Genomic DNA, 144,179 nt, shown 5'->3' with positions numbered 1-144,179 from the left:
ATGCATGTGATAAGAAATCATGCAGCAGCTTTTATCGCTGGCTGTGTTTATTGAAAGCTGTGAAACCGTTGTGTACAAGCCTGTGTTTGAGCAGCAATCACAACTGTGTAAACATGCCAACTGCTATTCTTCACAATGACTGGCTTGCAGATTTACCAAAAAATCTCACACCGACTGCTCATCATCACGTTCATCTCTGTACTTTGTTCTTTTTTTTTTTTTACTGAAGTTGCAGATTCCCTCTGAGTGAGAGACCTGGGATTAGAGAATGACCCATTTCAGTGGCTGTTTGTTTCCCCAACTACCAAACACCTACTGTGTTCTCAGCACAGTGAAATCAATAAAATCCATTGAGCTGGAGTGCTCCTGTTAAAAGCTTTTGTAAGACAAGATGTGACTTTTGTATGACACATGTATAAAACAGTCAGCTTTCTTAATGTAAGAGGTCAATTAGGAGATTTTGTTGCTTTTTATTTATGCTCAGAAATCTTTTGTATGCAACCAATGCTCCATTATGAAAAATATATCAAAGTGACAAAACGAATCAAGTATAAAGCAGGGAAATTGGTATGCACTGGTAAACATGTTAAGAGTAAGTATATTTTAAGACAATGCTAATTAAAAAATAAGGAGAACTGTTTGTGTAAAGGCTCCAAAGGTAAACATAAATACAAGTATTTTTTTAAACACGTTTTTCTCCGGCACATTAAATATCTGATGAAAACCGAAATCAAAATATAGAGCAAACATTTCCATTGATCAATGCAGGTGATTTTAAATTTAGTCTTGCAAAGAATTGACTTGTTATTATTTGCTTACTTAGTTTAGGAAAAACGCAACTGCTAAATAGTTAAATGTAAATCCAAATGTAAAAAAAACAAAAAAAGTGTAAAGAGGTGTATTGAACTGGTCTTAACTGCTGAGTGGAAACAGCCCATTAGTCAATTACCTTTGCAACTTCCTGTCTATAATTTAAACGGTTTAGGTGCAAGATTTACAAGTACACTCAGTTAATCTATTGAGAATTGTCAATTTCTAGCTGTTTCAAAGTCAATGAAACAATCAATGGTTGAGATTTTTGATCAGTTTAACTAATTAATGCATATTTGATCAATGAGAAAAATCACTTTTTTGCGTCAGTTCCCTGCCTTTAAATTTATTCATTTGGCAAAGTATTAAAGGTAACAGGAATTTGGCATAGAGCTAAAAACAAGAATAGAAATCAGCTGACTTATTTCCGACCATCAAAGCATGAGGGTGGAGGGATCAGTTCGCTTTCACTACCACGATTCCTCTTTCACTGGTGTCATATCACTCAGTTCAGTTTAGAGTGTGGAAATCACTACATTCTTCTGTGAGTCAACTCTCCTCAGAGTATTGGTCGATGGTGCTGACTGAGCCAGGACAGCTAATAAATCACCAACTGCTGTCCTAAAATGGCGGGGTCGTGATTGGAGAGGGAAGGGATCTGTGAGCGAGGGTTAATGAATACAGGCCACATCGATCTGCTTCAAACAGTCGCCTCTCTTACACCCTCCACTCCTCTGTTCTGATGCCAAATGCTGCTCCAGCACTTTCCCGACCTGCCACACTAAGCACAGGCTGAGTTGTGTGGGATCCACTGGGGCAAGGGGGAGGCATTAGACAGTAGTTAAGACAAAAGTTAATAGCTAGTGCTAAGAACCAATTTGATCTGTCGGTTCTCACTACACAGCAGGGTGGGGCTCCATTGGTAAGGCAGTCAATTGGAGACTTTAATAATAATATACAAACAAGATAGACATTTTAAAGAACTTTTTTTCCCATTGCCATTGAGGTATTCCAGGGTGTTAATTATTTTACTCAGATGACTTAAAACCTAAAAGATTATTTTATAAACTGTTGATTTTTTACACCGGTGCCTAATATCAGTGTAGTGGTTGGCCAAATTTCAAAAATTGCATATTTAAAATTTATGTATTTGCAGCACTGAACCTTTTTTACCTAACTGAGATAATGAAAACAAAAATATATATATTAGAAATACTTATTATTTTTTTTGTAATGACATGTCCTATTTTTCTGTAAAACCAGAAACATGTATTTCCTATTAGCCCCATTTCTTAAAAGCAAGCCTCTGAAATAAGCTGAAAACTACAAAAGTCCACACACAAAAATAAAAAAATGAAAAAAATAAAATAAAACATCTTCAATGATTTTGAGGCTCCAAAAAGTTAGACACATTTGCGGTTGATGTAATTGTCGATGCAGGGAAATGTTATAATCAAACATGGGAGACATTTCTTTCTTAACAGAGATATGTTCTAACCTTTATTTCACCATTTTGTTGCATTTATTCTGCACCTAGTGCCTTTTTAAATGTGCTACTTTATCATCGTAGGTGCTGTCCTCCACCAGTCACTGTGGTCAAGCCACATTAATTTTTCAATAACCTGGTGAAGTATAGCATTTTTGTAATGTCTCTTTACCTTCATAAATTAGTATAAAATAGATATTGACAAAGAGACATTCTTTATGAATTTCTTTTTTTTTTGCCTTTATTTAGATGCACATGCCCAATAAAGTTTGTGTGTGGCAGACCTGGGGGAAAGGAGCAGAGAATATGGTCATTAACCAAATGCAGAGAAAGAGAGAGAGAAGCTTCTTCTCCTGCATTCAAATGACTCTTAATCCAACACTATCAACACTTCTCTTCTCTCCGACCCCTCACTCCTAATCCTCATCCCTCTTCGTCTGTAGCTTTCTTTGCTATTTCACTGAGGAGATTTCCAGGCAGCACTTTCTCTCATCTGTCTTTCTCATTCTTCGTATATGTTCTTATTTATCTCATTTCTCTCTTCCTGCCTAAGGTCTTTACCCCTATTTCACCAAGGACGTAGATATATGTCCTCCTACCAAACCCCAGCTGAACCCCCCCACCCGCCCCTCAATTCTTTTGGTCAGTTTATTTCCTATAGTGTGTCTTTGTATTTCTTCCATCTTTCCAAATGAAAACCTATATGCAATCTCTTCCATTTTTCTTTTCCAAAAGAGAAAACTGTCCGGCGGACAAAGTGAAGCACAGTCAGCATTTTACCGCTCTGTGATGTCACAAACCCCCTGACCCAGCCCCTCTGTTCCAACCCCAAACCCTCACACTCTAAAGCCCACATATTTCACAAAAAGAAGAAACACAAAGGTGTTTGCCTTTTTTTTTTCCTAGAGGAGCAGTGGACTCACCAAACATGCGTTACAACCCCTGAGTGTGCGGCTTCACATCAAAGTTTGGCACATTCCTTTACTCAAGAATGGGAATAGAGGAAAAAATAAACAGCAAAACAACCAGGGAGTTGTAGTAATTTGTGCAACCTTCTGTGAGAGATGTTGGAATGTGTTAATTCCAACAGATATGGAAATTTTACCTCTAGGAATCAAAAGAACAGGAAAGAATTGGTACAGGTGAGGGAAGGAGGGACGACAGAACACGTGAGAAGCCGAAACAGACAGGGTGAGAGAAAGAGAGGTGAAGATACAGTGAAGGGAGGGAGAACGAAAGATAAGGGGGGGGGGGGGGGTATTGAATGTGTTAATACACAGGAACACTGCATCAAACCAATGCACTGCTCTGAGGCTGGCTGAGCAGCTGAGAGGAGTGCGTCAGCAGTACATTCACGTTTCCACTGAAGGACAAAGGGAGGGGGCAGAGCGAGCATTTTAGCAGCCTGCAACACCGACACACATCCGAGGGGGGTAATAGAGAAAAGAGAGAGATTGGAGAATAAACAAGAAGAGAAGATGAGGATTAATATGCTGCTCCTGCTGCTTCTGTGACGGTGGGCTGCCTGTTAGAGTGTTTGCCTGGTTTTCCATTTTTCTCACAGACACTTTCCTTTACACACTTTATCTTTCTCTTGATCTGTCAGCGGTTCTTTCTCTCCGTCTCTCAGAAGCACTCTCTTTGCCTTTCTCTGTTCTACTCTGACTACTGCAGTAGTCCAACAGCCAGTCGCAAGTCTGAGAGCCACACACATGGCTAACTGCCGAAACTTACTACCTCAGCTTTGGGAAAAAAACAAAAAAATAGGAGAGCAGAGGAACACTAGAGGAGGCAGACCAGGAGGCAATCAACGACCATAAAGAAGAATCTTCAAATCCTTTGTTTATGGATACAGAAACCACTTCTACTCTCGTCCTTCCAACGTCATCCTTTCTCTTCTCTCTCATTGCAGAAGAGGACAAGAGGGCTCTCTCTCTTTTTCTCTCTTCCGTCAGCCTTTTGCAAAGCTCCGACAGCGCAGCGTATCCCTTTCTCTAACCCCCCACACAGCGCCACCATCTCTCCCTCAACCCCCTTCCCCCCAAGAGGAATAGACGGATTACTGCTAACTGTGCACACGGCAGCTTGCAGCTGCTCTGACCAGGGCCAGCCCAATCTTAGGAAAAGGCAAGAGGAACACAGAGGAGGAGAGCAGAAGAGGATGACTGTGCCGGGAGTTCCTTAGCCTTTTTCTGTCTCTCAGTCTCTGTCACAACAGGGCTAATCAGCGACCGACAAGCCCTTGGCAAAGTCACAGTGAGGGAGGTCTCTCACTCAAACAGGCGACTAACCAAGGAGCCAACACATGTACCTGGAGCTGACTGAACGAGGATTTTTCTTTTCTTTCAATTCAGTTAGTCACTTTTTCTCCCCTCTTCTGTTGCAATGGACTGCATAATGGATCGCTGTGATTTATCCACAGTGGAGCTGAATTTCAGAGTCTGCAGTCTTGCAGAGGGAAACTTAGTGAAGAAGGAAAGGATCTAGGCACTGGCTAAGACTTGGTGGCCTTACCTTTGACTGTGAGTGTTTTCTGTGTCATTCTCAGACTTTATTATCAGGAGCCATTTTGTACCATTGGCTATAATAGGGCCTCTTCACTTTTTTAGGATAATTAGCAAAAGAAAGCATCCATCTCGAGTCGTTTTGAGGGATTATAAATAAAGCTGATGCAAGACCGTTGCTTTTCAATTAGGAAAAAGCCAGAAGGAAGCAATTTCAAACTAATGAGGTATGTCACAAATTATATTTTCTTATATTCTTGCTCTGTTTTTGCCCTTCTGTTCTTCTTGTATTAATTTTTTTCTTTGTGTTCATTTTGTCTCATGTCTGTTTTTCTCTCCAACCATACAAAAATGTTGATGCAGCATCTTCCTGCACAGTCAATGGAACTTGGGAGCATTGAGTTGCTCCAGCCAGGCTAGGGTGGTCTGTCCTTTGGTGTGTGCCGTCTCCCCCCACCATGCAGAATAATGAGCCCTCCACATCATGAGTCCTTTGGGCCAGGTTAGTGTGCAGCCTACCTGGAACACAGCCCTGCTCGCCGTGATCTCCCTCATGGTGCCTGCTCTCAGTATGTGCCAATCCACAGGCCCTGAGTCGGGCTTTGTAAACCCACAAAACTGTCCAGGTGTGTGCTCCTGCACTAACCAGCTCACCAAGGTTGTCTGTACCCGCCGTGGCTTGATAAGAGTTCCTCCAAACATCCCAACCAATACCAGGTATCTAAACTTAATGGAGAACAGCATAGAGACCATTGAGGCAGACACGTTCAGACACTTGCGTCATCTAGAAGTGCTGCAGTTGGGAAGGAACGCAATCAGACAGATTGAAGTAGGGGCCTTCAATGGCCTGGCCAGTCTCAACACTCTGGAGTTGTTTGACAACAGACTGACAGTCATACCCAGTGGAGCTTTCGAGTATCTGTCAAAATTAAGAGAACTGTGGCTCAGAAATAATCCTATTGATAGCATCCCTTCTTATGCCTTCAATCGTGTCCCCTCACTCATGAGACTAGACCTTGGGGAACTGAGAAGATTGGAATACATCTCTGAGGGGGCATTTGAGGGCCTTCATAACCTCAAGTACCTTAATTTGGGAATGTGCAATCTAAGGGAGTTACCTCATCTGTCACCTTTAGTGGGATTGGAAGAGTTGGAGATATCGGATAATGTTTTTCCAGAGTTGAAGCCTTGGGCCTTCCATGGACTCAAAAATTTACGTAAACTATGGATTATGAATTCTGCCATAACAACGATTGAAAGGAATGCTTTTGATGACATCACAGCTTTGGTTGAACTCAATCTTGCTCATAATAATCTGTCATCTCTGCCCCACAACTTGTTTACTCCTCTACAGTACCTGGTGGAACTACATCTACATCACAACCCTTGGAGCTGTGACTGTGATGTAGTTTGGTTGTCGGCATGGCTCAGAGAAAACATTCCCACAAATTCCACCTGCTGTGGCCGCTGTCACACCCCTATACACATAAGAGGAAGACACCTGGTGGAAATTGATCAGACAACTTTCCAATGCTCAGCCCCGTTCATACTCGATGCTCCAAGAGATCTGAACATTTCGGCTGCAAGGGTGGCAGAACTAAGGTGCCGCACAGCAGCCATGAGTTCAGTTCGATGGCTTCTGCCCAATGGAACTGTGTTGACCCATGGCTCAGCTCACCCAAGAATATCAGTGCTCAATGATGGAACCCTCAACTTTTCCAATGTTCTCCCATCAGATACGGGAATCTACACGTGCATGGTGAGCAACATGGCAGGAAATTCCAACGCCTCTGCCTACTTAAATATCAGCAATGCTGAACTCAATACATCCAATCTGTCATACTTTACCACTGTAACAGTGGAAGTGCTGGATCCAACAGTGGAGGAGACGCCCAAGCCTAAACCCACTGTCCCTGCTTCACCCTCTGTCTTTCAACCCGTCTTCATCTCCACACCCACTGTTTTGTTTCAAAACACTCAGACTCCAAGGCAGGTATCCGTCCCAAGTCCCAGAGCCCCTGCAGAGCCAGCTGCCAGCCTGGATGAGATGATGAAAACCACCAAAATCATCATTGGCTGTTTTGTAGCCGTTACCTTAGTGGCAGCTGCCATGCTGATAGCATTCTATAAATTGCGTAAGAGGCATCAGCAAAGGAGTACTGTGGCAGCAGCCAGGACCATAGAAATAATACAGATGGAGGAACAAGTTCCCCCTGTCCCACCGACATCTAGATCTAGTGGTTCTGATGACACAGGATTGGCACTGCCAACATTAGTGGAACACAACAGCAACACATTTAAGCCTGGTTTTGTCGCGTCTTCTTCCTCATCTCGACAAGGAAGTTACAGAGCCCACTGGACCCAGAACAACTCTCTTCATCGTTCAGTCAGAGAGCATCATGGTCACATCAGCACCATTGCTGATCCATATGTTATTACAACTACTCAAGGAAAGGAAAAGGTTCAGGAGACTCAAATCTGACAGAAACTTCTTGGGGCTTTATCTCAGACTCTGACTTTACTCAAAGCACTCTTCTCCCAGCTGCTCACCTGTCCATGCAACAGAATGCACAAGGGGCATAAATGTAACTTTCTTTTGTACAGAACTGCAAAACAGACATATTTTTTCTCCTGTACATGCCTATATATGTGTATAAATATTGAAAATATATCTTATATATATATATATATATATATATATATATATATATATATATATATATATATATATATATATATATATATATATATATATATATATATAGTCATGCAGTTGTGAAAGATGCAAATTATATTAGAAAAGAAAGCAAATTGAAACTATTTTCTATTAAGTGGTGACTTCTATTTAAAGAAAAAAGCAAACAATAAATTTCTTTTCTCACTGAAAGATAAAATGTGGTACTGTCTACTGAAACTTTGAGTTTGTTTTGTGAACGTTTAAGGGCACAGAAAAAAATAAAAATTAAAAAAAGTGACACACACCTGTTTCCAATACAGTCCAAAACGTAAACTCCTGTTTTTACTGTGCCAAATATTATATGCAATAAAATGACATTTCTGGACTGAAGAACTCAAAAAGACAAACAAGCAAAGTCTAGAGAAGTACAAAAATTTGTCCAATAGCAGCAAAATGGCACAGATAGATTGTGCTGTTCAGTAGCTATAAGCCAAATGCTTTTGGACTGCAGTGAAATTCTGCAGCTATGTTTTAACCCGCTGCTTGCTGGAGCCAAGCTGTGTTTATTTGAAAGTGCCAGTGCTTCTTTTGTAGCGTATCTAAATGTGTTTATTAAGTGTGCCACAATTCTCCTTTCTTTCATTCGGTAAAGGGTTGAACACATGCTAAAACCAATCACTGAAAACATAGTGTTCTGTTATTGGTTGCAATTTGTAGTACTTTTCCCCCTATAGGTTTCCACATGCTTCTTAATGGCTTGTGTAGTGTTTACGGCTAATTCAGTAATGCATTACAGCAGTCTCCTGACTTGTCTCTGCAAGGGCTCATTCCAATACTAATTTTTCAAAGGAAAAGACAGCGCTGACTGTTCAGTAAAAGAAGAAAAAAAAACAAGATAGAAATGAAACAAATGAATGTCTGATATTGGGACTTTTCCATGCAACACATTGGGATTTTTTTTTCTTCTTAATATTTTCTTTTTAGCAACACTATTTTTATGAAGAGAAAATGAGTATATGAAAAATAAAATTTAAAGAACCCCTGACAAAAACAACTTTTCTCTGTTGTCCTCTAATCAAAACTTTTCATGTGATGTTTTTTTGTGCTCTCAATATATTTACATTTGTGTGTAAGACTTTTGATTATATAAAGGTCAGAGGAAGTATTGTGTATGGTATCCTACCCAATCTTGCGGTCCTATGCATTTACTTAGTGTCTGCATGAATGAGTCTTTAAGTAAATGGTGTACAATGCTGCATTATACCCCACAGTGGGGCTCTATGCAGGTCAGTTAGGCTGCTGGTTCTTTGATGCCTCAGCTTAGTTCTTAACATTGAAGCCTCAGTTACTGTGAAGGAGAAAAATATATGTGTCCCACAGTTCTATGCAGTTTGCGGGTTTCTTTTCATTACATGTTCATCTGCATATACTGTTCCTTACTTTGTGCTGCTCTAAGCTTGTGCACCAGGTACCCCACAGAGCTGCTTTAGAAAGCAAAAGGAAGTGTTTTTTAACTATAAACCTTAAAAGGGGGGGAAAAGGGTAACAGTTATACTTAAATGCCCAGTCTAAGTGCAACCAATCAACAAAATTATGGTACCTTTCTAATACTAGAACGTGTCTGATTTCTAGTTTGCTTTTGTTATAGTACAACTTCACAGTTCCATGTTGCCCTAATTTGGATGGAGTTATTTTATCACAATAGGTTGCTGTTTCTCATTTATAAGTTTATAAGAGTATGTGATAACAGATCAGAGGAACCAGAAGACTTTGTGTGAAGCCATCAGGCTGCACATCCTGCAATGATTAAGAGCACACTTAAAAACAAATTCTAAAGCCTTTATCTCCATAAACTACAGCAGAATTGCTGATGGACAGCCATCAGCAATTATTTTCAGTCTTATCATGCACTGACTGTCTGATCTCAAGCAGATCGGTTCACCACACTAATGGCATGAAGGGTATTTCTGAAGGTTTTTTTCAGCTCTGAATTAAGCAGCAAACTGATCCTGATTTTTCTTCAAGGCTCTACTTGTGTGTGGCTAAACAGTTCAGTGCCACAGTCAAACCCAACTAAAGTGTTTCCCTGTTTTAGTAAAGAACTGGGCAAACTGAATGTTCTGTCACAGACCTGTTATGATAGTTGCTCTTTGATTTGGCAAAGCAGAATGTTCTTGGTGTATACTGTATGTGCATGTGTGTCTCTGTGTGTGTGGGTTGGAAAAAAAAAAGCTGCCTTTTTTTTGTCCTCAGCACAGCATGGCTCTGACTGCGCAAAGGCTTCATAAGAGGCTACTACTCCCTGTTAGAGAAGCATTTAATGTGTCTGATAACAAGCTGCAGAAAAAAACGATTTCTTCTGATGAAAAGTTAAAGGAGTGTAAAGTGAAAAATGTGTCTAAAAGAATCAGCAATTGGGTCATTTTAAGTGTGTTGCAGGGTTTTCCATGGTAAGAAGCAGTATGAGAACTAGAAGGGCCAGTGTGTACCCACTTATGAAAACTTCAAAGTTTCTGTAACACTATCACTAACATTTGAACTTTGACAATTTTGTCAAAGTTTAAATGTTTAAACTTTAATGACTATTCGTGACAATAAAATGTTCCTACAGGTTTTATAACTTGAGACTTGATTTGAAATTACAGCTGGTTGAGACTTGACTTGGATTTGTTGCCAAAGACTCAACATTCTGACTTGATTTAGACTTGCAAAAAGTGATTTTTGAGCATCTCCAGTTTTAAGGCATGCTCACAAATAATCACTTGATGGGTTCCTCATTGATGCTTTGCCAGTGTTTACAGATTATTTACTAAGACTTCACACACTTCACACGGCCGTGGTGTAGTGGGAGTGCGGTCAACCTCTGATCGGAAGATTACAGGTTTGATTCCCGCCTTGCCCGGCCATGTGTCACAGTGTCTTTGGGCATGACACTGAACCCTCTGGTAGTTATAGGTTGGCACTAGTGTCCGGTGCCGGAGCTGCCATCAGTGTATGAATGTGTGTGTGAATGGGCTGAATGGAACTGTGACTGTAGCGCTTTGGGCCTTCTAGCAAGGTAGAGAAGTATGCGCCATTTACCATTAACACCTTTCTAATGCAATCCATATTGCCATAAGACTGAATGATCAAAAAGAATGATTTTGCAGTGACTAGATATAATTCCTTCGCCTATGCAGGAACTGTGGAGATTTACTCTGATCTTAGGGGTTTATGGGGAGCAACTCCATTAGATTCTAGATTCCTATCTGATAATTAAGTCTAAAATGTAAGTGGTGCTGGTCAGATGAAGGACCAAATTCCGTTTCAGCATCTCCAGTGACTGATGCAGTTTAGGGCCAGCCAAGAAGGTGAAAAATATGCTTCATCCGTACTCATAGAAGTGATCTATACTCTAAACTATATAGGCATTCTTCTCACAACTATGGGTTAGTGAGTGCTTGCCCAGACAGCTCCCTTCAGTCGTTCTGCTTTAAAACCAGGTCCATTGTGACACTTTGATCCAAGTAAAAAAACAAAAAAATTACATTGAAAATAGCCACGACTGAAAAGGAAAAAGAAAATGTTATTGAAAAAGCTTGAATTAGCTTGTGCTACATCAGAGCAACTGTTTATTAGTTAAGATGTTTATTATTTTAAAATATCTTTTTGAAAAACTTATGCTCCATTTTCCTGGCAACAGATAAAAAGAATCCATTCCATCACCCTTTACTGATTCAATGAGTATTGGAAAGAATTTGACATTTTGACACAAACAAAAATGTGATACCTAAGATCTTGATACTGTAAAATGTTGCTCTGCCAGAGAGCAGATGCATAGGCTGGAGACAACTGTGCTGTACTGTACACTGTCAGTGTAATGTAGGCCATTGTGCTCTCTTCACTTTTGGATCAGGCGGGAGCCTGGGGTTGTTCCTGGAAGTTGCTAACTCTGTCAGTCTGTCTCTATCTATCTTTTTGCGTGCAAGTGCATAAATGTCTGTGCAAAAAAGGGGAATTTTATTACCTTATCATCTTAAATTCTATGACTCGTGCCCATGGGAACGTCAGAAAAATGTGTCTTAGAACATGTACAAAAAATTCAAAATTATGTCCCACTTTAGAATTTAGATTATTGACACATTTATCTTTTTTTAGGGCTCCTTGTTCAGTGACAGAGAGCATTCACATGACAAATCAGTTTTTGTGTAATTGTTTATATTATCATAAACCTTAGCATTTTTAACTAAGTGCTATGTTTGAAAGCAGGACAGCATGAATAATGTGAAGAGTGTGTGACATGGATCTTAATTTTTTGCAGAGACAAAAGGAAGAGTGTGAAATGAAGATTAGTGTCATGTAGTGGCACGTCAGAGGTGAGAGCCATTACACCAAACAATTGCTCAATGACAGGGTGGCGTCCTGACACAGCCGCAGTGACACGTTTCCTCTTTATTTAGAGACTGGAAAATTATAGTCACAGAAACCCTTTTTGGAGACAGTGAAACAGTGGTTGGAGCACAGATGGACAGTAATGCTTGAAACAGAGTAGGCATTTTAAAAATTCTAAGACCATTTAGACTTTTAAACGATTTTTGTCATTTGTTTACCTTTGAATAATTAAAAATAATAATTAAAAAAACACATTTACTGCCTCCGTTAAAATTAAGAGAATGCCTGCTGCGAAAATTTCTGCTACTGAAGTTCACTGGATTTATCAACATTCAGGAGATTAATCAACTCAGTGAAACTAGAAGGTATTTAGCGGGGTCTGGTGCCATTTAGCCAGTGTGTTAACAAAAACATGATGATCCTTGAATGAGTAATTGTTGCTGCCTGTCAGTCTCTAAAGGTTTACAAGCTTTTTTTTTTTTTTTTAAAGTAATTGAAGTCTATTATTCAAAATTATTTACAGTTTAAAAAAACATGGTATTCTTTCCAAATACCAGGAGGTATGTCCCAAGGTCAGATTTTGCAATCATCTGGAAGAAGAGAAAAGTGTCAAAGAAGACTATAATGAGGGCTCCTTCTAGTGGTGGCCTTAAAGGTCAACGTATTCACAGCAGCAGGTCAAAGCATTTCAAAAAAAGTTTGCCCTCTGGTCTGATGAGTTCAATTTTATGTGTTCACAATATATTCAGGCTTTTGTTTGGCAGAAAAAATAGATGCTAAATTCGATTTTTAAGTAAATTGTAAGGGGGGAAAAATGTATTTAAGAGAAATCAAAGGCGCAGTGTGTATCAAGTTAAGATAATTTTTTCAAGCTGGAGTTTTTTTTGTGTCAAGTAATTTAAATTCTATTAGTTTGCTGCTTCAAGGCCCAATAGATGCCAATCAGAGATTGCCATAACAGTGCTTAATATTTTTGTTTTCTTTGCATATTTAAAGTAATAAGATGACAAAAGCCAGTGTCATGGTTGAAAACAAGATTTTTTTTTCAATGTAGGGTCACACTATGATGTACGGCATTGCTCAACACAATGTCAATACTTTTCATAATGTGAAAAACAAAAAAAAAACTGAAGCGTCAGAAGAGTCAATCTGACAAATTTTTTTTTTTTTTTTGTTTCCTGTAGAGTTTAAATGAGTTTTTACATATCGAATATTTAAACAAGAACAAAAGGTGAAAAATTAATCGTTTTTGGTTCTGTGTAGAAATTATCTTTGCAAAATGTTTTCCTCTGGTTTATCGATCCTTAAAAAAATTAGATTAATAGAAATTGCATAACCTCAGGAAAATATTCCTTTTAGAAGCAGATACTTAAATTGAATAAGATTAAACCCATTTATTCAACTTTGATGTGTAGGAACATTCAGCTTTGAGGAGCACCAATAATAGCAAACTTTTTCATTTAATTTTAAAATACAGAAGATGACAACAAATATAAATAAATATAAACATTTCCATGGATTAGATAACAAATGAAAAGAGTAGAAATGGTTAATTTATTCTCTAAGACTGAACAGGGTATTTATAAAAAGAGAAATTTATTTCTTAGTGATGTCCCTTTGTATGGCTAAAATAGTCCTCAAAATTTTAAAAGTTTTTATAACTTAAATTTCTTTTTAAATTTCAGAGTTCATAAAATGTGTCATCTTATTAGAGTTTTTTTTTTCTTTTTACTTGACTTTCATCATTCGTCTTTCTCTCTCTTTTTTTTTTTTTCATTCAAATGATGCTGCCAACAGCATTCAAGGCCTCAAAGTTGCTATGGTTTCACTGAATTCCAGTGCAATGGTGATTCACTGTTCAGGAAATTATGGTAGACTTGGATCGGTGTGAATAGCAAGTTTGCTGTGACCCTGACAGAATGTACTGCATTCATATTAACTTTGAAGGCCTTGGTAAGACAGACACTCCAAAGAAATTTCAATGGCCCTATTCATCCACTAGTATGTGTTCAGATCGTGCTGTGACGAAGGAAGGAGGGTGTTGGAGAAGAAAAAGAAAAAAAAAGGCTTCTTTTTAAAAGTATAAAAGAAAAGCTTTCATCCCAATTTAGGAAGTAATGTATCGTAAAGCACTAACATTTCCAATGGAAATTTAGAAAGATTAATATACTTATCACCATTCCCAATCTTAATTTATTCAAAAAGCCAAAAGTTTTTGTAAATTTAACTTTTTTATATTTAATCAGTTATGTCACTTTATATGTGAAATGACAATTCTTCAATAAAAAGTAAAACCTTTTAGTACTACTTCAAAGATTTTTGTAAAATCTTTTTAAAAGTGATTAAATGTAAGTTATGACAATAATAACAGGATATTTATTGGATCTGTTGTTAGCAAGTCCCGACTCTGTTGGCCCGAAACTCTACTCGACTAGCCTGAACAGGACTCATTTTAGTCAATCAGGTGTCCCCATGTTAGCTAAAGATAGACATGCAGCAGTTGAATCGAATTAGTTTATGTCAATAGTGGCAAGAAAACAGGATGTGCTTTTTTAACTGACAGGCAAAAAAGGAACGTTCTGTATATTTTCAAAATAAAAGCCATGTGCAGACACATTTACCTGTGTTTACATTTGTGATCTTACACGTCCTGTCGAAAGTGCAGCACAAAGAACTGCTGTGTTTTTGTAGCATGCCCACTTTGGCCTGAAGGTAAAGCAAAATTGCTCTGCATCTAAGCACATTTTGTTTTGTTTTTTATTCAATGTACTTTTTGTAATTAGAGTGCAGGTGTTTTTTTTGTTTTTTTTATTATTATTTTATTGATCAATTTGAAATTTGAAATGATTTTTTGTCGCAATATAAAAAACCACAAATGTACTAAACATGTGAATTTCTTTTTCAAAATACGTTTGATGCCATATATAGCAGGAATTTCATTGCAGGTGACTGTTGCTGATCATAAGCCGGTCAATAATACTGTAAATAAAGTAGAAAAGGCCAGTGGCATATTATTCTGTAATGACCCGAATGCTTCTGGTTGTCCAGCTTCACCTGAGTGCTGACATCAGTTTCTGCTGCATCTCAGTAAACACAGTTGTTCTGGAACTGCTGCTCATTTCAGACAGTTGTGCTTTGAAGACTTACGAGCCTTTCCACTTTTTTCTTTTCCTAAATTTCAATAGTTTAGTTGGTCACTTATTTATTTGACAGTCGAGCTCTAATTAACGGAGTGGCTGTTCTTTGCTTTAAGTAAAGCCAGCTGAAAGCTGGGTAAGTAGGCACTCTTGTTAATTCCTTCAATTGATCAAGAAGCACGGCCTGATCGGTACGCAGGAGCCTGCCTAACATAACATTTCTTGGTTGTGGTAATCCCTTTCGATATTAACCTCCTGTTTCAATGTCACTGGGGGTCCATGTCTCCCCTGTTCATTGATTTTCTTGCAGATAGTGATCGCTGCTAACTTTGCCTTTTCTTTGCAGGTTGCTGCTTTGCCTTTTTCAGTCGCTCCTCTTTAAATGTGTTATTTTCTAGACTGCTGTTTTTACTTGACTTTGTATTTTTACTGTCTTCTATCTCAGGCTAACCACATACTTTTACTGCTTTAACAGTTTTACCTTCAGTTGTGCCTAGTTGGCATGAGCTAGTCTTTCTCACAATGCTTTGTTGCATCATTTGCGTCACACTTATCTGGTGACTGAGACAAATGTGTATTATTCTTGCACCAAATCCCATGCTAGACTTAGAAGAGTTAGTTATCACCAAAACACTAAACAAATATTAATTGTTAAATATTATATGAAAATATATTGCACAACAACTGATGTAATCATGTAATTAGCAAGTTATATAAATCCTGTTTTGTTGCACCACTGGTGGGAGGCCTTTTGTGTAAAGATGTCAGTCTCCAGGTTATTTTAACAAAAGCTGAAACTACAGTATTGTGCATTTGGTTGTTTTTATTTTACTTAGTGTTTTTCCATTTTGTTGTAAACTAGAATTTTCAATAATGAAGGCTGGTTTTCCGGGGGTGGGCTGGGGGGTGCCATTTATGAGCCTGAGTTTTTGTCAGTAAAACAAGCCTGGATACCCGTTGGAGCATTGAAATACAAATACAATATTCTTTGGGCATTTAAAGGTTTATTTTGAAATAGAAAAAAAATAATTTTATATATATATATATATATATATATATATATATATATATATATATATATATATATATATATATATATATTCTTCTGTTAGTATTTATCTTTAGCCACATTAAAGTAAAAAAAAAAAACAACAGCAAAGAACGATATCAGGATCATCAGTGCTACAATATATAGCTATTATTCAATCAATCATTTGTTTCAAATCAGTCAAACACAATTTATGTTTTTAATATATAACAGCATTGTATGAAATTCAACCACTACTGGCAAAATTCACCTTATGACTCATTGTGCAAATAGGCTTCTCCAGCATCATCTAACTAAAAACACTCCAGCATTTTGTTAGGAGTCCCGGAAGAGCTGTACTCTGTCCAAAAAAAAGGCACTAATCTTGTTCAATGTTTTCAGAGCTATTTCAATCTGTACGGATCGCATGAATCTGATATAAGGCATCACGTAATAATGGCATAGTTAAATCAGAGATAAACTAGCATGTGTTCTCACAAGACACTGCAACGATGGCTAAGAAGGGATTCATTTTAGAAGTGGAAACGGCTGGGCAGTCCTCCATTTAAAACGATTTGTTGTGGCGACCGTAAAGGAAGCAGCTGCAAGGCAGAGAAGAAAATGAGGTGCGTCGTTGCAAATGCAGATTCTCGACCTTATCACTTTCTGAAATCTGGATCAAGTTAATTACTCAAATGAACCCATTCTGAAGCCATCTATGTTGGACTGGCCCTGTTAAAAGCAAGTAAAATGAACAGCACCTGGTGGTAATTCCTCCAAAAGATCCAACAACCAACAAGAATGTCTGTTTCTCAAAAAACTGACATTATAAAACAATGTAGTTGCTAACTGTGGCTGTTAGCCGTGCGTTTAAATGCTTTCTTTTTTTTAAGGCTGTAGAGGACGACAGCTTGACGGCATATTGTTGGAAAATGCTTAGTGTGGAAAATGTGTCATCCCTTCATTGTGATGTGCAACCAGCCTTACGTGTCAGGCTGTTTTTGGTATCTTTGCATCTTAATCATATGAAAGACATCAATCAGTGCCATTTAAATGCCATACTGAACGGGCTTATGTAAAATCCGCTGTGATAACAATTGATGCTGACTCAGATTAGAAGTAGAAGCCTCTCCTGAAATTCAGGTACATTTTTTTAAGCCTTAAAGTACATTTTAGCGTAATGGATGGTCTTTATCCTTTTAGTCTTGTGGAAAAAACAAACAAAAAATATTATTGAAATATTATTGACTCTTTAGTAGTAGCCTAAAGTGTTCAGTTTTGCTACAATGCAAATTCCATTATCCCTCCATAATTTATTCCTTTGGGTTTGGCAGTTTGTCATGTAAATGACAAGGAGGACCAGTTTGTTTACTGTGCAATCATATAGAGGTCTCTGGATTGTAGTATCAATAGTAAATAAATGTTACAAGAAGCTTTTTTTTTAATTCTTCCATTTCACACTCACAAATTCAGTGTAAAAGTGACGACAACCTGCTGACAAAGTGAAGAAAGGGTACGAATGTCTTCTTGTTTTTATTTATTTATGGTATGTTCGAAGTATGCAGACCATTAGCGTCATCAGAATCACTTCAAGCCAGTGCAGTATTTGTTTAAAAATGACAATGTTTTAAATAATGGTGTTTAAAAGTGTGACGATTTTGTTTTTTGCTTTTGCAGAAGGCAGATTCTCCACCTTATCACTTTCTAACATGCTGGCTGTGTCACCTTAAATGGGCTAATTGCTTTAGTCTTCCACCCTCACTTATTTTTTGGCTCCCATCCTTGCCTTTTTTCCAAGTTTCCTCCTACACAAAGTGGTCCCTGACTCTCCCACAGCTCCTGGAGTCACTTGCTCTTCCTCCGACTGTTTCTTAATGCATCTCTTTAATTTCGATTCTAAGAAATGCACCTTGTCCTAATTGCCAATGTGGGTTGAGTCATTGCCTTTCCCTCATGCTGTCTATTATTGACCTCTCTTTCCACAGCTCAATTCTTTTCTCTTCTATTTTTTAATCAGACTTAACCTCCCGTTGATCAACTTTAACAATAGATCTGTTACAAATGACTTGTCTTCCTTTTTAGTTATATTGTGTGACTCTGTGAAAATGATCTTGGTTTCTCTGCAGTACTGAGAAAGGATTATGCCATGACTGAGAGCCATGGTGCAGTAGTCGGGGATTTGGGGACGCCGAGCTCTCTGTCATCTCAGGTCTAACTCATAAACCTCTGAACCCCATTATTGTCCCTTTGAAGCATCTATCTAACAGAGTAGAAAAGAGGGAGCATTAAGGAAGAAATGATCCAATGCTGGATCAAAAATAAAATAAAATTCTAAAACTGTGAGTCACTGTGTAAACAACTGAGTAAGCCTTAAGGCTTGTCATAGGAGTAATAAGAGTAACTAAAGAAATACATTTCAATGCAGTTAATTCTTTAATTTATAATAGACACTGTAACAAATTTTTGTAACTAACCTCTTTGGACGATTGTGTTCGTTATCACTACAGCAAAACCAACAACAACAAAAAAAGCCTCTTTAATATCAAAAGTCAAAAAATGAAAGCAGAAAAAAACAGAATCAAGGTCACATCATAGAATCTGACACTTCTTTACAAGTAGAAAACATTTTTGGAAAAAAACTGTCAGTTTTTCCAAAACTGGTGTTTTAGCTGAAGTTTATTCCAAGGTCACAACATACTTTGGTGCAACAAACTTTTAAAAATTAAAAGCAGTGTTTTAGAGATTAAAATCAGTCCCTAGCAGATTAGTATGGAAAGTTTGCTCTACAAAAAACACTTCTAGGAGTCAAACTCTAGGTCTCGAAGGCCAGTGTCCCATTTGTTTTGCATCTAAACTGCCATTGAAGCTTAGCAAAACAACATACCTGATCCAGGTAATCAGCAGCAGGTAGGGCAGGGTTAAAAAATAAAATAAAACAAACACCTGAAACACGACAGGCCTGATCTGGAAGGCAAATAAAGAGATGATTTTCAGTAATACTTGGAGTTTAGATACAATACTTAGTGTAAGACACAATGTCCAATCTATTGGTAAATGAGTCAAATCAGCTTTTTAACTGAATAGAAACAGCAAGTCAGTGTATTGACCTAACACTCTTTCTCATTGTAACCTTTTGTATTTCATTAGTTTTATAAGTATAAGGAATGTAGAGGATTACAGATGGAAATAACAAATAAATTGAATACAATTAATTAAACTGAATGTTTATTTGCCATTTCAGGAAACTCCATTTTGCTATTGTAAAAGAGAATTGATGCAAAACACCACATCTTGATAAACTATAAAGCTGTGTTACTGGGATAGATAGGAGATGAAAGTGGAACAAACTATAAACATCAAGTAAATAAAAAAACCTTCAAGACAAGATCATCTGTGACAGTCTTGTGGCACTAGAGCTTCAGTGTAACCTGGCTTCCTTGCTGATGTGCTGGTACACCTAACTGGCAATTAGTGCGCAGCCTGCTCCAACAGCTGATCCACAGCTGTCCCCCGAAAAAGAGGAATCATGCAGCTGTGAATTCCACTTGACGCTGGGTGTGTGAAGCTCACCAGGGGTTAACTGATTAAATTTTCTGAAGGCCACTGTGACAGCAAAATTAGTGAACACTTTAATCTGACTTATAAAGACAGATCTAAAAACTTTCATAACATTTTGACTGTTTGTTTTTGCCAAGTAAATCAAAGTGTGATTTCCAAATTTTACTCTTAGTTGTTCTAACAAAATCATTTGAAAATTAGTTTTTATGGATCAATTTTAAGCTCCCACAGTCCCAAAGAGGGGCACATTTAAACATGAAAGACAATTGTCTTGATCCAATGAAAATTATTAATTTTTCACTTATACTCAGTAGGTTATATGTGGGCAATATGAGAAAGAAATAAAAAAAAAATAAAGTCATTTTCAATAAGTTATCTTAAAGACCTTTTCACATTAGTTTCTTCCACATGCCATAAAGGAGATTTTTTTTTCTTGATCGGTTAAAAGGTCTGCACATTTTGTTTTCAGAAAAGTGAAGCTAAGTTTGCTCAAATGACCTCTAGAGGTTAGTTTTCTAAAGAGTTAATAAGTTTAATAAGTTCAATTTCCAATAGTTTTTGTTGTGTTTATTAAGGTAGTATTTTTTCTGCTTCTTTTTTTTTTTTTTTTTTACAATTTATTTTAATAACCGGGTTGTCGGTTCATCTCAACAAGGGGTCTATGTCAGCTGCATGTCTACTCTTATCATGAAATGGCAAAAGAAACTGGCTATTTCTTCATAATAAAGCTAATAATTTTCAATTATCTGTCACGGTGAGGGGGGCTGGAGAGCAGGTAGGACCCAGACGCAGAGGCAGGAGGCACACGGTTCCAAGGCAAAAGGGTTTAATAGCACACAAAAGGCGCTGCAGAGCAGGATAACCAAACAAACCTAAACCTACTGTGGCGTGGCATGAAACATGGCAGAAGACTTGCATGGACGAGACGTTACAACGTTAATGGACCAGCACAAGAGGAAGGCAGAGACAAGACTTATATACAGACAGGGCAGACAAGACACAGGTGAACATGATCAGGACAGATTGGGACAAAGGAAGTAAAACTCAAAAACATGACAAGACAGGAAACCTTTCAAAATAAAACAGGAAACAGAACTCAAACATGACAGACCAAAACGGAAAGCAAAAACCAATACAAAAGAAACTCCAACCATGACATTATCTGTGCTAAGGCATTAAAACAGTAATATCATTTTTAATCTTATTGCTTTTTTTTGTCTTCTGTCCAGGACAAACGCCAAGCTGTCTGTTTAGATTAAATGCTCAAGCTAAACTTTAGATTTTAAAGAACTTCTGCGAGGTTATAACAGTCTTGTGTAGCTTGACTTTCTCACATCATTCCAGCATAAAAGCTAATAGGTTTTCTTACCTGACAATGATAAAACCTTTCTCACATTAGACAAATATAATTATTTTTCTCTATTATATGTGTATACAATTTACCATATGACAAGCTTTAAAATGTTTAAAGACGACTTATAAAAATGTGTTAATATAAATTAATTTTAGCATTCACTTTTGCCAAAAGCTGCAATCCTCACAAAGCATTTTCTGTTGTTTTAGCCATAGATCACGTGACAAATGTTACTTGGAAGAAATCACAGCCAAACACCACAGATGACTGGGTGGATAGGCCATAAAGAACACCTGAGTAATGTTTGCCATTTCTTGTCAAATTTTAGCCATGGGTTCCTCAAAATGCATTTATTTTCAAATCCATATTAGCCTGTATTGTACTGTGTTAATCAATCCCATCAGGTATAGTATGTTAGCGACTTTCAGTTTTTAGAAAATTCATTCATTCATCTTCTAAACCCGTTTTTGTCCCTTTCGGGGTCACGGGGCTGCTGGAGCCTATCTCGACCATTCGAAGGCAGGGGACATCCTGGATAAGTCGCCAGTCTGTTGCATGGCCACACAAATCACACACCCATGCGCACTCACATTCACACCTAGGGACAATTTGAGTAATTGATTAACCTATGAAGAATGTTTTGGATGGTGGGAGAAAGCCAGAGTCCCAGGAGAAAACCCACGCATGCATGGGGACAACATGTAAACTCCACACAGAAAGGTCCCCCGTTGATGATTCTGTTTCAGGTCCCCCAGCCAGGACTTGAACCGGGAGGCTTCTTCCTGTGAGGCAAGAGCACTAACCAATAAAAGGTGTTTAAGTGTGATCTTTGTGTTTTCCATGTTTGCTGAAGAAGTGCATAGAGGCTTTGTCATTTCAATGTTGAGGAGAAGTAAATTGCAAACGAACAGTGCGTCATCCAAGAGTGTCAGAAGACACTGCTGATAAATAAAGAATCTACTTTCTAAATAAAAGTGGGAGAAACTGGCTGCAGGGATGAAGTTTCGCATTGTATTAGTAAAATAAAAATTGTGTTTTAAAGAAAAGTATAAAAGCACATTTATAACCATTTGCCCTTTCAATAAAAACTCAAATCTAAAGGCATGGTTTACCATCTGTGGGATACAAACAGAGTCTTTTCAAAAATGCCATTCCACACTTCGAAGCTTTGTACTCATGATGATATACAGCTACAATTCACACTTTGTGAATGTTTCTTTTATATGTTTAACCCTAAAGCTGTAACCATGCAGTCTGAATAAAATTGTTCAACAAAGAGATGATAAACAAACAATTTCTTAAGGTTAAATTCTATGTTTTCAAATCCTTGATCTTTTCACCTATTTTAACCAATTTGTTTCTGAAAATAAAAAAATGTATTTTAATTTAATTTGTATGTTTAAGTCAACTTTAAGCTTTTTTTTTAAGGTTCCCAATAGCCTGAAAAAAATAGTTGCCCTAAATCAGACCTATTATGACAGTATGTTTTCAGGGGGGAAACAAATCTAATTCGCGCCAAAATCATTACTAAGAAATGATGAGCTCTTGTTGCTTCACAAGTGCCCTCCTAAGGTGCATTAGAAGATTGTCCTTATACTTATGTTACTTATGTTCTTAAATAAATGCATTTATGTCTCACACAATAATACGGACACTAAAAAGTTTAAAAAAATCCTCATGATGTAGCAAATCTGTAGTTCTCAAACATTCATCCCAGATGGACAACCCAGAAGGAAGACGGCCCAGGAGGAAAACGTTTACTGAAGTCAACACTCAAAGAGCCTGCAGGTAGTCGTGGTAGATGCTGGATTTCAACCAGAGGTAAAACAAAATGCAATTCTAAATATGGTCCAGGTCCAGAAATCCACAGAATGGTCAGAGCTGAAGACTGAAGGTTTGGTCTGAGTTAAATACTTTATTTTTACTTGGGCTTAGATCATGGTAGAAGACAGAAACTTGGTCAATAATGTGGGCCAGGCTTAAAATATAGTTAAGGATGGAAGTTGGATTGATACCATTGGTTGGTATAAAATTAATGAGCAGGTAAAACCACTAATTCACCTCTGGAGTTAAGAACCAGGCACAAAGAAGGAAAAAACAGCTGACTAGCACAAATTTGTTCAGACAAGGAGGAGATGGAGAGACTGGAAGGTCAAGTAGGTAAATTGGAGGCTGAGAATGGAGAAGCATGACAAAATCTGCCTGCATACTGCAAACCCTATATTGGGAACATGTTGTTACATGGAAATGGTATGATCCACATGTTTTTTAAGAGTCAATGCATAGTGAAGGTAAGATCTGCTGTCTTCCTTTTTTACAGAAATGTTAGGAGTTATTTAAATCACACAGAATTCAGAATTTATACCACAAGGTTCTGCAGCAGTACCCCCACCCCGACTGCAACTCACTGCTGTTCAGTAAAACTCCAAACTAAGGGACAAAAATAAACCAGGTAAATCCAGGGGACTCTGAAGCTAGCATGACTCTATCACTCGTACTCTTTAATCAGATCAACAAGGTATGCGGTTCCATAAAAAATGAATTTTCTTTGGCAAAAAGATAGAGAAATGTAGTTTGAATGTGAGTTGACGGACTTGAGATAAGACCTGCCATCTTCACTGCAGTCTGTATTGTTTTATTGCTTCTGGCATTTTAAGGGGATAAAATAAAGTGAAAAGAATGATTTTAGGGATGTTAAACTAATTTCTGTTCTTTAAGGTTATGTAACTACTTGATTTAAATTGCTGATATTCTTTTTTTTTCTTAATTAAACTCATTAGATAAGGATTGCACTTGCAGATGTGAACAAAATGTGTCTAAAGCTAAAAGTTTACACAGATTTTCTAATATAAAAAAAGTAGCAACAATCCTCTTTAATCAGTTTGTACTCTCAGTCCAATTAAAAACCAAAGTATTTGTAGAATTTTGTTTAGATAATGCATATTTATAAGTTTTGACACTATTAATACATTAATGTTCATCGTAACATTGTGTTTCTGTTGGTCGTCCGATTAATTTATTTTTATTTTTTCTGGCATCAAAACAATGTACAGTATGTTCACACAGATATTATCTACATATAAACAACCGTACAAATTAAAGTACACATCAGGGGTCGCTCTATATATGAGATGCGTCTGCTTTGGGGAACCAAGGATCATTGATATTCCATGTTGCTACTTGCCAAATTCAGGAAATAAGAAGCAGCCTACAGGACACAGCCAGTTCTTTGTACTCACTCTGTCTCAGAGACCCTCAAAGCTAAAACTCAAGCTATCCAGTTATTCCGGATGAGTTCCTATTTTCAATATTATTGTCTGTGGAGATGATAAGATTGGTATTTCACCCCCCTAAAAAATAATTCAGCATAAAGTAAAAAATGTCTTGAGAAAAAGTCATGGGAATACCAAGAATGTTCATTCATGTAGCATCCTAGGAAAAAAAACAAAAACTACAGGGGCCCACTGCAGAAAACCCATACAGTGAACGTACAGTTCACAGCAGACCCCTATCAGCTGAATACATTACACTGCTCCTGAAGGCGACACTGCTCACTCCAGACCCCTACAGAGTTAACACTGCTGATCAGCAGGACACACACACACCTATCTCTCTCCCATTTTGTGCCCACCCACACCTCAGCCTCTCTTCCTCTGAGCTGCTCTTTCTTCCATCTCATCTCTTTTGCCGATAATGGGGAGGAGGAGATGATGTTAATGGCTGAGAAAAGGTCAAGGACAGCCACCGACGTCACGCCGGGGCTGCAAGGCAGCAGCTAACAGAGGCCAGGCACCTGAAGGCTTTTTGTTAAGCACAGGTATATAATGACAGTTTGTCAGATACATGAAAAACCAGTCACCTTGAATGCAATTAAAGCTTGCGTATCATAAAGAAGCTGTATGTATTTGTTAATATACCCTGATTCAATAATCAGAGCACATACCGGGATTATTAATGGCAATTCAAAGTTAGACTTCTTGCAATGTCTGTCAATTCTGCAGTCTAAACAAGCTCTTATCCCTCACTGCCTGACTAGATTTTAAGTATCAGAAAAGCAGACAGAAGCACACCTTGTTAACAAGCTTGGTGTAATTTAGTTGTTGTGAAGATAAATAAATAAATAAAGTTTACCTTTTAATAAAAATGACACAAGCTTGACATTTTTTAGGAATTCGTTATTAACTTTTGTTTGGTCTTACTTTATTTTCCTCTCAACTTCTACTTTCAGTTCATGTATTCTGATAAATGTACACCTCTGTCTCCCCTCCTTCTATGAAATTATATTTTTGAGACTCCTGCTGACAGAAGATCCAGCTTTCCAGTAACCCCCCCCCATTTTTTTGCTTGTGTCTCATCTTTGTAGCTTCCCTCTGCTCTCATTCTGCCTGTCAGCATTATCCCCATACTCGTGCACGCATGCTCATTCACAGGCACTACCTTATACAGTCCCACACACACTCAGAAAAGAATAAGTTGGAACAAAAAAACAAAAAAAAAAAGAAGAATAGAGCAAACGAGAGACAGCTTTGAGTCTTAGCTGACACAATGTCTTCTAGCTACTGTAAGAGAAATTGGTTTTGTTTTTATATATATTCTCTGAGTCACAATGAGGAAGTGAATGTCACCATTCATGCACTGCTGACAGGACAGGTAATGACTTGTCCAGGTATTTTCTTTTCTTCCCTGTCCACTGGACAGTGACTTTAAAATGTTTGAAAACATGTCAACGAATCAAACTGACTGAACAATGTTGTGAAAGTTGACTTTTGTGAGAAGCAGAAAAGGTATCAAATTAAATAAGTCAAACGTTATCTTGGGTGACATTAAAAAAACTGTTGGGCTCTATATTTATTTATTTTTTAAAGAAAGTTAGAAATTGATGTGTCCGCATGAAGAAGCACCTGTCTTCGTTAATTGGTATTTACTTGCATTTTTTTCTAAAAAACCTTCAGTTTTTGAAAGAGAGAAAAAGAGAAGCTGCACTTGGAGGTTTAATTCTGAAGTTAGATCGAAACACCACTAGTGCAATTTGAATTTAAATAACCTTTAAAGATAACTAGCACAGGCTTGTAAAGGTTGACTTAAGTTCGACCTCTGAAATGCAAAAACCTTTCCTAAATCCATTAGAAAACAGATAAAAAATTGTGGTGGGGAAGGTGCACCAACTTAAGAGTACAGACACCAGGGGGTAAAAAGTAAATGTCAGTTTTGTGTTTGTGTCCAAGATTTTTCCTCTTCTTCCTATTTCTTTTTTTTAATCCCAATTAAATATGTAACCTTCCTTTAACTGTCTGTATTTCTGTAACCGTCTTATATTCTTCTTCCATGTTGTGACCCAAATGACTTTGAAATTCTCTTTATAGCCCTTTTTTATGAGTCACCCCAATGTTTTGGCTGTTTAGAGACTGAGTAATTTTTTGCTTGAATCTCTTCTTGTGTCCACCCCTTCATGAAAAGACAGTAAATTAGTAAATATAGTTTTATTTTTCAACCCATAACAAACTAGACCCATTATTTCCTTAAAAATAGAGTTATGTGAGATATAACACAGACCAATTGGACCACAGGAAACATTTCTGATATTTTTTTGCTACACAGATGTAATCATGGTTTCTTGTAGGTTTGGTAAATGTAAAACAGTATAACTAAATAAACAATCTGCAAGGGTCCACTTTGCACTGAAAGACTGTTAATTTAAGTAAATTACTGCAGGTTTTAGGTATCTTAATTGATGAGTTGTATGTGCTTTAAACTGACTTTAAGTTGCCAGTAAAGTTTTCTATTGAAGGAAGTCCACTTAAACTAGCTAAAGACAAAATGAACTTCACAGTCTCCATCGTATCGTGACCTTGTATGTTGCTTGACTCCATGATCACGTTTGTTAATACATCAGAGAAGCTGTGCATCTGTCTGTTCACAGCTTCAGAGGTTGTTGTGTGGTTTTCTTGGTGATCAAAAGATTTAACAGATCTGTGGGCGGTGGTCTCCAGAGAGTTCATGACTCCTCCAACCTGGAGAAATGCAGCATCCCGGTCAGGGTTCTTAGCAGTTAGCTCCCTGAAGAAGGATTTTCCTTGAATTGTGAAGCTTAGAGGATCATACAGGATGTTTATCATATAAAAAAAGAAAAAAAAGAAAAACAGCTTCAATCGGCAGTCTCTAAAGATGAGATACCAAAGAAGCTTTAGGCGTGATCTTTAGGCATCAGTTATTTCTTTCCTACTGGCTGCATTTTTATGTGACCACAGGTTTAAGGAAGACAAAAAGTCTCCAGTCTCCTTATGTACACAAGAAAAAAATAAAAGCCATTATCATAGTAGAAATCCAATCTGATTTGATCTTTAACATAATATTTGAGAATATATGTAAGTAGTGCTGTCATGCAATTATTCTTTGAGCAAATATTTAATAATGACCTGTAATTAATTAATATAATTAATCTATTTTTGATCTAACCTAATAATTGCTGTGAAAGGCTAATTTAGAGGTATTTTCATTTAAATTTTGACATTGTTCCCGGTAAATGTTTGACTGCTCTGGTAGCAATCAACATCTTCAAGAGACTTAAAATTTGAAATATCGCAGAATTGCTGCAGTAAAAGTAGTTTTCCTGTAAAATAGAGAGCTGACCACAGCCGACGACTCTGAGCCCAAAACAAGCAACAAGATAATCGGGTTGACATCCTTGCTTGTTGTTCCACAAGCAAGGGTGAATAATGTAATTCTCACTGGATTACAGATTAAACCGCAGGGAAGGGCTAGCGCAGCTGCTAGCAGCGCTGGTGTGAGTGTGGAAAGTCAAGTTGGATCATTTTTCACGTCTAAAGGGATTTCCCTGGACCTGAATATCATCAATATCTGCCATCCGCTCCCAGGAGAAAGGAGACGGATAAACCAGCAATTATCTTCAGGTTTGTGAATCAAAAACACAAACTAGCTCTGATGAAGCAAAGGAACCATCTGAAAGGATCTGCTGCTTATCTGAATGGTCATCTGACCAGAAGGAATGCTGGACTTGCTAATTCTCAGCAGATTCAGAAAACTTGGGTAAAAGGCTGCAGAGTCTTCAGTAAACCACCCATCTAAGGTCAACAAGATGAAGGACTTTGATTAGTGTTTGATCACAGACAACTGAGCAAACAAATGCAGTAATAAACAGAAGAGCCAAATATAATTTCGAGGAAATCATGAACTACCGGTATATAAAAACAAGGTTTGTAGCATACAGATCCTAAAACTATTTCCTCATCTTTCAGTTGACTTGAGAGGGAAAGGATGAAGGTTCTGGGGTGTTTGGCTGAGTGGAGCTCCCAGGAGAACCCACTTGGTAGTTCTGGTCCCTTGGGGACCTCTAAGCACACTTTTTATATTTTTTCTCTATAGATGTCTAATGTTTTATGTTTTCTGCACTGTGTACCTTCTACCCCTTTCCTGCTTTACCCTCTCTGTCGTATTAACTACTATTTCTACAACTTCCTCACTTTTTCTTTTCCAATCTAGAACTCAATAAACGAAAACAAAAAAACAAAAACAAAACAAACCTTAACTAATATTACTAAAAGAAATAATGGGGTGGAGGTGAGGTGTCAAATATTGTGTGGGGATCATTCAGTAGAAATCAGATTGGGTTTGAGACTGAACTGTTAACTGGTTCAACAAACGTTTTGCCTCTAATTCTCAGGCCTTTGTAATTCTTAATATTCAAGATTCATCATTTGGACAAATTACCTCCACTTGGAATACACAAAAGAGCATCAAGTATTTATTTCCTTAGTATCTTGAAGGTATATACTCTTGATTGAATGGAGCGATTAAACTATTTCAGTGTGAATAGGCTAGGCCTGTGAGGGCTTTATAGTTCATCTGAAGTTTAAATTCCAATGTGCGTGATATAGAGACTAAGTGTAAAGAGGCTCCAATGAAGGACATGACATTTTCCATGATAATCCAAGTAATGGTTTTTGATGCAGAACTTTGCATTTATGGGTTTTGAGCATTTTTTAATGGTTCTATGAACATAAAACAGAATTGCACTAATCAAGTCCCATACTAATCAAGTATGGGAAACGTGAGACATGGACAGTCTTTAAAATTTAAACCTCTTACAGAAAAAAATACTGTTCTTCAGATTGCAATGCATTTCTGTCTCAGTGCTGCTATCGTTTTTTTTTTATTTGTATTTAATTGTATTCTTTATTTAAAGGCCCCATACCATGCAAATTCATTTTTGAGCTTTTAGATGTATTACGATATTTATTCCTCACTATAAATAACCCCAAAGAGCTATTTTGATCCAGTCACTCATTCTAAAAACCTGCATTCTGAGCACCAGCCCCTCCCAACCCACGAAAATGAGCGGGTTCTCATGAGCTGACGTATACAAGTGAGAACAGCCCCTTCCAGGAAGAGTCTGCGCTGCCAGCACAGTCCCCAGGCTAACACAAACACCCACTTTCTCCGCGGAGCTAGAGGTGATCGGCTAAAAGGCTTTCTTTTTGTATGCTCAAATGCACAACCATCTTTGCAAAATGTTGGATGTTGTTTGTTTTCCTGGGTGAGACGCATATACACTCCTGAAGCCAACTCTAGGTTGACGTCATAAAGTGGGTGCCACCCACACAGAGCAAAAGCTGGTACCTCAGAGATCAAGTCATCTTACTTAAAGGTAGGAAAATAAATTGCAAAAACAACTCATATTTAATAAGAGAAAATTGTTCTTCTTTGTGCCAAAGAATATCTTATCATATGCACGGATATTGTTTACTATAAAAGGCGTAAGAATAGTGTGATATAGGCTCTTTAATCTAGATGGAGTTTGGAGGATTCCATGAAAAGTTTAAAACCTGTGACAAAAAAAATTTTGATTTCGGAAAAGTTACTGACAGAGTGCTTAGAAACTGTGTCACAGTGGAAATTTACATGGAGGCATAATCAAATGCTGAAAGCCAAATTTGAATTGCACAGAAATAAATGCAGCAAAGTGAATAAAGAAACAGAGGGGTTTGTTTGTTCATGAACTAGAGAAGTGCAGCACACAGGCAGTGGGACGGAGGAAGCTATAGACTAGCAAATGAAGGCAGACTTGGGAGGCCAAGCTTACAGTTCCTAAGAATATTGCATGAACAAACTTAAGGCCAGACGTGGTTTGGTGAATTGGAATTGGAACACATTGTATATTTCATAGAGCTTCCAGTTCACTGGGAGAGCAGTACAAAGACAAGAATGCAAAGACAGCAGAAGCGGAACATGAGTGAAGAACTAGAGTCCACCTGGTGAAGGTTGACTGTCATCGGAGCCGGCAAGGTTGATATTTCAGATTTTCAATTGTGCATTTTGTTGTACGAGCACCAAATTTTCCATGAGGATCCCCTCTTAAGGAGAGCATGTTTGCCCTGATATGTGTGCGTGCGTGTGTGTGAGGGGATCCACTAGAGTTTTGTGGGGGGGGGGGGGGGGGGGGGGGGGAATAAATAAATAAAATAACTAAAGGAAGGGACTTGCCTTGGTTCTTTAACTGGGTTTTGTTTTGATCAGTTGTTGGGAAAAAGGATGTCGGTTGGTTGCTGTATTTTAGATTAGTTCTTGTCAGTTGTTTGTTGCTAGCAGGCAATATTGGGGCCCAGTAGCTGTGAAGCTTTGCAAATTATGTTATTTTCTCAGTTTGCACCTTTTTGGTAATGGTGAATTTACTGGTGGTTTAACAGAGTTGTTGGGGAAAGGAGGACTGTCTGTCTGGTTTCTGTATTCTAAGGAAATATTTAAATGTATCTATAAGTTAGGTTGCTTTTGCTAAAATATGTCTTAACAAGTGTGCTTTATCCTCCATCTACTTCTGTTCTGTTCCCTTTCTATTTCTATATTTTTGGTTGGGAAGAGTTTAGACTCTCCTTTTTTTTTTTACCATCACTCAATCTCTACATTTCAGCTCTTTTTTAGAGATTGACATATTCTGATAAGGATTGGGCTAGCTAGTTGCTGTATCATTGTTAGCCTATTAGCAGCTTGTGTTTATAGAGCTGGGAGTGCGAGTGCAGAAAGGGCTGGTTCTGGGATGCTGGAACACGAAGTTGAGTATTCTGTCCTGTGGGCCTAAACTCAACAAAACACTTGTTGTTAAGAGGGTGTCCACCTACAGACCCCAGTAACTGGCTTTACGCCCCTTTACGCCCCCGACTGTTGTATATTATTTTAGAGTGTGGAACATAAATGTTAGAAAAGGATGTTAAGTGTGCTGCCTTTTGCAAGGTCCCACAGTTGTATGACAGCCTAGCCTGGTGTCTTTCTACCTTTGAGACTAGCCAATATGTCAGATTGTCAATTCAAGTGGCTGCAAGGCTTCTAAGGATTTGGTTTTCATTTAACATACTTAGTTTTCATGTGCTTCTTTATTGATATAAAATTGTTGACTCCAGTTCACCAATGACTCAACTTGTAGATGCAACTGAATTCACAGTAAAATCTTCTCCTTAAACAAAGTGATGAAGTCTGTTTTTGCTTTAGTTGCACTAGAAGAAAGTATGGGAAACGGAGGAGTTTACAAAAATATGTTACTGTAAATATTGTGATGACTGCTGCCGTCACTCCAAGTTCAGGCTTGTGCTGCTGTTTTTTTTACTGCACTGCAGAGGCGTTCGTTGCCTCTTGCTCACAACTTTAGACTGGTTTCCCAGGCAACCAGGGTGTCTGCACATGGAGAGCAACCATCTTTCCCAGCTGAGAGCTTTTGTTAGTGCAGTCACGATCACTAGGAAAGAGAGGGAGCCGGTGAGAGATGTAACTCTTACCTATTTATCACATAGATCTCAATGGGACAAAACATGCCACTTGTCCAACCAAGTAGCCAAATCTTCCAAATGTGTTTGATTCCAGTGTCTTATTTTCTGGCTGTGACAGACATTCACTCAAAGAAACACATTCATATGACATTTAGGCTTCTGGCAATAAACTTACAAAAAAAAGAACAAAAAAAGTGCATAAGGGATGACCTCTTCCAGTCATTTTATTTTGCAACTTCCCTAGAGTGTATTAATGTGACCTAAAGAGTCTAGAGTGACTGGTACTTCAAGGTTAAAAACTGAAGTAAATTGTTTCAAAGATGGAACCATTGTGTTTTTAGAAGTTAAAATCGAACTATTGCTGCCAACAGCTGGGGAATATTTTTGGCTCTTTCAGATAACCTTATTTCAAGGCATCTACCAAAAGTGCTAAAACTGGGAGCTTGGAAAAATTGTTATTTATATTTTCTAATGCAATGGGTTGAAAATGCTGTAATCTGAAAGATAAAAAGGAAAAAAAAATGATTACAGTAAAACCAAGTTTAAGTGCAAAGTGAATATATTGCATACATTTGTGGCCAGAAATTTAAAGAATCTATTATTTGTTATGTAAATGAAAGGCAAAAAAAGTTTTGTTTCTCAATGTAGGTCAGCCACTAATAGCCTGTTTTCATCTTGCAGTTCCTTTTTCTTGTAAGTAGCAAAACAAGAAATAATAATAAAGAATAAAAACATAACTATATGATATGACCATCAGATAGCAGAACCGACACATGCAATAAGCACTTTGTTAAAATCAACCACAAGTAAAGCGTGTTACATTAACTCTTGCATAGAATACGTAATATTTGAAAAAAACAACAAATTTTTTCTGAATTACTTTTTTTTGCACAAATTAAATAGATATAAAGTCCTGACATACATCCTTGGAGATAGGTACATCTAAGGGCATAACTGTTCTAAAAAATAAAGCAAGGTGAGACAATAGGTTTAGGGGGCATTCTACTAACATAATGATAACACCTGAAACACCTGAAAAATAATTAAAAATATAAGGCTATTTTTTTTCTAATTCAATATTTAATCCAAAAGGCTTTTTTTTTTTACATTTTCTGGGTAAATCTAAAGAGGAAATTAGAAGAAGCTGCATTCCCAGAAGAAAACGCAGGGTTGAATGCTGTATGGCTGAATTAAAGCTGAATTTGCTGAAGAAATGGCTGAACTGTTGAAAATTTGAAGAACACAAAATGGCTGCCATCCCATAATGATATGACCATCGGATAGCAGAACCGACACATGCAATAATGATTGCTTTACAGCATTCAACCAATAAATAAATAAATAAAAAGAAACAGGAAAAAAAAAGTTATCTTTGTGAAATTTGCCCTTTGCTGAGTTAGTTAATGTGAGCAGATGGCCTGGTGCATGGGGCAACTGCAAGTGTCAGCAGATTTCTGCAGATGCCTTAACAATAAGGCTTCTGGAGACAATAGATAGAAAGAAACTTAAGAGAATTTTGCCAGCATGGTTAGTGTATCATTTACCTGTTTTATCTTTTTCTCCATAAGATGTATAAACACACAGCCATTGAAAGATCTTTTACATACATACATACATACATATATATATATATATATATTGTTATGTGTATACTTGTTATTAAATCCTCTTTTTCATATAGTTTGTAAAACAATGACAGCCTTTATGTAGTTGTACATTGTTACTGGTGCTAAAGAGAGATTGTTAACAAGTGTTTGTGTGGAGATTATTGAAGAGCTCACTTCTCGTATTGTTTTAACTGAAATTCCATCTAAAAATGATCACATCCTCTTTAATAGTTTAGTCTTGTGACAGTATAGCAGTGTTTTATGTCAGCTCAAGCTGCAATACCTTGATAAGATAAATTGTTTTACCTGATCCCTACTCCCTGAGCTCAGATTGGCACAAATTCAAATTATGGCACAGTAACAGAGGCTAATGGGCATCCTGATCAGACAGATGTAGAAGCAGATAATGATTATCCCTTCATTCAAAACCTCTATTAGTGTCCATACAAAAACATTCACTTTTCCTTGATCTTTCCCAGCTGCAAAGAGAAGGGCATTTGGAGTCGTGGGCTGTGTGGAATCAGACCCAAATCAAAGTTATGTGCAGAATATCTCAATGTCTTTTAGCAATTCTCAATTTGTGTGTCAAACATCACTGCATATGATTTTCAGTTTATGTTTAATGTTTACATTTACATAAACTCTGCAAGCATAAAAATGTGTCAATTTTTCAGATTAACTTTAAAAAACTGAAAAGCCATCAAAATATATTTTTGAGCCAATTTTTAGAGAAAAACTCACAGTGTTTAATATTTATTGAAGTTTAAAGATGTAACCAATAAAACCCCCAAAATTAAGCGAACATTAGTTTCATGTTTTAAAAGAATATAAATGTTGTAGGCGTTTATGGAGTGAAATATTATATTTCTAGATATATTACATTTATTTTTTTTAAATAGCTTTTGGTATGTAAAATATAAAATACATCAATTTGTGTGGTATCAATTCAAATGACAAGTTTCAATTCTGACAAGGTACAACCAAGATAAAATAACTTTTTGATTATTACTTTAAATTATTGGCTTGGTTTGCAATCATTAATCACGAAAGTGAATCCAAAAATTAAATTCCTATGTGTGCAGAGGAAGTTGTTCCACTTTTGCAAGGCAGTAAAAGAAATGACAAAGCCTACCACTTAAAGCAACAACAAAAAAACTTTCACTCAGCTGATTAGTCTACTCTGGGTTTGCTGTGTTTCAAGTTTGTGTTTAAGTTCATTTCTGAAAAGAAACAGTGGCTGTGTAAATGAGGATGTAATCATTCATTTAGATGGCTGTTTGCGCTAAAGAAGCAGCCAGACTGCGTTTACATTTTGACATTGCTGCGGTCTGTTTTTAATGTTCTCTGCCACTCTGAACTGTTTAGTTGCTACTGAAAGACATAAAGGCCTTTTGGGCCATCAGTCTCTTAGCCTGGTCTGCTGCTTTTCTGTGCCTTCTGCCCTGTCCTCTATAATCAGCCTCTCGTTGGTCAGTACACTTAACCACACATTTCATTGTGACTACCATTAAGAATTTACAAACAGCTGAATGAATAAAATACAAATCTAAGTTTTAAGCTGAAATTAAATGTTTCTATTTATGAACTTGCCCTCACAAACATATAGAACATTCTCTTAGGATTTTTTGGTACACAACACAACTCACTGATCCATCTAACCCTTGTGCTATCCTAGGCACTTTAACATAGGGAGTGGGGTCATCTAGACCCACAAGACAGTGCACTAAACCTTTTTTTTCAATGATTTGTGATTTTCACTGGTGTCCATGGATCACATTAAATCCTTTTCACCTTTATCCGCCTTTGTCATGGTAGGGAGAACACGTCAATGTAAGGGTCGGGTCATCTGGACCCCATAGGATAGCACAAGGGCTAATAGAGTAGGTATTCCCTGATCATCACGCTACCACCATTATATGTCACTGTTGGTATGATCTTTTTCTACAAGGCTGCTGTTTTATGCCAGCACACGTCTGCCTATTCCTCCCTTCTCAGGTGACCCAGTACATTCACAAAGACTTGGTGGTAGTCAAGACTTTTCCAGCAAAACTGAGCCCAGTCTTTGCAGTGGTTCTCATCTCAAACTGAACTGAATGTGTTTTACTTTTGATTTCATGTCCTGATTTCTTTTTCTTTTAATTCTCTTATACTACTGTTGCGTCAAGTGCTTTTATCATGAACTTATGTCCTACTATTTAATAATCATCTGTTGTATTGTCTAATGCTTTTCTTTTTTAAGTTAACCGTGTAATGTTTGTGATTCTATGTTTTTCTTGTGAACCTGCCAGGGGACTATGCATGCAAATTAGCATTATTGCTATAATCTGTTATATTTACATCTATGACTATCTGAATGGATGTCTATTAATCTACATTGTCCCTATCAAATAAATAAACCTAAGCTAACCATCTGTTTGTGTCTTACCTCTTTCTCATGAAGTCATAAACACTCAACCTAACCAAGGTGAGTCAGGCCTGCACCTCTTCCTTGATGCAGAGTCTTTTGGGATCTCTTGGATGAGTTTTTGCTGCACTCCTGGGATTTTGATTAATTTTGATCAGCAAGCTCTTTCTAAGATGATTCACTACTTTTCCATGTTTTGCCATCAGTGGCTCAAGCTTTAGTGAAGTCCCTGGAATTCTAAAGCTTAGAAAAAGCTTCATAACCTTTTCAAAATTGATAAGCTACATTACTTTGTTTTCCATATGTTCCTGAATTGCTTTGGAGTATAGGAATGTTTTGATCTATGTGTGTTTTGATGGCAGATGGCACACAACATGTAGGTGCATTACCGCCACCTACTGGTATGGAGTGTGGGTCATTAATTTAATTCTTTACCCTTACACTTCCGTGATCTTTTTCATCATCCTCAAGGATGGATTTACCTCATCTTAAACAGGTGTGGCAATAATGAGTCAAATATTTGATGAACCCCGCTTTCATACTCGTTACTTTTAACACACATTGCCATGCAGGCATGAGTTTTTTGCCCCTCAATAAAAAAAAACGTACTTTAATTACCACATTTCATGTTTACCTGTGTCCTCGCATGTACCACTACCGAGGAAAGACATTACAGCCCAACCTACACACCCTATCCTGAAACTCTTAAGGGAGTTTTGTTCCTTCAATCTGAAGACATAAACCTTAAAGGCCACATGACCTGGAAACATTCTATCTTCTGGTTATAAACCTTACTCTAGGCTTGTTCTGTTGGGAAAATAAAAAAAAAAGTTTTTGACATTTTGGCTGACCTCCAACACTTGGAACTGGACCAGCGTTTTTGTATTTTGTTTTTCTCCACTTTTCACAACTCTTATTTGGTTATGTGAATATGTGAAGTGTAGCCATTACAAGAAAAAACACAAAACTATACATTTTGTTGAGGGACAATGTATGTCATTTTATAAATAGCTTACAGCAGCCCAAAAGGTCAGTCTTGTAACAGAAAATGTTAATTTGAGAATGATACAGTTAAACTGAAATATTGTACTTAAATTGAAGCCAGGGGTAACTGAGCAGCTACACACAACATGATCTTGACTTGTCTACCAGCCACTATCTGGCTGTTGATGCTGTCACTTCAGTGTTTCCATCTACAGGGCCTCTGGGGAGCTCCCAGTCCCCAGTTGACCTCAAAGATGCCCTAGAACTGTTTGGTCTTGAACAGCCTCTGGTCATTTCAATTCTTTTCTCCTTTCTTTACTGTTAGCTTGAATTAATTCCTTTAGATTTAAAGTGGAAGTCTTAAATTAAACCCCTGTGTCCCTTTTTTTCACTGATGTGTTGTGATTTAAGTGTGTTTGCCCTCACAATGAGCTTTAATGTGAAGAGATGATAATGCCACAAAGTACTTTCCCCTTGGCACACATGGATGAACACTGGTACACTGTAATGAATGTTTCAAATTTTCCTTGGAAGAGTAGATATGAAGAAAATCCCTAAGAAAATGAACAGTTTTTCTGTTTAACTGTCCATTATGTCTCACCATTAGAGGGAATGTTAATGAGCGATAAGGTCAGCATTAAACTTTCATGCAGACAGGCCTTTTAAGGCCAACAGGCTTATCTGGATCAGGTATAAAGTAAAGGGGCCGGTCACATTCATTAGTCAGGGAGAAGGTTACATGTCCATGTTCTGTCAAAAATGGACAATAATACTTAAGTTAGACATGCAAGGTACTAAAAGTTGACTTTCACTTACCAATTCATCTATTTTAAGGAAAAATATTTAAAGATTTTGTTGTATTAACTGTCCATGTGCCAATGTGGCTTCAAAGTTTATGGTTTGCCGCTGACAAAGGTTTTGTAACTGTGTTCATTTTGAAGAGCTACACTGCAAAAAAGAAAAGTTCGTAGAACTTAAAATTGTAAGGCAACAAACTTCGGTAAAATTTTGAGTTAAGGACCTAAACTCAATATTTTAAGTTTTGTGTTGGAGTTTTCAAACTCATTTATTTAAGTTCTTCTAACTCAGTTGTAAGTTGTATGAACTTAAAAGTTCAAGTTGGATTAACTTTGAATCGTAATTTTGACCAACTCCGATGTAAGTTACAGTGACCTAAAATGTCACGTAATCCTAACTCTGAATCTTAACTTTTCACAACTCAGGCTTAGATGTACAAACTTAATTATTTAGGCCGTAACAACTGTAAATTCCGATTATTGGTGACTTCACCAAGGTTGAAATAACTTAACTTTGAGTTTTAAGAGCACCTCTGTTCTTGACTTTGAATTCAGCTTCATAATCACACATACTTTTTACCCTGCCACATTTCCACATGCAACCTAGATCTTTTCAAGATCATTGGGGCACAGGTGAGCAGTTACAGTCCACCTGCATGTGTGCAGCAGGACAAATATTTAAATTTATCCATACTCATTCACTGCAACAACATGAGCGTCACTTCTCTTCGCAGCTCTCTAACTCAAGGTGTGGGAATCAACACTTCCCATGAGTCTTAGTTGCCATGGGCGGGGCTAAGGCCCGGTTCACCAAAACATTGTTTACAAAATGGCTGAAGCCCTGGGAGGTATTCCAGAAAGCAGGTTATAGTTACCACGGTAAATTCGAGGCTAAGGAAGTTGATAACCTCAGCTTTCAGTTCTAGTGTTTCAGGATATGCCAAGTTGCCATAGCAACTCATGCTCTGAACATAACCTGGTCTGGAGCAGGTTTAGTTGAAGGTTAGTTTGTTTTCCGAGAGATGAAGCAGCATGGCGTGTCCATTTGAAGATTAACTTTTTTTTTTTCAAACTGACCAACAGACTTAGAACTATCCCACAGATTTTAACAACTCAAGCACTTCCCATTGTTTGGTAGCAAAAAATAGATTGTTTTTCTAACTGACATTTTTAGAACAGAATTTTAAAAAATTGGGTCCATGTTAACTTGAGTATTAAAAAGTCTAGTCTAAAGTTCAAATCTGTTTATACTGGCAGCCTTGAAGTGGTTACATGGTAAATATTTAAATCTTGTGTTGTATGTACTTGCATTGTGTTTTAAACTAAAAGAAGGCTCTGTTCATCCACTCCACAACTTTTTAGATGAGAAAAAGTGTTAATGCTGCTTTTTTTTATACATATTTGGTTATTTCAAATATATTATGTATCAATAAGTTCCACAGACACAACAAAACCGATTTTGGAAAAAGTTATGAATTCATGCAAAAAACAGTGATTTGTGCATTTTGTAAGAAAAAGAACTAAAAACAATTGTTCCCACTGGACTGCGACAAAGATAATGGCCACACAACGTATGCATACATATAGTCAAAAACAATGATGTTTTACATATATATTTATACCATTGTCCGGGTGAATACTCGATTCTGATTGGCTGCCGGGTGTGCATTAAAACCTGATAACCGCAAGGTGAAAAAAGAAGTTCCGGTCACCTAGCTTAAATGTTTTGTATCACTGCGCCGGCTTCTTTAAAACAACCTTTTGCTTCATCATTTGGACAAAAACAAGCAGTAAGAGGTGAACTTTCTCTGATTCAACCCATCGGAAAGATCAGCATATATATATTGCCGAATCTTGAAAGACTGGGAGTGGATAAAGGATGGAGTAAACTGGACGGTGGACTGTTGGAGGTCTTGGAGCGAGCGCAGGTGGGACAGGCGGCCACATACTCCTTGACATCCTTGGCCATGGAGGGCTGACAGAGGCACCATGACACGTAAACATCTTTTCTCCATTAAGTAGCTTGCTCTGTAGATCCCACCATCACATGGTGACATCTGCCACTTACACCTTTCATTAACATCATTTAACAAAGGTCAATCAACCCATCTTTGTACATTTAACGATACAAAGATAAATGGAATGAAAACATTAACAATGTGATTATTTCTTTTCAAACCGATAAAGCCACTAGTTCAATAAAGTTCATGGTGTCTGTATTGTTAACAGACTAGGTTCTTCTATTATGTTCAGACTGTTGTCTGATAACAGAAGTACCTAAGAAGTCTGATAAAGCCACTTTTGGATGAGAGAAGAAATGTCTCACGTAAGAAGATTTTAAGTCCAAATACCATGACCTTAACTTTAACAAAATCTTCACCAACATATTATATGATTTAATTAACACTCTGTTTTTTCATTACCTTTTTAGTTTTGTTGTGTTGATCACTTTTACAGACATAGCCTTTGAGTTGAATAGGTAAAGTGAAACCTAAATTTCAGTAAGCGATCTCTGCTTGGTCTCTAACACAGCTCACACATCCATAGTCAAGGCCATTACAAAGTTTTGCCAAATTTTAACCCGCCAGAATAACTTTACCAGAAAAACATTATGTGACTACCAGTAGTTTTTCTCTTTGTTTGTTTTTTCCTAAAACAGAAAATCCAAACAAAATCCTCATTACAGAACACCTTTGGGTGTTAACCTGCAACAAGTAAGACATGAACTGTAAAAAAAAGGCCTAAATGTTTACTGTACAGTCAGACTCAATGCACCTCCAGAAGGTTGCAGCCATTTAAGAGACACCTAATAAATCATGCACGCATCAGCAGAGCACAATGACAGAGCTGCATGCACTCCACTCATCAGAGTTGAACTGAATGTCATCCGTGTATGCTATTATAGTACAAGATAATGAGCAGTGCTGGTGATTGACCTGATTTTCCACTTGGTTCAGAGCACTCTGGGCCTAAAGGTTTATCATACATGAACATACTTAACAGTAAAACTCGTTTTTTTTTCTTTTTTCTGAAAGATTGAACACTGAATGGTTTAGTGGAAAACTGCATCTCAAAGAAAGAGCTATAGAGGTTATTAAAAAGGAGCAAAAGAATAAACTGTTGAACCCACATAAAAGGACGAATGGTTATGGTACATGCCCTAGAGGGAATTATGCCTTCAACAGTCACTCTGTGCTTGTTGTTTACAGACATGTTGTGTGTGTTCATTCGTTGCTTTTTTCATACCTTTTATTATATATAGGTAAAATATGGGTACAGAAAATAAACTTATCTATGTGCTACATTAAGAACAGAATTGTACAATCCAAATGCAAACCAAACAAAATATCAATGAGAAGTGCTGCTCAACACTGTGGAAGAAATGCAGAGTTTGCAACGACAAAATAGACCTACTTAACTGGTGCTTATTTGCAGTGCTCAGGCCCAAATGCCAAAGTTGTTTTCTGCAGAGCTGTGCACATTTAAGGAGGTCTTCTCACCCTCCTTTCTTTCTCAAACACATACTCCAGTTTCCATCTGCCTCTGTCAGCACATACAACGACAAACACACAAAACACTTGCTCGCAAGCACAAGTCTCTGTGTCATTGTCACACACCCTTACACGTGCTTTATCATGTCACATACATGCATAAGCCATCCATGCTCTTATGCACGTTCACAAACAGGTGAGCAGAGTGTCTACCGGCACTTCAATGTTGCTACAACGCTATGATCCAATTTTAGCTCTTTAATAAAACCGGAATAGTTGCTACCTGAGATGACCTGAAGGAGAGGAAAAACAATTCTGGTGTCCCAGAGGCCCCGCAGCTAAATCCTTTCAGGCATCTTAGGGAGGAGAATGATGCATCCTCCAATAACCTCTGTGGTCTAACACTTACTTCCTTTTTTGCATTGGCAAAGACCGTTAGTTCTGACATGTGTATAATTGATTATCATATTATCAACTAAAACCATTCAGTTAATTTCTGTGGGATTCAAGGCACAGACACGTAATGGCTTTGAGCAGCCCCATCATTTGTTTTCGTTTAGATTGGAACAGACCAGACATTTTTTTGGGGAGTGGTTGGAGCTTCAGCAGTTAAATATCCCATAGCCTTCTTTTACAGAACTGTCTGACTGTGCCCATGTGAAATGGCTTATTTTGTGTGCAGTGATGGGGTGGAAAAGCACAGTTGTCATGGAGCTTTTTATAGTCTACTCCAGCTCATTTGGACTGAGGACTCAATGAAAGAGATGACAGAGGGCAGAACAAGAGGACATGGGTTCTGTGCTTCCACTCAATAAATGAGCTGAACACAAATTACTTTAAGTATGTTAAAGTGAACCATTCACAAGGGAAAGTAGTGGCACAGCATCTTCTGACCTCATCTTAAAAAACAATTAAGACGATATAAAAACTATAAACAAAACTAAAAATTAATCGACTTGTCTTGAAATTGCATTTTGTTTTCTTGCTTAAATTAGTTTTTTCTTCTTGATATAATTCTGTGACACTTATGCAAGCTGTGTCTTCTGTTAATGCATGTCTATGTTTAAATGCACACCTGGGTGCCATTTTCCACTCTGCGCTGCTTTTTGAATGTCATTATGCTTTGTGGTTTTCTTCATGTCAATTTCAAATTATTTTTCTTGTGAAATTTGTTACATTTTTCTTTTACATTTGACATTTTTTTAAATAAAAAAAAATGACTTTCTCCTTTTAGCTTTTTTGAAAGCTCTTGCATGTATCTTCTAAGGGTTACTTGGGATGTATTAAGACTGGACTTATTGGTGCGCGTAAAGGGAACCAGAGTTAGTTTGCCCCGATGATCTGGAACTAATTTTCAGTTGGAACAGACCAAAGCGGACACTGGTCTGGGACCAGGAACTGCTCGCCGACCCATTTTTTGAGGTGGTCTCAATTCATCTCCAAAAGGACTGAGCTTTGTTTCCTCAGTCTGAATGGGCTTTGAACTGAACCAAAATGGCCACCGTAGCCAGTAAACAGAGACCCGCTGTGAAATGTGAAGCAACGGTGAGCCACAAAAATTTATGAAAATGTGGTGGGATGAATGCTGGCTCATTAAAACTACTTTTAACGTGTTACACGTTGTTTCTCACACTTTTTTCCCAACAATCTATATGTCATAAATACTTATCAGCATACCTTCCAGCTGTCGACTCCTCAGTATCCGCCTTCCCGCATGCCTCTGCCGTACCGAAGTACCAAAGTGTTGTACGTGACATTGATACAGATGTTTCAAATTGGTCAGCCAGATATAAAGTTTGAATAAATGTACAATTACGACAAGGAATGCAAAGCGCAGGGCTTCGATTATACTTCATGTCATTGCTGTGCCCCAATGTTGTAATTCCTGGCCAATGAAGGAAGAGATCTTTAGTCACATGGTTTTGTTTATACGCCTTAAAGTGAAACAGGCATATCTGATTGAAAGGCAATCTGATTACAGACCAAACGCGAGGTTCAGGACTCAATCCGGACCAAATTAAGTAGACTCGGTCTGGACCAATAGACTTTTCCAATCTGAATACACCCTAAACATGGTTTTTAAAAAGTACAAAATTAGAACTTAAGTTTGCAGCTTCTATAATTTTGACCTATTAAGTTGGTTGACTATTCAAAGCCATCAAATTATCAACCGCAACTCACCAGTTTCTGCTTGTTGCAGCCTGCTGGTTCCCTTAATTGATATCTTTTGAATTGGCACTTTTAAAGCACTTACATTCTGGACAGACCTTGACTGAACCAGATAAAACTGGAATGAACATTAAATTAAAGCTTTCATGTGTGGAATTCTGGGGTGTTGTCATCTTCCACAAACACTTGTTTATTGGTGCTTGTAAAGTGTTTGTAGTGAGTCAGTGTGTGCAGGCATGGATTTTTTTTCTCTCTCTGTGACCATACAATGAAAAAAGCAAAAGTAAATTGAAAAGATTTTGTCGGCTGTACTCACTGTGGATTCGCTGTGTAGTTTATGTATAAGCAGGCTATTGGGTTGCGTAGTTACCCAAATTACAACTTACATAAGAAGCCCACACAGTTGGGATCCACATGGTGTGCTTCTTTTGTTAAGTCTGCCTCAGATCAGACTTGCTGCCTACACAAACATTCACACAAACAGAGGAAGATGAAGGTTGAGATTGTTTAGCAAACCAAGATAACTTCTGTTGTAAAATGTGGCTTGTCATGTCAGTTGCTTTGGGCAACAAATATGCTACATTAGCATCTAATAAATATGGATAGTATAAAAAAATGCCTGTGATCTGAATCCCTCCAGATTCAAGTCCTCGACCAGAGGCCTGGGAGCTTGACAGTCTTGCGCAGTATCAAGGAATGCACTTTTCTGGACAGAGATGTTGGATGTTGCTCCTGTAACCTGCTGGGACCATTCTCCCAACATTGCTGCCTTCACCTCTCACATTTATTCCAATTTCTTTGCCTTGTTATTTCTTTATTTTCTCAAGTTTTTTTTTTTCATGCTGTTGCTGTTATTTAGAATTTCTACATCTGTCACTCTAGACCTTTTCTCCCTCTTTTCCAGCACTACTCAACCATTTTGTCTGTACCTGGAATTCCCACAGGATATTAGCTCAAGCCTTCTCAACCTCCTTCTGATGTGTTTTTCCTCTTTGCCTTTGGATTTGGAGTTGTTGGTTCTCATCTCATGTCATGTGTCATACTGCAGCTCCATCACTTTTCCACTTTTTTTTTTTTTTTTTTTTACCACATCAGAGGTAGTGATGGGGTCTTAAATAAGAACCCTACTGGGAGTTTGCCTTAACTTGTGACATGGTGCCTCGGTCAGCTACCTGCCTCCTCCCCCCTTCCTGCTCTGCTTTGGATGCGACCAGCTGGTTCCACTTACCTCATCATCTTCCCCGCCTTCTTAAGGAGATCCAGGACCTTTCTTCGGTGCCAGTTCGTTGTTACTCCCACGGTGCTTATGTCTGGCCAGCTCATGCTTTGTACCTTGTCTGATCTCAGCCTCGCTAACTGTTCCTCTCTGCTCCGCTCTCAGGAACCGTCTTCATCACAAGGGAACCTCGGGTCGCCGTCCTCTGCTCTCGCTCCTCATCCTTCTCCTCGGACTCAGCCGAAGTCACGCTCTCTGGTTCATCCTGCCACAAACCTCCAGTCAGCCGCCACGCCGCATCAAGAATCTAGTTCTATACTCGCCTCCTGTGAATTAAACCACCTTAACTTACCTCACGTCTCCAAGTGTTCTTCTGAGTTCCAGCGTTTGGGTCGGTCTGAATATTCCACGAGACCATGACAACTTGGTTGAAAAGGCTAGGTCTTATCACTACACTAGTCCAGCTGTAATTTAAAAATAAATTAGCAAATCTATACAGACAAATGTGTGTTTCATCACCTTCATCACCTTTTGCTAAGTTAACAATCCTCTAAATAGAATATCATTACAGTCAATTGCTGTCATTTTATTATAAAACTCCAATTCTTATAAAAAATGTTTTAAATAAATTGTGCTTTTTCTAAACAGTTTTTTACTTGCATTCTTTAGTTCTGCACTTTAGTGCAGCATATAATAATCAAAAATCACTCAATAAGCTTGGGAAAAGCTCTTGATAAAAGTAGAGATAAAAAAAAGTAATGCAGGAAGATGAGGATAATCGCTTTCTCTTGACCAGTTAAGGTTTGGAGACAGAAAATAATAAAAAAAAGAACAAAAGAATGAAAAGGCAGGTGGAGAAAGAACGAATAAAACACTTCATATTGGTCAGACTTACAAACAGAAATCAAGAGACGTTCAGATTTAGAGACAGATATACTTAGAGATCTTTAGAAGGATGGAAACATAAAAGAGCAACGCAAAATGTGAAATGTTAAAGTGACATTTAAAGGCTTGAAAGTAAAGGGATGACAGGATATAGAACAAGAGATACTCAGTCTCTCAGATATTCAGTTCAGCATCAGTGGCTTTAGATACTGAGCAGGCTCACACCAGAGCTGCTAATAAGAAAAACAAGGATTTTTCCCATTGTCCTGAGGTATGGAGATGCATGATTTTGTCACGCATTTAAATTTTAGATGAGACTAAAACAGAATGACCAGGTGTCTCCTTTATGTGGGTCTGTGCAACATTTTGTCCCTTTGTCCCTCATCTCACAAATTTAGACGATGTCCCACATTTGGAAAGGATCAGGCAAAAATAACCTAAAAGTAAGTGTATGGTTATGTCCATAATGTGCGCGGGTTGTCTTGCTTCAGAAAAGTTAGACATGTCAGTAATTCGGATGACCTTGCAGCATTTTTATTGAGCCCTACATTTGACAGATAAAAGCCTTTATGCAGGAAATTAAACAAAATTTGAACATATACACTTATGTATAAGAACTTAAACATGACAAAAAAATGACAAAAGAGAAAACCTAAACAATGACACAAAACAGACAAAAAATCTAGCAAAGACACTGAAAACCAAAGCTTGGAGGTTGAAAACATGCAGGTGCGATGATGCAAACAAAACTCATGTGTGAATATGAAAGAATGTGCAGGAACAAGAAAATCTCAAGATGTCTGGCAACATCTAAGAACAGAAACCAAGAAATCTCAACTTAAAATAGGTACGAGTATTTTTCTGAACAACTGTACTTCTTGTGAGTCTTTTTTTAATTACTATTAATGCCAAAGTGATTGTAGGGACAGTAAGAACCAGTACAACCCCAGATAAGGGAGATGTTATATCTACGAAACTTATCTTTCCTGGTTGAAAGCTTTCTGGGTCACCGTTTTTTTCTTGTTTGTATTGCATTTGTTTGAGTAATTTGGTGTTTGTTCAGCATCCCCTGTAATTTCTGTGTTGCCCATGTTTTATTTGACATCTTTTTTCAACTTTGGTTTCAGGTTTTGCTAACATTCTGTGCTCTTTGTCCCTTATCATTCCTCAGAAAATTTTCTTTTGGTCTTGTTGGATGCACACAGAGACACATTTAACGTGAACATTGTCATGTGTTCCTAACTTTTTTTTTAACAATATTAAAAAAAAGACAGCAAAATCATCTCATCCTTTTATTTAGGTTTTCTGTTTTTACTTTTCCAAAATATCATAGAAAAAAGGTAGAGCTGCTCAAAGTGTCTGTGCCAAGGGTACTCGGTGGCATGCATGTCTTTATCTGTGGCTTGTATCCCATGGTTACCATATGCCAAAAATCACTAGGAACCTGGGCCGGAGAAGGCAGGGTGACGCACTAGACACGTTCACACCACATGATAACTGGCACCACAAATGCAAACTCACCGAGAACACTTGAACTGTAATTCCACCGAGCATGAGTACAGGACTGATGCCTTCACGACACAGGGGGCAGCGTTTCTAATTCTATCTTAGGTCGGAGAGAACACAGAGGGTAATATCTGCAGGATCTCCATCTGGAAGAGCTAACACACCTCCACTCCCTTGAGATTGTGCTGACTGAGAGAAGTAGAAGGAAAACGAGACAGAGGACAGAAAGATGTATGTACACGGCAAGGGGAAAAAAGAGATGTTGAAAGATTGGTGCCTAAAACAGGGCGTAACTGAAAAGAAAGAAAGAAAGGCAAAGAGAAGTTGAGTAGAAAGCATCACAATATCTCAGTAGATTCCTGGGAGAAGCAGCCTGTTTGTGAAGTGATACATATCAGCCCCCTGACTGTCTTGGGAGATGTCACTTCACTGTGGTGCTCTTTAAACAAATAAAGCATCCCAGCATCTCTGATAGAAGGACAGACTGATAGGGGGCAAGGTGAGTCAGGAGAGATGCTGGCCTGCGAGATAAATTGGCAGATCAATGAATGTGGCTCATCAAGTTCTTAAAAAGGCCATGACGCCAAACTAGAGCCATTTTACCTAAACCAACGGGTTGCAGAACCCCAGAAAATAGGGCTGTGGATTGTTAGGTGGCGACCCGTGAAGCAAAAATGGCGAGCAATATTGGAGCTAACCAGCGGTACAGTTTTGAGCCAGGTGCAAGCTCAGACAAGGAAAACCAAGAAAATAATGTATCTATAGGTATGCAAGTGAATGCAGTTGTGTCTAACAACTACACGCTTTTTCTACTGATCCACAACGATTTAAAAAACATTCAGAAACATAGTTTTAATCTTTATTTCTTTGTATATGTCATCCATAAGGAGAAAAATGCCACAGCAACATGTTAAAATCACCAAGAACACCTATTTCATTGGAGCCTGTCTTTAAAATCCAACATAATTCGGCATCATAGAGCAATATCTACAATGTCTAAAGTGTATTATTTTACTACACTCTACTGGAATCAGCAATCTTGAATGTTGCAAATATTCATATTTAAATTTTTGGAAAAAGATCATGAATGTCCGAGGATTCGGATAATTGTTACAACCGAACTAGAAACCATGCATGTCGGCAAGGATGCAACCATAATTCGATAATTAAAATTTTTTTTGATGTTAGGGATCTTGCAGATTTGCCATAGATTGAAACGTGATTCTATGACCCCCCTCACATGTGAATGCAACTTTACAACATTAAAAGATCATGAGATGGGAAAATAAGTACAGAGGAGAAAAAACATAACAAATTAATATATAGTTTTTTAATTAGTTAAGTATTGTGTTATTTAGAGTTTTTTAAAGTTCTCTAATCAGTAACTTCTGTGCAATAGTAATGTAGCATAACATCTCATTTGTCATTTCTCATTACAGTTGCAAGTTCCACAAAGAAAATGTTTTAATGAAACCCTGAAGCATAAAATTGGAAGATGTTGCCGTTTCAGCATGCTGTGAGCTCTCTAACTATGCTGTGTAATGCCCCCCAACCTTTTATCGTCTTCAGATGATTCACCCTGCTGCGTGTCTGCTGGCTCGCCTGTCTGTCTCTCAGTTTGTCATGATGCCTCCTGTGGTCCGGCTTGAATAACCAGTGATTAATATCAGCAGAGCCACTGCAACAGCAGCTGATTTACCACACCCATTGATCCGGTCCTTGAGATGTCTTGGGGAGGAGGCATAAGGGCAGGTTTTGTGAAACTAAATTATTTGAGATGGATAATAAAACTTCTGTACATTGGCAAGAAACTACTGACAAAGGCAACATTTTTCTAGGGTCTTGTTTTTGACTTTCAATGAGTTTTTTTTCAAACTCAGTATTAAAGTGTCATAATTACATTTGCTTATATTTCCAAATGCTTAGCAATATCAATACTGTCACATTTATTTTCCTAAATCCCAAAAAAGACACATTTGATAAACATCAGACTTTAGCTGCCATGTCTTTCCTCTAGTCTTTCTAAGATAGAACTGAAAGTACATGTTTTAAATAAGTAAAGCATAGAGGCATCATGTTTGTCAATTAGATCCTTTTATTTTGCATAATTTACATCTCATCTTTCATCTTAGTAGCTCTAATTGAGTCTCTTCCCCTTCATCCTCTATTTTGTGCCATCAACTATAATAATGGTCTGTTAATGGTGACTGTGTTAAAAATCCTTGTCATAAAAGCATAATTTAACCATATTATCATCTATGCTTCATTTTAATGGATAAATACATTTGCTTCAACTTTACTTTGCTGCTGTTTGTTAGTTTCTGACAGACAGGAACAAACTTATATGAAGAAATAAACAACAACTTCATGGTAACTAATGAATTCCTATTTTACGCCCCCCAAATTGGCTTTTTTAGCATTTTTTTTAAATTAGCTCTATACATATATTTAAAGTTTTAGCAACATTTAAAACATTAAAATATACGCAAAAATCTGTTTGAGTCGTAACAGTTGTATTTAAATTACTCTTTTTGAAAAGGATTTGTCAAACTTCCTACCTTTGTCCATAGCCTACAAGTCTCAATTTTTCAAAACAGCACAACAAAAAAAGTGTGAGTCAGGCTAATACTTACTGATCGGACTCGATTTGAGCTGTTGCTTATTTATCGATGGGCTCCAACTTGTGGGATTGTGAAAAATGGTTGCATCCAATTTTCCAGCTAAATCTAGAAAATTTAACTGCATCTTTCATTTTTTTGTATTTTTTTAATTAAAATCTCACCTTTGACCCTATTTAACCATTATTATCATATTTGATTTATGCATTTCTGAGACCCCTATCTCAATAGCATGATCTAAACTTTGCTAAAAAAAAAAAACCCAATGTACTGTATATTTGTTCTGTAGTGTTTTCTGCTTTGTAGTTCATCATTAGTCCACTAGGGGCAGTAGAAAGGCTTTTTTCTGGTCATTTTTAAAATGGCTGCTTCAGTGAAATCTCAAAAACATTTTTGGCGAGAAGCGTTTGGGCTAATTTGCAAAACTTTATGTGAGAATAACTCATCTGTTGTTTTTCTTTTTTTTTAAATAACTACTTGCTGTCTTGAAAGAATGCAAAATGTGTTCATTCATTCTTAATAATACAGTTACACCATGTTAAAATGTGTCTTTCAAGTTTCAGACAGTGGGTAAATAAGATGCTTTTTTCTAGCACATTTATGTTAATATTTTTTAATCTTAAACTTACATTGTTGAGAGCAAAAACTTGCAGCAAAAACGTAGAAAAAATTGCATATTTACTAGTTGAATCGGGTGCTGTCCAACACCTCAGTGAAAAATACGGATCATTAAGTTAAGTAGGCATGCAGATAGAAAGGCTTATCATATTACAGGATGAAATGGTAACAGGGGAATTGGGATATCTTTAAAAGCTTTGCCATTATCTCCCATACTCTATCTCTGGCTCAGTTACAGGAGATATTCTCACATGCACGGGAAGCCTTCAGCTGACAAGACCACAAAGAGAGCAAACTCTGCCTGAAAAGTGTCTCAATGAAATTACCAAGACAACCCATTTAGATTATGAGAGATAATCTGAACATACTCAATAAATTTAATGGGAGTCATGTGGCTTATAAAAGCCTTTCCCTGGAATAATCCGTCCGATTTTTTTCTTCTTCATCTTTCTCTCCAAACCATCCTCACATATAATAAGCAGTGTTTATGGAGAGGCTGAGATGCAGATCTGTGCATAGTCATCAGTAAACTGTGGCAGAATCCTTTTACTCTGGTTAACCTACTTGTAACACCTCATTCTACTTTTTGTCAAAATGAGGCGTTCCTGTATGAAATCAATTCTTGTTTTTCAGGTTTCTATATTTGTTGGTGCTTTCAACAATTAAAAAAATGTTTGAAGAATTTTGCCTGTGATCCTTTCATCCATGTGTCCTTCACTCTGAGCTGAATGGCTTGGCGTTACACAAACTGTCTTCCGTGCATGCTTACAGCTTCCGCCTGTGAGCTCAGGATCTCAGAGTGCTCACAGCCCGGGGAGGGGTGCACTCATCTTCTCGTCTTTACTCCCATCCAGCTGACCTACAGATAAAAGACAACTTCCAAGACGTCATCTCCTTTTCATGCCTCTTCAGTACCTGTCATTGAACGCACTTGCGTGTGTGTATATGCTGTTAATGTGTGCACTGCGTCAAGATCAGCACAGGCAGCATGCTTTGCAACAAAAAAAAAATGTCGATTGCAGTGTATTTTTCTGCTAGCTCCTTAAGTTCCTTAATGCAGCGTCAATGGATTCAGCACTTAATCTCCAGCTCTCAGTCCACACTCGGTCACCCCTTCGCACTCTGTCTCTCTCCCCTTTTATATTCACACTTATATGCACCTTAATAATTTCTCTCACCTCCAGTCTTGACTCTGATGACTTCAGATACTCTGTTGTGTTTTTGGATTAAGAAAAAGCCACAGATGTGTGTAGATATGTTTGTGCACAGTTTTGCAACCTGCAAAGGTATAAAAAAAAAACGCACACCTGTGTGTGAGAGAGAAAGATTAAGAAGATTATCTACACATCCTTCCACGTGATGTCACTGTGGTGCCATCTTCTGGCAAAGAAACACAACTCCCTTCACTAAATCACAAATGACCTCAAACCTTAATTATCTCAAATCAAATACAAAAATAAAGACTATTGTTGCTATTTAAACAGTTTACATTTTATAATGTTTTAAAATATGAACCTTAAATACAAAAAAAAATGATTCAAAACAGAGCAATTTAAATAACTGCTTTATGGTTTAACATACCAGAAGGATATACGAAAGGCATTGATGTACAACCTTTAGAATATAGTAGCCTGGGCTACCTTTCAGTGCACACATCCATTACTCTGAGACTCACACAGAACTGTTTCATCATTTTCATACAAACATAATGTGCTTATGATATAAAGCTATTACTGATTCAAGATAAATATGTGTGGTCTGTTTTTTAAAAGACCAATAAGTCATTACAGTGAATCCCATTACAGACAACTCCGTAACACAGACCATCCCGTCCCCAAAGTTTGAAGCAACACACTTTGTGACACTATTATCCAGGGTGGAATGAAGTTGGGGATCTGCCAAGGTCTGAGTGGAGGGATAATTCATTCAGCTCTGGCTCAAACACGCACACGCAGGTACACAATGTCCCTCAACAGGATTCTTCTGTACATACAAATACTGCTGCAGTAACTTTAAATTAAATTACGATAAAAAAAGGCACAAATAGTTCATATTCTTAAAACTTAAGGCATTGAAACGATCTTTTGTACATACAAATATTTTTTTTATCCTATATAGGTTTAATAACATTACATGTATATATACAAAGAGAAATTTTTATTTCATATATATATATATATATATATATATATATATATATATATATATATATATATATATACATATATACAATCAGCGATAATATAATGAAAATACAATGATGAAATTATATTTATTTTGACATTTATGAGTTGTAAATCTGACATCAGAACAAAGAAATGTGAAGAAAACCTTAACTGAAAATGCTCAAAAATTATAAACTACTGCAGTAGATCTATAAGACCTAAATTAAATTGAGAGTGTCACAAATCCACTCATTAAAACACTATTTACATTAAGGATCACTTCATTAAAGCTCCCAGAGACACATCAGGCTTTGGGAAAGTGCCCTTTTACACTACCCTGACACATTATTTACTCTACTCCTGCTAAACAACTGGATTTGGTGTTATTTTCATTCAAGTAATGCCAGGAGACAAAATATTCACAAACGAGCATTTCTGGTTGAGAATGTGAGAGTAGTTCTTTTTTTATTGTCAGTGTTTTTTTTAAATCTTTTTTTTTTTTTTGCATCTTTTAAATTTTACCAAATGTAGGTTTGTTGTGCTGCAGGTTTGAGCACAACATGAATGCACCAAAACCCTTTTTTTTTTCCCAACAAGCACATCTTTCATTGTATTCTTAATTTTTTTTGCAGTGAGTAGTGAGGAATTGCATGTATTGCGGAGCATACGGAATTCCCATCCTGTATTTAGAAAAAAAGGCTATAAAGATGTGGCATGTTATCACAGAATATGGTTTAACATGAGTCTATAATGCCTCAAAACCTATGGAAAACAGAGAGTGGAGGCGCAAGCAGAGGCTTATCCACAGCTTCTATGCACTTTTAAAGGTAAAGTTATTTTTAACATGACCGTTTGGGACAGGGGTCATCTTTTTTTGTTTTTACCAGGATATATACCTTTTGAAATAATTAATTTACTCTGTACTTCTCTACATCACCCTTTTTTCATGATTTTAATTGCATTTGATGACTTCTATAGTGTGTGGTATTTGCTGATGATTTTAAATCCTCAATCAAACTGAAAGCGCACCCTCAGACTTGCTTCTTCAGCTGCAGATTGCAAAGTATGCAAAACACAGAAGTCAGACTCTGAATGCATAACTGGAGTTTAAGAATACAGCCACTAATTTTAATGCAGCCCCCCTCACTGCAATGTCTTTTCTTTGAGGCTCTAAAAAGCTTCAGGGTTTGGGTAATATTTGAAGACTTTGTAGATCCACTGTGTGTAGAAGGGCACGTTGATGAAGATGCTGGGCTGGTTTGCCCGAGCACAGCCTCTGCCGTGCACACTTACACCAACAATAACTCTGAAGTCCCCATCCTGACAAACAAGAGGGCCGCCGTAATCCCTCTGCAAAGTCAGACAATCACAACACATTTTCAGCCTTAGCAGTTGAGGAAAGACAAATATTGGGCTTTACAATGACAGCAGAACACACAGACATGGACAGATCCTTTCCAAAATAAAATGCTTATATTTTGAACACTGATAAAATGTAATGCAACGGTCTCCAAATTCTCGATTTACAACAGACTGAAACTTAGCCTAAGGATTAATAACATATTTGAGTTTTGGATTAAACTGTGGTAAAGTGCTGCACAGTTCCTTTATCCCAAAGTATTAACACTTAGGATGATTTTTTTCTCCACTATGGAATGAAAAACATGAAATTCTCCCCACAGATAAATTTACACAAACAAAATAAGTGTTTTGCAGCAGAATAATGTACCTCGCACACTCCCTCATTTTTCCTCCCACCGGCACAGATCTTGGCGTTGGTGATGTGAAGGTTTCCTTTGTGCATTTCTCTGCATCTGTTTGTACTGACAATGGGCAGACTGACTGCTTTCAGAGCATCATCGTGGCCAGTGCCTGAAAGAATGCAAAACCCAGCCTTATTGTACTAATCTCTTATATCAAATGCTGAACAATTTAAATCAAAGAGATGTAATTTTTCAGTAAATTAATACAAGTTGTAACATTTGTTGGCAGAGCCCAAAACCAGACTAAGTAAAGCCAAAGTATAAATTTAAAAATGTTAAAACGGTAAGAAGAATTAAACAGAAACAGAAAATCCATAAGAAAAGATATAGTCAAATGTACTGCAATGCTATGTTTAGACTGTATACAAAAGCTATAGAAAAGGTAGAATATGTGTACCTTTGGTCTCTCCCCATCCATACATCTTACATACTGTTCCCTCTGGGATGGAGCATCCAGCCACAGGTAATTGGATCGTATGGACATTTTCTGCAGGAAGGGCAGGTCTGTACATGTTCAACAAACACATAAAAGCACAAATATATCAACATCACAAAAATAGAAAGAAGTACATCAACCCATCTTCTAAAAAACTTTTTTTTCCACACACTCACTTAGAAAGTCTTAAAAGGGCTAAGCTGGAGTTGTTGGGGCCACATATCACATGAGCTATGCTGACTTCCTGTCTCTTGGACAAGTCAAAAGCACCCTCTCGAATGTCAGAGACTCCCAGCCACACCCGATATTCACTTAGGTCTGGGACACTGTAGAGACATCAGAGGGAATAGCTCCAAATGAATCAAACAGAATACAGCATAAATGACACGGAAATATGCACAGAAAGTTCAAAGTTTGGGCAAATAAAAGAAAAAATAACTCATATTAACAGTGAGCACTGAAATTACCAGGAGGAGAAGCACTGTCTGTCAGTTAGTACCCATTCGTCTCGTATAAGGGAACCACCGCACCAGTGAGCGGACCTGGAAGATATCAGAAAAACAGTGAACAATTATGCTTTGCTCCACATTTAACTTATGGCATTTGAGAATTCAGGTGTTTAACACAAGTAAGTTAAATACAACATTTGTCATCCAAAAAAACCAGCAAAAAATACAATAAAATGTAATTAAATCCAAAATGATTTGTTTTTACTAAAAGTAACTAAAAAGTGTAGAAGGGAAAGTGTCATACCCTTTGTGTATGCTGACCATCCAGCTGCCTTCAGAAATTCCAACAGGTCCTCCTCCTACAATCCTTGTTGTTTTATGAACAAAACATCCCAGTGAGGGTAACCCATCTGGAAAAGGAAATACGAACATTTTTTTTTATTACTATTACACGGTTCAGGTCCTCTGTAATCCATAAATACAGATTAAAACATGCTAACACTGATACGTTCTTTGCACAGCAGCTGAACAAGACACACTAGAGATGCTTAATCATCCACAAAAAATATTATTATTTGTACATATTATGCTGATTAGATCAGCAGCTTTGTTCTGTTCTCTCATGGTTGTAATCCTCCCAAAGTGTGAAGTAAAAATGGAATCCAGAACTCAGGCAACGATTGTCCACTTAACAACATAATGTCCCACAACACCTACAATGACAGCTGAGCAGAAAAGGGACACTTTAAAAAAAAAGACGCTATCAAAGACTGATCAGCAGCCTAGCCAGTTGTGAAGAGACATTCACTCACCCTGTGGAATTGTGTTCTGTGAAGCATCACCTGCAGAACAAAAAGAAAAATCCAAGTCAAATCAGTTTACCAGCTGATAAAAGGCTACAAATCGACGTAAAAACAAATGCATATGTGGATTTAACGCATTTTTTGCAGTGACACACATCTGCATACGCTTACATGGTTTTATACTGCAGTAGTCCCACGAAATGGCAGAATTGTTGGTGTAACACCAAGGACCGTGTTTGTCCCCATCAGGATTTCTGCAGTAGTTTCCCTCCAATCCTACCATTAGCATACCCCGTTCACCACTGGATGAAAAAAAAAGACGACAAATCCTTACCTCATATTTCATCAACATTCAGTCATCTCAAATAATTGCTTTAAATGAATAGTTTTGCCCTTTTTGAAGGAAGCATAGAAACTTTAATAGTGTACAACTGTTAATAAAAGCCTCAATTAATTAAGCAGGATATGATCTTGACACTACACAGCTGTTTAAAGTCTGTGCTGCAGGATAATTACGTGATTCACAAAGGAGTTATTCACTGGGACGCTAATTATGTCAACATTTACAAATCATACTGCCATGGTAACACAGGAACCATTTTTTTCATAAAATTTTGAATTATACAATTCTTTTACACAAATTCCTTAAGAGGTTAGACAAAAACATGTTGGGCAGAAGTTGGACAAATTTCAAATCAGTGACAAAGAGGTTACATACGTGTTTATATGTCTTTTATTTCCTGCACAGACAGTTCTGGTGACTCTCTAACCCAGACTTTTAACCCCTGAGTAGGGGTGAAGTATGGGAACTGACAGGCTTTGAAGTGTTCTTTAAAGGGGGGGCTGGAGTCAGAGGTGAGGAGTAAAGTGCGCATCCTTCTACAAGAGTTTTACTGCCAGCCATTACTGTGTTTTGCTTTAAACTTTTTACTACTTGATTGGTGGGGGGTCATTGTACTCACAAATGTTGTGTTTGTCCTTAGAACAAAGATTCAATCTTTTCAAACAAAAGAAAGTAATTCAGATCTAGATACGTTGATTCCCTCCTACGTAATAGATTTCCTTACAATCTCCTCAGAAAAAAAACAAACAAACAAACCAAAAAGACCAAGTGACACATCAACTTGTAAAGATAGTTATTCTTAAACTTATAAAATGTGAATTTCGTTATAAAAAGATATACTTTGATTATTTTTAGCTGTCAAAAAAGCTTTCACACTTGTTTATGCTGAAGTACGTGTTCTCCAACCTGTGTGATCTCTGTTTTAAGCAGACATAATGATCTGCGGGTTTTTTTTTTCTGTGTGTGTGACTATCATCTGCTTTTCACATCGTAAGTTTGGAAAAGTTATTAGGCTAGAAAGGTAGCAGAGATCCAGAAGACTGACCTGTTGCTGTGTTCTCTCCAGGGACCACAGGGCAGGTTTGATCTCGTCCTTGACTGCTGTCCTCTGTAATTCTCGCCAAGGCTTTCATAGCATTCTGGATTTAAACACAAAAAACGAAATTACATGAGACAAGCTTTTTACACAAATTCAAAGAACACATCATTTATCATTCTTTCTTCCTTTAGACATTGGAAATGTGCATCAAGCTGGTCAGTGGGGCTTTTTTCCGCTCTTAAATAAAACTGATATGAACTTGTGGACAAACTCCATTTCTTAAACCTTGAAGTACTTAAATTCCTTTAAATGCACTATTATTGGTAGACCCCTGACTTAGCTCAAACATAGATTTAAATAATTGAGATCAAGCCAGTTTTAGGAGGTTTTAGTCTATCCGAATGGAACCAGGACAATAGTATTAGTAATAGTTTTTAAGACGATTTTTATGATTTTTGAATTTCATTTAATTTTCATTTTGACTATAAAGAAGCTCCAGAACAGAACATATTACTGACTACTTCAAAAGAAGCAAAAACAAAAAACAAACAAAAAAGCTATTTACCGACCCACATAACTGCTTATTTTCTCCTTAAACTCAACTGGTAGCAACATTTTTGGAAAGATAACCAATAGGATCCAACATAAATCTCAAATGCATAATGGCAGTTAATTGAGACAGGATTGTGACAAAAAAAAATAAAAAAATCTAAAACAAAAGGATGCCAAGCTTAACAAGGATTTTTGTAATTTCAGTGAGAAACACTTAATGAACATTTTAATGGAAAATAGGTTCTGTGATATTTTTGTAGAGTAGAAATAGATCAAAGCATTTTTTTAAAGCACAAAAACCTAATTCCTGTCTACCCTTGACACCTATCTTAGTAAAAAAAAGGTAATGTAAAATATGAAAGAAGATTTTTTTTTAAATCTCTAACAGGCATTTAAATAATTTTTATATTGTATTTTTCTATGAACTTATTGGTGGCCATGCTTACTTTATTTTGAAGTTTTAACTACCAGTATTATTTAATATTTTAATTGGGTATCTTTAAAACTGTAATAGCTGCAAAGAAAGCATTTAAAGGTTTAGCAGCATTGAGGTTAACAGTCTTTCAATTTAACATGTTAACGTCTTTTCAATGAACTTGATCAGTTTCTCAGTTCTTTAATTTTTATGAAATATAGATTAAAATAACCATATCTCAAGTTACTGCATCATGGTTGGGGCAGGATTTGGAGTGGGCAAAGTATGGAACACAAAATAGGTCATCTATAATGATGCCTTAGAAAAACACAGGTCATAAATAAGTTACTGAAGCTATCTGTCATCCAGCAATTCATTTTTATTGTGGGAATAAATTCAACCGTTGAGGGAAAAGCACAACATAACCTCGGTGTGGATTTAAATTCTCAGTCTTAGGACACACAGTCTCAGAGAAACATCCAGAAAATCCTTAGGGAAATTTCGGTTTGTGCAATCAGGCATACATATATGTAACTTTCCTCTTTTAAATCCATTGCTGCCCAAGAAGGAATCTGAAGCAAAACTAATCCAACAATTCTGTCTTTTTTTTTCCAGTGAGAGTTGACAACTCTGATCTGTTGTCAGAATGCATTTGTGGGAGACACAGTGGTCAGTCTTTCCCACAATCCTTTGGTACTACACCCTTCGACAAGGATTGAGATAATGCCGTTAAAAAATCAACACGTGTGGTCATAAAATCTGATCTGAACACCACAGTTTTCAAAGGACAAAGATGTCAAATACACTAAAGACAGACTAAAATAATAATTTGGGTTTCAAATATTTGCAATCTCTCACCATTGGCAAGTCTGTTTTGGGTGCCGCATTGAGGAATGTTGGTGCAGAACATTGTCCGGACTCTTGGGTCTGTAGTGAAGCACCATGGGAAATCCTGGCCATCGGGATTCCGGCAGTAGTTCTCTCTCAGGTCCCTTGTAGACACAGACAAGTCATCCTGTAATCTGTTCAGGTTTAACAGGACGTTGAAGAGTTGAGGTCAGAGTTAGTCACTCACTTGCATCGGTATGCTTCAGGTATGAAAGAGTGATTGTGGGGATACTGGGAATCCCAGCGCTGACAGGTGAGTCCAGTGGGTGTCATGTCTACCACCCCTCTGTAACCCTCTCCTTTGCCTTGGAAACACTCGGTTGTTTCTACCACGTTGCTATCAGGGGGTGTCTCTATGACAGCAAGAGAGTGAGACAAATCAACAGATAATAATGAAGGATTAGATTTATATTTCTGTTACACACATTAAAAAAAGGTCTTAAAATATCTAAACGGCATCTGTTAGGCATATATTATTTATTTTTTCAAATACAGTTAGTATTGTAGTTGTTGGCATTCAAGCAAAAAGTCTATATTGGTAAATGCAGTGTTTTGATTAAATAAGATCTCAATAAACACTAGATTTATTTCTTAATCTGCATTATTAATTCCTCTAATGCAATTTTGTTCTTTCATAATGCCCCATTTAGATGACTTTAGGCTTTATATGATTTCTAGATTTCATTTGTCTTTTTTCATTATGGAATTTGATGTGTTATTACTTTTGAATGAATTACAGAATACATTCCACATAGGGTGAGTAGGTAAACAGGGACTTTGTTCTTTTTGCCCTTTTACAACCTTCCCACATTTGTGTCTTTTTTCTTGAAGGAAATTTTGCGTTAAAGTTCCAATGAAGAATCATATCTTAAACCATGAAAATATTAGAATAAAGATAACCTGATTGTCTAAAACTTCAAAACTGAAACTAGCCTTAAATATGACTAAAATCACTATATGTTCACTGACCTATGTCCTGGGAAAGGAAATACATAAGTGCAAACATCTCAGAAAAGTCAGAGCAACAGGAAAAATTCAATCTTGATATACAATACAATACGGGGGAAAACCAGATTATCTGAATCAAAACAATATATATATTGAATAGAATTCATACTCTATAGAATAGAATTCATTCTCTGAGACTCTCGGAACCTCAAAAATATTTCAATTTTTTAAAAATATTTACATTTGTCTTACATTTGTGATGCACACAGGTTGCTGGGATAAGTAAAGGAAAATTAAGTAAAGTGTGACTATTTTATTTCCCTTCTACATGTCATAGTTAGTAAATTGATGACTGAGTCCAGATCTTTGATTATTGGAACACAATTGTTGTTGAATAAAAACCTAAAATAAATCCCAAATGTTTATAGATTTGACACCTAAACAGCAAATATAAAGCATTTCTTTTTGCCAATTTGCATAATAAAATGTTGCAACCTATATGTCAGATGTCTTTAGTTTTTAGAGACCACTACTTCTTGTAGAAATTTTTTCATTGGACATAATTAAGACCCCTGCTCCTCAGCCTCAAAACGCTAACCCACAGCTGTCAACAGCAAATGGCTTAGTGTCTAACAGACTATTCTCTCTAGCTGGAGCCAAATCATTTGGCCCTAAGTCCACACTGTGTCATCACATTTGTGTCTGTGTTAGATCCCTAGAAGCTGCAAACATTTCCTTTCATTCAAAACTCCTCACTCTTCTTGTAGTGGTATTAATTCAAATGCAGTGATGCTTCACGGGGGTGGAAATTTTCCTGTGGCACTGAAAATAACTGCTCAACAGCAATAATGTCTTTGTTGTCCACATTAGAACGCCTTCCATGAGGCTTGAAGACTTTATAACTAGGCTGGCTGCAGAGCTGGAAAAACAAGGCAGGAAGTTTTGCTCTAATTTTCTTCACTCAAAACCACCTCATTACACATAAGTTCATAAACTAGAGCTTTCTGACACAACTGCCTCCAAATGCTGGAGATACACAAATCTCCCAAACTGTTTTCATCCTAAAACAATATGTCTGAAAATAGACATTTGCTACTTTGACAGTGAACAAAAGAAGGCCTTGTCAGTGGAACATTTCTCTGTCTCTTGCTCCGTCCTCTCTGCCTTGTTTCGATTAAGCCTAACTGGGTCGTAAACTTGGTCTGTTACCAAACCCCCAAATATCAGAAAGAAAGTGAGCAAAGCATGGTGTGCATAGAGTGGAAGATAGTTTTTCAAAAGGGGCCACAGGGAATCACTGGGTCCACATGGATGAGTGCCAGCTAGTAAACATGGTGCCAGGACTGTTGATGATTCCTGCAGGCAAGCAGCCCAGTCACAGACTCAAGAGAAAGAAGCTGAGCCAAACAATATCACCCCTTTCCCTCTGTTTTATGTACTTAAAGACTTCAGAGGCTGTTTTAGTGAATGCTCACTGATTTCAGGGTCAACTACAAAAAGAGTGTGTTCTGGTTTTCTATAAGTGCAAAGACACAAAGCGCTGCAACAATCTGTGAGATACGCTTACACATCAATCTAATGACTTACACGTGATCTCCTTAGAGTGTGTATGACCCTGATGTTGTGTCTCTCCGTGTTACAGGAGGTTAATGCGGAGCAGTGACTGAGCTCCGTGTAGTTTGACTACCACACGTAACAGCTGGCATGAAACAATAAGCAGCAGGCCAGTGGCGCAGAAAAAAATAAACACTCTGGCTATTGCTGAAGACATAATAGAGCATGGGCCAAACAGCAAAAACTGTATGGCAGGAGAATTAAAAAGTTCTAGTACAATGTGTCATACTGGCTTGACTTGGACACAAACACACACTTTCCATTATACATCGATTTTGTGTTGGCAACTATGACTACTACTAACGCATTCAAACAAACACAGGAACACGCTTACCACAGACTTTGATTGTGCAGTACTCCCAGGGTGTGTTTGGGTCAGTGGTGAAGCACCATGGTCTGTGACGTCCATTTGGGTTCCTACAGTAATTGTCGTCGAGGCCTTTGTCGGGGTACCTGTTAGCAAAACATGCAAAAAAAAAAATAATAAAAAAAAGAAAAAAATCTGTAAGAGCAGAAAATGTATGAAGCTTAAAAGCAGATGAACGGCACCAAGAAATAACAGCTAAATTACAATTCATGGTTGCTTTCAGCTGAGCCTCCAACACTCTATCTGGGAAACTCTTTTGAGCTTTGGGAAAAGGAGGATAGTAATGCGCCACTACAGGTGTTTAACAGTAAAACATCCCAAACTCCCACATCCCTTTGGGCCTGCAGCCTCAAGGTATGCAGTATTAAGCCATGGGATCCTGTCATTACTTTAGCGCTGTGAGCACGCTGAGATCCAGTTCACACAAACAGTGGGATGATTAAGGATGTGTTAACGAGTTCCCAGTAATCCAGACCACCTGCCACCCAACTAGCTGGAACCACTTTGACACAGAAAACAACGCCAACATGTACACACACACACAACGCGGGGTAAAAGATGTAAGGATAACAGATTAAAACACAGAAATGAGGGGATTTTCCCAGCACACAGATGTTTAAATGTTAAGAGTTACATAGTGGATTCTCATGGGACTCTGTTTTCAGGGGCTGACTCACTTAATCTGCAGTCAGTGGGACACAAACATAAAACAGTTGTCCAAGGGAAAACCTTAAAGGTCAAGTTTGTGCATTCCAGTAAATGATTGTGTTAGACTTTTTTTTTTTTTTTTATTGAACAATTGCAGAATACAAAAACACAAAATGTGTCAGACTTGAGATGCATTTATGTGTGTTAGTGTCACCTCTTTGGGTGGAACAGGTGTTTGTGTGGTTCATCCAGGTCCCACCGCTGGCATTCTTTTCCACTTTCTGTGTGGTCCATAGGTCCTCTGTAATCTTCCCCATTGCAGTTTATGCACTCAACTACAAAGACATTTAACAAAGATGTATCAAGATGTTCTCATAAAAGTTGATGCTATGCTGAATACCCAAAACAGAAATTACACCAACAGCTACTTCTTTGGTTGGAAGGCTTTGGGGGGGGTTGTTCTAACACAGGAAAAACAAGCAAAGCAACCCCCCCCCCCCCCCCCCTTCTCAGCAGAATTACAGGACTGAGCTCTCTTGCTGAGAGGCGACAGACCTAATCACAGCAGATATCATTATTTTAAAACACTTCACAGAGCTGCCTTTTTGGTGTTATGCTCCCATAAATTAGTTAAATGTAAGCAACTGTCACTCTAACGAGCGCAGCAGTCCTTGATGAAGAGGGACTAGGATTTCTTGAAGGGTGTGCTGCAAACACAGTGACTAAACAACAAGGTGAACGCCAATTAGAAGCAGATGTTTACAAGTTTGCTCATCTAATGAAACAACACATTTGATGCCACTGGTTTCACGTGTATTTGTGCTTTTACACGCCATGTTTGTGTCCTTGCATGTGTTTCCCATCAGTACCCCTTGATTTCTAGAGAATTCCCTTTGGGTCACTTTTGTTTGACAGAGCACAGGCTTCTTGTCTAAATAAAAGCTCATTATCAACATTGTATAACTTTTGATAACCCAGTGGAAGAAGCTATAAAAGTTTTACAGAAAGAAATATTCATTTTTTGTCTCGTGAAAACCCAACCTGGCCTTTTTTTTTTTTTAAGCGATCATCTGTCATGCACACTAGAAACAAACCCTCTGACAGCACAAATCCTTCAGTAAAAGATAACAGAGGTCATTATCATCTCTTCCTGAAGAATTCAGCATTTGACAGTAATATTGTGTGCTTTAAAATAGTGGCTGTCACACTGGGAGAGAGGTTTCCTCTCATTTTTAAACCACATGGGGATCACTCTAACAAGGGTAATGAGAAAAGAAGAACAACTTTTAAAATCTGCTAAAGTTTCAAAACTACAAACTGACAAAGAAAATGGAAAAATTAAAACACACACTTGGAAAAAAAGAAACAGCAGCTTGGCTCAAAAACCTGTGCAGAGAAGTTGCAGAACCTGTAAGTTGCAGTAAAAAAAGCACGACTTTGTCAAAATTTGTGTTTGCGTAACATGCCGCGGCTCATTTTAGATTATTAGGGTTACATTTAGGAAACAATTTACTCTGTGGAATGGCTATTGCTTCAAGATGAATGTTCAGATGAAAAACATATTTTAAAAAGTCTACACTCGTGATCAGTCTAATGATTGCCCCCCAGAAAAACCTAGGGTTTCTGAGGGACTCACCTCTGACCCTGAATGGCAGGAAAAGGCACATTTGCTGATGAGCGGCCTACCTTCAGAGCACTGTGGTATTCCGCACTCCTGGTGTCTGAGTTGTGGTCTAGGATCAGTGGTAAAACACCATGGACCAACAGTTGAGTTGTCTGGGTTGCGGCAGTAGTTTTCTCTGAGGTCGCTCTTCTTGAACTTCTTAGACATGAATCTGTCAAAAGCACAGCAGCAATGTTATAAGCCTGGATATCAAAACCAGCAACACAATGTGTCCAATTCCAGTTTTTTTAGCAGCTTTTTTGTAACATGAAGGTCAAGAATTCACATTCTTTCGATCGTCCAACAAAAAGTATGTAAGAAAGTCTGGCTTAAACACTTCAAAAAAATCAAAAAGGTGACCACCAGCAATGTTGATAGACTAAGTCATGGATGATGGCCCCCAAAGAGAGAAAACACACTAATATGTAAAAACAATGATGGCTTTCCCTTGAGGTCTGTTTTAAATGTAGTATAAACGCACTGACAAATGACTCATATCTTTCCCATCAGGCACACACATGGCTCTGGTCATCAGTTATGATGACGGAAACAGTGAGAGTCATTTTTGACATGAAGTAGTATTTTTCCAGCAACGATAAAAGGATAGAGTTACAAACGGTTCTTCGTTCATCGGTGTAAAATGACAGGTGCAAAAGGGGAAATGCCGGAGCTCGATCTCAAAATGACAGGAAATCTTCCACAGATAAAAATCCTATTTGTTCTTGTGTGTGCATGTCATGGCTTTCCATGTCTGCAAGATGACTGATAAAGCATTCAAACTGCCTGGGTTTAATGACCTGATTTGTAGAGGCATAAAACAGTCTGATGAAGCAGGTTCATTGAAGGTACACATCTACCCTACTGGCTTAGATTTGTCTACCAGTGCAGCGAGTCATCACAAATTCTTTCAATGTAAGTTAGTACTTTACAGAAGAAAAGGCTTGATTTTTCATGATTCACCTTGTTTCATTGTTCTTCATTAGAGTGTAGCAATTACCGGTAATTAATAACTTATTAATGTTTTTGTTGTTGTAATGTCTCTTCCTTTTTCACTATTCTTTTAATTCCATCAGTCCCTGTGGTATAGATATTGTAAGCTGTTACAAAGTAAAGCCTCTTAATACCTTTTATTAGCTTGGATGCTGCTCTAACACATAACACATGGCTAATAAATTATGTCAACTTGTGTTGTGTTGTTTTTTTAAAAGGCCTTGCTGGTAATTATTTTTCACTAAAATAAAGCCAATTTTTGAGGGAATTGTTTACTACCTCTGCAAATGTTCTTCCCTCAATTATTTTGTATTGCATGAAAACTTTATTATGCTCCTGATATACAGATCAAGATCAATGATGTGGGTTTTTTTTAACATATAATTTAAATGTAAATTTGTCTTTTTATCTTAAGTCGGCTCTGAGGTGGAGCCAAAACCTTTATAAAAGATGTGATTCTAATCCTGATAAAACACCCACATGCTTACACACACACACACAAACACACACCAATTGCAGGAAATGATGTGTGATTTTGTAAAGCAGCACAACTATGTCAATTCTGATGAATGACTCCTCCCAGGAGCCTAATCAACCACCAATATATCTTACATCCACATACGGAGTAGCCTCTGGCTACCAGCTAATTGCATCTCTCACAAGCCAACATTAATATCAACAAGCAGCTTTTAACATTATCGTGTTTGACAAAAAGGTGAGAAGGACACTCAATTCTTACTTGTGTTCATGTGGAATGGGGGAGGCCCAGGCCTGGCACAGGATCCCGTTGACTGTCACCGACCTTCGACCCCTGTAACTCTGACCTGTCCCTAAGATGCACTCTCTCACATAGTCTGAACAAGAAACAAAAAAAAAAGAGAGTTATTAGGTCAAAGTTATTCAGAAACATGTAAATGTGGTGAGTAACAGCTCTATTGTGGTGTAGGTTTTTGTTTTGTTTTTTTTACACAAATCCCATGCAAAATGATGAGGATAACAGCTGTCAGGCTTAACAAGGTATTACTGAGCTTGACACTGCCAAAAGTCCAATCTGTTTTCCTGATCATCTATCTGAATTCAACAGAATGGCTTCCACAACCTTCATTTTCACTCTTGTTATGGTGAGATGGGCTGGGGATTTTCAATGTTTACACAAACATCACTTAATGAGAGAAAATGAACCACAACAGGCTGTGGCAAACATGACAATGGTCCCTGCCTTTTCCCTGTCCGTCTCTTGGGGGTTCACCATCATTGAAAACATGAAGTCATTGTGGATGCCCTAATCAATAATGTAGCTCTTCATGGCCTGATGCAAAACAAACTGCTTTTGCAGTACAGAAAACTGCATTTACAGTCTACTGAATGGAAATGATAACAGGGAAAGTCTGGGAAGCAGAGGGTACCTTTCTTTTGATAGAGTTCGTAGTTTGGATTCTGATAGATCTGAGCTCCTGGTGCATTCCTGTCAAATGACAGCCATTGGCATTTTCCATTTATATGATCAAAGTGGAAGGCTCTATAAAAGAGGGGAAAAAAAGCTCACAGATCAACAGAAGAGCGAGAGTAAAGCATTCTTTCAAACAATCACTGTGGATATCAATAGAAAAGCTTGATATTCTATATTGATTGTAACTACCATGGTATTCTGGAATTCTTGTAAAAAAAAAAAAAAAAAAAAAAAAGCAAACCTGCAGGCGAATGGGAGTCTCCTGTTGCGGCTGCAGGATTTGGCACACTTGGATATGCTGAGCTTCCTGCTTTTGGTCAGAAAGGCAGAGCCAGGGGCAACAGTCAGCTGGATGCCCTCAGATTTCTGGTAGTCTTGGAGAGCATTTCTCTTCCCCTCTGATGCACAGAGACACAACATCAGGAACATTCAGAGATCAGACATGTTGAAGCCCAGCTGGTAACCTTTTATGCTCCAACAGTTATTAATGAATTACCATACTATCACTGAATGACAATGCTGCATGGATATTTGCTAAATCCTTAATATTAAGCGGTGGTAATATTAAATGTGCACATACTCTCATTACCAAACCCCTGCTGGAGGCAAAGTGGATAATGTGGTGCTGTCGTGGACTGACATTTTCATTTATACCTGTGCCAATGATGTGTGTCTGTGTTTGGTTATGTGGTCTCAGTTCTCTGCATATTCAGAGACCTACAAATCACCCATTCTTGTCTCTTCCTCCCAATGTTTTCAGCTGGTTTTACTAATGTGGACTTTCAAAAAGACATTTGTTTTTTCCCTCAATGACAGCAAAACTAAATGTTTCAGTGACGCTCCAGAAGAGCTGCTGCAGAGAGTGAAAGGAGCTGTCTGCTTTTCAAAGTTGAAAGTTAAGAATAACAAGAGAATCCAAAGGTTTGCGTTGATCCATTGAGGGGAGGACTTTACAGTTTGGGGATATAAAGACTCTAAACTTATATATTTTTTTTGTTATTATTATTATAATTTTTTGATAAAAAGAAAATTCCTAAATAAAATAAAGAGAAATCATGCATATAGCCACATGTGTCCAAGTGCACATTTCTCAGAGTTTGTGCCAATTCAGACAAAAAAGCCCTTCATCATCATCCCATGCTTGCACTATAAAAACAGAGTTTTACTGGCTGCAACATTAAACTTTAAAACACGATTTCCACTATTGTGAAAAAGGAAATCGGGGATGTAGAGGCCGAAATATCCAAACAGCACCGTGAACAACAAAGCCCTTCTTGATCTGGAGTTTGACAGCCTGCGTTCTGACTGGAGCCACTCAGTGCATGACAGTCAGTCAGCATGGGACAATCCGAGGAGGAGCAAATTCAGCGTTCAGTCAAACTTACCGGCGCACAGAACTACCAGGAGTCCGAAAAGAAGCTTGTATATCCACATGATGTCGCTTTACAAGAACAGGCTTACGGTTAAAAACGCTGCGCCGCGCTGCCTTCACTGCAACTAGGAGATGTGGCTTTCACCGCCGCTCAAATGATGCGTCTCCTCTATTTACCAACTAGCCTCCCCCCTCCCACCCTGTCTCTCGTCAGCTCTTCCTCCTCCTCTTCTTCTTTCTCCTCTTGTGTTCTTCTTCTCTTTATCTGGTTTTTACTTTTCATCCTCACATGCACATGCACTCTGTATTGCCAGGACTTAAACAATAATGTTGAAAAACGGAAAGTCTTTCCAGTGAATCCCTTTAGTGGACGTTTTTTAACCTCATTTGATTTGGTCAAACTAAGGAAAGAGTCTCATGTTTGTGATGAAACAGCAATGAGTGGATTCGTTAATGACTGTTAGCTGATCAATTACAAAATGAGATTATATAATTAAGGAGGGACTAAAGTCTAACAAACATTTATTTAAAGATAAGCTTTGAAGGTAATTAAGAATTAACATTTGATTTGTGGGCATTTAATGATTAAAGCAATCAATGTTTGTTGATGAATTAACTGAGTCATCATTTTTGTTCAGCATCTTTTTGGGATTTTTGGATTTATTTGTTTTTTTACTTTTTGTTTTTTGCATTACAAGGATAGTTTTTTTTGACAAAAAACAATCATTTGAAATCAAATTATTTGCAGTTTTCAAATAAAAATGAAAAAAAAAAAAAAAAACCTAAGAGGGGGCGGCCGTGGTGCAGTGGTAGGGTAGTCGACCTCAGTTCGATTCCCACCTTGTCCGCCCAACATGTGTCGAAGTGTCACCCCACCTTGCCTCTGGTGGAAGGTCGGCGCCAGTGTTCGGATGGGTCTGTGACTGTGAAGCACTTTGGGCCTTCAAAGAAAGTAGAAAAGTGCTAAATAAGTATGCGCCATATACCATTCTAACATGGTCTGTTGGCTACATGTCACCTTCCAGTCATTTAAAGACTTGTTCCTTTGATCATAATGTTGCTGTTTTATATTCATAACTACAGCATAACCAGTTTGAAGAGCTGGATTATAAGCAATTGCAAGCACCCACATACACAGAGACACTTAAACGTTCCTGAAATCACAGTTATCACAGATGCAACACAGCAAATTAGAGGAGTTTTAAGAGGAAATGATATAGATCCAGAAGCGTGTGTGTCCATCCCACTCAGTCACACTGCAGACTTCCGCTCAAGCTCCATGGTGTCCGCTGGATTATTATTTTTATCCATAATCACGTCTAAATTTAACAGATATTGGCAGTTATTTGTGAGTGACGGGAAACTCATTAGGGACATGGTGGTCCTGCCTGTCTGTGTACTTTACATTTTTCCTCTTTTTCCGATAAGAAGCAAACTCAGTGGCTGGGGGTACGGAGGAGGACAAAACATACCGATCCATCTCTATTTATAGTTATGACAGCATGAGATAACAATAAACGTCTGGTTTGTTTTGCTTCATATCTAATGCAGCAGGCAATCGACGTGGCTGAAACCCACCAATAACAACCTCATGGAAAGCAAAGTAATGAGACGGTGTGTTATCAAATTGCATCGCTGAGATTCACAGCTCTGCAGATATTCCTGGAAGCTTCTTTACAATCACTCCATGAGTGCAAAACAAAACAGAAGAATAGATGAATAAATACGTAGGAGGACACAGGCTCCATCAATAACTTCTCCAGTTTGGTGAGTAATGCTTCTGGGGCTTCCTGGGAGGACTACATCCTTGTAATAATAAACAGTTTGCAGTGAGTCAGATACTTTCACTGAAGCAAAGCAAAAGTCTCATATTCCTTTAATCCTTCGGTCTGCCTCTTCCTTTCCTCATTTACACAAACACAATGTGAAACCACACGTGCTGCCTCATGCGGAGCAAACAAGCACTCAGACGCGTTGTTATTGTGAGCGTTCTGCATAAACGCACTGACAAATTCTTGTGGCTCACGCAGAGGACTGGTCAAGCTCTTGCTGCCTCCTCCAGCAGGATTCCAGTGGCTGTTTTCTCTGTGTTCAAGAAGCTTCAGCCAGGAGATGAAAATTAGAGAGACCCGTCGCCTGACTCTTGAGTGTGCCCTCACATCTGTGGCTGGTTATTGCCAGAAACTTCCTATCTGGTATTGGTTGGAGGGAGAGAGTTTAATAAGAGATGAAGATGATATGAAGAATTAGAATACTGCATGGAGAGTTGATGAATAGCAGCCAAACACAATAGATTTTCTATATGAGAGAGGGCTGAGATGGCCGGCCTATTTCTATGCATATTTGTGAGGTGTGTGGAGTTTTAATAGACCGTCAATAGATTTGTCTGGGACCCTCCTGTACAAGTCTGCAGCAAATGAATATGTATGATTGTATTTGTTAGGTAGAAAACACCCTGGCCGGGCCACAAGCTTCCTGCTGTGCTCCATTATGATGCATGCACTTGCAGATAAAAAGTAACGTCCTTTAACGTCTTAGTTTTCCTCGTCTGAGTTGAAATCTCGCTCAAACCTGAATGGCTGGACAGATTCAATATTGCTCACTATTGTTGTTGCGCCGCTAATGTAGCTTGGCGTTGTGAGGGGATGTAAGCTTGCAGAAGAGAGGGATGATGGGAAATTACAGTCCCACCCTCAACTCAGAGGCAGATTTCTGATGAACTACTGCCACTCTGCAGAAACTATGTCCTCAAAAAATGACAGATTTTAATCATAATTAGAAGTCCACTGGGAAAAGATGATCAAAGAGGGACTTTAAAGAGAAAATACAAAAGTCAGAGCAGAGGCAGTTCAGGTATTTTGGTTCAGTAAGACAAGGAGGGGTAGAGCTGGTCTGTTAATGTGTATGTGTGAATAGAGGGGGTGTGTGAGGCTAAAGTTGTGGGCCAGGTCACTGTAAACACAGATAAAGTGTCAAGAGATTCCCCTTTAAACAAACACACACTTCCTGTCGTCACTGCATGTGATTGTTGCTGCTGCTCGTAATGGAGATGTGCTGACATTTACAGGCGAAACAAACAAACACACTCCGACACAATCTGCCCAGACAAACAGTTTGAGAAAGCACGGCTTTCCGGATGAAACCTGCAGTCCAGACCTTTATTTATTGCGGCCCCATGGTTTCTATTTGATAGCTCAGTAAGAAAGCACTTGAGTGTGGGTCCGATGGCAAAAATGCGAAACCGTGGCTTCAGATGGGTTCATTAAGATGCACATTAGCAAACTTAGGACTCAGTGTGTCCTCATAAAAAATGGCTTTTAAGAAGGATCGCACGAACATAACGGATATAAGCAGCCCATTATGAAATGGGTTGTTCTCTCAGCAAGGATGTACTGCTTTTACAGTTGTCGCTAACGCACTTCACTCCATTTATCACTGAAAGCAGGAACTGAATCTCTCTGATGACTCATCTTTAGAATGTTTAGTCATCATTAAGCTGTTCTTTCTTCAAATATGACTATGAAGCTCTGTTTTATGGTCCTTCAACCATCTACTTTCAAGTAAAGTATAATATTGCAAGGGTCACATTACAGCTCATCTGTATCTTAAAAAAAATAAAAACAGATTTAGCCAAGTTAATTAGCAGAACTGCATGAAAAAATACTTCAAAACCTGGCATGGCATGTTCACTTCAGAGAGCATAAAACCTTTTTTTCTGGCTTTTGTCTTTGCCTCCTCCTATGTTTATGGGTGTTGATGTGAACATTTGAGACTAAACCCGAGAACAATATGAACAAAACGGCTTGGTGAGTTTGTATATTGACCCAAAACATAACTGTTTAAATGACACATCCTTTAACATGGTGAACATAAAGTGTGTCCCAAAAACATCAACATCCCACATGCATTCTATTGTGCCAGACCTTCCACTGAACGTGCCAGTCACACAAATTTTCACAGCCCTGATAAAACAAAATACACGTACGTGGGATATGTTAGCCTTCATAAGCTTTGTCATACGGAAACTACATTTCTGTTTGGTATAGCTTCTTAATTGTTTATGTGACAAACGTCCTTCAACCAGTGAGATGTCATTTTACCTGCACCTCTCACTGAAATGTGTCTACCAAAGATAAAGACTTTAATTAATCAAAAGAACCAAACATTGACTGTACATGAGAACTGGACCAAGTCAATGGTGTCATTCAAAGAAAAGGACTTACATCCAGTTCCAACTAAATTAAGTCAATTCAGTTGCCATTTTTCTGCAAAGGGACGTCTCCATGTTGGACAGAAATCGTCAGTAAGCAGTGACTGATCCGAGTTGATCTCAGTAAACATTTCTATGGCAACCACTCGCCAATCAGGAGTGAGTCAGTTAAAAGCTAACAGCCCAATTTGAAAGTGAGTTTGGGGGAAATTGTCAATTAAATGTTTTGAATGTTTGGCATGAGACCACAAACTTTTACTGAGGCATCTGACTGGCCAGTGTGCAAAAGAAAAGTGTAATGAAAAGAAATAGGATTAGCAAGAACATGTTGAAAAACAGTTAGCAGAGTGCTATGGTCATTCTGACAAATATTATAAGTAATAGCGTTTCATTTCTCACTATACGTTAAGGGATTTCAGCTTTTTGGGACCGACTTCTTATTTGGAAAACCAGGGGGAGGGGTCATTCAGTCCTGTTCTCATTTACAGTCAATGGAAGCAACCAGTAGTTTTTTATTAAACTCCACATTTAGCAAAAAAACAGAAAATGATGCTTTCAAAAATTATTGAATTTTGCAGATGAATTTTGCATGAAGATCTGTAAAAGATCTGTTTTTTTTGGTTTTATAAATGTAACATTAAATCCTCTTTAGTTGACACATCATGGCACCAGTAATAATGAATTTTAGTTGACGATCAACTTTGTGGGATCAATTGGATTACCAGTAATGTCACAAAATAACTAAAAGTTCCTCTATCAGAGGATCTCTTTTTCTCAAACTTTTCCTCCTAGACATTTTACTCCATTAATGGTATTTCAAGCGCAGTGGAAGAACGAGCAAGTGGAAGGGATTACCTACAGAACAATGTTCTTGTATAACTGCAAAGTTGATTTGACTGTGGCCAACAGAACTGGTTTATGCCTGTGGGTGGCACAGACAGTTTTTTTCACTTAGGTGATTTACATGTGTGCTTCTCCTTTTTCATCCAGACACAAATGTTGGTGCAAATTTGTCAGAACATGCTTGGTGTGATGCAGTGTTTTCATATGGTGAGGAAATAGCTTTCGACCACGGGGAAACAACAAACAACCAGGCCATCTGTCAATTGCGATTAGACATGTACCTTAAAATTATAAATAACCAGTACAATGGTAGAATTACCCCATATTGGTCCCAAAGCAGGTCTCCAGGCAGTGCCAAAACCACTATCATGCTCTTAACAGTCAGCTTGTCTTGTCTGCCTTTCACCGCAATGATCCACACAAAACCAGTGACAGGCGTGGAGGAGAGGTGGTCTGTGAAATCAAAGAAGGAACCAGAGGGAAAAAAAAAGCTACTGTGGTGCAGAAGGGTACATTTGAACCCACGTGTGTCTGTGACAGGCCTTGTCCGTATAATTAAAGTGCTGATGGTGAACATGGCATAGACCAGGTGGGAACTGAAAACAGCCTTCAGAGTCCATCTAAGTGATTTGTCAGACACTCATGCTGGGAGCTTGAAGCATGAACACATACTTCGGCAAAAACTGATACAAACACCAGCTGCTTTGGTTCTGCTACTCAACCTATCTTGGCCGAACAAAAATTCTTCAAGTTTGAACAACAACGTTATATAAACTTAGCTTGTTCCCTCTTGATCTGTATTTCCTACTTCTATTCTGGGGAGAAGTTTGAAAGAAAATGTGAGACAAAACCAAGAGATGTCCATCAAATGAAAAGTCTGTTTAGCTACATTCTACTCTTTGAGGTGCTAAAGATAAATATTCTTTATAGCTCAGATGTTTTTAGCACCTTCAGAAAGATTTCAGTGCCTCTGTAAAATGTGACTATTTCAGTTATTCGTATCTCTTCATGAAATCTCAGACTGTCTGAGTGATGCTGAGATCATCACTCTAAGGAGCCATTGAGTCAGCTGCAGGAATTTGACTTCTTTTTGTATTGCTCCTTCTGTCTTTAGCTTTACAGTAAGTTTGAGCTCAATGTCAAAATTCTTGGTGAATTTAGAGGAGGCTGACATGCCAAACTTAAATGCAAAAGTATGGAATACATAAAGATAACTCCCAAAAGGAGGTAAAAAGATACTAGATATGGAATCTAAAAGAGTCATTTGAAATCAAACTGAGAAACCAAAGCCAAAGTCTTTAAGTTAATTGTTCTTCAAGTAGGAGATAAAGAAACAAAAGTTAGTCAAAAACTTTTTTTTCAAACAATGAACAATCTTAACAAGAAGCACAAAAGACTTTTACAAGTCTTTGTATTATAATCAAGCCAACATCCCAACAAGTTTGATAGTCTTTATCCCTGCATGCATATACCCCCCACCTCACAAGCCTCACAACTCATGATACCAGTTAACATAGGCCCCACTTTAAACTCTCAATGCTTCCAAATCAAGCCCTAATCTGAGAAGGAAAGGAATGTGTCATGCTAAGGCTTTCCACCTGGACCAATTTTTCTAGTGCTAAGCCTGCCAATCATTCACTCACACCCAGATGCACAAAAAACAGATGCACACTCAGCAAACTCAGAGAAGTCAGAAGAAGAAAGGGGGGGAAATAAGATGGTGAGAACAGTCAGTTGTGTGGTCATGTTTATGGGTTTGGAGAACAACGGCAGCATTTCCTGAAACTTCATGCCAAGCGTGTGTTCAGCGTTATATCCATCCAGAGAATCAGATTTCTGTCTCCTATTTTTACATTTATTTACTTGCTGAAACTAGGGATTATGGTTGACACCAAACTGTTGAGGTAAGATAACTTGTGCGTTTTCTATGACTGTTATGTTTAATAAAAAAAATTTAAACACACAATAACTATGATGTGTTTATGACAGCTGACAGGAAGAGTGTTTCTTTTATAGTCAAATGAAATGCATGATGCCAATTAAGAGTGATACAGCAAACATAAACCACACTGTACTTACCAGATTTAGAAAAGTTTGTTCAGGGTGAGGTTGATAGCCCCGGGGGTTCTGTAACCCGGAGGCTGCTCGGGGTGTTTGAAATTAACGCAGTGCTCTTCCAAATATAGCATCTTTTCATTCACTCTACGCAAATGGACGTTGTGTTCCAATCACAAAAAGGTTATTGGACTTTACTGGAGACACACTGATACTTTGGGGTCATGGCCTGCATCCCGCATCTGCCCTGTGCGTCACTTCCTGAAGTCAGTGGCACAAGTCCAAAACGCTGCTGTGAGACCTAACCTCAGTGGGATTATTCAGATAAAGGACTGTTAAATAAAAACAAACAGGAAAGGAAACAAGTGATTCAAGTTGTGCATTACTTATTGGCCTTTAGCATTAAAACTCCATTGTGGTGGTTCAACCTCAAACCACCACATAGGTGTTAGTATTTCTTTATTTTTCTTTTAATTCAAAACATTCATTTTTACTTTGTTTACTTAAAATAAATTAACAATGGGTGCACACATTTGATTAATTTGTTTTAAGTGAGAAAAAGTAGTTTATTCACTTTTGTTTGTTTTCTGAGTTTCCATCTCAGGTGAGCCCATCCATAGTAATCAGCAGAGGAGATTGGGAAATTCCACTGGGGAACTGCAGGTGTTGCCAACTCTCCTCATGGACTTTATTTTGCTTATTTAAATGAAATGATTTAGTCCACTTTTTGTTGAAGACTACTTTTGTATTATATGAATTTTGTTTGGTTTCTGTTTCTCTGTTTTGTAATCAGATTAATTAGTTTGAATGTTTGATTAGTTAGTTTCCTCTCCCTCATGTGTCCAGTATGGTTTGTCCCTGTCTATAAAGCTTCTCTAGTGTGTCAGTGTAATGGCGAAGTCTGGTCAGGCCTGTTCAGTTTAGTCCCACTTGTTTTGTTTCATTTAGTTATGTTTTCAGTGGGGCCCAAATTACTTTAGTTTTGAAACTATTCTGTTTTTGGACCTTTTTTTTTATCTTCCTTTACCAAAAAAAAAAAAAACTACAAAAAAAAAACTATTAAAAAATCTTGCAAGAAACACCTATTTTTGTCCATTGACTAATTGTGAACCTTCACATCCATCAATTTAAAGTTGATTTTTTTATTTATTTCACTGTCCTGATTTTTATTATTTTGTAATTTTAACCATATTTTAACCAACAATTACCAATATAAAACGTTTTTTCCCTTTAAATTTTCCCAAACAGAAGCAAATATTATGACAAAAAAAACGTCTGCCATCGAAAAATTGAAATTAGATTTGAAAAGTTCCTGCCTTGATTTAGTTTCTTTATCCAACTTTGGTTTCTGTTCCCTTACACTTTTTAATGAAACATGACAACAAACCGTAAAAAAATGGCCTTGTAGCAAAACGGCTAACACTTCAGAACACAGAGCATTTTCCTATTTCAACCAGACATGATTGGGATCAATGTTTTACCTTATATTTTTATTTCTAAAGAAATTGTATAAATAGTAGTTTCTACCTGTTTAACTCTTAAAAAAATACAAAAAGGGATCCCTCCGTCTTTTATTGCGTCTGTAACTTCTTAAGTCAGGCATTTAAAAGGGTATGACCTGGTCCCTTCTTACAAGAGTATCCTGTTTCAACAACCCTTCCAGATTATTCCTGTGTTCCTCATGTGCAATGACCTCCCAGCCTGATGCACCTTTAAGAAAAACAAACATTGTTACCCTCACCACTCCAAACTGTGGCCACACTGATTCTTAGATTACCATCAGACAAACACAAGCACCATCAAGTGAAGAGTAATCTGCCCGTTAACTGCAACGTAAACATCTGGTCTTCCATGCCATGCTCAAGGCGGGGAGATAGGAGAGCTGTCTGTGTCAATTAGGTTGTTGCAACAGGCACCACAAAAATTAGAAACACAGGGGTTAGACCTCTGTCAGACGGCCCTGCAGGACATTCCTCCATGCTGTTTGTTATTGCACAGAGCTAGACTTCTCACCTGGAGAGACTGCTGGTGATGTCTGCTCTCTGTGGGGAAATGCCCATTTTTGGGTTGGACCTACAGCAAAAATAGGACACTGCAATTTGGTGCTCTTTATTTTAAATTGCAGTTGTTAAACCTTATTCATGCAACACAAAAATGGCATCCACATTTGAAGTTTATACAAAATAATTAACAATTTTTTATGGCATCTGTTCAACATTAAAAAGTGCACTTACTAGTCTGTCTGGCTCTCCTGCCTCTGTTTGCCTCATGTCTTGCAAATATTTATTCAAATAAGGCCAACAATTTAACACCTTGCTCAGAGAGAGCATTCTGTCCAAGTTGGCTGCAGCTATCACTGGCAAAGGTTTCCTGCTAAACGTCTGCTGCACCAGCTACAGCACACAAACAGCTGAGAGCAAAACAACCACACAAATAAAAGCCATGTACCATGTTAATCCATCCCAACAAGTTTCTTAATCTGTGACTATTGTGGAGTCAGAAGCTAAAATTGCACATTGATGGAAAATATCAAAGCACGGGCTTCCTCTTTGGCAGAGCAAATCATCCGTCTTTCCTCATTTATGACGATGCAGTTTTGTTTCCCCACAGATGCAAATTGCATAAAAATTTGTTTGCAAGGCAATTTTCCCCCCATTTTTATTTGTTAAAAAAAGAGTTCAGGTGATAAAATACAAGTGAACAAACGGTTATTTCTGATAGTATTTGAATGTTAATTCACTTTATTGAATGTTTTAACTAGACTAGTTCTGGATGGTTTATAGCTCAGTAAAAGTTTGATTGTGTGCTTTAACATTAAATGACCCACTCCAAATGGGTAAAAAAATCTGTTATGGGTGTTTTTAACATGTTCTGACATTTTTTTTTTGATGATGGAGGTCATACATTTAGAAAATGACCCATAAAATAGCATTTCTGAGTATTTATTTTTTTAAATAATTGTGAATGAGGAGCAGATGAAAAAACGCAGTTTGAAAAAGATACCCTTGCAAAGATATGTACTTGTGACGTCGAAAATACGCTAAGCTTCCTGCTGCACTCCATTCTGTGCATAATAAAACAGTCTCGGGTCATAACAATAACACCACTTTTATTGTGAATATATATTAGCACAATAATCAACAACATATTATAAACATTTTCTCATCTTTCTCTGTGCTTTTCTCTTTTATACAGTAAATAGTTTTATGGTACAAATGTATCCAAAATTGATTCAGGCCAATGAAGCTCCACAAAAGAGTATTTCATGTATTAAAGCACAATCAGAAATCAGAGGGAGACGCACATGCCTGCACAGACACTGGATCCCTGGGATAAAATACAAGTCGGCACACGATTCTGAAAGACAGCATAACCTGATCACTTAACACCTGCATGTCAGCATGAAGACGAAATGGAGAGAACTGGGAATATATATGAGGAAACAAAAAAGATGTACAATGTTTTTCATATAAGCTTAAGTAAGGCAATGCAAATGTTACCACTGGTAGCAGTGTTTTCTGAAGGTTCTCTCCAGTAGGCCCTGATGCTGAGCCTATGCACACACAGAGTTCAAACACAGAACAAGCTCATCCCATGACATTGCAGCATTTCAACGCTGAGCCCTCAGCGTCTGCTTCACAGCACTTTAAGAGCAAAACAAAGAAGGAACAAGCATCAGGAGGAGTACAGCAAGGAGAACAAAACAAAGAAACAGTCATTTTGATATGCTAATCTCATTCACAAGTCATCTTGGCTCCTGAGTCCGATGGTCCAGTAAGGAAACAGAGACAGGATTAATAAAGAGAAAGCTGTTGGAATGCAAGCTGAAGTCTGGTTTTAGTTTGTTTTCTCCAGAGAGGAAAATAATATTCCTCTCCTATAATCAAAGTCACAACTTGTTTCTACCACTGTGTGGGTCCCTAAATTAGAAGAACAGCAGCACACTTGGCCCCCTTCATGAGATATTACTGCAAGGCCAGCCCACCCTGCTATAATGCGTGCATTAGCATAGAGGCATTCATGGTAAAACATACAACTCGGATGCCTTGAATCACTCACAAACTTAAACTGTTCAAGCTACTATGTAGGCACTGGGTATTTTGATGCATCAAAGTGGAGACAACCAAAGCTGTTCATCCAAGCACAAACATGACAAAAATCTGAACCCACCAGTTTTTTTTTTTTTTTTGATAACCTCATTTATCCCTCACTGAGAAATCCTCCTAAATCTACAGTTTAAAACATGCAGTTCTCATAGTGGCGTCCACCGTTGAGGAACTGCTGAAATAAAGTAGCGTGCACATTCTCTGCTATACCTCTCCATTTCTCTGTGGTCGTCTGTGGTTGAGTTTGAAGTTTTGGTGTGAACATGTCGGTGTCGTCTAAAGCTCTGTAATGAGCACATGCTGCTACGATACAACACCAAGCTAGTCACAAAATGCTGGGTTGATTTTAGCAAAGAGAAAATGAACCAGATATATAGGTAATCAACATTAAAAAAGCACTCAAACCAAAGTGATATTATTTTTGCTAAACGTTTCACTGGATGCAAAAAAAACAACCATTACAGCATACATTTTCATATGCAATAAATATAAGCAACAAACAATACAGACAGCTACACAAATCAATGTTGTGAGTGAATGTACGGCTTCATAAAGCTTCTCAAAGTCAGAGAAAACAAGTGAGGCAGAATTAAAGGGTTTGGTTAGCTCTTACTGTTGCACCATCGGAAAAGATACAGGTAGACAGTGTGGAAATGAGCGCAGCTGAGCACAGTAAATGTGTCTCTGAATTTGAACACCATGAGGAAGAAATGAATGAGCACCCTTTGGCATAGGAAAATGGAAATGCTGATACAGGCGGTCAGTGCTGCAAATACTCTGCATACATCCTGTATTGCGCTAGCGGAGTGTCGTCAGGCCTCCGATGAGATGTGATGAATGGGAGTCTCAGTGTGTGTGGGGGTCATGAGTGTTGTAGAGATTTGGTGAGCAACAGCAGCAGCAGGAGTTGGAGTCCGAGCACCAACCAAAGGCTTGGCCTTAAGCAGGTTCCACCACCACAATCAGAATCATCTTCCTGGTGAAGAAATCAACTGTTAGTACATCTCCAATGAATGAACCCAATTGCTAAAATTACAAAAAAGGTTTCTATTGCTTCACTTTAAATCTTACATTCTATCACATCTAATTATGCCACATTCAGTCTGGTTTGGGTTCTGTTAAAAACCAAATCAGTGACTAATGCTATGATCACACCGGGCTTGGCAATGTACATTCAAGTGACCACGTTCAATGAAAAGTCTGTAATCGCACGTTTCGGGCTTCAGCGTTCAAAACTCTCACGTTCACCTGTAGCTACGTACGATTTTAAGTCCATTGTCGGGCTCCACGTACTACAGGTGTTCATTATTTACACGTTGAAAGTTAAACCAGTTGAACTTTGACCAATCAGGGACTCGGACTTGGTAGTGATGTATGGATGGCGTCCTTTTTTATTTACGGAATTGCCAACCATTTGAAAAGTGATCATGAATTAGGAAGTGTGATGGCTGCCTACGCTGCCACACCATCAGGGCAGTAACCTCCTGCACCACACCCTACATATATCTGTTCACTTTATTTGTTTGCAGATACTTTTAGATTTCTTTTTCAAAAGTAACACATGTTTGATCATAAAATGTATCAACAAGTTTCAGTTTACTTTATTATAATTTGCTTTATTAATTTGATGTTTTGTTTGAGTTACCAGTGCAAAAGGGAACCATTGTTGCTGCTGCTGCCATCTGCTGCTGGAACAATCAAGTCAGGCCTGACACAAGAATGCATGCCAGTCAGCAGAGGCCTTATATTCAGCAGGCAGCTAATTGGACTGAACCATCACCCAGTGGACAAGGAACTCTTTTTGTGTTTCTTTACTTTAGTTTCCATTTTGATGGTCCTTAGTTTCATTCATTGTGTATGTTAATTTACTATAGGATGGCCATTAGTTTAGTTTGTTCTCTGTATTTTGTCTTAGTCTTTTTAAGTTCCCCCTTGTGTGTCTAGTTGGTTTGATCAGCCACTATATATGTTCCCTTGTGTTTCCAATTAGAAAGGTCAGTTTGATTAAGTTTGTTTGTTCAGTTGTCCTCTGTTACATTTAAAAGCTTGAGTTAATTTTGTTGCTTTGGACCTCTTTTAAGGGCCCATTTTTGCCCATTTACACATTTTGAAAATTAAATTTCCATATTTTTGATTAAATTGTTTGCTGTCCTTGCCTTTTACTGCTCGGTCCACCACATAATGGTGTCAGAAGTGGGATCAGCAGTTTAAGGACAGTTTTTTTTTTTTTTCCTCTTCCCCCCCCCTGGCAATCCCCTGAAATTTTTTTTTGTGAGCCATGCAACGAGGAGGAAGGACTACAAGAACACGCATTGAACATAAGGACTACAGCACTGCCAACATGGACAATGGAGAAGAGGAGGAGGCTGGAGCTTCAGGAGCTGGTACAGGTACTGAGGGTGAAGAGCCAACATTACAACATCTCACTAGTATTCTCCAGGCCTTCATGGGACAACAGGAAGCCAGAGAAATGAGACTCCAGGAGGAAGCAAAGCAGCAGGAACACAGGCTAAAAGGCCTGCAGCATCAGTTCCAACTTTTGCAGATGGAGGTGCAGGCCCGGACGTCACCTGTTCCTGATTACACCTCATCAGCCCCTGATCCAACAGTGGAGTCTGGTTCAGATGATCGGCTGCCAGAGGCCGTACATCAGACAGCAGGGGCACAGCAAGTAACCACTCACCCTCGCTTCTCTATGGATCCCAGGTTAGAAAAGCTAACAGAAAACGATGACATTGAACACTTCCTAATAACTTTTGAACGCATAGCAACAGCGTGCAAGTGGGTGGAGTCAGACTGGGTTTTCCGCCTCATCCCACTGCTCACTGGTAAGGCCAGAAGTGCCTATGTTAACATGGATGTCGATGATTCTTTGAACTATGAAAAAGTTAAAACTGCAATCTTGCATAAATATGACATCAGCCCTGAGTCTTACCGACAGAGATTTCGTTCCTTGGAAGTGGGCCCCGACGAAAGTCCCAAGGAGCTTTATGCCCGTCTCAAAGAACTCTATGATAAGTGGATTCAACCCAGAGGTAAAACGGTAAAAGAAATTGGTGAGATAATCATTATGGAACAATACTTAAGAATGATGTCTCCTGAGCTTCAGGTCTGGATAAAAGAACATGGGCCTAAATCAGCAGCTGAAGCCGCAACACTGGCAGAGGTGTTTGTGGCTGCTCGCAAGAAAAATGTACCATGGAGCAACCTGCAATGGAAGGGTATAAAAGACTCACGCAGGCCAACAGCCCCACAACACCACCACCACAGACTGGCTCCAGGAACACCGAGAATGCCTGTGCAGGATGATCAGATGAGTAAACCAGCAAAATCTTCCAATAAACCACCAATCTGCTATTTGTGTGGGCAGGAAGGACATATTAAACCCCTTTGCCCAAGAAATTCAGCAAAGCTCACTCAGATGTGTTTTGTTCCATATCAGAGCCATGCTTTGGAAAGTCGAGCTAACCAGCCTATTAAAATGACCACTGTTAAAGTGAATGGGAAATGTTGCAATGCACTGATTGACACTGGCAGTACACAGACTTTAATTCATCGACAACATGTACCAGTCAACCTTGTTTCCACTCAAGAGACAGTTTCCATCTGCTGTGTACATGGTGATAAAAGACTTTATCCTACTGCTGATCTCTACTTGGAAATTCAAGGACAGATGTATCTTCTGAAAGTAGGAGTTGTTGATGACCTTCCTTTCCCAGTTGTTTTGGGTCATGACCTGCCAGTTCTTTATGACCTGTTGGACACAAGAGGAAGTGCTGTTGCGGTTACGAGAGCTCAAGCTAAAAATACAGATGCGAATCTGCCACTTCTCTGCGCTTTACCTTTCTATGATGCTGAGCTTGAGACAAAACCCGGGAAGTCTCGCAAAACGCGTAGTCAGAAAAGGCAAGAGAAATTTAAACGCACTATGGTAGATCCGCCCGTTGAAGCAACTCCAGAAGTGGGTTTAGGGTTCAAGTTGCCATCTAACATTGTTGAAATGCAACAAAATGATCCAACTTTGTCGTCTTGTTTTGTAAAAGCAGCAGAAATGGCTGAGGAGTCGAAGAGGGAGTATCTGGTGGAGAATGGAGTTCTTTATCACCAGCAAGGTAAAGTGAAGCAACTGGTGGTTCCTCTGTTGGTTCGAGATGTAGTACTCAGCCTAGGCCACACCATACCTTGGGCTGGCCACCTAGGGAAGCAAAAAACAACTGCACGTGTGATGAAACACTTCTACTGGCCTGGCTTACGTACAGACATCCAACATTACTGTCAGAGTTGCCCTCAGTGCCAGAAAACCTCACTGAAATGTACCACCAAAGCTCCACTCCAGCCTCTCCCAATTATTGGCACTCCGTTTGAACGCCTTGGCATGGATGTAGTGGGACCAGTGGAGAAAAGTAAAGCTGGAAACCGCTACATGCTAGTCATCACCGATTATGCCACAAAGTACCCAGAGGTGTTTCCACTGAAATGTGTGAAAGCAAAAGCTGTGGCATTCTCTCTGGTTCAGTTCTTCTCCAGAGTGGGTTTCCCCCGAGAAATTTTGACAGACCGAGGTACTAACTTCATGTCGAACTTGCTTAAGCAGGTTTATCAGCTCCTGGGTGTGAGGAATCTGCGGACCACTCCTTATCATCCACAGACGGACGGGTTGACTGAACGCTTTAATCAGACGCTTAAGCAAATGCTTCGTAAGTTCGTCAATGAAACCGGGTCTGATTGGGATCAGTGGCTGCCTTATCTCCTCTTCGCCTACAGAGAGGTACCCCAGGCTTCAACAGGGTTCTCCCCCTTTGAATTACTTTATGGACATGAAGTAAGGGGACCCCTGACCCTCTTAAGAGAAACCTGGGAAGGAGAGCAGGGCAGAGAAGAACCTGTCAATGCCATTCAGTATGTTATTCAAATGAGAGAAAAGCTGCAGAGGATGAGCGAGTTAGCACAGGCCCACATGGCTGATGCACAGAGACGCCAGAAGAGCTGGTATGATCAAAAAGCACGCCAGAGAAGTTTCCTGCCAGGTCAAAAAGTCCTAGTAATGCTACCCACAAGTGACAGTAAGTTGCTAGCCAAATGGCAAGGCCCCTTTGTGGTCCAAAAGAAACTTGGGGCTACAACATATCAGGTTTCCACCCCAGGTCACAAACAGTCCAGTCGTGTATTGCACGTTAACCTTCTCAAAGAATGGGTTTCCAGGACTGCAGACGATGCCATGGGACTGCTGATCAGAGATGTCAGTGAGGAGGACGAAGTGGATGAATTCCTGCCATCATCAATGCCCACCACCTTGGATTTAAATCATCTTTCTGAAAACCAACAAGCTCAGGTGAAAGCATTGATTGATTCCAGGGTCTTCCAGGAATATCCAGGATGCACAAACTTGGTGCACCATGACATTGTGCTAAAGGAGCAGGCTACAGTTAGGCGCATGAGTTACAGAGTACCAGAGCGTCTACTGGGTCCGCTAAAGGAAGAGGTTGATCACATGCTGTCCCTCGGGATCATCAAGCCTTCGAAAAGCGAGTGGTGTCATCCAGTTGTGTTGGTCCCCAAGAAGGATGGAACCATCAGATTTTGCATAGATTTTCGCTATCTAAATTCTGTGTCAAAATTTGATTCCTATCCAACCCCCAGAATTGACAATCTCATTGAGTGTCTGGGAAAGGCAAAGTTTTTAACAACTATTGACCTTTGTAAGGGTTATTGGCAGGTTCCCCTTACAGAGCGGTCCCAGGAACTGACTGCTTTCCGGACACCCTGGGGGCTCTTTCAGTTTACAGTTCTTCCGTTTGGGTTGCACGGTGCCCCTGCAACTTTCCAGCGACTTATGGATCAGGTACTCGGTGGCCTAAAAGACTGTGCTTGTGCATATCTTGATGATATTGTGGTTTACAGTGCCACCTGGGAGGAACATCTAAGACATCTGAAGAAGGTTCTGGAGTGCCTGCATGCTGCGGGGTTAACCATCAATCCAGCAAAGTGTGCTTTTGCCCGGAGGGAAACGGAGTACCTTGGTTACACTATTGGAGGTGGGTTGATCAAACCACAAGTCAACAAAGTACAGGCGATTGAATCCTGCCCTCTACCACAGACAAGAAAGCAGCTAAGGTCTTTTCTTGGATTAGCTGGATTTTATCACAAGTTTATTCCAAGCTTTTCAGCCCGTGCAGCTCCGTTGACCGACATGACCGGCTCGAGATGTCCAAACAAAATCAGGTGGACTACGGAGTCTGTGACAGCATTTCGGGACATTCAGCAATCATTGAGTAAGGACCCCATACTGCACAGTCCAGATTTTAATAAACCTTTCATTTTGCAAACCGACGCATCTCAAAGAGGCATTGGAGCTGTGCTTCTACAGTACACGTCTGACGATCGACATCCTGTGGCTTACATAAGCCGAAAGCTACTCCCCAGAGAAATCCACTATTCCACTGTCGAAAAAGAGGCGCTGGCAGTCAAATGGGCTATGGACTCTTTTAAATACTACCTCTTAGGTAGAGAGTTCACCTTGGAGACCGACCACAGGGCTCTGCAATGGCTGGAGAAGATGAAGGACACTAATGCCCGGATAACGAGATGGTACCTCGCCATGCAGCCCTACAGATTCAAGGTGAACTACATCCCAGGAAGAGGAAACATCACTGCGGACTTCCTCTCTCGTGCTCCTGATGAAGGCTCCGAAGGGGAGGGGAGTGTGATGGCTGCCTACGCTGCCACACCATCAGGGCAGTAACCTCCTGCACCACACCCTACATATATCTGTTCACTTTATTTGTTTGCAGATACTTTTAGATTTCTTTTTCAAAAGTAACACATGTTTGATCATAAAATGTATCAACAAGTTTCAGTTTACTTTATTATAATTTGCTTTATTAATTTGATGTTTTGTTTGAGTTACCAGTGCAAAAGGGAACCATTGTTGCTGCTGCTGCCATCTGCTGCTGGAACAATCAAGTCAGGCCTGACACAAGAATGCATGCCAGTCAGCAGAGGCCTTATATTCAGCAGGCAGCTAATTGGACTGAACCATCACCCAGTGGACAAGGAACTCTTTTTGTGTTTCTTTACTTTAGTTTCCATTTTGATGGTCCTTAGTTTCATTCATTGTGTATGTTAATTTACTATAGGATGGCCATTAGTTTAGTTTGTTCTCTGTATTTTGTCTTAGTCTTTTTAAGTTCCCCCTTGTGTGTCTAGTTGGTTTGATCAGCCACTATATATGTTCCCTTGTGTTTCCAATTAGAAAGGTCAGTTTGATTAAGTTTGTTTGTTCAGTTGTCCTCTGTTACATTTAAAAGCTTGAGTTAATTTTGTTGCTTTGGACCTCTTTTAAGGGCCCATTTTTGCCCATTTACACATTTTGAAAATTAAATTTCCATATTTTTGATTAAATTGTTTGCTGTCCTTGCCTTTTACTGCTCGGTCCACCACAGGAAGGAATAACTGTGGTCTGTGTCCGGAGGGAATTATATGACACCAAGTCTTTCATGCATATATCGGAATAGAGCTGCGAAAGAAAAATTCTGGACCAAGATTTCGACATTTCTCACCAAGTTTCTTCCAACTGAATGTGCATGCACTAGTTTCGGGTAGCGACACTCCAGTGGGAACACCGTATGCTAAAAGTGTACTCAAGGACGCATGTTCAGAGTGTTCTTGAACGCTTATCACATGCTAGGTGTGTACATAGCATAAGTTACATTTCACATTTCAAGGGAAACTGAAACAAATGTAAAATATTTTCAAAACTATTGCAATTTTACAAGCATGCTGTTAGAAATGTAAGCAGTTTTTTATTTTGTTTTATTTGTTTTCATCAATTAGAAAAGTTAAAGACAACTGATAGACAACTGAAACTAAAAACAATCCAATTCTGACAGTTTGGCTCTGCCCAAGAAAACGTACAACCTTCAATATTCCCAACATTGCTGCACAAACATGCTAATTGGTTGTCTTTGTTCAGTTTCTTGAAAAAAATCTAATTAAAAAGTGACACTTTATGTACTTCAAAGGCCATCTGCGCTGTGTGGCGTTGCGTGGCTCGAGAGAGATACTTAAATTGATCTTTTCTTCAAAGTGTTGGCAACAAAGCAACACACATTTTTAAACTATGCAATTAATCTAAACATTCCTTTGTACGTTTTAAATGAGTTTCACCTCTCATTTGCTTCATTGTTTGCTTGTCTGTGTGGATATCCACCTGCTTGTTTCAGCGTGTGGCAGTGTTGCTTTTAGCCTCCCGTTTTTCTTTTTTAATGGGTGTATTCAGGATATCCGTGCATGCCAAAGGCCCAGGAGAAAAAAGGTGGGAGTCTTCTCTATTCAAAGGACAGGAAAGCCACGTGAAGCTTCCTCTGTTTACTCCAGTAAGAAAATGGACTGGCCGGCACACAAACTGTCTTCCTGCGAGGAGCTGAACCAAAAGTAATGGGACAGCTGGACAGAGCAAAAGGGACACGACCTACTTTTACTCTTTTCATCTACTTCCTCAGTCATTTGCTTCCCAGCAAGGCCTCTCCGTAATATAAACATGCCCCCTTGAATTGGTGGTCTGTTATATGTATGCCTTACGCCTGTGCAACACAATGAAAGGGAGGATTTATAAAGATATGAAAAAGCCCTTTTTTTTCATACCAAATATTTAGTCTTCCAATGAATTGTTCACAGTTGGGTGGTGTTCTAACCCTTTCTCCCATGATTTATTCACTTTGCTTCATTTGTTTTACTGATATTATTCAAATAAGTCAATGCACAAGCTTTACATAGATATTTTACCAACTATGTTTTCCAATTTCCATTTTGCATTGTAAGTAGCAGAAACGCCAAAGATTTTAAATCCTACTGAAGCATTTTGCATGTGATCGGTGTGGCATCTCACCACCCATGTCAGCTAAGTTTTACATTTCTGACTATATTTAAAAGAAAACAGGTCAAGTAAATAAATAAATGGAGAAATTCTTATGGATTTTGAAAACTAAAGCCTTGTTTTTTTAATATCCTTAAATGACACTTAAGAAATTTTAAGTAACATGAAGTTTACTTTGCTGTAAATTTTCTTGAGGATATAAACCAATTTTTCATTACATTATTTTTAGCAAAATATACAAATACTTGTTGTGTAAAGTAAAAAAAAACAAGAAGTCGATAAATTAATAAAAAAAAAAACTCTGCATAAAGTATGGCTGAAGCCCAAGATGTAATAAAATTGTCCTATTATCTGACTGCTACAATTTTCTACATTTTAAAAACATCAAAACAAAACAAAAAAAAAAAAAACGTATTGGAAGAGCCACAAATTAGCACAGATTCTCATATTTCAATACAGTTTGAATGATTGTAAAACTGTAGAAATAAAATGTTAACCTCATATTTTAATGTCAAATGAGTTATTCTATATAAAAGCACTACACAGCTGTTTAAAATAGTAAAGCTGTGTGAAGCTGTGCAACCATACTGACCCTGAAGCGACAACAAATATAAACAACAAAAAAGGTGTGGGGCTGAGTGCAGAGCCTCTGCTGGTTGGGCACAGGGGCTCATCCTTGACACGCAGAATCCAAAAAAACAAGAACAAAGGGAGATGAGTAATGAGATCATACAGCAAAATGGGGGAAAAAATGTAGGGAGCAGTAGTCTTTATCTAGAGCAAAAAGGGGCAGTCATCTACAGCAGCTAACTTTAATCACATTCAGGCTTCAAGGTAACCTTTTTTTTTTTCCCCTCACATTTTCATTGTTGTCAAAACACACATCTGGCCCTTTCCTGTATCTGGGATTCTGAGCCAGCTCGCATGGATTTGGTCCTTCAGCTGAACAGACACTTAGGAAAAACACACACAGGCATGTATAGATATAGATAAAATAATTATCAAGTATTGATTCTTAAATTTTCAAACTAAAATGTCAGTTCTTCCTGTAGAATTTAGACGAGCAGAAAAAGTCTGCCAGTGGATCTGTGTAGTGGATCTGGTTTACTGTTCCCATGGAGCATCTACAAGAGTTTTTCTTCATACTTAAGTTGTGTGTCCTTGCATTAACAGTTTAGAACGCTTCTCTCCTCTGAGTGTTAGATAACAGAAATAAGAGCATCCAGAATGAGATAAGCAAAAGGATACAGGGTTGCTCAGCCTGTCGAAGCGGCCGGGGGTCACATGACAAACATGTCGTTTTGGCATCAGTAATCAAAAACACAAGGTTGGTGTTTGGAAGCTTCTCGGCTCGGTACATCCTAGAAAACGAAGAGAAGCATGAGCTTAAATGTAACCAGAAACAATAAACCTAACACTTATAGACAGAATTGTTTATCTGCAGGTGACACTCAGATTTGTGCAAACATCTGAATTTGCTAAAAGAAATTAAACTCTTCATTCGTAAACTGATCTATAAAAAGGGAAAAATCATGAACACCATTGAGTAAATGCAATTTAGCAATATTTAATACACTTATGCACTCTGAAATGATGCAAAACAAAGTGAGGGTATACAGTATGTGTGATTCTCCGCATTAGTTTGATATAAAACCAGAAAATGAAAAGAGAAACACAAAGCAAAAAGCGAAATAGTTTTTCCCCCCAAAATTTCAGCTACTGACAGATCAAGGTGATCTGTGTCTGATCATAACTCATCAGAAAGCAGCTTTTTAGGATTAGGCTGCATAACCCAGGAAACTTTGGAACATGCCTTTGCAACAGAGAAGCAGAGGGATGTGGAATAAGAGATAACAGGTCAGTAATTGCAAGTGACAAAAGATAGGAACATATGCAAATATATACACGTCTCAATAAATATGAGCATACCTTGAACAGTTCCCACAGTCCAAAACCCCTGAGTACGACCTATTTTCATTGTCAAAAAAGTATTGTGTCTGTTCTGTGATGCAGCTTTCCTTAAACATGGCATCTGGTATATCTTCATCTGGTGACTCCACTGCAAATTAGAAACACCTTAAATCAGGACATGGAGGGGAATCATTTAAGGAATCCTGGGACTAAAATCACACTTCCAAAGTAGAAAATAGGCAACGTGGAAGTGCCTAAACATGGCTTCAAAAGAGGTCTCAATTACCATATAACATTTTCCCATGAAAATGTACATTTTTTTGTGGATTACTTCTTTTATAAATGCAAAGGGTGTCAACTAAACTGTATTATAAGTTGAAATCTGTTTTTTTTCCTGACAGTCAGTGGTCATTTTATTTTATGCATGTTGTAGTGACATGCATAAAAGTGACAAAGTAGTGACAAACAGCACTATTTCATCAAAATAACAATTCAATAATGCTGGATATGTTTTTTTTCATGCATGATAATACCGGAATCAGCTATATTAAACCTTAGTACACAGTCTTGTCTTGCATTTTTACTTACCTGCCCCTAGAAGGTTGGGAAACATGAGACCAAATATGAGCTGCTGCATAATCGACCTGTAAGATCCAACAAAAAGGGAGAAAAAGGTGAGCTTTCTGCATGTTGAAACACATTTTGAAAACATCTTTCTCTGATTTATGGAGGACCAATCAAAACTATTATTCTAAAAGACGTGCATCTGCCAACACTTTAATACAATGGTGATTTAAATGTTGCTTAAGCTACAAAACATTGAGTTTAAATGTCTATTTTAAAGGTTTTTGAACAACTCCGATGAAAGTGATGCAACTTCATTTTTAAGTCTCATGCAACTGCCATACAAATTATTTTTGGTGTAACAGCATGCACACAAGAGAACTAAAGGCACACGGCTTCTCCACTCACCAGGCAGCACTGGAGGCCCACCAGCTGATACTCAGCAAGTCTGCAATGGTTGGCTGGAGCAACACAAGAACAGAAATCGGTCTGAATGAAGTAGGCCAGCAAAGATTAACACACACCAAAAAAAAACAACAAAAAAACAGCAATTGTAGAGATCATGTTAGTGTCTATCTCACCACATAGATAGAACGGGGTCCTGCAGCTGCTTTGCTGTCTTTCTCTGGGTCACAGACAGACTGATAATCATATGTCTTATTGAAGGAGTACAGAGAGGTGTTGACCAGACTGATCATCAGCACCGGATCCACTTCACCGAAGAACTGCCCAATCTATAAGACATCATAAATAAACACATCATTGCAGGCAATGCTTGTAAATAAAGTTATTTGATTCTTAATGAAATAATCATGAAGGTAGATGCCAGCAAAGCACTCCAATTTACCAAGCTAATTATCCACTCAATCAAACATGGGAATGACATCTTTGAAATGCATGGATGAGTAATTTGAAACTGAAAAGAGCAATCCTCAAGAGAAATTCACGTCTGTGCAACAGTTGGTCTGAACGTTAGCCAATTAAAACTAGATAATGGAACTTTTACTAAAGGTGACACGCATGAAACCTGCTGCATTTTTCAATAAAGTCCTACAATTGTTGTTGAAGCAAAAGGACATTTTAACTTGTTATCTGAAAAAAGAAAACAGACTGGAATTTTCTAAAAGTTGTACATATTTAATACCTGAGATGCGGAAGGCAACACCTAAATAACACACGCTCTTTGACATACCGTAATTCTCCGGCTGTTAATGCGATCAACGTGTAGCAGATTATTCTGATACTGAGAAAACTGGCTTTGAAATGTGAAACACATTACTAATGTAAAGTGTTGCACAACAGCGCAAAGCCATTTTTCTCCACAACTGAATCAGCTAATTTATGTTTATTGTGTTAAAACTTCTCTAATTGTTTGCCCTATTTCAGAATCCTAAATGCATAAGCTGTCAAATAGTTACTATCATTCAAAGAATGTCAACTCTGGAGCTAAAGCTCTGGGGTTAAAGGGTTATTGCTTTGTAAGTTTGGACTTATGTGTGGCTTCACGTAAACAATAGAGGCGTAAATAAACTTGCGTGGAAACAAATGTCAAATAGAAATGCGAAAAACAGCAAATCACAACATTTTTCGTAAGCACTGTAACAATTCTTTATGACAGGAAAAAAAGACAGCAGTAACGTCCTAAAAGGTCCCTGTGGACGAGACATGTTCCACAGTTTAAAACAAGTCAGAGCTTCCTCAAATGTTTCAAAGATATGAATTGTAGGTCAGATTTAAAGCTGCTATCCAGAGACAGCAGATGTCCTGTCTCAACTGACGTGAAATGTTCCAAAACCCTCTGCTCTATAAATGCTACTATCAACAGGCAGAGGCCAAAAGAAGTACAAAAAGAAGAGCTAACACAGTGCAGCAGACTTCTTACATACACAGGGGACACGCAAGTACAGTTTCCACAAATGTCTAAAAGCCATCAGCTTCCTCTTTGATCCTTCCCCAGTGGCTAGTGTTTTACTCTGGCAGAGACATGGGTGTGCTGCCGGGTTCTGCCACTCTCATAACTTGACTGAGTCATGTAACCTTTCGATGACCTCTGTTTGAGGCTGATGGGGGTTTGTGACAAGGATAAGAAAAAAAATGACATAGAAAATTTGATTGCAGAGTTTGACTTAACTTATTTTCAAAGCAAAATTTGACGTGTCCTTTTTGAAGTATGTGTAAGAAGATATCCGTGAAAGGAAAAGAGATGCCGAACAATATCACACTGTATCGTGATTCCACACAAAATAGCATGATGATTCAAAGCTCTAGAAGATCAACTGTCTAACACCAGAGCTCTTTAACACTCTTCAACTGTGTATGCAATTACTGGTAATGTAATTCCAGCAGATTTTTAAATAAAATCAAATCAAACGTTATATAAAGTTTATTTATATAGCACTTTTCCTATAAAAACACAACACAAAGTGCTTGTGCTGAGATGCTAAAATGTGCAGTATAGTGATACTGAAAAGCGGCTTTGGGCTGGTATGCTGAAATGACATGAAATGTATCATTTTTTCTCATGCTGAAATGTAAGATGTAGCAAATAAGATCAGATGTGTTTTTTAGAGCTCACCAAGAAAATGTACTCCTCTTGATTGGACATAAGAAGAAATCCGCCATCGTCCAGTATCACGCAGTCTACATGCTACAAACATACAGACATACAAAATGTAAAAATCTGATAAGAAAGTATTTATAAAATGACACATTTTTGGGCAGAATAAGTACATCAAACTGCGAAACCACATTAAAGGAAAATGTTCAGATATTACAATAAAACTCAGTTGTACCTTGTCGTTCCTGAGACAGCCACAAATTTCATCCTTGCACTTGGACAAGAAATTGGAGCAAGACATTAGGTGTATTGTATGCTGATGTATAATTGAGTCTGATATTTTATGGGATGCAAACAAAATTGAACACCACCTACATTTAATTTGAGTGTAGCATTAATGAAACTGTTCATCCAGAAGGAGACATTAAGTTTGACGCCCACCACTGGAGACAAAAGCACAAAGCAGACAGAGTTCTGCAGCTTTGTGCTGTACCAGGTTCATCCATCAGTGGGATGTTAGAAACACTCACCTGCTGGTTTGAGAGTGACTTCATCCATGATGAGATCCACTGCTTTGCTCACTAGGATACCAGATTCAGACACAGACTCCCTGGCATCTGCTGTTATATAAAAATGAAACATTGTTTCTTAAAGAGTATAAAGACATTCCAAGCATTCTTAACAGCTATAATCTATTTATCTAGAGTATATAAAGTGACTTTTGCATGTCTGTTAGAGTGATTAGTGGAGATGATGGGTTTCACACAGGGAAGGAAAAACACAGCAGGAAAAGAAGTATGATAAACAGAGCGATATCAGAAACCTTAAAGTCTGAACATTGCCAGCAGGGTTGGGATGTCGTCCAAAAGCGGTGAACACAGCAGGCTCACTGCCAGACCACACAGAAGACCCTCATGCACATGAACATCCCCACTTACCGTTGAAAGACGGAGCTGTGAATATATATATTTCATTGTCCAATGTCCTCTTGTAGAAGCTGGACTCATATGTTTCTGGATTCTCAGACCATTTTTCTCCAGCACTAAAAAAATAAAAAGCAGTAGTCTGCTGATTTAACAATAAACATACATATGTATAGATTGATACTCATGTTTGTTAAGACTTTTAAAATCCCCACAGCCACATCAGATCATTTAAATCATGTATTCCTTTTCTTAGATAAAAAAGAATTCAACAAATCAGGCTGACAGATTTGACTCATCATCTACACTAGACTGAACAGATCTTTGAGTGATCCTTCATTTAGGTGAGGACATCATCTGAATAGATGCAACCTAACTGCTAGACAGTTCCCATCAATTTGATCCAACACTTTTATAACACTAGATATTTGGGAAAAACATGCCCTTCTGTTTCACAACAGTATTGCTAACACTTTAGTGCCCCTGAGATGAAAGGGGGAAAGTACCTTCTAGGATAGACTCTTGTGATTCCTCCGTCTGTGGCAACAAACCTGGCAACAATCCCATCCCTGAGGAAATTCAAAATAGCAGCTGATATAATGTCAAGGCAAGTGCCTTTAACAAATCATGGAATAACTTAAAGCAAGCAAGAATAAGATGTTGATTATATTCTGTTGCTAGTCTTTATTTATCCTAATGCTAAACATCCTCCATTAATGCCCAAAATGATGTTCAAATAATTCGAGATATGTGGTAAAATGTTAAAAAGGACCAGCTGATGTGACTCCTTTTGTTTTTCTATGAAATTAGCGTGTCATGGCTGAGTTCAGAATTTTGGTTTCACTTCAATAGCACATCGAGATCAAACCATCTGTGGCTCTGCTGGCCAACCAATGATGCATGAAATAAGCACCGGGCCTTGTAGTTATGGGTAATGATGTTTAATTAACACAGAACGTTGTAAAAAGCAAAAAAGAAAGTTATTTTATAAGCACAGTTTTTTGTTTGTGCATGGTAGAGTAAATTAAAGCTCTGTGCACTAGGTACATACACCGTCTGCTCTTTCCAAAGTTTAACCAGTTCAGCCGTCAGACCTGCATCCAAGATCAGTCGATTCACCAGGGAAACGTTGCCTGAGGATTAAAGGTAAAATGGATTTCACAGATATTACAAAACCACAGACACAATACGTGCATAGAAAATTGTGAAAAATGCTAGAGTTGCTGTCTGCTTTAAACATCTTGGCAGAGATTTGAGTGTTTTTGGAAAATGAATGCTTTTGGCATGAAGACATATGTGGGGGTTCTATAGTTCAATGCTGTGAAAAAGGCAGTAACCAATTCAAAGAGCTTTTTTTTAACCAAAATGAGCACTAATAGCGATAAGAAGAGCTTCACTGGCAAATAATAAAACTTGACCTTAAGTTAAGTCGCATCAAGGACACGTTAAGCCGCTCTAAATCCGTGCAAGAGGGTGAGGTCGATTAGAGGAGGCCTATAGAAGCACCATGAGTCATTGTGGAGCATGACAGTATCAGGCTTCGGGGAAAATCAATTGATCAGTCTGATGTCACCCAGCTTACAACACTCTGCCCATGAAATGCTTACCATTACCATATCAGAGCGGGAACTGCTGTATAATCACGGGGAGGAATAAAGTATCTCAGCTTCAGTTTCAAGGTTTTCCAGAATGTTTGCAGGTCAATAATAAATTTCTGATTCAACCTATATTAAATAACACACGGTTTGTTACAAATTTTGACAGGTCTCGTTGAAAGCCCAAGCAGAGTTTACTCAGTTGAACAAAAGTGTCATGTGAAACAGGAGTGAAGGATGCATGACTCACAGGCATCGGGAGACTCGCTATCGATGTTGTCGTTCAAGTCGAGGATAAACTGGAGGATCTGGGTGTTGTTAAGCGAAAGCTTCAGCTCTTTGCAGTATCCTCTGAAGAAACAATACGAAAAGTTTTAAATCTCAGTCAATTTTCTGTCATTTTGAATGAAATCCGCATCGGAATGACTGACCTTGGAGCAATGTAGGTGAAACCAAACTCATCAAACATGTCTGGCTGTAAAGTCTGCATGGCTTTTGAAAATCCAAAACATCAGTTATTTTATTCAAATGCTCAGGATAACTTTTTTGGAATGCTTAAAAAACCAATGTAGTATGTACGATACAAAAACCAGAGTAAAAAAAAAAAAAAAGTCTGTGATGTTGATGAACGAACATGCAGCACACATTCCATAACCGGTTCTCACGTTCATAAAGTCGCACAGACACAAAAAATGATTGGACAGATATGAGGTGATGGATCAAGAGTGAGAGTGTGGATGATGCTGTAGTGTGGAGGGTTTTAGAGAGAGACTGCCTGAGAAATACTTGCCTTCTCGCCCTGTTGTGACCCCGGGGAAGAAGTCAGGGAAAGGCAAAAGTTTGAAAAAAAAAAAAAAGACACAGAAAGATAAAAACACATAAATACCACGGAACAAACCATACCTGCAAAAAGATGCTAGAAAATGTGAATAGTTCTCTTGGATGTAAAACAAAACACACTTTCAGAAAAAGTTCATTTTAAAAATAGTATAAAAAGACAAAGCTTTAAAATGTGTAAAACAGAACTTGAGTTCAGAATTAGAGAGAAACTCATATTTCCCCTGTCCAGAATCTGGATTTCATTGAAATGCTATTTTCAAGTTCTTATCTCATAAATGATATGAAAATACATTATTGACCATCAGTCAAGAGTCTTTTTCAATGAAAACTTTTGGACAATGCTTTTAAAACACATTGATGGTCTGTGAAAGCAATTGCATGTCAAAGTTCCTCGGAGTGCTGAAAATCTGCTGCAGGATCAAACAATGTCTTTCACATAAAATTTAATACACAGATTAACTGTCACTCTGTCCCATGTTGATAGGGCCGTGTGTGTCCCTGCCCTCGTGGGTTTTTATAGCGTTCTCTTTCTTCTCCACTTTCATGATCCTTCCTTATCTGTCACCATGTCTTCAACTCAACATTAGCTCATTTATTCAACAAATAAAGAATTCCTTCTTTACGAATGAAAAAAAAAATATGTTCATCCATCACAACTTTAGTTTAGAGACTCTTTCTAATCTGTTAAGAGAACAATTGGCTGCAAAGAAACCACCTACTGCATCAAAGTGATAAAATAGATTGGAGTTTGGAGGTCTGGCTCCAACGTGAAATTCTATATGTCCCAGACTCCCTGTTGTGCAGTCTGCAGCAGCAAGCCATGGCGCATTGCTTTCTTTAACAAGCCTGTAATTGTGCTGACAGCATTTATGGCATAGTGACAGACTTGTTATGCATAAGGAGCAGTAATGCAAAAGCTAAAAACACTCTCTCAGAATCTCATCTATCTGAATAACTTCGACATAAGTGATTTATGTTTAGTGTCCCGTCAGGAAAAAACAAATCACTAAAACAAAGATGATTTTTTTTCTGGTTATAATTTGATCAAAACAGCGATTGACCAATGCAAACAGGGAAAAACCTCTAGAACAGGTTTAGATACCCACTTTGACCATCTTTTGATGTATTTTAATTTCCCAGTGGTTTTTTAATTATAATAATGCAATTTTTAGCCAAACTTAAAAGAAACTGTGTATTTTCTAGGACGTAGTTTTCTGCAGGAATTCATCAGAAATTTGCCTCTGAGTTGTGAATTGTTGGGATGGCGCAGCCCCGCCCCACTTCCCCTCCCTGTTGCAGAGCGAAGAAGGGAGTTTGTGGGCCACCCGGTGTGTTTTCTACGTCACAAATAAACTCTTCTTCAAACTGCATCTCTTCATCAGCTCCTGAGTCAAAATTGATTTGAATAAAGAAATAATCAGAAATAGAATTCTAACCTTAATTTTCTTAATATGTGTCCAGTATCAAAAAAATGCCAAAAAACACGTCTGGGTTTTAAAGAAACTGAAGCACTTTTTGATGGGGAACTGAGAACAACATAGACTTATCCTAGAAAGTATAAATCAACAACAACAAAATCTACTGTTCTGAAGCTCTGTCTTAACATAAAAAGTCCCTTTTAAAGATGTTTTTAAATATGTACCCCTGATCACTTTCATGTACAGACCTCCCCTTGCTTTAAACTTCCAGGGCTAGAGATGACCCCTATGTTTTCTTAATAAACAGCGAAAAATAAATAATTATTTGACATTTGACATTTTGTTTGGGCATACATATTAAATATTAAAAGCTTCTATTTTTGATTTTGTAAGACTTTATTAATTTAATTTTATAAATGTTTGCAGACAGAAAGGTTATGTAAAGAAAAAAAGTTATTTTCCTCAATGTTGTAACATGCACAGATTATACAGAACTGCGGATACTTACCCCAGGAGGAAGCTGTCAAATATCAGCATTACAATAAAAACAGGAAAAAAAGAAGGTTATTCAAAATCATAAAGGACTTTATCTTACAAAGTGTTGCAAATAGGCGATATGTATTCATGAAAGATTTCTATCCTTGGGCTTTACAAGCAGATGTTGCAATGTTTTGTTATATTGTGACCAAAGATGAACCCAGCAGACTGTGACTTAGAGGGATGCAGCCTTGAGAGTGCAAGTGGAGAAAAATAAATAAATTCATAAAAAGATGAATAATGAAAACTATAGGAGGGAGAGACAAATATCAGACAAAAGGAAGAGAGGTTCAGATAGGAATCTAGAGGAAAAAGATAAATTGGTTTTCTTCATTTGAACTCAATTCAAGGTGATTTGATTTTTGAGATTTTTTAAGTATGATGTCCAATGAGAAGAAAAACAAAAACAAGAGACAAACTTTTGTTTTGCTCTAATTCAGAAAAAAAAGGGACATGTAATGCAGGGGGATCAAATATCTGAATTTTAGATTTGGTAAAAATCAAGAAATGTGGAATAGCTTGTAGAAGGGAGGAGCAGTTGACCAGTAAGTTACATTATAAAAGAAATCCACTGTGGGGGGATTCAGTCAACTAAGCTGTACACATAGGAGTGGCTGAGGATCCAGCAGCATAGAATACCACAAATTAAGCATGAAAACTCAAGAGAACAACCCAAAGAAAATATGTATGGGGATTGGCTGTAAGACACAGACAAAATCAAACCTCCCTGCTATGTTTGAGTGGGCGTCATACTCACACATGGCTTCTTTTATATCATCCCCCAGTTTAGCTTGAATGAATAGTTCGCTGTATTTGGGTAACACAAGAGCCAAGCTGAGAAAAAAAAAGCAAGAAAAGCACAAATATTAAATATTTTTTATAGAAATTATTTGTCATTTCATTTCCATTTTTATTTAACTTTACAAAAAGTGTTGCTGTGGCAAAAGCAGTAAAAGACATCCTCTAACTTCAGTCGAACCGGTCAAAGCTCAGTTTGTTTTTGATGACTTCTCACCTGTAATCTGTTCCATTGACAGGTCCCCAAGTGTAAGTCCTGATTCCTCTATCTATGTATCTCTGCCAAAAAGAGACAAGCACAAATTATCTAAATGAGACAGTTTCCTCTCTTTTTAATTTCTGTCCAAAAACTGTCACATCGAGAAATCAAAGACAGTAGTGTTTGTTATGTTAAACATGTTTGTTTTTTAGTTATTACATTTTTAAAAGTCAGAACTTTTTTGTATTGCCTTACCTCATCCTGGCTCTTTACCAAAGTATGAATGGTGCGTTCTCCTGTCTCACCATCAATCATCATTCTCCTAATCTGTAAAAAGGTGAATAAGAGACAGATAGTGGTTTCAAACAATCAATATGATTTTAATCTAGTTTGGTTTAGCTGAAAATCGTAGATTCAACAAAGTCCTACAAGCAGCTACGCCTGTTAAAGCATTTCAGGGACTAACCAATTAACCTTTATGAGGAGACTTTTGGGACCTGAATGCATTCCTGCACTTTTGTGTTTTTTTCTCTGTACATTTTCCTGAGAGCAATGAGTTTCCTTGATTCATCAGTGTGTTCACTACCTCCACTTTAATGTCATTCTCCAGCTCAGCATCCAGAAAGTCCAGGGTAACGGGCTCCTGGAATTTGGGGTTCTGTGGAACGGAAACATTTCACAAATGGGACATCATTTCAAATTCAGACAGGAAAAAACAAACTCAGACATAAACAAAACTAAAAATGCATACTCCAACATTAGTGCAGAAATATGAGTACAAACCCATTTAATAAACAAGACCAGGAGGTTTACACACCCAGTTTGCCTTAAAAAGTTTTTTGTGTGTATTGGAGCAGGATTACTGCAGTTGGAGTAAAAGTATTTTATGGTGATATTTTAAAACAAATTAGCATGCTATCCGTCCTGTGGGTGTGTTTCTAAAATATCTTGATAGCAGGGGTTTGTCTCTGTGTAAGTCAAAGCAACTAATTAAAGAGATCTTCACTCAAAATAGTAGGAATGGGTGTTTCAAATCCAAAGCTTGGCAAGAAAGATTTTTAATCAAAGAAAAATTCAGTTTATTAAAACATAATAAGAGATAAGAAACAAGACAATTTACACAATTTACAATTCTACATTTAAAGTATTTCAGTTTATTGGTCAATTCAATTTGTACTATGTTTAGGTTTATTCAATTGAGTTGCAATTTTTTTAAGATAAAAAGTGTCATTGAACCGTTTTTGAACATGAGGGACAAATTGCTTCCAATCTGATTTGAAGTGTCCTCAGCAGAAATTTGAAATTTAAGAAACTATCTCTTATTTAGAGAACAAAGTGTGAATTAATGGTGTTTTGCACGTTTACAGATTGTACACTAAATTAAGAAACAATTTCTGAAAAAAAGTATTCTTTAGCACCTTAACTGTGGTCATTTTTACATGTCAAGTCTGGATTTACAGGTATGAAGTGAGTTCCTTACATGTGAAGGTTGAATGCATGCAATGAAGAAGCAAATGAAGCATGTCGACATAAAAAAAGAAAGAATGTAGTATTAAGATGGATAACACAAGATGAGGCAGAATAAAACATCAAACAAATGATACGATGTAAGAAATGCTAAAAAGAACATGAAGAAACTGGAGTTTTGGGGGTGGGTTAAGAGAGAATGATGAGGGGAGAAATGAAATCTAATGAAAGGGAGAGAGAGGAGACACTAATGAAAGCAAAAGGCGGCACATCAGAAAGAAGCTCTGTGAGATTAGCTAAGGTGTGAGACTGACCAAAAAAAGAAAAAAAAAACACTGTCGCAGCAAGAGAGGCTTTGGTAACACATGTTTTATTCATATGTTAAGAAAGCTCCAGGTCACTATCAGCATTCCTGAATCCTCTATTTGGCTGATTCAGTGAGACAACGTACTGCAAGGGCAGATGGGGAATAAAATACCTTGGTGTTAGAATTGATTCTGAAAGAAACACGATTTTTCTAAGGCGACACACCTTCATGAAACAGTATTGTTGTAAATCTAGAGTCATGGAAATAGAAATGACAAATTGACGGGAGCTGCAATTTAATCTTCAAGTGTTAAAATTAAAAAAAAAAAAAAAAAACATCTTTAAATTTCATTACTTAATTTTGACAGAAAGACATTTGTTAACATGTTCTTGTTGCATTTTGTTTTTATTCAAACCGTTGTGAATCAGGAGCAAACCAAGAAATCCCATTTGAAAAAAAATGTATTAATGACAAGCTCCTCCTTCGCTCGATTCTCATTCATCTACTTGTAGACTAAATCCATGTACGTCTTTGTTTTCTTCGTCTGAACTAGTATTTGGTTCAAAACTGTGCGGCTGGATAGTTTCAATAATGCTCGCCATATTTATTGCACTGGTAATGTTAGGTCGGGGGTGTGAGTGGGTGTAAGCTAGCAGGAGAGCTGTAAACAGAGAGCTCTAGGCAACAGAAACAGGAGCGGGGTTGCTCCATGCCAGTGGACATGCCCACAACTCAGAAGCAAATTTCTAATGAACTACTGCTGCTCTGCAGAAACTATGTTGTAGAAAATGACAGTTTTTCTTTTTTTTGGCTAAACACATCATGATCATGATTAAAAGACAACTGGGAATGCTTTTAAAATACTGGTAGATCAGAACAATTATTGGAGGGGGTTTTAAGAAGGCTTCCCATCACTATAGGGACTCTCTATGACGGTGATATTAAAGTACCTAAAAGTTACCATTATTTATCACCATATCTCACAGACACATGTGCATCATTATAAGCCATACATGTCTAATAGCTACACTTACAGGTAATGCAAGTCGCATATGAATCACCAATATCACTTCAGTTCAGGAATAAATTTACAATCAATGCACAACAGATGGCTGTTTAAGCTCCTTTAGAAGTGATATTTGTGTTGCAGCAGTGCTGTCACATATGCGACACAAAAACTCTAGGACTACCCTGGTAGCTACTCCTACGATGCTGAGCATCACCTCACCTCGTGAAACGTCACTGCATATTTTTTATTGAGCCTGAGCTTCCTGTTACGAATCCTTTTCTAGCCAGGCCATAAAAAAAAACAAAACATGTAGAATGATCATAAAAAGAACTTCAAGTCAATGTAAAATTGAAAATTGCAAACAGTTAAAAGGTTTTTACAAGAGTTTGAAAGTTATTTTAAGAAATCTCTCTAAAAGTAATGTTTTATTTTTTATTTTAAGCAGTTAAGTTGTATAGTTTTTGCCCATAAATACATGCCATTGCATACATTGCTAATAAAAGTAGAAAACATGATTTTAAAAATGAACACAATCCCAGTTCGCCTTGAGTTATGTGAGGTCCACAGTTTGAGGTCCACAAAGGTGCTATGCTGAAGCTCTGAGTAACACCTTATGCTGCCTGTCAGGCCCAGCTTGCATCAGGCTCAGACTTGGAGCTGAAATTGGAATTTGCTGAAAACAGAGCTCTGGTGGGGTCATGGCTATTTTTTTCTGGGTCACATCTTAATACCTGCCAGTGGCACAGAGTCTTGTTGGATTCATTTGACAAATTGAGAGATAACACAGAGTTCTGGCAGGTCATGACAGACTGTAAACTTAATGACATCTCATTGGTGAAAGTGTTTGTCATTTTTCACAGTTAAACTTCAGAAAAACAGGAAATATTCTTAAATCAATACAGACCCCCCAAAACACTTAGTTTGATCAATATTAATATTTGCGAGACAGTACTTACAAACATCAGTTCCAAGTTTTATGCCCATTATAGAGCAAATTAAATCACCCTGGCTGGCATTATTTCCACTCTCGAAGACATTATGAAAACAATATGTCACAGAGATAATCTTTCAAGGTTCATTTTTAAACATATATGCCACTTCAGTGCCAAGTTCTCATATCTATTCAATCCCATGTGGCAGAAATGACCTTCCATCCAATATCTAGGGGCTGATGAAATCAAGTCATATTCTAAATGTGATATAGATTCTCTTTGTGAAGATAGATGAGGCAGCAGCTCACAGAGATGTTGGGAAATAGAGAAAAATGAGAGCCAGCATCATCTGCTAAGATATTATTTAGTGACTGAGCAGTTATAGATGACATAACATGCACAATTCAGAATACTTTTTTTTTTTTAAATGGCTGCACCCAGCAACACAAAGTGATCAATAGTGTGGAATTGCAATACCTTTGGCTGTAGATTCGGGTGTAGTAGGACATATCCGTTAGGATCTATGGCAAAGTAGTATCCATTTGGACCAATCTTATGTAAAACAAAACGAAAAAGTGAAGAAATAAGTTGTTTACAAATTAATATTTAATAGTTTTAATATTGTGATTAGTAAAAGCTTTTTGGTACTAACAAAAATAAAAAATTGAACCAAAAAAACCTCACTATGTACATTTTTTTGTACTGAGCTACATCACCTATTTTTTCAAGCATCTCATCACATCTGGGTGTGTTTAACTCACTGTAAAGCGCGGTGTGAGCTTCTTGATGTCATCAAGAGACACATCAATCCCCATCACGCCAAGAATCAACTGATTCTGATGCTGACAGAGAAAAGCAATGACAGAGATGAAGAAACACGCATCGGACTGAATGCACCCAAGAGCTGGTCTTGATTGATTTTTACCTCGCCGTATCTGTCATCAAACATTTTGGTCCTGTTGAAGACAGGCAGTGTTCCAGTGATGACCAGACCCAGCTCCTGATAGAAAATCCAACCACAGCATGGTTTAACATAAACTCACGGAACAGCCTTGTTTTTTTTTAAACCTGAAAGAGTGATGTCATACCAGAGCATCAAGATACACATTCGTCCACTGAACTTGTTTGGCCTGCTTGTCAGCCAGAACCATTGGTCTTCCCAGGACATCAAGGTATTCCTAAATTACACACAAAAGACTTTTATATTGATGATATATTCTTTTTGTGCATTTGTGAACGGACGATATAACAATATTTTAACATCACCTGTGTGTTTATTCTAATGGCTCCGATGGAGGGAATTTCATAGAAGTAACCTGGATAAAGAATCACAGAGTATAAGCAAAACAAAGCAGCAAAAGGAACTTAAAAGTTTAATGTTAAAAAGAATCTACTCAGTTCTGTCTATTATTTTACACAATTTTTATTTTCTGTACGCCTCATTAATTTTCTATTTACTCCCAAACTGCAAAAGAAAGAAGGCATCTTTTTATTAATTTTGCTTAAAAAAGTGTTATCTATGTGCTCCCTGATGTCTCTTTCGACTGACAACAGTTTTACTAACAAACAAATGAGCTGCTTTTCTACCAAAATGTTCCCTATTTTCATTTGACTCATCTTTCTTTAGACATTCCTGGAATGGTTGGTTGTACAATGCTCTGCTTAAGTGCTTTCATTCAGCTTAAGACCCAAGACAAACAAAAACAACAACAACAATGTGCACTACCTTTATTTGAACAAGCCATCCATTGAATGGGTCCTTTATCGTAGTTATGCTGTCCTACTGAGAAGGTGAAGATTCTGACCTTAAAAAAAATAAGGAATTAAGAAACTCACATATGGTATAGAAAAAATGAAAACTCTCTTATTTATTTAATTTTTAATTTATCATAGACCTACCATATATGTAACAGTTATATCTAGAAAGATGTCTATGAAGTTTAGGAGTCTCTGAAGGAGGTTTCTTAAGTTAACACACTTTGTATGCACATGTGTTTGAATTATTTATGATGTAGAAAGTACATTTTTATTTACTGATACACATCCTGGTGCAATGCCTTGCCTTTAGTAACAGAAAAAACAAAAATGTTCTCGACAGAAGCTGCTTAACCTCAGTGACGACTTCACATTAGTGTCTCATTTTGCTTCATTACGTTATGTTTGCCCAAAAATCTGTGTGCGGTTATATACTGTACCTTTTTGTCAGCGTTGTATTTCTCCAGTATGGACTGAGCTCTTTCTTCTCCTCCATCAGTGAACAACATGATGATTTTGTTGCAGTTTGCTCTGGTCACATTTGTCTGGTAATAGAAATAATAAATATGGAAAAAGCAGATTTTTCAAAGAAAAAAAAAAAAAGAATAACCACTTAAAAATATGACATAGCCTATAGGACAAATGGAAACCACAGAAATTGTTCTAATTTCATGAAATGTTGACTTTTACCACAGTATTGAAGACTTATATTTTGCTAAGAAACATTTATAAAAAGATCCACTTCTGATACAACAATGTATTTTAAGTAAAAACATGTATAAGATTAAATTCCTTTGTTTTTAAGTTGTTACTGTGACATTTTGAACCAGCAGATGGCAGTAAAATACAACAAGTATTTCATTTTGCTTTCAACATTCCCTGAAAAGTTAATTTAACCCTGTGTGCTCAGGCAAATTGAAGTCAAACACACAGTATTTCTCTCACCGCAAATAGCTGCTCAAACGCAAACTCGAAACCTTTAGTGTAGTTTGTGATTCCTTTGGCTGTGATGTTCTGAACAGCATCTTTCAGCAGCTTTTTATTTCTCACGTTGGCTTGAACCAGATGGTCGAAGCACGCCGTTTTCTTCACCCTGGTGTTAAACTGGGAGACGAGAAGTTATGACCTGCGAATTATTCATACAATTACAGGAGGCATGCGTGAGTAACAAACATAAATGCAGTGCACTTTCATACGCCAGCACTCCCACCTGGCCTTGGCTGTTATCAGGAAGTGGTAAACAGACACATTCATCAAACCCCACTAATTGCTTCACATCCTTGGAGCTCAACAATTTGGTACCCATGGAAACTAGATTCAGCTTTAAAAAAAATGAGGAGAGGCAGCATCACCCTCTTCCTTTTAAAGGTGAGACCTCCTCATTAAACCCTAAAGCACACATGGAGAAATGCTGAGCTACTCATCCAAAAGAGGGGTTCCTGTCCTTCTGTCCTTTTAAGGTTTCACTATGCGATAATATCAAATGTTAAGACTTTAGAGAAAGAACACTTTCACAGTTCTGATTGGATAGGAGGACAAAAGAACACTTAATAGTAAACCAGGACATCCACAGCTTTGCAGAACTCCTTTAAAACAATCCTGAACCTCATCGATCTCAGCTAATCAATGTGTCTCTGTGAGATGGCCAGTTGGGAAGCCGAAGCACTGATCTACACAGGCAAGCGAGCAAAACGAGCCCTGACCACACATATGTGTGTGCGGCTGCTTATGTGTGTGTTTTTGCAAGCAGGCTGACAGCCTTGAAGTTCTTTCTCAGGGTGACAATAGCAGATGCACGCGTCTCGGCCGGACTAAAAGGCCACATCACGTTGGCTGCAGTGTGACGAAAACGACTGAATCAAAGCGAGAATGAGTGCAAAGCATAAAACAAGAAAAAAAACACCTGTTAATTCCCCCCCCCCCCCCCAAAAAAAAAAAAAGAGAGAGAAAACAGGGGTCTACCATCGCAAAATCTATTAAAAGGACGAGTCAGGAAAGTGTGAGCAGAAAGTGAGAAGCAGCGAGTGAGAGGAAGAGAACAAAGAGAAGAAAGTGTTAAAACAGGATTCAAAAGCAAGGGAATGAGAACGTGTATGTGTTATAATGAGCTCTCGTATGGATGTGACATGATAAAAGGGAATGCTGGTTAGAAGGTCAGTTTTACATAGAGATAAGCCCATCACATCTAAAAAGAAGTAAAAGTATGAAGTAGAACTACCTTTCATAAATTTATATTTCGTGATTTTTCAGCCTTATCTTTAAAATCCAATCCTTTTGACTCAGTCTCCAATTCTGCTCTAGAATGCCATCTTACCGTACGGCGTGACACAAACCAACAACACTGACTCAAGATAACATGGCTGAACAGGCAGGATGAAAGAAATGAAGGTGAGAAGCCAAAGCAAAGTGAAAACACAACATAAAAAGAAGATAAAAAGAAAGAAAAGAGATGAAAAGACACCAAGGAACCTATCAGTAGTCTTCTGACTTGCCCAGTTAAGGGAAAGTGTGACCATTTTCCTTTAGAAAATGCCAACTTCTTCCCTGGGCTACTGATAATAAGGCTAATGATTTATGGGCAATATTGGAGAGCAGAGATTTATCGACAGGTAACAACACCCTGAGGCCCAAATATCCACCCTAGTGTTGCACATATATCTGAATAAGTGAGCCAGTGACAGAAGATATGGATTGAAAGTGTGAGACAAAGAGGATTCCATGTGTTCTATTAAAGCAGAAACAAAACTCAAAAAGCAAAATCCTTCTTTTTTTGGACACATTTCTAATGGTAAATGGTGGTTTTGTTTATGGGAAATTAAAAAAATATCAATGCAGAAGTTGTAAGCAATACAGCAATGAGCAAATATTAAATATCCTGCCTATTAGAGACTGAAAAGAAAAAGATTTGTTAGATCTAAAAAAGAAATTGCCATTTATATCAAAAAGAAAGCACTGATGGGAAATATCTGAGTGTCTATATTAAACTTCCAGAATTTTAATTTTACCAAATTTCTCTAAAAAAATGACTCGATGTCACCTTAGATCTGTATGGATCCACTTTGACGTAATAATCCTAAAAAGTTTTTTTCAATAGGAAAAAAAGGTGCCATGTCCCAAAATTACCTTTGATAAAACCTGTCAAATTGACTTTTGCAAATATTAATAATAAAATAGTTACAATGTATGATAAAATGCTGAAATAAGTCTTATAAACCCCATTGATGTTGCATATTTACACACCAATAAAACTATTTCATCCTATTATGACATCTGTGAAAGACCTGGAAATAAAGGAAAGTTTCAGGAATCAACATGATCAGTGGATCATCAGAGTAAGAATTAAAGGAGAGAAAGGAAAATAAATGAGAGTGGAGAAAGTAAGTTATAAAAAAGACAAACACTGCATAAATGAATTGTAGTTAAGATACAAATGGAGGAATGAGGAAAAAGCAGGGAAAGAAAGAACACTGGCTAATAATTCATTAAACCCTTTCATGCTATATATGTGTTTTTCCATTCAAGGGGATTGAAAATGTCTGCAGCAGTCTTGGATTAAATGGTACTTTGAGAATTAGAGACATACAGCTCGGAGGGTTGAGATGCTGACTGCCGGACCAGTACAGATAAAACAAAGTACAATTTTGGATTAAAACAGATGTAAGCACATAAAAGATAGAGATTAAACAACATTGAAAATACTAGGGAGCTGCACGGTGGAGCAGTGGTTAGCGCTCTTGCCTCACAGCAAGAAGGCCCCCGGTTCAAGTCCTGGCTGGGGGACCTGAAAAACACATCAACAGGGGACCTTTCTGTGTGGAGTTTGCATGTTCTCCCCCCCCCCCCTGCGTGGGTTCTCTCCAGGGATCTCCGGCTTCCTCCCACCGCCAAAAACATGCTTCATAGGTTGATTGGCAACTCTAAATTGTCCATAGGTGTGACTGTGAGAGTGAATGGATGTGTGATTGAAGATATTCTACCCTGCGACAGACTGGCGACCTGTCCAGGGCATCCCTTGTCTTCGCCCAAGTGGCCAGGATAGGCTCCGGCAACCCCGTGACCCCGAAAGGGAATAAACAGTAAAAAGATGAATGAATGAATGAATGAAAATACTAGGCTATCTGAGGTGTTTATGTTGCTTCTCCTCTCTCTTTCCTTTTTGGATAAACTTGATGGATGGCAACTGTCTCAGTAGTTTTCTGTTGTGAACAAAATGCTTCTTTGTAAAATAACTCCAGACAGTTTGGAAATGGTTTTATAATCCTTTTCACATTCATGAGCTCCAAGAATTACTCCAGGAAGATAATTTCCTCGAGCCAACACACCTGAATGCCTCTGAGCAGCAAACCGCATCTCTGCTTAAGCCACAGTTCCTGCTTTAAGTGAAGGGTGAAGGTGGACAAAGTAATAAATTACCTAGTATAATGACCACCAGACCCCAATTTGTGAGGTCTCTACCAATGAAAAATTAAATTCTCATCATCCACATGTAACTTGTGCATGCACCTGTCTACAAATCGACATAAGTATGAGTGTTTATGCCTCTCCATATGTCGTATATTTTAAGATGTCTGCAGTCGCAAACCTTTGGTGTGCAGTGGAATGAAAACAGAAATGCACAAATGTTTTCATCCACATGTAAAGACGTCTTTGAGTCCCATCTGCAAAAACATCCCTCACCATATTAATTACTGAGGTTTAGAGCATTTAATAGCCTATCACTTACATAAACAACATTGACGTAGTCATCATCTGACAGAGTCTCCAGCATCTCGCTGACGGATGTTCTGATCAGCTTTAGGGTTAAACCAGAAACACTCCCACTTCTAAAGTGAAGAAAAAGACAGATTTCCATTAAAACATTAACTGGACTCAGTTTTATTTACTCTGATGATATACTAATATTATATTAGTAAAAGCAGTGCATACTATTTATTATCTTAAAAATCAGTATGATAAAATGTAGAGATGACATGAGGAGACATATGAAATCTACTCACGCATCAACAAGGATCAGCATGTCTTTGGGTGACGCAGCTCCTTGAATGTACCTAAATGAAAGGAAGAACACATCTGTGTCAGCAATGTTGGCTCTTTTATTCATAATCTGAGGACTAATGAGGGTGGCTGTGGTGCAGCAGTAGGGTGGTAGGACAGTCAACCTCTGATCAAGAGGTTGATTCACGCCTTGCCCGCCCATGTGTCAGAGTGTCCTTGGGCAAGACACTGAGCCCCACCTTGCCTCTGGTGGAAGGTTCGGCAGCGGAGCCGCCACCAGTGTGTAATGGGTGACTGGTTCTGTGACTGTAAGGCGCTTTCCTTTAAGGAAGGTAAAAAGCGCTATACAAGTATAAGCCATTTACCATTTAATATGGTCCATAATGGTTATGGTAACATTTTTGCTTTCTGCAACATGAATGATTTATTGTCACAGTCTGAACAGTCATGAAAATTTTGGAAAATTATTGTGACTACAGTTTAAACTTAAAACTTATATACAAAAGAATGTGGGTTATTAGAAAATAAGACTTGACATTCAGATATTTGGAATTGATGTAAAGATATAAAATGTCCCCTTTATGTTACGAAACATTCAAATCATTTCCTATTTCTTTTTTTTTGCTTGATAAAAAAACATTAAAATAAAACGTGCACAATCCCATGTTCTTCAAGTTATACTTAAATCAGGACATCAATAAGCTAGTATTTGTCTTTTCCAATATTCTGAGAGAAACCCATGTAAATACACTAACATATGCAGAAATGTCCAAATTAGCACATTAAGGTGTGGATTGCTGGTAATTTTCCTACCATGGCCTCCTGCGGACATCATAGAGATCAATTTTACTGGGAGTCTTACGGGGGTCCATCCATGGGGAGGCTTCAAAAGAAAAATACAAATATGTAAAAATATAATGTAATATGCAAAAAATGCTAAATCTTACTTTGGTTTGAATTTTTTGTATGTGTTTGACTATAGGTGTGACTAAATACAGACAAATCAAATAGCGCTTTACGATCAGCTTAGTGTGGAACTGCGCTCCAATACCATTTTGCGCCTTAACCTAAAAACATAACCTTACCCAATTCGTCAAAGGAGAGACGGGAAATGTCAAATGCAAGGAGCGGAAAGTCTTTTAAACAGAGATTTTCCTATTACTGCACTTTTCAAACAGTTTTATTAACTAATATATTAGCCACCCCCAAAACGGAAAAAAACCTTCAAATAAGTTAAGTGTTTGCACTTTTACTTGATTAATTTCCACAGCACAGTCTATATTTCAGTACAGCAAATTATTTACAAAACCTGACATTGTTTCCACTGTTTTACTGCAAACAGTTAAAGGATGTCCAGTTCAGATCATTTCTTATTTTTAAGAACTGTACAACATGCATGTGAACTTCCAGCAAACATGAGCTTGACTTTTGCAGTCATTGCTGCTGAAATTATGGCTGATTTATTTATTTATTTTTTTACACACCATTTAGTATAGTTAAGAGCTATCCCAAAAGATATTGAGTACAAACATTAATACAAGCTTGTGCGATATTATATATAGAGTATAGTATATATATATTAGTATATATATATATTAGTATATATATATATATATATATATATATATATATATATATATATATATATATATATATATATATATATATATATATATATATATAGTATATCTGCACAGTTTTATGAACTCTTCCCCCTTTTTTAATGTGATGATTTTTAAATGCTTGAAAAATAAATAACTAAATTGCACTTTTATTTATTTATTTATTTTCTTACCAGGATAGTAGCGAGCCAAGCCAGTAGCACTGCCAAACACCTGCCAGAGGAGGGTTGGATCATCTTCTCTATTCTTTTTAAAGACATCCTCCAGGGCCTCAGTCCAGTTCAGCTCATTCAGCACAATGGTAGCTGGAAATAATAAAAAAAAACAACAGCACAACATTCATGGGCAATCATGTACTGCGTTCGAGAACATAGTCGAGTGTGAAATACATTCAGTATATTAGAGGTCAGCTGATATCATCTAACGCAGTCAGATACATATCATTTAGTCTGTTGGCATTTAAACTCCTAAATACTGTTGTAACTTCAGGATTTTAATTCTCTTTATAAGAACCAAGTTATTCTCCATAGTCCCCATCTGCCCGATTTATGATGCAGCTCGGTATTCATGGGATGTAACTGCTTTCTTTAAAATATAAGCTAGATTACCATTGGTTCCAGTCGATGTAGTGAGAATGCCATATTAACACCTTGATCAAGATTCATGAAGATACTCAGTCTCTGACAGTCCACTTGAAAAATAGGCAAATGTTAATGCAGATATGAAGCTTAAGAGTACAAATCCCCAAGAAATGTCTTCAGGCAATAAATGACTTTGGTGACAAAATTAAACAGAATTTAATTTTATCCGAACAATCCTATTGTTTTTTATATGTGAGTGCGTGACAGTGCATGTCTGTGCATATGTGTGATTGATAGTGTGTGTTATGAGAGGCAACGAGCATTATGGATGTAATGGCACAGTATCCAGACAGCTCAGAGCCACATTACCTTCACTATGATGGATGGAAACTCAACACATGCTGCCCCAACTCAATCTTCCCTTTCTTTGTCTGTATAGTGCTGTTCCGTGGAACCCTCCATCATTTTTCGGTTTCCTCTCTTTGTATTCCATACATGTGGTGCATCTGTGTGACCATACGTCTGTGTTTGACGCTGTGTAAGCATGCAGTGTGTGTGGGACACATCAGAATCTTGTGTTGAGTGCGTCATGGCTCATTGATGTGCAAAGCAAACACTGTTCATTTGCATGTGTCTCTTGAGGGGGAGATTTAATGAAGGCTTGGTTGCCAGCAGTGCTTGTATTTTAATACAAGAAGAGAGAGCAAAAAAGCCATGCAGTGTGAAGGTATGGTGTGCATGGGCAATTACCATTGACGTTTCTAACTATTTGTTGAGTTTAAAAAAAAAAAAAGCAGAGAATTTAGCCAAAGAAATCCCAGCTTTTGCTATACAAATAGGATTTCTTTGTGTTTGCTTTAAATAAATAAAAAAGCAGAGAAATCAACAGAGATGTATTTACATATTGGCCACAAATGTACTGGTCTATACAGCTAAAATATCACTTATTTCTTGATAAGTTGTGCACAAGCACAGATTGAATGACTAACATGTAATTCTGCAAAGTATATCAACATGTTTTATTAAAGTCTGCATTGACTTGTAATACTTAAGATACCCTATGGAACTTTGTATAGAAAACTGCATCGCTACAAGAAAATAGACACAATAGCTCCTGTGTATCTTTTATTCTGAGAATCAAATGCCTGCCCCTAGCATGACCTTGATGTCAGACAGAATTTGCATCTACTGTACAGATGATTTCATCTGAGCAAGGAAGTATGAATTGGAAAAAATAGGTTTTGACCCTTTATACTTTTTGTGGAGAAGAGTAAACTTTAAACACATTAAATTGTCCTCAATGGACAAAAGAAATAAGCAAGAACTTTTTTTTTTCAATAACCTTTATGCAAGTTTTATTTTCGGGTTGATTTATGTCATATGTGTACAATATACACAAAAGTATGGAAGGGGAGTAGAACGTAAGAACCACTCAGCATCAGGTTTGAGCAGATTGTGAATATTCAAAAAGCAATTTTCCGTTCCTCTTTTCCCTGAAGCATCCATTTAGGGACTATTTTCCAAATAGTTTAAACTTTCATTAGATCAGAGGATTGTGCTCCTGGTCTGAGAGTCATTAAAGCTCCTATTGACAAAAATCTCAGGGGGCTGGTATGCAGCTTGTATTAAACAGGGTTTACTTAGTCTAAACTATAAACCACACATTAATAGTAAAAGTGCCTTTGAGTAAAATAGAATTACGTTAAGAATTACGTTAAATGTATCTTTATTTAACTCTTATGTTAGTTCCCTGAAAGACATAAAGCCTTTTAATGATGTTCTTTCTGAAATGGTTAGTTTTTAATTATTACATTTAAAGAATAAAGTATATGATAGATACACCTTTATTTAATGTATCTGTGTATGTAAAAGTAAATTTGACATCCTGAGTCTGCCCTTCCCTTTTAAATAATTTGTGTTAGTTTAAACATGTTTTTTTATAAGGAAATATATATTCCTGATATTAAACTAACACAACATAATGAAAAAACTACAGAGCCACACTAAATGTCAAATGTTGCTATTTCATTAGCATAGAGCAGTTATTGTCCTCTAATGAGAAGTGTAACAGCACGGCCAGTTTTACTCATGCAAAAAAGAAATCAAATCACTCAAACTAATACTTGTACATTATAAAGTTAGAGGGAAACAAATATCAGGCTTTTGATGCTACTTCTGCAGTCAGTGAGGATTCATCTAGAAAACAGATGGTGTTGGTTAATGAGGAAAGCCACATGTACTGTCAAAGTTCATGTGCAGTTCTAAACATAGAATATAACATTATGTTAGTTTACCATCCTTTTTCTGGGTCGTAGCACTTTTTGGTCATGGAGTCAGCAAAAATCTCATCAACTTGCTGACACAAAGTTTTAAAAGTCAAAAATATGACAGTGTGTAGCATCAAATCAAAAAATGTCAAGTTTTTTCAAGGGTTTTTATTTTTTTTATGACACACCATTGCACTGGATTAAACCATTTCCATCTTCTGTCTATCCCACATCATGTGTGATCCTGATCCTTTCGTTAACACACTCTTTACTTTAGGACTCATCCACTTCCGTACTTGTTCATTCTTTTTAAGGACCACCGGCGTGTGCTGGAACTCATCCCAGCTGTCAGATCGGCAGTACGTCATGGTGCCACCAAATGACAACCGCCCCCACCTCTCACCACACACGATTTTAACATTCACTCCTGAGGGACCAGGGACCAAGGCATGATTTGTAACAGGAAGTGCTTGCTCTAGTAGTTTGTAGCTAGTTATTTTACTACTATTGCCTGGGACTATATCTTTGACCCTAAACTATTTCTTTAACCCTCTGACAGCTATTGAGGCAAAGGTGCATCAAACCATTTTGGCTCCAAAATTACCTAAATTGAGAACCTACATGAGAGCAAAACATAATTTATTTCACAACTGGAAATCAATTCAAGTGTCAAGGGGTTAGAAATTAAAAGAAAAACAATGCTGTTAATCTAATGAGGTAAAAAAACAAGTAATGAATTTATATTTTCCCCTTTAACATTTCATTTACCTCAACCCGAAGAAATATAAGACTTCAGAGTTTACAGTAGACAAAGACAATAATTTAGCTTTAAGTAAAATCAAATTAAATTTGAACTGTTTTGTTCTAATAATGTTAACAGCAAGTTGTTTGATTCTTGCATATCCTTTGGATGGATTGTGCAATGCATGCTGGTTGCTTTCTCATTTCATTCTCACAGCAAACAGCATCTTTAAGCAGAAGGGAGCTGGGATGAGTTATGGCTTACAGCTCATTTAAGGCTTAGAAATATATCAAAGGCCAAAAAATAACAAAGTCACGATGAGCTTAAAGATGTTCAAATAAATGATTTTTTTTTTCAAGACCAGTCCCTCACCTGCATCTGGGGAAGCAGAAAAGTTATGCGTAACCTTGAGGTCAGACGGATACCCAGCAGGCTAACAACCGTGCTGTGGCAAATCACTATGTCCTGCTACCTTTTTAAGTCACTGATGATGCACCACATTTCACCAAGCACTAATTACTTCCCCAACTATCTAAATACAAACACGAAGAGACCCCATGTCACATAAACAAGTTAACAAGCAGCAGTGCAGTCTCATGGGTAAAAGAGGGACCCTGTCATGTCATTATGCCTCACTGCTCACCTATAATGCGATGATAGGATTATGAGCAAATTGGTAAAACAACTGACTCAAGTCAAAGAACAACTCTTTTACTACAACGATTTAAAAAATAAAATCGTGCTTAAGAAACTATATTTTAGTGTCAACAAAAACCAGACATTCCATCAGTCATTGACATTCAAACTGAGTTGTTAATATCTGAGGCCCCTGAAAGAATCTGATGACTGAGCCAATTGTCACCACATGATAATAAAGTGAACAGCAATGTGCTTTAAACCAAACAAAACTCAAAAACAAAATCCTGTCCACGATCTTGAGGGAGGTGGTCCCTTCTGACTACATTACCTTAGATATTTCACAAATTTATATTTAAAATCACGATATTACTTTAAAAAAATGTAACGAATTTACATCTATAATCATGACTCAGAGATGAGCATTCACCCTCCGCTGCAGAGGCTCACTGCACAGCAGAGCTGTGGGCTCAGTGTCGAATGCCTTAATAATACATGAGGCATGTTACATCGCAACGTCGAGGTGGTCTGTGACACACACTGAATCCATCTTCTGTGTCTTGTTTATCCATCTGTAGGTTCAATTTTGCACTTGACTTGTGCCAAGTATGGAGAGACTCCTAAGTTGCTAATATTATGCTTCAGGACACAACAGTAGGGTGCGCCAAAGAACATTTTGCAATAAAATACCTTGGTGCTGATTAAAAGTCTAAGCAGAACTCTGTGACTGGGATCAGAAAATCTCAATGCCATCATGTGTGCTCTTACCAAGCTGGCAGGCCGTTCTAGTATGACCTTTGTCAGATTTGCTCATATTTTTCATCAGTTTGTTTCTTTTGATAGTAAAAAAAAACAAATACTATAGTCTGTAGTAGCAGGACACAGTGATGACACCTTATAACCTAAAGAAAAGCATCACAGGGTATTCTCAGAGAAGTTTAGCTTTTTCTTGTGATTTGTTTTAACCACATATTGGAGTGTAGAATTTGGTACATAACATTTCTAGAATTTAGAGATTATGTATTTTTTTATGCATACTGTCTCGAGTTTACTTGATTAATTCTATGTTGCTTATGATTAACACACAAATATGTGGATATTTATATGACTAAAATCCTCTCTATTCTGGTATAAAGAATTGAAAAGATGATGCATTAGGTGAAAGCAAATTCTTATGTTCAAGTTCAATCTTTTTTGTGTTCATTTAAAAATAAAACTTATTTGAAAGGAAAAGAAAAAGCAGGCACAAATCCATTTTAAGGTTATTCAGGCTGCCTGCATCACAGGTTCATTTTTGCTAAAAGATGAAATAATGGGTGAGAGGGGATCCTTTTATGCCATTTCGCTTTAAAAAAATCCTTATTCAGCTACAGACAGGTTTGCAAGAAGCAGAATCTGTAAACAACATTTCATAATGGGTTGAAGTGTCAGCTGTCGCCATGGTTACCACTTGCGTTTGAGTGTGTATATGTACTCACAGCCATCATAGATGTCAGTGGGAATGTGGACAGCCGTGTGGTTGAGATCAGTCAAGCGCTTGAACGACGGGTCCTCTTTAAAGTCTGGTCGGATCCGATATTTTCTCCCCTCTGTATCATTTGCATCCAGCTGAGGGAAAACAGTTGGAAGATGCAGCCTTTAGTGTCCGACTGCAGGTTTAAAGGAAGCACACCAGTTCCCTACGAATGATTTGCTAAGGCATATAAAATAGTTAGCTATTTCATTTATTTATTTAATATTTTTGCCTTAGCCAAATCCTCACCAAACCTTGTCTGACACCATTTTAGTAAAGTAAGTTCACGTCCACTGAATTTGCTGGAAAAGCAAGTAAAATTAACTGTTTACTTAATGGTGTCATGTCTTTGCCTTGGTCTCACTTCATTACTTAAAAGGATCAGAAGCACACATACGTAAAGTCTATGTGAAAATGCACACAGACTGATATGCTTTTGTCAATTTCCATCAAAGCTAACAGCAGAGGTGAGAAGAATTACAGAGGAAAGAAAGGATGACTTATGCAAGAACACAAAGCAAAGAGTCAGTGAGGTGTTGAGACAAAAAAAAAATAAAACTCAAAACACACAATGGGGTAGTAAGGAAGAATAGTGAACACTTGCTTCCTAATAAAGCAGCAGCGTAGCCAGCTCATACATCTCATCTGTCAATTAGACAAGAAACATGGCAGAGACCTCTTCACCTGAGAGAGTAGGAGAAAGGATGACAGAGAAAAAGCTGCACGGGAAAAAAAAAGCCTGAGTAAGAGGTAAAGGAGGGACAGAAAAGGCTTCAACAAATGGTAAAAATTGAGGGTAAAAAATAGATGTGAGGAGTAAAAAAGGAAAGGGAAAAGAAGAGTAAAAAAACCTCAACAGAACCAACTGCACTGTACTTACATTGTCCTTTGCATTGTAGTAAGAAATTTCCCCATCCTGTCAACAAATCACAAAGAAGCACAGAAAAAAGGCTTTGATTGAGAAACAAAAAAAAGGCAATGTTTGGTAATTATTTACTATCAGCAATTTATCAATGTACCAACTATTATCAATCATGATACTTCATGTGCGCTCAGGAAATAAATGAAGCCAGACTTTTTTTTTTTTTTTTTTATGAAACACTTAATGCAAAGTGGCTACCATTTGGATATCATTTTACACTTTCATTTTTTCCCACTTTGGAAGGACCCTAAAGTAGAGCCCAAAAACAGTCTTAGAAACTTGCATGAATACAAGAGTTTGGAACGCGGAAGCATAAATGCGTTTCTCTTTTTAAATATCCTTTTTATTGGAAATGGTAGATGAAAAGTTGCATTGCTGAGTGTGGTGAGAATGTAGCTTTAGACAGTACTAAAAGAACGTGTCCTATTGTATAGAACTAAACCAGTTACCAAGAGTCCGGCTCCGAACATCTTTTGATCTATTGTAAAGGAGTTACCCCTGGTCTTTAATTATGGACAAGGAAAACAAAGACATACATGGATTTATATGTCTGCAATTGAATGCATTGGAATGATGCAGAGCGGGGCGCTTATGTTCTGCCAATTGTAGTTTGTAGGTAAAAACTAAAGAGTGGGGAGGGCATTAAGGGGGTTTGGGAGGAGGGGTCGGAAAAAATGGCGGGTGAGGAGGGTTGTAGAGGGTAGAGTAGTGATGGGTGGAGCTGTGGTTGCACGGCGATCTCTGGGTTGTTTGGGTCGGGTGGGGGACTGGCTTGCGGAGACGGGGCTCCGGCTGGGTGGTGGGCGGCTCATGGGTCCTCTGGGCCCTGGCTTCCTCCTTGGCCCGCGTCTCGGTGTCTGGCGCCCGGTGGCCCCCATGGCTGCCGCCTGGTATGGCGAAGCGCGCCTGTCCTGTGGCCTCGGGGCCCAGACGCTGGGTTTGCCTAAGCCTCCCAGCGCCGGGGGGGGGGGCCCTACAGGGGCCCCCTCTTCGCCTGGCTGGGTGGGTGGGTGGGCAGCCCCCCCCCCCCCCCTTTCCGGGCTTCGTGGGTCCGGTCGTGGGGGTGCTCCTGGCTTGGGGGTCTCCCCCCCCCCTCTCCTGGTCTGGCTGCTCGGGCTGGGAAGGATCTGGTTCCCCCTATGAACACACGGTTCACTTCGGCAGCATGCACGTGCACGTGCACACTTCTCCCTGTCTGCTTCATCCCTCCACCTAACCCAAAGTGTATTGATGGACAGATATCTTCCGCTCATCTTCATGTCAGAATATCCCCTTTGGATGTAATATTTGTCGTCTCAGCAGATCTGGTATAATTATTACAAAACTTAAAATAATAATTTATTCAAGTCAGGGCTTGTATCCCCCACTTTCTCCACCTCTCTTCCTTTTATTCTCTTCAGACCCTCCTCACATTCTTCCCCCTCTCCCTCCCCACACACACTAAATTTAACAAATAAATAAAAAAACAAAATTGGTTTATACAAACTTACACTCTGGTTTTTACAACCTCTTTTTGTAATAGTAAAACCTATCCAACACAAAAAGCCTTCAGCTCTCATCTGTTTGTCCAGTTGTGGGACACAACAAGTAAAAAAACAAAAAAAGAAACTGCATTTTTTCCCTGCTCCTGATTCACAACAATTTTAATAAAGAACTACTCAGAAATGCAGTTTTAATCCTAATATTCTTTGTATATGTCCATCATGAGAAAAATGCTTCAAGAACCAGTTAAAAACATCAAAAAACACAATTTTCATTGGAGTGGAAATATCAAGGAAATATCTAATAATATCTAATAATGACAGACATCTCCAAATTATTCTGGTTATTCAGCACTTAATACGTATCTACGTATTTTCAAAATAAATGGAGCAATTAGTCATTTAAATTAGAAATTGATGGTGTGTATATTGTGTCCATCTGTTCTGCATTTTGTGTCTCCCTTGTTACCTCAAACTCATCTTTCCATTCATGCTCCATCTGGAATACTTCAGCAGCTGTGGCCAGTTTCTAGGGAAGAGAAGTGGAAACACCTTAACTAAGTGTTCCTCTCAACATCTGTATCATTTTATTGTACAAAAGACATGTAAGACTGAATGACAAAGATTACTCTAGAAAGAAGGCATGACATTTTATTAACCACGTGGTTGTTGCAGTCTTGCGGCACTCTAGCCTTCTAGGAGGAAAAAGGGTCCAAATGAAAAGGTTTGAACTTCAGAAACCCACTGTAAAAGTGGGTTTATGAAGACCAAAAAAACAATTTAATATTGAAAGTGTATGAAATAGCAAAGCCCTGGATAAAGTCAAAACCAAGTAAATTACCCACTACAAGGCTGTCAATCAAACTAACAACATGCCATAAATGTCATTATCCTTAGTTTTGCAGCTGCACATCTTTTTATACATTTAAACACATTTAATATAATGTAATAGAGGAAATATAACAGCTGCTCTAATGGAAATAATACCAGGAATAAAATAAAAAAACAGAAAATTAAATACAAATTGATTCATCAGTGAAGAAATGATAAGCAATTATTCTATGACTTTAGATAAAACGTTTCACTGCACTTCAATTGCAGAAGAAAAAATTTCCTTTTCAGAATTGTTCAAAGAGTAATATCATCCTTTCTTCTTTCATTTTTAAGAAACGAGGGCAAATCTTTGAAGCCAAAAGGCAGTAAATTAAAAAAAAAAGACTGTTCCACATCATGGCATGTAGCTGTGAACTATTTTAGCTATCATTTTGAAACAGATGATCGTGATGCCAGACAAGATGGAATATATGTGTTAAAGAATCACCATCATCTAAGCAGGAGAAAGAAATAAGTATAGAGGAGCACTGTTATAGAACAATCTGCATGAGACCATGTGGGAGGAAAAGAAAAAAAAAAAGAAAAAGGACAAAGCTTAATTGCATTGCCTGCTTCTGACCTGCACATGTTTCTATGTGTTGACATTCATAAAGCAACTAAGCAATAAGCACAACGATATTAAAATACTTAAGATGTAACAAAAAATAATAATTTACAGTTGTTGGTGTCTTTGTAATGGGCTGTGGCAGAAAATACAACAGGCATTTCAAAACTGGATGACATGCTTGTCCTATCTGTCAGTGTGCGTGTTTTCTTCAGTGTGGGTACCAATGTGCCAAAGTGTGTCGATGACCATGTGTCTGCTATGGGCAATAGTTCCATTCTAAATCAACAATGCCTTCCATTCGGCCTCCAGTACTGGGCTCTGTTCCAAACCTGTCTCCACCTCCTCTGGGCTTGATGTCATCAGCTAAATATACCCTCCATTCCAGCCATAAGCAAACACTCTAACACCACAGTATTAATCACACATTTGCCACGCACTTTTGAAATCATTCAGACATTTGTTTGAGACAGTCAGACAATTTCAGTAGTGCAGTCTGGCTCTTCATGTCTAATTTTAAAGCTTTATAAAAAGTATGAAGATCATGATAAAATAGATTTGGAGTGCTTTGGATATTAGGCCTTTTTTAAGCATTTATGTTTATGCAGTATACACTTTAGATAGTCTCCCAGCATTATGCTTAAGCTTTGATTGCTTTCTTATAATTGTTTTAGCTTTTTGAAAGTTAAAGACTCATCATCTGCAAATGGGACAAAAGGCTAATGTAATCACAGAGCAAATATGTGAAATCAACACACGCAAAAAATACATGCCGTGGACAAAACTAAATATATACAAGACTGTGGTACAATGCGTGCACGTTCACTATAATTCTCTTTCAAGCTGCCAGATTTCTCACCTGTATTAGTGTTGTGTACAAAAGGTAACCCTAAAACTTCCGAATTGAAGCACATTAAAAACACTAAAGTGGGAGCCAGGTCACTTCACCAAGGGTTATCTTGGTTTCTGACTTTAACCCTTGTTCTATCTTAGATGACCCCACCCTTACATTGACGTGTTATTCCCACCATGACAAAGGTGGATAAAGGTGGAAAGATTTCATGTAATCCATGGACACAGGTGAAGATCACAAATCATTAAAGAAAAATTGTTCAGAGCACTGTCTTGTGGGTCTAGATGACCCAACTCCCAATGTTAAAGTGCCTAGGATAGAATCAGAATCAGAATCAGAATCGTTTATTGTCATTGTACATGTGGATACAATGAAATTGCAGCAGCCTTGGAGTGAAGGAGTTACATAAAATAAAAATAAAAATAGAATAGAAATAGAAATACTGTATTTACAACTCTTAACAAAAAAATGAACAATATGTACAGAAACAAATAGCACAAGGGTTAAGCCTTATACCTGCCATTGGCTCATGGAACCACATTGACTGTATAATGATTTGTTTAAAATTAACTTTGAATTATTGTTAAAATCATTTTCAAGCATTATTTCCGCGATTAATTGCTCAAATTGGGGGATAGAATTTTGTTTACAAAATGATTTTACAATGACTTTATGAGAACATGTTCATAAAAAGTTGCACACACATGCACACGCCTCTTATAAGAGCAGACCGACAAGGTTGTTAAAAATTCATGACAGAGCTTTGACGAGGCTCCTCTCCCCTCTGGGAGACATGGGGGAGGGGGAAAATGGCTATGTGAGAAAGGATGCCTAATTACCCCACTATTTTTCCCTAGATTCTCGTCTTTCCTTCTCTTTGTCAAACACTCGGTTGTAGAGATGTTATCAAGCTTCCTAAAGAAATTAACAACAGACGTGTGTTAAGCTGCAGAGTCCAGATTTGCTCAGACTAGTCCATGAGTGACTGCCAGACTATGAACTGGCATAACAGTTCATTAGAGGGTTAGAGAAAGCTGCACTTTCTGCCAATTGATTAGAAGTCAGATGTGTTTTATTGAATCAGAGTGCACAACAGTCTCTGGTGAATGTTTTATCTAACTACTCATTTGTCTCTCTTTCACTTTTTATGAAAGCTCTACACAATAATGAGTCCATGCTTTGAACAGATGACCACTGGAGACCCAAAAGGAGAGATATGGAGGAGAACAGCAAGTGCCCAAGGAGACTGGGTGTTAGATCTGCAGCAGTATGGGGGTTGAGTGGTTTAAGAATTGGAGTTATTTAGTGAGAATGTCACGAACTGGTGGTGGAGGACCCAAATGCAGGAGACCAAGCTTGGTGACAGGAACTAAAACATTTAATTAGCAAACTGAAACATGACAAAACTATGAGGGGAAACAAAACTGTGACAAAACAGAGCAGATGACCTGACAAGGATGAACAGAAACCAAGACACTTAAATAGGCTGAGGGTAATTAACTGAAGTGAAGACAGCTGTGGATCATGAACCAGAAACTGGTGTGACTGACAAGGAAACCAAAAACATGACAAAGAAAACCAAACCACTGAATCCTTACAGAGAATTGAAATTGCTGAAATAGAAAAATTTGCAAAGGAAAGAAAAGGAAGTCCAATTCAATTCAATTTGATTTGTATAGCCCAAATTTACAACAACAGTCATCTCGATGGGCTTTGTATCGGTAATTGAGAAAGTAAAACATAAAATCAAAAGGATCATGAATACATAGATTTCAATAGGAAAATACTAAATTGAACTATCTAAACAGACTAAACTAAACTGGACATCCCTGCCCTTAGATCCCCCTTCAAAAAAGGAAAAACTCCTAAAAAAAACGGATTCTGGAAAAAACGAAGAAACCTCAGGGGTGCCCACATGAAAGAGGGTTCCTCCCCCATGACGGACAGGCGTTTACCAGAAATCATAGAGAATTAACTTATCTAACTCTACAACTACATATTTAAAGTCCAGCAGACGAGCTTCACCCTGGGACAGTCGGGGGCACGAGTCGTTGCAAAGTTGCAGCAAAATATCCATAATCAATAATCGAAACACCTTACTAAGGTTTATATTCATCACTCTTGAAGATAAAATGACAGAATGCAAGAACCAAATAGTGCATATAACTTAAGCACCAGAGCACTTTCCATTGTTATGGATAATATAATGTGAGATAATCACAGCAAATCAGCAAAACAAGAGATATTCTTTCCTGACTTTCATTGCTACTGTGCCAAACCACCCCACATGCAACAGGTGATGAAACTGAGTACAGCTCAAAGGATGGACAAGAGAGACCACGCATCTTAGACTCCCTGTGGGCACGTGTCTGATCGTGTGCACCTGTGTTTAAGTCAAAAATCAATGCACAGTGATTCAGCATGCTCACATCTGTGAATGCTGGCTCTCTGTTCAACATGTGTCAAAGGGAATGGTGACCAAGGGAAGAAAAAAAATCAATGAGGTCTGAGGGATGAGATGATGAAAAATAAAAAGGGTGCCATCACAGAGTGAAGAAAAAAATAAGCTGACAAAATATTTTCACAGTTTTGAAAGTTTGAAAGACAAAGAAAGTTTGGTAGAAGCACGAAAGCTTGGATGGTGACCTGAAGTAAAAAACACACATGATCTGTTTTTTTATTTCTAAATAACTGCCTTTTTCTGTGTGAAATAATACAAAAAAGAATATTGCAAGTGCATGAAAGTATTACACACAAAACAGAAGAGAATGGTAAAGAGAAATGTGAGGTGGAAACAAAGGGAAGCACTAGAAGATAAATGGAGCCTGATAAGCCAAAGAGAGATAAAAGTGTTGAGAGAGATTCTTCAAAAATGCATAAGAGATCCAGTGATGTATGTAGGAGGAAACAAAAGGGACTGAGCTTGAGACAAAAAGCAGGGGCTGGAAGACTGCAGCTGTGAGAGCCCCTGGGAGAACCTTTGCTGCTCTAAACTGCTTCTCTCAGAGGCCAGCAAACTCTCTGATGGGAGGAGTAAATACACCTGCTTTACATCAAGTCACTACTTTGCTTTTGTGTATGTATTTTAGAGAATCCCTATAAAAATGCACATTACACAGCTCCCTCTTTTTGTAAAATGCTTTAGTAATGCAAAAAAAAGAAGAAACCTCAGGGATGTCCTCATGAAGGAGGGTTCCTCTCCCAGGATGGACAGATGGAGGACTCATCACTGACTCTTTTGTCTGTTAGAGCTGGTGGAGAAGATTTAGCTTATCTAACTCTACAACTACATATTTGAATAGTTTAGCAGTTTCAAAAGAAATCTATAGATTTATTTTTTGTTTTTTTAACAAGCATAGTCCCTATTTTAAAGTTGTTGTACTTAAAAAAAACATACATTTACATTCCAGTTCAGTCAGACCTTGTCTGCCCTTCTTGCAGTCAAGTAGAGCTGCATCTAAAAACTCCATCAGTGTGAAATTTCATTATTTAACTTTGATACATTTAAAGATAAAAATGTTAAGTGCTGCTGCGGCGGGGGTCTGGCTGTGGGGGTGGCTGGACGCTCCTCCTCCCTCTTTTCACATTCCACCATCCATTTTAGAAGAACATAAACACTCACCTGAGCACAGGTGTTAGCTCACCTTTGCACTTATAGTTTGCATGATTGAATGAATGAAAGATTTCACACTAGTTGGTTTAAAGGCATAAGTATGCGTTCGTGAACACTATCTGTTTTGTGTACATGTTGACATGTGAACATTTCTTGCAGCTAGCAGGTGTGTTGATAATATTTGAGTGTGTGTGAACAGGCCCCGCCCTTTTTGTACTACATTTGAACTGTACCGTAACGATAAACAACCAGTAAACCTGTCTGCTCTATGCTGCTTCATGGTCTTACCCCCCCCTCTCACTATCACCCCCCCCCCCCCCCCCTCTGACATCCCTCCCTCTTCTTCCCTTCTTTCCTTTTCCGTCCGGTCCAACACCAAAGATTTTCAATCATGGTTGAAATGAATAAAGTTTGGCCTCAATTACAAAAGGGGTTTGTTCAGTCACACCTTTGGTTTGTCTGAAGATTAATAACCCCTCTTGTTAAAGTAAAATATGTCCAACACAAGAGGCCCTCAGCTCTCATCTGCCTGCCTAGCTGTTGGACAGGACAAGTTAAAAAAAATATATATATTTATTTATTCACATATATATAGTAATTCCAAAATGATTTTATTGATCTGATAAACAATTGTCTTTATAAATAATATATAAAGAAGGTATGACAATTAAATAGCATGAAAAAACAGTTTAGTCACAGCTAAAGTGGTAGTAAGCATGTCACAGGAGGCAGAGCAAAAATGTCTTCTGGTGAAGCAGAATGGATGTAATTTATTTTGTCAAATTCCACTTACTATAATCACTACAAGGTTTCACACTGGTGAAAAATCAAGTTTTATGAAAAAAACTGCCAAATTTCACTGACATAGAATAGTGTTGTATGCCAAGAAATGTAACTTTTTGGCTGAGACAAGCCATCATCTTGGAACATATATCTACACAGTTCAGATTTCTTTCTAATGAAGACGTTAGCCCCATGTCCTTGGCCTGCCATGAGTCTGGTTAGAATCCCCCATCTGCGCTTTCCTTCCCACTCGCGCTCTCTTTTTGTCATTGTGCATAAACAGGGAGTACAGGGACACAGACAGTGACACAAGCAGACATCTCTTCTCTGCTTAATATGATGAGCGCAAAGCAGAGACAGGAGGTTGGGCAACATCTGGTCTGGAGACTGGTATATCTCTGATCATATACACCCTCTGCTTATTACTGTTTTACCTCCTCGCACACACACACACACACACACATTTACACACAAAATATCACTATACCACTTCTTGTTCTTAATATTATAGCTTTGAGACCAAAGCAAGCAGATGAAAAAACATGGATGGCCATCAAAGGCTCAAAGACTTTATCTTTAACATGTGCAGAAATGATACGTATAGTCCTTCAAACATTTCTTAATTAGACAAAATACATTTTTGTGACATTTTCTTGAAGTTAAAACATACCTTTATGTCGATAAGGTCATGATATAATAAACTTTTTTTTTTCTGCACCTTAGAGTGCACCAGATTAGGAATCCCACAGTCAATGACTGATCCATTTTTTAAACTTATATAATATATGACATTTACCGTATAGTTTGGTGTGTCTTATATAAGGCACACCAAACTATACGATACATTAGGCCAGACAAAAGAGTCAGAGATAAGTCCATCAATCAGACATTATTATTTTTACAGGACTTTAGAACTTATTTTTAGATGCTACATTTTAATTGTGTTAGCGTATTCACAATACATTGTCTCCCAACTTTGTAACACTTAAAAAACAGACTGAAACAGACGTTACTGTATGTACACTAACTCCCAACCTGGTTAATAACACCTTAATCAAATTAACAAAAAATCATAGCAAAAGTACTCACAGAAACAACTCTTTTTATGATTTTAGCAACTCATAAAAAGAAAAACAGACTGACATTGACACTCCGGATTATAAGGAGCATTGTCATTTTTTGAAAAAAAAAAAAAAAGATGCTTTTAAGTATGCTTGATAGTGCGGAAAATACTGAGCCTAAGGTATCTGGAAATGGACATCACCATATCAGCCTTATATATATATATATATATATATATATATATATATATATATATATATATATATATATATATATATATATATATATATATATATATATATATATATATATATATATATATAAGATACTGTGCAGGACCCTTAAGCTCCCAGGCCTCTGGTAGAGGACCCGAGCTTGGAGGAGAAACCACCCGCGGAGGGTGAAGGGGCGTTGTTGTTGTTATATATATATATCTATATATATATAGATATATATATTTTTTTCAGAGTTCAAATTTGCCAATATAATATTAAATATGAACATTTATGATAAAGAAAATATAAAAACAGTTCTACACATTACAATCAGTTTAAATAGTTAAATTTAAAACTGAGGAAGAAAATGTAATTGTAAGGAGTACAAGCAAAAACTCTAAAAATACCCTATTGTTTTTACCCAACTTGGTGAAAATACAGATTTAATTGTGAAATTACTTTTTTTTTTTTTAACAAACCAGCCTTTAGATAGCAAGTCAATAGTAGTAGTAGTCAACAGAACACAACCCATTTTAACACAGGATGTTTTGGGCTCTAGAATACAGGCCAAACCTTTGTTTTTTTGTTCTTTATCAAGCCCAGATGCTGCCCTATTCTTGATTTAATACAGGGTTTTAACTATGTTGGTCTGATCTAGCCAATAGCCCTCAGTAGATTCTGTTTATTCTCTGAGGAATAAATATGGTGGGCACAGCTGGCAAAGTAGAGTCTCATCCAGTAATCATCTATTATGATCCATTGATTTCTGTCCCGCACTTTTTGAAGCATAACAGAATCAAACAAGGCCTGCAGCTAACTTCTTCATTTATTTATTTATGGCATCACATAGTTCAATTTTTTTAACTATAGAATCATTACATCCAATATTTAAACACTAGATGAAAATTAAAGCAACCTCCCCAACACACATTTCCTGGTTATGTGTTGAATTTGCCTGTTTCATTTCACATTCATTTACAACTATTATAAAAAATGTATAATAAAAAAACAAAAGTAATACACTTTTTTTCTGTCCAAGTTAACCATTTTATTAAAACTGTCTCAAAGGGTTAGGATTATGACTAAACAATCACTTTTATAGTTATTTTTTTATACTTCTTGGCACATGTAATGTAATTTGTTTCCTATTTGTATTTTGCTGCACTTTTGGGTTGCACATATTTTTAAGTGCTTTATAAATGAAGTCGAACTGGATTGACTCATATACTTTCCAACACTTACTGAATATAAATGTAAGCAGAAACCATAAAGGTCCCTCTGGATTACTAACTTGCCATTTGGAAGTCCTGACTTTAGCTCACTGTCACTTTCCTAAGTTTTTGCAGAGGAGAAGATCTTAACATTAGCTAGAGGACATGTTGCACAGGCAGTCCCTATACTGTCGATTGACAATGACAAAGTATAAATTTAAGACCCGTTATAGCAGAAAACGTTTAAGACTAGTTAAGGGTATGTTGAAACAGTAATGGCTGTGTTAGGATGTTTGAACTTTAGGGAATTATTTTATAACATTATGTTGGTGTATGTCACTAAACTTACTCTATTCATAATGTTTAATGGAAAAAAGTTTATCACTCTTAAACGTTTTCTTTTTTCTTTTACATACTCTGTTGACTTTAGAGAGACACAAAAGAATAATAAAATCAGCAAACTTTGCCTATTTGTATTAGGAATGCATACAATTTTCTCATTATCATTCAGTTTGATTTGTTTTCCTGCTGCACACCTGAAAGCAAAAAACCCACTGCGAAAACATCACGTAAGGGGCAGGATTGCTCCAAATGACCAGAAAAAAAGACAAAAAAAGCATGATAAGAAAATCACTTTTTGTCCTGTACAAGTGTACACAATTGTAAGATGAGCAATTGTCAGAGGACAATCTCTCTTTTTTTTTTTTTTTTTCATTCGTTTACAGATAAGACATTTTCTAGCCTTTTTTGGATACTTGAATCTTTGGATTACTTTGACCTGTTTTTGACCTGATTTTTCCCCCCAGTTTTTGTCAGTCCATGCTTGTTCTGCACCAGAAATCAGATGAACCTTCAACCTGCCAAACATTGTGGTCATTTAGGGGATCAACACTAAAACAGAAAAATCCAATTTGAAAGGATCCTACCTGTAATAATAGGTCTACTTTGCCAGGTACTAGATAACCATTAGTTAGTCTGAGCTTGGTTAAGTAATTCACTTCATTTCAGACTCGGATGCGGTCCATAGATGAAGATACAAATACAACATACATAATAAAAAAATAATTAAAAATGCAATAAAAAGTAAAAATTAAAACGAGTATAATCGCTGTTTCCAGTGTTTCCTCAAGGCGGAAGGGTAGCGACAGGATATTTTTTTATGATCAGTCACAGACATGATAATTGAATTCTTAGATTTGTCCAGGCGTTCCATGAGGCTGTATGTAAGCTTACGCAGTAGTGCTTCACAGGTGGGGATGTTAGCATCCACAAACAGCTGACTGGCTCTGTACCACCTGGGCACCTGTAGCAGAAACCTAAAAGCATCATTATAGGCCACTAAGTATTTACGGAATGTCCCACGTCCATAGTTCCACCAAAGAGGAGCCGTATACGGAGGAGTACAGTAAGATCTGAACAGCGAACACTTCACTTAAAGCTTTGTATTCCCTTCATTTTAAACAGCTATCATTATTTCTACAGACAAAAACATGCCTGTTCCATGGAATCGGCCGCCCTTTCTCCTCAGTCTGAATAGAGAGGGTGGACAAAACATATCCCTGACATTCCTCCCTCGGACTGTTCTCACAAATTTTCAGAGACATGCACAACACATGGGAATAAAATCAAAACCCAGGAAGTGAAAGAAGTCACTGGCCTGATCAATACAGTGAACAAATACATGACATTCACTCAGAATGTGGCAAAAGTGTTTTTTTAACCTTCTTGGACTGATCTGTAAGCATCAAGGCAGGGATCTAACCATTAAGGTGCACATGAAACCTAGCCCAATTCCCATGTTTGACTCCCACACTTCACTTGACTTTAACAAATAAGTTATCAGAACATTCCAGGAGCTGAGGATATCCCTCCTGAAGTTTGATGAAACCAAGAGATGGAGAACCTGCAGAACTGATCCAAGGAAAGAAGCGGAGCAATGTATTAATTATGCCAGGGGAGAAATGTATCAACTCCATCAATGTCCAAGAGACTTATGAGAATTCTTAATATGCATGTCATCCAAGTTTATTTCAAATCCAGCAATAGACAGAGGTATAAACTGGTCCACCTCAGAGACAAACTACAGAGAGAGAAGCGGAGCAATGTGGTCCATGATATCCAGTGTACTCAGGAGAGCAATGATCTGAACATTGGGGAAATAAATCCACCCAGCTCACAGAAGGATGAGACAGCACAGAAGATCTACAACATCAGGTCAGGACTCAGCAGTTTCCCTGCACCTAAAGGACAGTGGACACTCCTCTGAATTCAGTGAAGTGCACATTCTGGAGATGCTTTGAGTGGAGTTAAAGAAGCCGTTTGTCAGAATGGGGAAACCTTCCTCCACAGAGGTGAAGGTCTTCGACATTTCCTGTTTCTCCTGTACAATCCTGTTTGACCAACTAGAGCGTCATTCACGCCCACCGCGCACGGACAATAAGACACTAACAAGTGCCCCACCACTGAGCCACACCGAGACACACACTACGAAATACAACATTGGTCAATAGATTTATGGTCCTTGGATTGTTAACATATGCATTAGGTCTTTTGCATAAGTCATTTGACATCCAATTCTTTAACTCTTATGCTAAACCTCTATAGCAGTCAGTGAAGTCCAGTTGTCCTAAAGAACAGAATCCTGTGGCTTTCATTATTTGTATTTTTGTACTTATTTTTTTTAGTGCTTATTTTCACAAGTTTTCCTTCTTTTATATAAATAATTCTTTTTTTAAGTGTTGTACTCTTCAAATTAAGAGTCACAGCTATAGTACAGTTACATTTATGCTTTTATTGCCAGTATTTAAAAGTAAAGCATTTATCAACTGTTTCTATCGTGTTTGGAACGAGGAAGCTCTCTAAAACGTATTAACTTGTTTATCATGACCATTATCCAACAAAAGAGTACGTTAAAAAATGAATTTATTTTTTACATCTAACGTTTATTTTTCTATCTTCTTTGTATTTGCGCATTGCCGTCTTTGTTCAATTATTTTAAAATCTAACCATGTAAACAGAGTCTCTTACATACCTCCATCACTACAATTCTACCTGCATAATAAACAAGGCGCCCAATGAAACAAAACAACGTGTTCATAGTCTTTCTTCACTATTTTTTTTCTTTTCATTAAGAAAACTGGGATCAATTATTAAGTTTTTAATTACACATGAGCAAACTGCAAAGATAAATTCAGAGCAGGATTAGGATGAGGGCAGCAGAGATGTTTTCAAGTGATTCAATCTAAATTTAAGCACAGCATACTTTCCTTTTTTTAATGCTTTATGACCTTCTCTAAATGAGAATTAAAAGTTAGCACATAAACAACTTTCAATCTTACCAGAAAATGTGTTGTTTCTACGTTACTCTCTTACCAATGCATGTGCATTCCTGATTTCTGAGGTTAACCCATTGTTGGACTGATTGAAATTCCTTGTACTGTAAGATCTAAAGGAGGAACAATATTATTTATAGAATTAAAAATGGTTAAAGTTGTTAAAATTACATACTAGGAATTAGGACATTACCCCCAACCCTCATTCCCTATTAAGTTTAACCCACAGTAGACAATGTAAAACCTTCAAAATAAGTGATTTATCTGAACAGCATGCTGCCAAGTATTCATCAATAATGCATATTTAATTTTAAACATGCTTATTTCTGATTGCATAGTCCAGTAATGCTGACACATTTGTGAGTAAATGGTGGTAAGCAAGCTCATCTGTGAAGCATAGCTGAAGATAATATAAATTCCAAAAAGATATTACAGTCGGATATCAGTATGCATCTCAAAAGAAAGAAGAATGGTTTTGGGAAAACTAACTTTTTGTTGACATTGAAAATTCCATATGACTCAATTATTTCAAAGCACTAAACACAAAAGGGAAATCAAAATTAAAATTCTCATTGATGTGATTGAAATAAAGAAAAAAAATAGAACTCGTTATTTAACATACAGCAGTTTAAAAATTAAAGCTTTATATCACATCTGTCTTAATGTGCCTCTAATATCCTGTCAATCAATCAATCCAAACACCCAATTCAATCTCTCATTTTTCCAATTTTCACAAACTTCCCTTGAGCTATTTATCTTATCATCCATACATCCCAAGACTCGGTATTCAATACAAGCTTGCCTCGAGGTTACCGGTATGAAGAATGAGACTGAAAGACACAATAAAGAGACAGACTTGATCAATGTTAAAGGATTAGACTGACTGACAGGTTAGCTGATCCTCATTCCAGCATGTCCCTATATGCCCTTTCAACGTAAAAGACAAGCTACACTCCCATTTAGTCAACTTACATCACTTAATAAATTACCTGTACAGGAGTGTTAATCTGTTTTGACATTTTAAGGATCATCACTTTAGTATCCAAAATAATAAACAGAGCCCAGAGTTTCCACAGTTAATCTTTCTGTTACAGAAGCATATTAGCAACGATTTCATAAATCAAAGAAACTATATTTAAATCAGTGCTAGAGTCATTTTTTTTTTCAGCAAGAGAGCTAGAGTGGAAGGGTAAAAGAGCCACATGTGGCTTTGGAGCATGAGGTTGTAGACCCCTTCAGAGAATTTTCTTCTGCATTACAATTTGAGGAACAATTTTCACAGGTCTCACTTTTTTTTAAAGTACGTATTTTGATTGATGAAACTAAATAGAATTTTTTTTCCACCATCTGGGGAAATGAATCAAGCAAATTTGCAAATTTATGCCAAACTCAGATGGTTGAAAAAAAAAAAAAAACATGGTTAAGCACAAGCTCACAATACGTCCCAGGACCATAACATTGGCAGATTTGTGTTCATTTGTTTCTCGATTTCTTTACAGAGCATTATCTATTTTGATCTGTGTGTTGTGATTTTCTGTCATTAATGGAGGACATGGGATCAAAATGCCAAACGGCTAAAAATAAGGCAAACATAACTATACCAAATATAAGTGGTGGGGGAAAAAAACCTACCATAAAACTTGAATTGAAACAATCATGACAACAGCATGAAAAGAGCAAACATGACAAAAGGATCTAAAAAGGAAACAATGGTTTAAATTCTCAATCAACTAAAAAAGAAACAGCTGTGGATGTTTAAGACAAAAGGGGCTTGACTGTGAAAATGACATATGTTAACCATAAAAAACAGAAATAAAAATATCAATTTTTCTAAACCATCTAAAGCTTTTCATTTTAAGTGTGCCTTGGATTTTTTATTGTAAACAAAATTACACTAATTGTTTCAGTTTTACACATTATTAAGATTTGAAATTATGAAAACGACTTTCTTAAATTATTTTGTTGGTATTTATGTTTCCCATCATATATTCAAGGCATACAGCCAACATTGTGTGTAAAAACACAAACAGATTTTCTTGTACTTATGTGTGTGAAACATTTGCTAATGGTTTTTTAATTGCATCTGATATAATTTTTCCTGAAGTGTTTTCTTTCTTACTGGTGCAAAAAGACATATTCAGGAAAACACAATAAGTCCTAGTTTATCAATAGTGTAGCTAATCTGTGGGCACAACATGTGCAAATACATACATCACTAGCATGTATCAACTGATTAATCAATAATCTAACATGCACACTGAGGCATGAGCAAGGAAAAATCCCCTGGCAAGTTCATTGCTTATTTACCATTATTTTTTTACACATTGGAAAAACTTGCAATAATTGTTTGTTTATTGACAACAATGATTTTGAAGTTATAAAATATTTAGCATGGACAAAAAAAAGTTTCCCCTCTTCTGAATATGCTTTGTTTAACAGTAGATTTTTATAGAAGTGCCTAAATTTATGGACCTAACAGGCCTTACAAAGTATAGCTAAACGTTTTTTTAAATTATTTTTTTATTTGTAAGACTAAATCTTTACTGTACAGCTGCGTCTTATGCCCAAATTAAATCTTTGCTTCAATGAAGCATTCAAGAACAGCCCCTTTCCTGTTAGCACTGAACACACAAACCCTTTTTGCTCAAAGAGACCATGGCCTTGGCTATGCACTTCAGATACATGCACAAAGACATCCTCTTTACACCATGCATCAATATGAGACTGCAATGTCTATTTTAGCCAAAACACAACTGTCGCTCTAGCCAAGTAAACCTATAAACTCTGTTTTTATCAAAAAATGTTGTATTATATCCGTCTTCCTATTGTTGTTTAAGCTAGTTGTTAGGATCCTGTGAAAGTAAAACTGCTAACACCATCGCATCTGTCACTCAGCTGATTCCCCAGCTCTAGCTTGATGTGTACAAGAACCACAGTTGTGTGCTGCACATAGTTTTGTTAATTTCTTTAAAAATGGAATATGAGTGGTTTATTATTACGTTTTAATCACTTCATACTGTAAAAATCTTCAAGTGTGTAAGGACGAAACATGAAATATGGCTCTTTGTCAAAGCATTTGGCAATAAAGAGATTGTCTTGCTCAACAATAAATCACACATAAACTCACAAACTGACAGTTTGCTCCCTTGAGGAGAGCAAATCTTACCTCCAAGGCAGCAGATCTCTTCCGCAGCAGCTGTTCTATGTTTCTGGCTGCTCTGGCCACGAGTTCCTCCGCATCATTTTGCTCCACACTGTACAGATGCTGGTTTCTACGATAAATCTGCACAAATAAAGTTTGTGAAAATACAGTTAACTCAAGATAACGTTAGACTAAACAGTAAAGAAAAATCCTAATAGTTTAAAAAGTAAGACTTTTAAAAAATGTTAACAGTTTTGACAATATGCTACAAAAGACTGTATATGTATCTTTGTTTTGAGTGTTCATACCTGAGTAAGGCTCTTCCCAGCTGTGGCTGTGTCTGCCAGGGTGACAAGCTCTCTCTGCATTTGATCAACCCATTCTTTAATCCTATAGGACAAAGCAACAGGCACAAACTGTCTTGTAACCCAGATCTAAAAAGAGACATCGCAGGAATTTCACACTTCAATTTAACTGTCAATCAAGCAATCTTTTATCTGTTATCTGGCATGGCCATTCTGTCACACAGCATGAAAACACACAACATCATGGAGAATCCCTTCTCAAAGTAAAGCAGAATGTCAAGCAATACATATGACAGGTACAAAGCGGCTTAACAAAAAAAATGTGAGACCGGGTGGCAACTGCGAGGATTGCTTTGCCTGAGTTCAAACTTCAAGTCAACCAATCAGATAAATGTCTGGCATTATTGTAGCTACAGACAGTTATGTGAGTGGACAGCCAGGAGGAATCCAGGATCCACGTTGATGTGCACATCAAAGATGATCATATATATACACATTTATGGAAATGGCTTAAAATTCAATTGCTGAATATTTCTTTATTTGAATTAAGTGTACTCACCCACAACTCAGAGTTGAACTTTAAAGAACTATTGCCATTTGAATTGTTCTCTTAAAAATAATAGGTTAAAAACCAACTCTACCTCACTATGTATTTTAGCTCTTATCCAGTCCTGAACTCACATCACCACCTCACAAAACGAATAAAACATGCAAGACCTTCATAATATATTTTATTGTAAACATGGTAAATGGCAAATAATTACCCCAAGGCATGATGCATATCAAAATATTTAGTTAATGTAGTTATCTTGAGGAAAACCTTCCTGCCTTTTTGCTGAATATTACCGCAAACGCAGAGGCTTCAATTCTGCGTCTCCCTACTGCTACCATTCCCGGACCTCCTCTGCCTCCAGAGCATACAAACACAAAATCATTAATATTGCATGAATTTGATAATAAAGTTAGCAGTCTGTGATAATACAGATGGATGATCCTATCACTGTCCACTCACACTAACGCCAAATCAACTGTTGTCATTGTCACTGGTAGACTTAGATGTGTACACACAATGGACCAAAACATTACAGGGGTGATATTCATTCTCTCCAGAACTGTCACTGCAGTCCAAAAACAAATACATATGAGTAAATGTGCACAACACCAGCTGTGACACTCAATAGGGGAAGTGGTAAAGCAGGAGAAAAAAAAGATGAAAAAGTGAGAGAAAAGAAGTAAAAAGATCCATAAGAGACACATATTACACACAGAGTAAGAAAAACTCAGAGTAGGTACATCTGTGAAAGATGAAACGCTTTGCAAGAGAGGGAATACCATGGGGGATAGCTTAATGCTGAAAAAGCTTTGAAAATAAATATAATTTTATATATCCTAACATTTGCCTTTCCAGTTCTTGCAAGAGTGCTTATTAAACAAAGGGATCACTTGAGGAAATTGCATATGAGGGGAAGGGGTAAAATGTAGTTGTCTTTTGTTTGAGAAGACTTCTGACTTCTGAACTAAAATTAAGAGAAGGGTTGAATCTATGCTTTCTCACATGCCTAATTTTTTTTTTAATTAAAGCTGGAATAGCTGGTATTCCTGGAGTTTTTAAGTCTATGACACTTATATTTTGCTGATCATTGGAAAATGTGAATGTACTAACTGGTGATGTGTGTAAGTGTTGACAGGAACAGATATAGCCTGTCCTGTTGGGCTCATGGGTGACATCTGCACTGATCCGGTGCCAATTTTAATTTTTTTTCAAGGCCTTTAATTAAAAAAAAAAACCTGCAATATTCTGTATTTAAGTTGTGGAATCCATCACTGGATTGCTATTTAACAAAACTAGTGTTATATGAAGGCAGTGTTCACCCTGGATAAGTTGCCAGTTTGGTGGAGGGGCACACAATTACACATAGGGGAAATTCAGAATCTCCAGAAGCATGTTTTTGAACTGTAGGAGGAAGCTGACGCGCCTGGAGAAAATCTTTGTGTGCATGGGGTCAGGAGAACATGCAAACTCCACACAGGAAACCCCTGGCTGGAATTTGAACCAGGGCCCTTCTCACTGGGCAGCAAGAGTGCTAACTACTACACAACTGTGCAGCCCTGAGTATTAGCATGAAGTGTGTCTGCTTGGATTCAGCTATTAAAATGGGATAAGGTTTGAGATTTGTGTATGATTTTCAGGCACAAAGCAAAACTCTGAATTGAGTAGGGTAATTTCAAAGGCAATGTACAATTAGTTAAACCCTGATATATTCAAATCATATCTTTTTTATTTTAAAGAATATTTCAAGACAGTATTGCAGAGAGTTCTCTCTGATATTGTTTTTCTATCAGATAGCCTCCCCTTCCCCTGGTCTTGTCTTTCTCTCTTGATCTACCAAAAACAGGTGAAGTTTGGGTTTACCACAAACCTGATATTCAGGGTAAAGAGGCCTTCTCCTAAGTTTTATATTTTGACTAATTGATACTCTGTTAAGCATGTGCAGCACCAACAGTTGGAGGAGTCTAGGTGCAAAATGTCAAAGCAATGCAAATCTTGCGAATCTCGCTCCAGGCTTTTTCTTTCAAAGCTCTATTCCGATATATAAATGAGGTGTTGTCATAAAATTCTGTCCGGACATAAACCACAATTATTAATTTCTCCTCCAGGATAAATTTTCAATGAGTTGGCACTTCCGGGAATAAAAACAGATGCTATCTATATGTCTCTACCAAATCTGACTCCCTGATTGGTCAAAGTTCAATCAGGTTTAAATTTTAACGCATGTGGCCACACGTTCTGTATGTGAAGCCAAAAAACAGTTGTAGAAACTTGCGTGGCTACAAGTGAGCATGAGAGTTTTGAATGCTGGGGCCTGAAACACGCATGTACACATGTTAACATAGACTTTTAATGGAAGTGGCCACTTGAACATAGGTTGCAGAGGACAGTGTGAAAGTAGCTCTAAATCATGACAGAGTATCTGCAAATTATGTCCTTGAAAAGAGGATTTTAAAAATATGCTATTTGTTTTTTTTCACTGATTTAGCAAATCTTAATTTGTATACAAGTTTTATTCTTTGTTTTTGTATGGACAAACTATGACAATAGTCTCACTGTCAAGTGAAATGTCCCCAAAAAGCATCATGAGTTAAGCATCCCTTCAGTTGTTATCGTTCTTTGTTTCTTTGGATTGCTAAAAAAAAGCATAAATATTTGATTCTACTTAATATTGTAGTCAAAACAAAAAATGCATTGTGAAGCCATAATGTCAAACCGGCTCTCTGCACCTCCTGGCTCATAAAGTCATCATCATAATCATACATTTTATCTTGATTTTCTCTTCTTTTTTCAAATTGGCAGCAGATGTGAAAATATGGGCTTCTAGTGTTTTGAATAAAACTGTAATTTTAAAAAAGATGATAAAAACAAAAAAGAAGTCAGTGCAGTTGAGCTGAGGTAGCAAGATTTTTTTTCTGCTCCGGTTGCTGGGCATTGATTACAGCAGCCTGTGGTACAATGCTGGATATTTAAACACACACATACACGCACACACACACGCACAAACACGTACACACACACAGACATAAATGCACCTACAGATGGCAATTGGGTCAGACATTGCCCTACATTGTTTTGCAGACACAGGCAGAGCAAATGAGAGTGGAAATAGATGTAGAGAGATAGTAGAAGACAGAGAAAGACAGATACAGTAAAAACTGTAGTGAACGCACTCCAGTCTGTGTTTCTGTTCTATAAAACTACACTCTAACAGTACCTTATTATTGACACAAAAACAGAAGGTGGTCCAGATGATCTGAGGCATGCTGATGCCAAATTGGAAGCCCAACATTCCATTACACTCGAGAAAAAACTCATAAATTTGAGAAGCCAGTTTCTGTTTCTTTTGGGATGTTTCAGCTGTCTATAAAAAAACATTATTTTATTTTCTTAATACATACCCTGTCAGGAACGTTTTTTTCCAACTATAATCAACTTACATTTAAAACATTTATAGGTCATTATGCTGTTCACTGGTAATCTTATTAAATTCCGATATGAGTAAAATAAAATAGTATTAGTGATTCAAGGTTTACAAAAATGAGACACTTTTAATTCAACAAACTGAATAAATAGATATAATAAATTGATCAAAATAAAAAAAAGGTATATTTTCACAAATTGTGTCCATCATTTAGAGTTCTCATCTTTATGATTCTAAAAAGAAAGGTGTTATTTTACTTACTATTACTATTACTTCCACTATTTTATAGGCAACTGCATCATTCCTTCCAGAAAAAGCAGCTTTGGACAGACTGTTTTCTCCTTTCGAGCCTCTCAAACCTGGAACACAATCCCAGAAAGCATTCGACAGCTCTCCACACTTCCATCTTTCTCAAAACAATTAAGATCTTGGCAGCTGGAAAACCAAACTTGCACTCATCGCTAATTTTAGGGACAATGCAAGAAAACTGTTTGCTAACAAAAGTAAAAATAAACCATTGGGGGGTGAAAAAAAGTGGTCACAGTTGTCATAGTATTGTTCTGATTTTGGCGATTTTATTGATGTATATTTGGGGAACTATGCATTTGAAACTGTTTTAAATGTTATCCGAGTTATGTTAATTTTATGTCATTTTTTTAATGCAATTTTACGCTATATATGTACATTTTTACTTTGCTTTACTCATTTTATTTTTAGTCTCTAGGAGACTGGCCATGGTCAGAACAGACAGAGGATGGAAATTAGCCTAGGCTACAATCCTGCATATTTACAGTGTCTCATTACTTTTAGAGTATTCTACACTGTTTGTTGTATGCATTGTCCCTTAAATAAATAAATACAAATACAAATTTTTTTTCTCTCTTTCCATTATAGACAATGTCTCATTTGAAGTAACAATTTAAAATAAATAAATAAAATGTTATTTGTTTATGGACTAAGAAGAAGAAAAATGCACTAAGATAAAAAATAAATAAATAAAAGAAATTGACAATGATACAAATATTAACATACAAATTATGTACTAATGTTTGTATGCATTTTAGGCGTATAAAAGGTTTGTGTGTGTGCGTGTGTGTGCGTAGTGACACAATCTTTCATGAAAATGTATCGCTCAAAATTAATTTTGTTGTAATTAATCAGTTGGATCCTGAAGTATTTTTTTTGTTATTTTAGTTATTGTTTATAATATTAATGCTAAACTGGACATTAAATAAATGAAAAAAGAATAATTTCTCGATTTTCCTTTAGTTTAACATTTTTAAATCAATAAATAAAAATTAAATTAATTAAAATTTATATTTGACACTCCCATTAACTCCTGACAAACTTCAATGACAAGCTGGTGGGTTTAGCGTGACGATAACCACAGAAAAGTGCTTAATGAGATTATTGAAGGTCCAAATTCAGGCAGATCGAGACAGTCGCGTTTATCACCAAAAACACAACCATCTCTGCATGAATGAAACCAACTGCCAGCCTGACTCTCACACCCTCGCAGTGTCACATTCAAACAGCCCGCATTTCCCTCTAAAAAAAAAAAAAAAGAAGAAGAAAAGAAAAAGAAGGAGCTCCCTAATCCGCAAAGTGCGCGCAAAAGGATTACAAAGGCTCCACTTACATGAGCTGTGCCGGAAACTGCGATGCCAAACAGCCGCCCGGCCACAACACAAGCAGGAGAGCCCAGGCTCGCGCCCTGAAGGGATCCATTGTAGAAAACGGGGGGAAATTCCCCGACGTGCGTCAGCCTCCAATCTGCTCCGTCGCTGAATGAAGCGGCTGTCTGTCGCTGCCTCGCAGATTAACGAGCCCTGACACCTCTAATCTGATCAGTCGACCATCCAGCGCTCTAACAGGTACTGGAGCTGGATATTTCAGTCTCCATCTAACCCTCCCCAGCTGCCCCCCTCTGCTAACAGCAGACAGGGAAGTGGAAAAAAAAAATGAAGATGAAAAGAATGAAAGGAAACAATGTCCCTTATTTCAATGCAGACTGGTTCTTTGATGAAGGTACTTCTGCTGGTATACTTCAAATAAATATGACCGCTTGCAAGTCATCCAACACAATCCCATATTTGGAGTTCCAAATGTTGCTTCCCTGCAAAGAGACACCTGCTACAAGGAGAGTCTGCCTGCCACTCACACAGGCAAATGCAGGCTGAATACATATTTTCCTTTTTAAAATGCTTTGCAACATTTCAGAGCCAAGACCTGTAGAAAAAAGGGGAGAATTCTCTGGCTTTGATTACAGTCTGTGCCACTCCCTGCACTAATGGAATGAGACACACAGACAGTGTCCCACATGAGAGGGACCTGAGGAGTGACGGATGTATTGATCTCACAAAGAAAGTCTAAAGTCTTATACTTATAGTGGGTAAAAGAAAAAACATTGTGAGGCTGAGAAATTGCAACTCCATCCATCAAACCTGTTTTTATGAGACTGAGTTGGTGACTGCCTGCTGCATCCCAGCATCATAAAAGAGGATGCACAATAAAGGGGGGGATTTTGTATAGCTGCTGTTTGAACTGCAGGAGATCAACATATCAAATAATGGATATAATCAAATAGTCTTACTAACAAAAAACCTGCTGTGACTTTGTGTGTTAATGTGTCTAATATAGGACTGGCTGGAGGGGTAGGGCAGCACAAGCAGGATGCTTGGGGATTTGGTTATCAATTGTTGCTTGGCAACCACACACCATCTCTGTCTTGTCCTCTCACCCTACCCTCCTCCTTTCCTCCCATTCTTTTTTTTCCGTCTCCCCACCTATTTCCAGTGTTCTGTCTGCACAGTACTATACCCCCCCCCCCATCTCCTCATTAGGATTTCCTCAATTCGCATCCCCTCTCTGCCGGTCATATCACCCAGTCTGCATTTTTTACTCACTACACCTTTCCCACAATCATTTCCCCCAGCGCAAGAACAGAATCACCTGCTGATGGGATGGGGAAGGAGAGGAGAAAGAAAGGCGAGAACTCAGAATGGGAGAAGAGGAACACATTGTAACAGGGAAGGAACAAGAGGCAATGTCCACTGGCACTCTCATTCATATATATGTTTTTATTTTTTACATTAAAAATTGGTTGCAGCATGAAGATGCATGAGTATATATGTGGGCCACTAACCTATTCTTCCTGGAATAAAATGAAATATTCGACAGAAAATGTCCAGACAACAGGCAAGTGGGATTACAGCATACAATTAAGATTTAGTAGCATTTTTTAATGTCTTTTCATACTGAAAAATGACAATAATAAAAATAGAATTATTGTAGGTAGTGTAGGTGTCTGTTTAACATATATAAAATGTTCTTTTTGTGTATTTTAACATTTTTCTATTCTAAAATTAGCTTGAAAAATGTACAAAATAAAGGTGAGGGTGGCCAAGTTCCTGTCTGCAAGCACAAGTGGTGAAATATTGGATGCACTGTTCAGTAAAAGCAGTTTTGAAATTGTAGAAAACTGCCCCCTGGTGCTTGTAAAATGGTATCACACAATTGTTAGGTGTTTGGGTTTGAATCTGACACAATAAGGAAAATCTAGGTTTTAGTCAACACCAAACCAGTTAAAAAGTCAAATATTTTGATTGCAATATTTAAAAAAAAAGAAAGAGAAAAGTCATATTTATGTAAGGAAAATAGTAGATCTGTCGGCTTTAAGGGATGGTGTTTCAATGTATTTATTGCAAATTTGGCTACAGGACGGTAGCTATCAAAAGTGACCATTAAAAGTAAAATAAAATTCTATTTTAGAATATTTGTAGTTCAAAAAACACACACACGTAATATGTAACAAGCAGTCGTGATGCTTACTGGTTGGTAATGTGAAAATCTGACTAGTGTAAGTAGTAAGTGAGAGTCTTCAAACCAGACATAAGTGTTCCAGCCTGAGCAGTCCATAAGCTATACAGCCCTAACTTGTATTGTTTACTACCATAAGTAACAGTCTTTGTGCTCTTTCTCAACCATTTAGGTGATCAGTTGGAAGCAGGTTAATCTCGTCTGGAAATCAAAGACTGTGTTTTGCCCAGGAGGGGTCTCTGCAATCAAAAAAGTAGCAGTCACAACAATTTCATCCAATTTGATCAAATATTTTAACCACAAGATAACCTAAATATGCAATTTTTAAAGGAAAAAAAAGATGTTTCTTTTTCTTTTTTTTGGAACACATGTTCATGAGGATCCACACCTGTGGTGGATGTGTGAGATGGACTGTGTCAGAGGTTGGTGCAAAACTATCAATACCTTTAATGTAGATTTAGAAAAGATGGATGTTATTATGTATTGAAAGACAAAAATGTGTAATTTTTAATTTGGATAATTTGCCTCCATTTTCACTAATAAACATATTGATCATTCAAGTAAACAACAGAACACATCCTAATATGTTCGATAGCTCTTTTTTAATATTTATTATTTTGACTTAGAGGAAATGCTGATTTTCTTTTACAGCAAAATTTTGCATATCTCAACACATCCTGTGTACAACCACAAAACCAAATCATTACATGTGTTCTTTTTTACATGGAGTGAAAAACAAGACACTTTTACAAGCATTTTCCTTTAAACTCAGCATACAGATAAATTTATACAGTCCATCTCTTTTTAAACATCTTTTTTTTGGGGGTCAAAATATACAGACAAACCATCAACAAACATGCAACATACAGAACA

General features: G+C 37.7%; 3 protein-coding genes across 8 annotated transcripts; 1 reads left to right on the top strand and 2 right to left on the bottom strand.

The window, feature by feature from the left end:
- The first annotated feature begins 3,654 nt into the window (after positions 1-3,654).
- On the top strand, positions 3,655-7,482 carry lrrc4 (leucine rich repeat containing 4). The gene is made up of 3 exons (XM_023955910.1): positions 3,655-4,818; positions 4,906-5,027; positions 5,164-7,482. The coding sequence occupies exon 3, from the start codon at positions 5,285-5,287 to the stop codon at positions 7,280-7,282; it is 1,998 nt and encodes a 665-aa protein (XP_023811678.1). The 5' UTR covers positions 3,655-4,818; positions 4,906-5,027; positions 5,164-5,284; the 3' UTR covers positions 7,283-7,482.
- A 45,113-nt stretch (positions 7,483-52,595) lies between these two features.
- On the bottom strand, positions 52,596-68,069 carry hgf (hepatocyte growth factor). The gene is made up of 18 exons (XM_011476208.3): positions 67,913-68,069; positions 66,769-66,925; positions 66,484-66,596; positions 65,817-65,931; positions 64,111-64,259; positions 62,639-62,759; positions 61,744-61,862; positions 59,035-59,200; positions 58,818-58,951; positions 56,999-57,092; positions 55,782-55,912; positions 55,620-55,649; positions 55,112-55,217; positions 54,826-54,900; positions 54,535-54,684; positions 54,320-54,426; positions 53,889-54,031; positions 52,596-53,509 (listed from the first exon to the last, which is right to left on the bottom strand). Exons 1-18 carry the CDS (start codon positions 67,959-67,961, stop codon positions 53,330-53,332), a joined length of 2,139 nt encoding a protein of 712 aa, XP_011474510.1. The 5' UTR covers positions 67,962-68,069; the 3' UTR covers positions 52,596-53,329.
- A 10,027-nt stretch (positions 68,070-78,096) lies between these two features.
- Positions 78,097-141,588, bottom strand: cacna2d1 (calcium voltage-gated channel auxiliary subunit alpha2delta 1). 6 transcript variants are annotated; one of them, XM_023955904.1, is made up of 42 exons: positions 141,127-141,588; positions 135,517-135,598; positions 135,233-135,349; positions 120,029-120,088; positions 118,037-118,072; positions 117,122-117,251; positions 111,591-111,722; positions 110,609-110,678; positions 109,798-109,848; positions 109,524-109,623; positions 105,746-105,904; positions 105,241-105,345; positions 104,772-104,850; positions 104,312-104,361; positions 104,134-104,223; positions 103,971-104,045; positions 103,807-103,887; positions 103,523-103,597; positions 102,333-102,392; positions 99,917-99,973; positions 99,586-99,657; positions 99,349-99,410; positions 99,091-99,167; positions 98,305-98,316; positions 96,329-96,337; positions 95,970-96,030; positions 95,789-95,889; positions 94,995-95,076; positions 94,450-94,512; positions 93,959-94,062; positions 93,551-93,637; positions 93,396-93,463; positions 93,256-93,294; positions 93,039-93,110; positions 91,045-91,197; positions 90,872-90,924; positions 90,488-90,543; positions 89,918-90,047; positions 89,237-89,349; positions 88,848-88,930; positions 88,581-88,663; positions 78,097-80,089 (listed from the first exon to the last, which is right to left on the bottom strand). In XM_023955904.1, the coding sequence occupies exons 1-42, from the start codon at positions 141,213-141,215 to the stop codon at positions 80,053-80,055; spliced, it is 3,315 nt and encodes a 1,104-aa protein (XP_023811672.1). In that variant the 5' UTR covers positions 141,216-141,588; the 3' UTR covers positions 78,097-80,052. The 6 variants fall into 6 exon arrangements, with proteins under 6 accessions (XP_023811672.1, XP_023811671.1, XP_023811674.1 ...); XM_023955903.1 differs by having other exon boundaries at positions 93,551-93,640; positions 141,127-141,585; XM_023955906.1 differs by lacking the exon at positions 88,581-88,663 and having other exon boundaries at positions 141,127-141,584.
- Positions 141,589-144,179: the final 2,591 nt, after the last annotated feature.

Source organism: Oryzias latipes, chromosome 6 (assembly GCF_002234675.1).
Source record: "Oryzias latipes chromosome 6, ASM223467v1".
In the NCBI taxonomy this organism is placed as follows: domain Eukaryota; kingdom Metazoa; phylum Chordata; class Actinopteri; order Beloniformes; family Adrianichthyidae; genus Oryzias; species Oryzias latipes.
This window is presented reverse-complemented; position numbering and strand designations above follow the sequence as displayed.

Coding starts and splice junctions, on each gene's coding strand:
- cacna2d1 (XM_023955903.1), bottom strand. CDS start 141,215: ATGGATCCCTTCAGGGCGCGAGCCTGGGCTCTCCTGCTTGTGTTGTGG. Junction 135,350..135,516: donor CTGGGAAGAGCCTTACTCAG/GTATGAACACTC, acceptor TTATTTGTGCAG/ATTTATCGTAGAAACCAGCA. Junction 89,350..89,917: donor GACTGTGGGAACTGTTCAAG/GTATGCTCATAT, acceptor TTCGTTTTCTAG/GATGTACCGAGCCGAGAAGC.
- lrrc4 (XM_023955910.1), top strand. CDS start 5,285: ATGAGTCCTTTGGGCCAGGTTAGTGTGCAGCCTACCTGGAACACAGCC.
- hgf (XM_011476208.3), bottom strand. CDS start 67,961: ATGTGGATATACAAGCTTCTTTTCGGACTCCTGGTAGTTCTGTGCGCC. Junction 66,926..67,912: donor CCTGGTAGTTCTGTGCGCCG/GTAAGTTTGACT, acceptor TCTGTGCATCAG/AGGGGAAGAGAAATGCTCTC. Junction 66,597..66,768: donor AGACTCCCATTCGCCTGCAG/GTTTGCTTTTTT, acceptor CCTCTTTTATAG/AGCCTTCCACTTTGATCATA.